General features: G+C 44.8%; 1 protein-coding gene across 1 annotated transcript; it reads right to left on the reverse strand.

Moving 5' to 3' along the window:
- Window positions 1–55,603: 55,603 nt before the first annotated feature.
- On the reverse strand, window positions 55,604–105,160 carry LOC137519364 (UPF0711 protein C18orf21 homolog). The gene is made up of 3 exons (XM_068238317.1): window positions 104,978–105,160; window positions 64,428–64,633; window positions 55,604–55,914 (listed from the first exon to the last, which is right to left on the reverse strand). The coding sequence occupies exons 1-3, from the start codon at window positions 105,158–105,160 to the stop codon at window positions 55,758–55,760; spliced, it is 546 nt and encodes a 181-aa protein (XP_068094418.1). The 3' UTR covers window positions 55,604–55,757.
- Between the last annotated feature and the right edge of the window lie 39,019 nt (window positions 105,161–144,179).

The following is a 144,179-nucleotide window of genomic DNA, read 5'->3' on the forward strand; positions in this document are numbered from 1 at the left end:
ACCATCAGTTGGTTGATCATATGATCTTATATATAAACCTGGCCAGGGAGTAAAGTATTGCCCGCATATTGGGCCTGCCTGATGCACTATGCAGCCGTAAAGCTATAGTTAGACTGCAGTGTGAGGGCACAGAATGTGTCATTCAGAGCCCTGGATTATCAACCCTCCCAGTGATGAAAAAAACACAGCCTAGTTCTAAATCAGAATGGGACTTTACATGCATGTTTATCTCATCACGCTACATGTCACTTTAGGTACCCTTTAACCACCCTGGCATTCTATTAAGATCACCAGGGCGGCTGCGGGAGGGTTTTTTTTAAATAAAAAAAAAAACTATTTCATGCAGCCAACTGAAAGTTGGCTGCATGAAAGCCCACTAGAGGGCGCTCCGGAGGCGTTCTTCTGATTGCCTCCGGCGGCCAAAAGTAACACGGAAGGCCGCAATGAGCGGCCTTCCGTGTTTTGCTTACTTCGTCGCCATGGCGACGAGCGGAGTGACGTCATGGACGTCAGCCGACGTCCTGACGTCAGCCGCCTCCGATCCAGCCCTTAGCGCTGGCCGGAACTATTTGTTCCGGCTGCGCAGGGCTCAGGCGGCTGGGGGGACCCTCTTTCGCCGCTGCTCGCGGCGGATCGCCGCGGAGCGGCGGCGATCAGGCAGCACACGCGGCTGGCAAAGTGCCGGCTGCGTGTGCTGCACTTTATTTCATCAAAATCGGCCCAGCAGGGCCTGAGCGGCACCCTCTGGCGGTAATGGACGAGCTGAGCTCGTCCATACCGCTAAGGTGGTTAAAGAGTAACTGTCGGGCATAAAATCAAAAATCGATTCTTTATTTTTATTTGGTAAATAAGTAATAAGGATGCTAATCAGGCAATCTAAAAGTTAAAATCACTATTACTTTTCTTGTTGATAAATGATCATTCCCCAGTTTACATGACTCTTATTTGGTACACAGAAAATTTGGTACACAAAAGAGAAGTTGCAGGGCATGCTGGGTTGTCCTTTGTTGCTTCTCTACTTCCCCTCGGACTTAACTAATGCAGCCTGATTGGCTGAAACCTCTTTCCCTCCTGTTTTCCCCTCCCACACCTCTGTTCCTCTCTGATTGGCCAACATTTCTCTGGCTGAAACAATGCACTTTCTATAGTGAAGGGCTGGCAAATCAGGCAGAGGAGACTAAGGGCGGATATTACATCACGACTGGCTTCAAAATAGCCACAGTAAATATGGAAACTGTCTAGAATAGGATTCTCTACTTTTCCTTTATAAAATTTACATGAATCATAACGTGGACAGTTAATACATATGTTATGTAAGTAGAGCAAGTATTTATCTACTTATATATATATATTTTTTTTTTCCTGAGATAGTATGGCTGACAGCTCCTCTTTAATAGTTCCTGTGTCACATGACATGACTGTAATAGGTGCATGATATCGGACAGTCGTGTAGTAATGGCATAGTTTCCTATGATTATTATTATTGATTTATAAAGCGCCCACATATTCCATGCCTATACCTATTTCAGATTTACTACCAGATGGACTAAGGCTTTTATTCTATGATAAAAGGGGGCAAACGTTAAAATATTTATTTATTTGTTTGCTATGATGACATCTCATGCAAATCAATCTTTTTGTTTATGAAAAGTTGAAATGCCAGTTTGTTTATTGGAGTCGGCTCAGCACTAATTGGCATATTTTGCAAATAAATTGTCCCTTTCTTATGATTCTGACCATTCATAAATGTAAATATAGCCATATAGGACATATCATCATCATCTGAAAGGCTAAACTGTCTGTTTTCCCTTTTCCAATTTTCTGTTCCATCCCAGCAATATCTCCACTTCCACCACTGTCAGCTTAGAACAAACTGTGACATGTAAAACGTAAAATGAACTTTGTTTGCCCTGTAGGATCTCCAGTTTAAAGTTACAGTGTACAGGTGTCTAACAATTGACTAGTTTCTGAAAGACAGGCATGCAAGAGAGTTCATTGTATAGTTGCATCTAACACAAAGATCTCTTTTGTTTTACATCGGGTTCTTATCCTGGGGAGACAGCTTCTTCTACAGAACATATGCTTCTGTAATAAATATCAAACCTTATCAGCCCTTGCTTGTTTTGAAACGTGCTGCCTGTTTGTAATGACAGCAAAGTATGAAAGCAGGTCCAGCTAAAGCAGCTCAAGTTCAAAGCTTTGAAAATGAAACAGAGCAGATTGTAGCTCTGGCAGAGTACCACCTGCTAGTACACTAGAGCCGCATACTGGATCATACATCACACGATTGTGCTGCTACACAAAAGAAAACCTTGTTACTTCCAATGACTATCAACTTCCCTTTCATTACTATATTGCCTTTCTGTGTTCATAGAATACTGTCCATACTAACTCAGCCTCAGCCTGTACTCATTTTTAAACTTTCTAGGTTCTAAGTACTGGAATAAATATCCTACCTAATAAAACCTAAGTGTCGCTGCGTCCAGCGGTTTGCAGCGTCCCTGTGTCCCTGGTAATTTGTTACTGCGCATGTGCGCAGTAACGTACAGCTGGAGGGACCAGGGAGGGAGGTTGGTGGGTGGGCAGTTGCGTGCGAGCGGCGGGTGTGCGCCTGGTGCGCGCGGTGGGTGCGTGAGCGGCGGGTGCGCGCCGGGGGCACGCACATGCGCAGTGACTGGCGGCGGCTGCGTTAAAAAAAGACCTAGAGCTAGTGTTGGGCGAACATCTAGATGTTCGGGTTCGGGCCGAACAGGCCGAACATGGCCGCGATGTTCGGGTGTTCAAGTCGAACTCCGAACATAATGGAAGTCAATAGTGACCCGAACTTTCGTGCTTTGTAAAGCCTCCTTACATGCTACATACCCCAAATTTACAGGGTATGTGCACATTGGGAGTGGGTACAAGAGGAAAAAAAATTAGCAAAAAGAGCTTATAGTTTTTGAGAAAATCGATTTTAAAGTTTCAAAGGGAAAACTGTCTTTTAAATGCGGGAAATGTCTGTTTTCTTTGCACAGGTAACATGCTTTTTGTCGGCATGCAGTCATAAATGTAATACATATAAGAGGTTCCAGGAAAAGGGACCGGTAACGCTAACCCAGCAGCAGCACACGTGATGGAACAGGAGGAGGGTGGCGCAGGAGGAGAAGGCCACGCTTTGAGACACAACAACCCAGGCCTTGCATGAGGACAAGAAGCGTGCGGATAGCAATTTGCATTTTGTCGCCATGAAGTCATAAATGTAATACAGATGAGAGGTTCAATAAACAGGGACCGGAAACGTTAACCCATCACAGATGTTCATTGTTCATGTTACTTGGTTGGGGTCCGGGAGTGTTGCGTAGTCGTTTCCAATCCAGGATTGATTCATTTTAATTTGAGTCAGACGGTCTGCATTTTCTGTGGAGAGGCGGATACGCCGATCTGTGACGATGCCTCCGGCAGCACTGAAACAGCGTTCCGACATAACGCTGGCTGCCGGGCAAGCCAGCACCTCTATTGCGTACATTGCCAGTTTGTGCCAGGTGTCTAGCTTCGATACCCAATAGTTGAAGGGTGCAGATGGATTGTTCAACACAGCTATGCCATCTGACATGTAGTCCTTGACCATCTTCTCCAGGCGATCGGTGTTGGAGGTGGATCTGCACGCTTGCTGTTCTGTGTGCTGCTGCATGGGTGTCAGAAAATTTTCCCACTCCAAGGACACTGCCGATACCATTCCCTTTTGGGCACTAGCTGCGGCTTGTGTTGTTTGCTGCCCTCCTGGTCGTCCTGGGTTTGCGGAAGTCAGTCTGTCGGCGTACAACTGGCTAGAGGAGGGGGAGGATGTCAATCTCCTCTCTAAAGTCTCCACAAGGGCCTGCTGGTATTCTTCCATTTTGACCTGTCTGACTCTTTCTTCAAGCAGTTTTGGAATATTGTGTTTGTACCGTGGATCCAGAAGGGTATAAACCCAGTAATTGGTGTTGTCCAGAATGCGCACAATGCGTGGGTCGCGTTCAATGCAGTCCTAGGCCGAAGAGGTCATAGCCTAGGGTCACAAAAACCTGTTTATTTGGGCTATTTCAATGGTAGTGATGCTGACGTACATAAATCTCAGCCATGGCCGTTAGCAACGTCTGAATTTCACGAAATGTCTCATGCAGGTAGAAGACATATTGTTAGACTTGGATTCCAAAGATGGGGTCCCTACATCTCTGCAAACCAGAGTTACAGGGGTGCAAAATTGGTAAAATCCCCCATAGGCTTTCATTGCCTCCCTATTTCACTTTCCAAAATCTCACATCTTTTCAAAGGGCAATTGCTCAGCAGTGGCAAATTTTCTAGCATTGTAGGGACCCTTAGGGGGAACATGACTGGTGAGTTTCGGGCCCCTAGGCCGAAGAGGTCATAGCCTAGGGTCACAAAAACCTGTTTATTTGGGCAATTTCAATTGTAGTGATGCTGACGTACATAAATCTCAGCCATGGCCGTTAGCAACGTCTGAATTTCACGAAATGTCTCATGCAGGTAGAAGACATATTGTTAGACTTGGATTACAAAGATGGGGTCCCTACATCTCTGCAAACCAGAGTTACAGGGGTCCAAAATTGGTAAAATCCCCCATAGGCTTTCATTGCCTCCCTATTTCACTTTCCAAAATCTCACATCTTTTCAAAGGGCAATTGCTCAGCAGTGGCAAATTTTCTAGCATTGTAGGGACCCTTAGGGGGAACATGACTGGTGAGTTTCGGGCCCCTAGGCCAAAGAGGTCATAGCCTAGGGTCACAAAAACCTGTTTATTTGGGCAATTTCAATGGTAGTGATGCTGACGTACATAAATCTCAGCCATGGCCGTTAGCAACGTCTGAATTTCACGAAATGTCTCATGCAGGTAGAAGACATATTGTTCAACTTGGATTCCAAAGATGGGGTCCCTACATCTCTGCAAACCAGAGTTACAGGGGTGCAAAATTGGTAAAATCCCCTATAGGCTTTCATTGCCTCCCTATTTCACTTTCCAAAATCTCACATCTTTTCAAAGGGCAATTGCTCAGCAGTACCACATTTTCTAGCATTGTAGGGACTCTTAGGGGGATCATGACTGGTGAGTTTTGCCACTGCTGAGCCATTGCCCTTTGAAATGGTGTGAGATTTTGGAACGGTAAATAGTAGGCCCAATGAAAGCCTATGGGGGATTTTACCAATTTTGGAGCCCTGTAACTCTGGTTTGCAGAGATGTAGAGACCCCATCTTTGGAATCCAAGTCTAACAATATGTCTTCTACCTGCATGAGACATTTCGTGAGATTCAGACGTTGCTAACGGCCATTGCTGCGATTTATGTACGTCAGACTCGCCACCATTGAAATTGCCCAAATAAACAGGTTTTTGTGACCCTAGGCTATGACCTCTTCGGCCTAGGGGCCCGAAACTCACCAGTCATGTTCCCCCTAAGGGTCCCTACAATGCTAGAAAATTTGCCACTGCTGAGCAATTGCCCTTTGGAAAGATGTGAGATTTTGGAAAGTGAAATAGGGAGGCAATGAAAGCCTATGGGGGATTTTACCAATTTTGGACCCCTGTAACTCTGGTTTGCAGAGATGTAGGGACCCCATCTTTGGAATCCAAGTCTAACAATATGTCTTCTACCTGCATGAGACATTTCGTGAAATTCAGACGTTGCTAACGGCCATGGCTGAGATTTATGTACGTCAGCATCACTACCATTGAAATAGCCCAAATAAACAGGTTTTTGTGACCCTAGGCTATGACCTCTTCGGCCTAGGACTGCATTGAACGCGACCCACGCATTGTGCGCATTCTGGACAACACCAATTACTGGGTTTATACCCTTCTGGATCCACGGTACAAACACAATGTTCCAAAACTGCTTGAAGAAAGAGTCAGACAGGTCAAAATGGAAGAATACCAGCAGGCCCTTGTGGAGACTTTAGAGAGGAGATTGACATCCTCCCCCTCCTCTAGCCAGTTGTACGCCGACAGACTGACTTCCGCAAACCCAGGACGACCAGGAGGGCAGCAAACAACACAAGCCGCAGCTAGTGCCCAAAAGGGAATGGTATCGGCAGTGTCCTTGGAGTGGGAAAATTTTCTGACACCCATGCAGCAGCACACAGAACAGCAAGCGTGCAGATCCACCTCCAACACCGATCGCCTGGAGAAGATGGTCAAGGACTACATGTCAGATGGCGTAGCTGTGTTGAACAATCCATCTGCACCCTTCAACTATTGGGTATCGAAGCTAGACACCTGGCACAAACTGGCAATGTACGCAATAGAGGTGCTGGCTTGCCCGGCAGCCAGCGTTATGTCGGAACGCTGTTTCAGTGCTGCCGGAGGCATCGTCACAGATCGGCGTATCCGCCTCTCCACAGAAAATGCAGACCGTCTGACTCAAATTAAAATGAATCAATCCTGGATTGGAAACGACTACGCAACACTCCCGGACCCCAACCAAGTAACATGAACAATGAACATCTGTGATGGGTTAGCGTTTCCGGTCCCTGTTTATTGAACCTCTCATCTGTATTACATTTATGACTGCATGGCGACAAAATGCAAATTGCTATCCGCACGCTTCTTGTCCTCATGCAAGGCCTGGGTTGTTGTGTCTCAAAGCGTGGCCTTCTCCTCCTGCGCCGCCCTCCTCCTGTTCCATCACGTGTGCTGCTGCTGGGTTAGCGTTACCGGTCCCTTTTCCTGGAACCTCTCATTTGTATTACATTTATGACTGCATGCCGACAAAATGCAAATTGCTATCCGCACGCTTCTTGTCCTCATGCAAGGCCTGGGTTGTTGTGTCTCAAAGCGTGGCCTTCTCCTCCTGCGCCGCCCTCCTCCTGTTCCATCACGTGTGCTGCTGCTGGGTTAGCGTTACCGGTCCCTTTTCCTAGAACCTCTTATCTGTATTACATTTATGACTGCATGCCGACAAAAAGCATGTTACCTGTGCAAAGAAAACAGACATTTCCCGCATTTAAAAGACAGTTTTCCCTTTGAAATTTTAAAATCGATTCTCTCAAAAACTATAAGCTCTTTTTGCTAAATTTTTTCCCCTCTTGTACCCACTCCCAAGGTGTACATACCCTGTAAATTTGGGGTATGTAGCATGTAAGGAGGCTTTACAAAGCATGAAAGTTCGGGTCCCCATTGACTTCCATTATGTTCGGAGTTCGGCTCGAACACCCGAACATCGCGGCCATGTTCGGCCCGAACCCGAACATCTAGATGTTCGCCCAACACTACACGTGACCCGTTCGGCCAATCACAGCGCTAGCCGAACGTTCGGGTAACGTTCGGCCATGCGCTCTTAGTTCGGCCATATGGCCGAACAGTTTGGCCGAACACCATCAGGTGTTCGGCCGAACTCGAACATCACCCGAACAGGGTGATGTTCTGCAGAACCCGAACAATGGCGAACACTGTTCGCCCAACACTATCTAGAGCCCGTTTTTAAACGGGCTTGGGTCTACTAGTTAGAAATAATATTAGAGTATGTATTTGCAATGTTAACGTAGAACCTATAGCCTGCTTATGCCCAGAAACAACCATGCTGTATAGTTACTATAAACTGCAGCCTTTTTTCATATTTAAGGATCAGTGCCACCTGTGTAATAATAGCAGGAGGGGTGTTGGGGGCTAGTAGAGTCCGCTCCTCCCTCCCACCATGCTGAGTGAACACAGGGAGGCAGTGTTATATTTACCTGCCCCAGTTATGCGACCGGTCTCCTCTTCTTCCCAACAGCCGCTCGTACTATGCTGTCATCTTTTGGCTCCTGATATATGTCACGTGGTTGGGAGCTGGGTGTACCACGTAAAACGAGTGGCTTCCAGGAGGAAGAGGAGATCTGATGCAGCGGGACCAAGTAAATATTGCTCCCTACACTCTTACTCGGCCGACAGGGGTATAAGTGGAAGGATGCATGGGACTAACTAGGCCTGGGATTGGGGGGGGGGGGGGGGAGGCAGATGGGATAGGGTGCAGGGGCGTAGCAATAGGGGGTGCAGCGGTAGCAACCGCATCGGGGCCCTTGGGCCAGAGGGGCCCCGAAGGGCCCTCCCTCAACTACAGTATTTGCACTCTATTTGTCCTGTGCTCATAATAATCACTTTTATAGGTGCTATGGATAGCAGTAATCATTAACAAGCTGTTCCCCATCCCCTTCTTTCACCTCTGACACTGTAGTAGCCATTGGCAAGTTTTGGTGTGCCGTATCAGTTGTTATGTATAGAGTGCTAGGGGGGCCCCATTGTAAAACTTGCATCGGGGCCCACAGCTCCTTAGCTACGCCACTGATAGGGTGTGTGTATGGTCACATGGAGGGAGGATTAGATAAGGGGACCCACGGACATTTTGCTTAAGGGGCCTGAAAGGTGGTTTCTCGTTATGACCAGTGCTTAGCAATATGTACAGTATGTGAGTAATCTGTTCAGCGTGTCATGTCTGAAAGTGACTAAGCAGTCATCTTCTGCTCTCTAAGGTAACGGACCTGCTCTTTCTCCACTCAATGTTTCTGCTGGCTACTCATGTGATCACATGACTCTTCTCAGGCCTATGACAGTTCACATTGTGCTGGCCAGTTTGTTTCAATACTGTAGCAAATGTATTGGTGGCAGATTACTTCCCTCTGTAAAATTTGAACAGCAGAATGCAGAACTCTCCTGGGTTAAAGCTGTGCGCACACCAAAACTGCAAACATTTTGACAAAATTGCGTTTTCACTTGCGCTTTTCTGCTTGAAGTTATCAATTTTGGATTGCATTTGCATGGGTTTTTTAAATTGTTTTTGAAACTCTCGCCGCACTTGGAAAAAAGAGTGCAAGTGATTTTTTTACACAATTCAAATATGGATCCTAAAAAAAAAAACTGAAACGCAAGCGGCATACGACTCTAAACTACAAAGCACCTGCAATTTGCCCTGGTGTGTGCCCAGTCTATGTCTCCAGCTATACCCAGATTCTAAGCAACCCTTGACAGCTGATAATACACATTGTATTTATTTTATACTAGTAGACCTAAACCCGTTAAAAAACATGCTCTAGGTCTGTGTTTCTCGGTGCGTGCACACACCACCTGCCACGTGCGTGCCCGCCACCTGCCGCGGCGCGCACACCCCATGCACAACCGGCCGCCCGCTGACCCGCCGCACACCCGGCCGCCCACTCTTCCACCGCACACCCAGCCGCCCGCTCACCCGCCGCCGTGCACGATCTTAATTGTGTGCCACTGGGGTAGGGGGCATCATAACTTACCTACAGAGTACTGCTCCTCTGGTCACAGGCTGTATGGGATGTGCTATCTTCTCTACCCAACTGGGTGCAGCAACCACAGTTTGTAACTTCCAGGCAGTGTTATGCGTGCGCCACCGCAATGCATGCCAGGAGATGTATTCCATGAATGTCCATAGGGTTTTGCATAATCTCTGCTATAATTTACTAAGACTCCAATTTAATACACACTCTATGATCAAGCAGCAAAAATATTGAGTTTAGATGAGCACAGGGATTTTGCTACTTACTCGGTGTCTAAGATAAATAGGGGATTTTGAAAGAACTATTATGCACTGTTTGGAACTGCTCTAATATGTAAGTTTTTTTTTTTATTATTAATTTTGATCAAGCATATAAAACAGTATTTGTTAAATCTGGATGAAATGACTTAAGAAAAGTAAACAGACCTGTCTAATGCAGTATATCAGGTACGGTCTCTGGGAAAAAAGGAAAAACTGGAACAGTTCCTGAACAGGGAGCCTAGATGGCACATCTCCTGTATATCTATCTGTGCCCTTTCACCAAACATGCCAAGTAGTCAGAACCTGTTCCAATAAATGGAACAGGGTTCTTCTGCGTAGAGCCACACCTGTTCTGATATCTGGAACAGGTGCCCCAGGACACTTCTTGATTTGGCAGCAAGAACATGAACACAGTTTATATACTCATTAAACCTTCAGCTCCTCACGTTACCTATAACTGACAGATGCATTGTAGGCCTCTCAGCAGAAGAGGGAGATGAGGTATGAACTGTTCTGGAGCTGTTTAGGTTTTGTGACTTTCCTTAGTTTTACCCTGTGCCTGCGTCAATTGTGTCTGGGTTGTGTGATGCTTTTTAGTGTAAAGTTGCCTAGCTGAGCAAGAGATTGGGTGCAGAGAGTATCACCACTGTAGCCACACATTAACCGCACGTAACATTTTGAGACATACAAGTCAGGACAAAGTAAACCTCTGGCTTCCATTGATAGAGGGGGGGGGGGGGGGTTACACACCTCTAGCTCCCTAGTACTTGGGGGTCTGTCACTAGAATGTACTGATCACTACCTGTCTGTCACTAGAATTGACTGATTACTGCATGGGGCAGCACGGTGGCGTAGTGGTTAGTGCTCTCTCCCTGGTTCAAATCCCAGCCAGGTCAATATCTGCAGGGAGTTTGTATGTTCTCCCCGTGTCTGCGTGGCTTTCCTCCGGGCAGATAAGTGAATTGGCTGCCCCCTAAATTGGACATAGACTATGATACGTGCACTACACTATACATACATAGACATATGACTATGGTAGGGACTAGATTGTGAGCCCCTCTGAGGGACAAGACAATATACTCTGTACAGCGCTGCATAATGTGTCGGCGCTATATAAATACTTAAATAAACAAATAAATGTCTGTCACTAGAAATGTCTGTCACTAGAATCAACTGATCAGAGCCTTCCACTAGAGTTGACCACTCACTGCCTATCTGCCGCTAGATTTGACTGATCACTACCAGCTGCCAATGGAATAGCTGCTTAATCAAGGTAATCAAGTCAGGTAAGTAGTTATAAGCTGTCTGAATCGGATTTGCCCATGCCAAGTAGTGGTATAGCCTCCGCTAAAGCTATTTGATTTAGATTTTTTTTTCAGCTGAAACAATCAATGATTGATTTTGTTTGGTAAAAAACTACTGTGCACAGGTGTACCCCAATATCATTGACCTCTCCTTCAACAGCAGATTGAAATTGGACCAATCAAATGCCATTGTAGCTGATTTTAATTGATCCACTGTCAATCTGCAAACTTGTTGATCGTCTGTATTATCTACTACCACCTTCCTATCACTAAAATCTACTTATTACTACCTGCCAGTGGTTAGACTCTATTTATCACAATTTGTATTCATCTAATTTCCTTGTGATTTGTATTTACTGCTTGTTGTTGGTAATATCAGCCTATATTTCATAAATTCTACATGTCGTTGGTAATATTTGCACATGTTGGCATTCTCTGCTTGTCTTTGGTAATATCTGCATTACCTTGTGTGGTTTTAGCTAATGAGAAAAAAGGGGCGTGATGTGAGTGTGGGATGTGGCCTGTGTTAAGGGGCGGAGTTTAGAGCAACAGAGGTTATGTAACTATAGGCTCCTGAGCTGTAAATCCGGCCCTGAATGGCTGGGTGTGTTGAGTTATTTTGATAGTACAGCATATTACACTGTTATACAAGCTATACACTGACTACTTTACTTTGTAGTGTCATATCTCCAGTGTTGTTGTCCCTTGAAAAGATATGGTAAAGTGTTTACAGAAATGTGAGAGATGTACTTACTTTTGTAGGATACTGTTATGCACAGTATGTGTATATTTGCATTTTCATATTTAAAATTTTCACCATAGTGCCCCTTTAAGTGGATGTTAGTTCATTTATAGTTACTTAGTATAGAAAAAAATTATTGAGTATTTTACTCTCCCTCTCTCATATCTATCTATCTATATATATATATATATATATATATATATATATATATATATCATTTTTTTCTCTTTTACCACCAAAAAGGAACTGTAAATTATTCTTCAATCCTATTTTGAAAGGTTATAAATGCCTGGCAAGTCACTGTTCTTGGCTGGTAAAACATTTTTGTGGACAAACATTACACAGGTCAGCTTGTCACGCATCTAGACCTTAGCCCCAGGGGTTTGTTTCAGGTGGATGGATATACTCTGATAGCTTTTTCTCTAAGTTACTTGATTCTTTTGTCACCAAAGCCTGGAGGACCTGTAGAAAATCATGGTTCCTTATAGCAAATTCTGTGAATGGCAGCGCTATGTTATCAAAATGTCTCACCTAGCAATGTCTTCCCATTGTGAGAGGCAAAAAACTTTATTAGAAAACACACATAAATATAACTCATAAAAAGTGACATTGTCCAGATCCTATTTTAGATTTCATTAAACCTTTCACCGGCAGCTTTTATCCTTAGGCTTCAAAGTGACCTTAAATACAATTCCAGTTAAGGAGAATCGTTTTAGATTATTTCAGCCATAAAATGTTTCATATAAATATCTTACTACAAGTAACCCGCAGAAACATGTGTAGCTCTGTACTAGTCTGGCACTTTAAAAAGAGCTATGGCTAAATATTATTCAACCTTCCTGAAAAAAATATTATAAAACCTTCCTGAAAAAAAACCCCACTATAATGTAAAGCTGTAAAATTTTAAATACGCGTGCACAGATATACAAGATGAACATTGTTCCCAGACTAAAATTGACTGTAAATGACTTTTATCCCGTATAGCTTACAGTCGGTATATTTTAATCTGATAGACTTATCTTCTTCTAAATGACAGGTTTTCCATCTGCTTATGGCTTCCTTTATTCTTTTCAAAGTGGTGGCACAGTCCAACTGCCAGAGTTACGTGTGTGCAAGTAGGCAAGTCAATCACCATTCTTGTATATGGTAGGTCTTTACCAAGGAGTGCTATAAAAAATAGATCATTATGGAAACCTTGAGAACCCTCCTTTAGGAGATGGACTAGTCTATACCCCTAATGCTGGGAATACACGGTTCATTTTTTAGGTGATTAGATGGTTCGATAGATAATTTCTGACATGTCCGATCTCCCATTCGATCCTGCGCCGCTCGATTTCTGATAGAAGTGAATGGAAAAAGGTAAGAAAAACAAGCGGAAGATAAGAGAATCGACTGTAGAATCGAGCGGCAAAAAGGATCGAGAGGAGAATCGAGAGCCAGAAAGGAACCGTGTATTACCAGCATTAGAAAGAGGTTCAAAGTTATCAGATTAAAATACTTACTGTGTGATGGCTAAATAGGAAAAAGTTATATACAGTTCATTCTATTCTGAGACAGATGTTCATCTTATATCGACATTTTTAGAAGTTTTCATTATAGTGATCCTTCAGGCATTTATTTTTCTCCTCTGTTGTATTTTTACTTCTAAGGGCTCATTATACCTTTATAGCCCCTTCCCAGAATAAATTAATTGGACAGTAAGGTTACATCTGCATAGCCCTGCCCCAGCTGGTGCCACCACTCATGCGTACCTTTGGCCCTCCATGAGCCATTCCATTTTTGGTGTGTCCATTTTTGCTACTACTTGCAAAAAAGCTTCAAAAACAAAAGGAAAACTCTGAGACACTCACAACAGGTTTGTGAAACGATCTGTGCCTAATTTTCATAAAAAGCATAGTCCTTAACTGCAGAAACCTGCAGATGTGCAAAAACCATGAGATTCCCTTGTGGTTACAGTGCATGCTTATGGTGCATACACTGCGCTTATCAGTAGAAGAGATGAACTTTTCATTTAACATTTCATCTACAGATAACAGAGTAAAGGCCCATATACCCGCTGGATTGATGTCGCCCAACAGAGATCGGGAGCCAATGCCTCAGGTGACATTGCTCGGCCAAAGCCATATACGGTAGCTGCATAGCCTGCAGGCTGATGAAGTGTGATCTGTCGGACTATGGGGGGGGGGGGGAAGAGAGCAGCGCAGATCATCACACGCTGGCAGGGCGAGATAATTCCCAATCAATTTCAGCCTGAAATCGATCCAAAATCGCCCCTGTGCGCTGCCTTGCCAATGTGCCCCCTAATATAATGTCCCCCCAGTGCCAAAGTGTATACATTACCTCTACGTGGCCTCCTCTTGTCCCCTGCAGGCTTCCGGGATTCCTCTTCTCCGTACACTCGCGCCCCAGGTGGTTTCCTAGTAAGGGCGCGCATCTGTGACGTCGTGTGATGGCGTGCGTGTATGGAGAAGAGGAATCCCGGAAGTCTGTGGGGAACAAGCGGAGGCCGCGAAGAAGTAATGTATACTTTGTACAGGGGACATTGCATTACACAGCGGCAAGGTGGCGGATGGTTTCGTTGATCGTGGGGTAATTGCACACCATTCCCGCAGTGCACCCGAAAAACCAACTTCGGCTCAACATCTTGCATTATGCGCGATCGACAATGCGAGCAATTTCTGTCCCGAAATTGGTCGCTTTGTCGGTTGGTCATGCACCTGGCGGCACCGATTTTCATCCAATTCGATTATAATAATCAAATTGGATGGTCGATCGGCCACCAAGTCGTCTGATGTATGGCAACCTTAAGACCATTGGTCTTAAGACTAGGAATGGCCCAGCCTTGGAGAACTCATGGAGAAGCACACGATCAGTTTGATCAGCTGATAGATTTGTAAGGTTCTGATTTACTGGTCATGATCAAGTGTTAAACCAGGAAGTCATCACAGCAAATCAGAGGCTTACAAATCTATCAGCTGATCAAACTGATCATGTGCTTCTCCATGAGTTCTCCAAGGCTGGGCCATCTCTACTTAAGACCAGTGCTGCCATTATGCCTCCTGATAACAAGTGCTGCCATTTTACCTCCCGATAACAAGTGCTACCTTTATGCCCCCAATACCAAGTGCTGCCAATATGCCTCCTGATAACAAGTGCTGCCGTTATGCCTCCCCATAACAAGTACTTTTATTATGCCTCCTGATAACAAGTGCTGTCATTATGCCCCCAATACCACAATACCAAGTGTTGCCATTATGCCTCCTGATAACAAGTGCTGCCATTATGCCCACAATACCAAGTGCTGCCATTATGCCTCCTGATAACAAGTGCTGCCATTATGCCTTTGATAATGAGTGCTGCCATTATGCCCCCAATACCAAGTGCTGCCATAATGCCTCCTGATAACAAGTGCTGCTATTATGCCTCCTGATAACTAGTGCTGCTATTATGCCTCCTGATAATGAGTACGGCCATAATGCCTCCTGACAATAAGTGCCCAATAACAAGTATGATTCACCATGATAAGGTATGACCACAGACAAGCATGTGAGTAAACTGGCAGGTCAAATGGCCATGCCATAGGGACAGAGGTAGGCCCCATGGGACTGGTAGGCCCAAGTTTGTGTCCCTTTTGTCTCTGGGGTTAGTTTTGACCCCAGTGTAAATGATGAAGCTGACACACAAATGCTTATACGAGATACATTTAAAATACATTTCATAATTCTTTATTGGATTAAACCTAGATGGATTAAATTGTGATTTGTATATTTGGATCAAGTTGAAAGGTCTAATTTTTATAAGGTTTTACTAGCTGTGGCATTGCATAAAATGCCCATAGCCCTGACACATTTTCCTCCACTCCAAATGATAATATAAGCTGCCCAAAGATCCTTTGATAAACTAAAGGTAGCCATACATGTAGTGATGATTGGCAGATTTAACCAAGAGACAAATGTCTCTCTAATCCAATCTGATATACACCACATGCCAATTCTCAATTAATTACATGCTGAAATCGATCCGGAATCGGCCTTGTGATATCGCATCCACCGCCTTGCCAGCCCAACGCTGTCACCCCAATGTGCAATGTACCCCCCAGGGCACTATACATTACCTGTCCGTGTCTGCCGCTTGTACACCGCCTCCTTCGTCCATACATGCGCTCCACGTGGCTGCTGGCGTACATGTGGGCACGTGTATGGTGCACTAGGGGGCACATCAGGGGGGCAACATCTGGGGTTTTTTCACGTTCGTCATGACATTGCTCACATTTACTGCCGCGCACCTGATCAAGCAAGTCGTCCCTACATTTTGCAGCGTGTCTGACAGATTCATCCGACCAATTTAAATCCGAAATTGTTAGCATAGTCGATCGGGCATGCACTTGGTGGTACCAATTTTCATCTGATTCGATTATACTACTAGGTCTGTTTCTTTTGTTCCCCATTGAAGTCAAATTTTGGTGAGCTACAGAGACATTTTCATGTTTGGGAAAGTTTTATATGTTCGGCTAGCTTTCCCCAAAAAATATTTTACACTGAGTGCTCCAAATTTCTGTTTTCAGTGAGCAGCTTGCTATTAACCACTTGAGGGCTGCAGGGCTAAACCCCCCTAGTGACCAGGCCATTTTTAGCAAAATTGGCCACTGCAGCTTTAAGGCCAAGCTGCAGGGCCGCACAACTCAGCACACAGGTGATTCCCCCCCCCCTTTTCTCTCCACCAACAGAGCTCTCTGTTGGTGGGGTCTAATCGCTCCCCCTATGTTTATTTTTTTTTAAATTAATATTATTGTTTGTCGTTTTTGTTTAAAAACCCCTGTTTCTTTAAGACCCTTCCCTCCCTCCCTCCCTCCCCACAGCCAGCCAATTACGGCGATCGGCTGTCATAGGCTTCTGCCTATGAGAGCCGATCGCTCTCTTGTCCCCAGTGCAGCGCTGCTGCTCATCGCAGCGCTGCACCTAGTAAATAGACGGTGTGATCGCCGTCTAACAGTCTCCCGAGCGGCAATAGCCACTCGGAGACTGAAGGCGGGGCGGAGCTCCGCCCTCCAAGCATGAGATGCGCGCGCACCATGCGCGCAATCTCATGCAAAACAGAGCCCCAGGACTTTACGCCAATTGGCGTTAGGTGGTCCTGGGGCTGCCGCCGCGGCCACGCCTGCTGGCGTGACGTGGGCGGCAGAAGGTTAAATATGCAATTGCATCATAGCAACATGGGGAAGTCTTAATTCATTTTCCACCAATAATAATTTTACACTAACTTCATCAGCATAATGCCACTACTTTGGCAACCTGTATGCAAAATGCTATTGTATCAGTGGTAATTATCCCCACATCTGACAGCATTAGTAAGTAAAAATATTCAATAACACCTTACTCTGCAGTTTTTAAATTATATATCAATGCTAGTTGAGTGAACATCATTGACTGAACACACATAGCTCTCCAAACAAAGTTGTTATATTCACCCTTCTCAGCACAACCAGCCCCTCATCACCAGAATCTCTGTATTTCAGCTGGCAGAAGGAAAGGTATGAGGGGACTGGGTGCTGTGAACATTAACTGTAAGTATTCTCAGACTGAGAAAAAGGTTTAATAAGTGTGCTGTGTTGCTTAAAAAAATATTGTTTCTGTCCTGCCAACAAGCATATACTTCTCTAAAGTTAGCAGAGCTCTGCCACACTATATAATTAAAGATGTGTCTCTTCACCGAGACTCTAACTCTAAGGCCTCAATTCACGGAGCATTATCAAACGTTTATCAAACACTTTATCAAACGTTTGATAATTTACCTCATGGGTAAAAGCTCACTAAGGTGTTATATATTTGTTGAACGTTTTATCGGTAAAACATTCGATAGATATATAACACCTTAGTGAATTTAAAATGAGATTTTACCCATGAGGTAAATTATCAAACGTTTGACAAAGTGTTTGATAAACGTTTGATAATGCTCCGTGAATTGAGGCCTAAGGCTTCAATTCATAAAGCATTACCACATACGGTAATGCAGAAAACATCTGATTTTACCGAGCATTTAGTAAAATGTCAATTCATAAAGGCTGTTAGCGCATGGCAAGCTGAAATTACCGAGCAGTGAGGTAAATTACCGACTTGTGAGGTAAATACCTCAATATATGCCAGTAAATGTCAATTGATAAAGATTAAAACATTTGCTAAAACCTAGTGACATGTTCGATACTAGCTACTTCCAGCTCTGATGTGTTGGAAACCAGCTTTATCATGCGATAATACATGACTGACTGCAGCAGAGAGCCAATAGGAAGAGCCTCCCCCTCCTGCTTACTCTGTCTATTAGCTCTGACATGTTCACGGTGTTCTATCATGTGACATGTTCATGTTCTTCCATTCTCTTTCCCCTGCAGCCCTTCAGACGTTAACCCTTTAGGTTCCTGTTTGAAGATGCCGAGGAGCAAGTGCTGAAATCATCCAAGAAAGATGTCTTATGTTTTTTTTGGAAGTTGATATAAACTCTGGCCATTAAATATGTTTTAAGGAAGACTAATAGACAGATTTAGAGGCTTTAGAAGGAAACATGTACATCTAAAGGGATGCCGAGGATGCCTTTCACTATTGTAATGCCGTCACTGTACAGAAGTGGGAGAACATCATGTAACAAAACACAGACCTACTCCAGCTGTTCTACTGTTAGTGAACATCTTTGTGAACTGAAGCCATGTATTTTGGTAAATTAACAAACTTCCACAGCACCTGTGAAAATCTTAATGAATTAGCAAAAAAAGACTAAAATAACGAATGCGGTATTTTATCGGCCTGATTTTTTTATCGAACAGCCCTTTATGAATTTAACCCTAAAGGCCCTTACTTGTTTGTACATCAGCACTTTAAAGGCAGTATGTATTGAGAGGGATATGGATGCTGACATATTTATTTAATTTTAAACAATACCAGTTGCCTGGCTGTACTGCTGCTTCTCTGCCTGTAATACTTTTAGCCATAGACCCAGGAAAGGCATGCAGATCAGATGTTTCTGAAAATTTTTTGAAAAGATTAGCTACATGCTTGTTTTTGGTGTATGAATTAGACACTACTACAGCCAAAGAAATCAGCATGACTGCCAGGCAACTGGTATTGTTTAAAAGGAAATAAATATGGCAGCCTCCATAAGCCTCTCACTCGTACCCTTTAAAGGAGAACTGTAGTGAGAGGGATATGGAGGCTGCCATATTTATTTCCTTTTAAGAAATACCAGTTGCCTGGCAGCCCTGATGGTCTATTTGCCTAAAGAAGTGTCTGAATCACACCAGAAACAAGCATGCAGCTAATCTTGTCATATCTGTCTAAATTTGTCAGAAACACCTGATCTGCTGCATGCTTGTTCAGGGCCTATGGCTGAAAGTATTAGAGGCAGAGGTTTAGCTGAATAGCCAGGCAACTGGTATTGCTTAAAAGGAAATAAATATGGCAGCCTCCATATACCTCTCACTACAGTTCTCCTTTAAAAGATACCCAAAGTGACATTTGACATGATGAGATAGACATGTGTAGGTACAGTGCCTAGCACACAAATAACTAGGCTGTGTTCCTTTTTTTCTTTCTCTGTCTGAAAGAGTTAAATATCAGGTATGTAAGTGGCTGACTCAGTCCTGACTCAGACAGGAAGTGACTACAGTGTGACCCCCCCGTGACCCCCCCCCCCACTGATAAGAAATTCCAACTATAAAACACTTTCCTAGCAGAAAACGGCTTCTGAGAGCAAGAAAGAGATAAAAGGAGGAATTTCTTATCAGTGAGGGTCACACTGTAGTCACTTCCTGTCAGGACTGTGTCAGCCTCTTACATACCTGATATTTAACTCTTTCAGGCAGAGAAAGAAAAAAAAGGAACACAGCCTAGTTATTTGTGTGTTAGGCACTGTACATACACATGTCTATCTCATGATGTCACATGTCACTTCAGGTATCCTTTAACACAGCTTTTCAGTGCATTTATTTTGTGTCCATTGCACTGAAATTCACCTGTAAATTCTAGGGCGCATCAACACTTATAATGTAATATAATATACTTACGGATATTTTTTTAAGATAAATATTTTTTTCCTAGCGGAAAACTAATTTATTTTCTTTAAGTTGCCACAAACATAAGTTTTTAGCACATGGCGTTACAGCAGTAATCAAGCAGTAGCAGAAGTTAAAATGCATTGCCCTAAAGGAATAAACACTTTAAATGACGTACAAGGTAGTGACATAGGAAATGTGTACAGCGCTTTGTGTTTGTACAGAAAATTGCATTTTTTGACTTCAGTGGTTGTGATTTGGGCATTATTACATTTCCAGGACTATTAAACTAAAAGCCTTCAGGGCTTCCTCAAGTCATACCCTTCATGCCACATACAACAGTTCTAAGATACAATACACCTAAACAAAAGCAGAATACAATTATAGCATCTCTGCTTCAATTAAAATTAGAATTAGTTTGTGTGCCATTTACAAAATTTCTAGCTTTGACACATACAATTATGCTATGAAAACGGAGGGGAACGTGATTGCTAAGCACTGGCAGGAACAGAGTTTAATCAGAAAACACACAGTTGCTCGAACAGATTTCTAATTTCATCACTTACTATGCCTTTATGTTCTTTCATGTTCAATTAATTGGATACACTAGTTTTCTCTTCCCATGAGATCAGGTAAAGCAGGAGAACTGTTTGTGTTACATTAAAGAAATGACATTATAAAGTGGTTGATCTACAGCTTCTGTTTTAAATGACAAAGTCATACAACATTAGTTTTTGTGCTTACAAAATGTTAAAAATATTTTTTCCTGTAGTGTATATGTTGCCAGTGAAATAAGACAAGTGTGAATTAATGATTTTACTAGATGTAATGTTATTACTACATGGCCTTTTGTAAGCAGATTTAATATATTGTACACCTTTCAGTTTAAAAAAAGCAAAGAATGAAAAGGTTAGATTTTTTCCATGTATTTTTTTTAATAAACAATGACTGCTATTATGATGGATATACTCAGAACTGGCTTATTCCAATGTATTGGGTTATTTCAACACGCACACACGCACACACGCACACACACACGCACGCATGCACACACACACGCACCCACCCACACACACACACGCACACATGCACACACACACACACACACACACACACACACACACACACACACACACACACACACACACACACACACACACACACACACACACTCTAAATTATGCATTAATCTGCTTTTATGGCATGCAACTGATTCATTGTCCTGGCTCTATGCTTAATTTCTAAATTCTGCATCAATCTGCTTAATTATAAGTGTTAATAACGGGGGCTACTTCCTGTGCTACCATTTGCTTATTTCATTAGTCACAATTTGCATATCTTTAGACTGGCCCTGCCTCTGTGTGACTAGAGTCTAGTGTCTAGTACAGTGGATCTCAAAAGTATTAGAGGCAGATCTCCCCCCAGCTAGTGATGTTTATTAGGCAGCATTCCCACTCCAAGTAGTCAACGACTAACCACCTCCTGGCAGCACCCCCCTGCGAATACTGACCCCTACTTTAGGCAGCATTGCCCCCTCCAAATAGTTAGTAACCTCCCAATTATGCTGACCCCCCCCCCCCCCCTGAATGAACATAACAAGGATAAAGAATAAATCTTGTACATAGACATTTCCCCATATGGGTTCTGAAGTTATTAACACCTCCTTTAACTGTGCAGCATCACCTCATCACCCATTCCAGATTGTAAGTGACCCCCATTAGCTGGACAAACATCTCCTTACCTATTCAGACCAAGGTGCACTGATCAGTCGATCCACCACGATTCCTTTGATGTCCAACCCCAACCACAGCTGCTAGGACTAAAGATTAACTGGTGGGTAATGCAACCGCATTGTATATCAATGTGCGGTGGATTACCTGATGGCAATGCACAAAGGGTGGGGATGCATGTGGAGGCACCTCTGGGAGTTGCTCAAGGCGCACCAGGGTGCCACGGCACCCACTTTGAGAACCCCTGGTCTAGTATATTCACAGCTGTAATCAGTCTGCTTGTTAGCATCAATCTAGTCAGGGATACATTAGCAGATTATATGGTCAGCCAACAGCCAGTTAAATTTAAGCACTGCACACTTGTTTACCAAACTACTGATGCTTTCACCGTGCCTCACCAACCACACTACTGCTGATCTTCGCTGGCTGCTCCACTGCTGAACTCCCCACCAGCTGATCCATCGTCGACCCCCCAGACCAGCTACGTCATTACCAACCAGACACCCCATCTACCAATTACACACAGCTGGATTTTTTGCCATCATTGATGTTCTGCCAACTTCACTGCTGATCTCCTGTGGACTGCTTTTTCCCAGATTGATTTTTGATGCAACTTTGCTGAACCCCTTCAGCCACATCATTGGTGACAATTATCTCATCTTGGTCTAACTGCTGTCCCCCTGTCTATGCTTCCACCCTCCACACCCCATCCTACCTTATCCATTCAGTACAAAATGTACCCCTTCCCTCCTATTCACTCCCTGACCCCTCCACCATTTCCCAGCCATCTCCCTCCCCATCTCGCTCTCCCCCATCACCACCACCACATGCTCTACATGCACCTCCTTCTACACCTTGTCCTCTTCTGTTCCCCCGCACCCTCTCCCCTTCTGATTCCCATTCGGCCCTCAACCCCCATGCACCTCCCTTCTTTCCCCCACACACTCTACCTGCACACCCCCTCGGCATAACCTTATTCCAATCCATCCTACCCCTAGGCATTTGCTCCCTATTTCCTGTGGCCTCTGGAATGCCAGGTCCACCCACAATAAGCTCACAGCCATTCACGAGCTGTTCATATCCAAATCCCTTACCTTCCTAGCCCTCACAGAAACATGGCTCACCCCTTCTGACTGTACTGCTGCTGCAGCCCTCTCCTATGGAGGCCTACACCTCAGTTACACCCCCAGACCTGACAACAGGACTGGAGGAGGGGTGGGCTTGCTCCTCTCCCCATCATGCACCTTCCGGGTCCTTTCACCTCCCCCCTCTCTGCACTTCTCATCCTTTGAGGCCCATGCAATCCGCCTCTACCATCCCTTTCCAGCCATCATTGCAGTCCTATGCCGCCCCCATCTAGCTCCACATCTCTTTTCCTTGACAACCTAGCCTCCTGGCTACCCCACATTCTGTCATCGTACCTCCCTACAATCATCCTCGGGGACTTCAATATTCCTATTGATGCGCCCAACACACCTGCCACCACTCAGCTACTTTCCATCGACAACTCCCTTGGCCTCTCCCAGCACGTAAACTCCCCCACCCACTCAGCTGGTCATATCCTCGACCTCATCTTCTCCAAAATCAGCCTCCCTCACCAACCTGGACATTGCACCATTCCCTCTCTCTGACCATCACCTCCTCACCTTCACCATCTCCCAATCCTCCTCCTCTGCCCCCCCCCCTCCCACCCAGCCTGGTCGATGGCAAAGGGATCAGCGCAATCTGAACCCAACCATCCTAGCTGACCCCCTACTCTTCCTCTCCTCCACCCTCCCCACCCTGTCATGCCCGAATCAAGCAGCAGCACAATATAACAAGGCCCTCTCATCAGCCTTAGATGAAGCTGTCCCCCTAACCTTCCACCCCAACTACCCCCCCAATCCCCAACCCTGGCACACCACCCACACACGCAACCTCAAGAAAGGGACAGAAGCAGCTGAGTGGAAATGGAGGAAATCACGTCTCAATCCCGATTTCCTGGATTATAAAGCTAAGCTGCTATTTTTCCACATCAGAAGCTAAACAAAAGTATTTTGCTGCCCTGATTGGAACTCAAGCCTCCAACCCACGACGTCTCTTTGCCACCTTTAACTCCCTACTTAACTCCACTCCCCCCCCCCCCTTGCGCCACCATCTCAGGCTCAGCCAATGATTTTGCCACTCACTTCACCAGTAAAATCTCAGCCATGCCTCACCTTCCAGGCCTCTCCCATGCCCCACACCCCCTCACCTCCTCCATCCAGACTGTTCCAATGCACCCACCCTCCCTAACCTCCTTCACTCCTGCCACCAATGAAGAGGTGAATCTGTTGCTTGCCACTTCCCCTGCCATCTCCTCCCCCCTCGACCCTGTCCCCTCTGACACCCTCCACCCTCACTTCCCTGACCTAGCCTGTGTCCTCACCTCCTTGTTCAACCTTTCCCTCTCCACCAGCACCTTCCCCTCAGCTTTTAAAGAGGCCACTGTACTCCCCTGCTGAAAAAACCCTCACTCGACCCCTCCCTACCCTTCAACTACCGCCTAATCTCTCTCCTACCTTTTACCTCAAAGCTCCTCGAACGCCTGGTCCACAGATGCATCATGCACTACCTCAGCACCAACTTCCTACTTGACCCCCTACCATCTGGTTTCCGTCCTGCCCACTCAACAGAAACCGCTTTCGTCAAGGTAGTAAATGACCTTACCCTTGCTAAAGCTGAAGGAAACTACTCCATCCTGCTACTGCTTGACCTTTCCTTTGCATTTGATACAGTTGACCATCCCCTCCTCCTTCAATCCCTACAGTCCGTAGGGATTTGTGACAACACCCTTGCCTGGATCTCCTCATACCTCTCTAATCGCCACTTCACCACCTCTTTTAGTGGTTCCTCCTCAACTCCCACACCCCTTCTTTGTTGCAGTCTCCCAGGGCTCTGTTCTGGGCCCCCTACTGTTCTCAATTTACATCTCCTCTATTGGAAAAGTAATCTCCTCCCTGGGCTTCAAATACGACCTATATGCCGATGATATCCAAATCTATCTCCACCCCCCCCCCCCCCGATCTCTCCCCCTCCACTATGGACAAGTTCTCCTCCTGTCTATCAACCATCTCCTCCTGGATGTCAGCTAGGTTCCTGAAGATTAACCTGGATAAAACTGAACTCATAATTTTCCCGCCCCGCTCTGCACCACCCCTCCCAGATATTCACATCACTATCAACAGCACTACCATCCGCCCTACCTCCCGGGCCCGCTGCCTGGGTGTCACCCTAGACTCTGCCCTCTCCTTCAGCCCACACCAGTGGCGTACCTAGGGTATTTGGCACCCGGTGCTGGTTATCCACAGTCACCCCCCCCCCCCCCCCCTGGGCTGTGGAGTCGGTACAAAAATCTTCAGACTCCTCAGTCTATGAAACCACGACTCCAACTCCGACTCCGGGTACCCAAAATAGCTTCAACTCCGACTCCTTAGTCTAATACTTAAAAGGGCTGTGGATTTTGTACCAAAATCGCCCGACTCCTCAGTTTATGAAATCAACGACTCCGACTCCAACTCCAGGTGCCCAAAATTGCCCAGACTCCGACTCTTCGACTCCGACTCCACAGCCCTGCCCTTCCCCCCCGTAATTGGGGCTACGTTGCGCAAAAAATGTGTGTGGTCATATACCAAAATGTGGGTGTGGTCACGGGTGGAGACAAGTCTACATGAACTTAGCAATGGTGGGACATTAGATTAGGACAGTGGTGGCGAAAAGTCACTTATCTATCGCAAAGTGCCAACAGCAATTTAAACTAAATACAAACATTCAACTCATACATGAACATTATGGAAAATCCAAGTTGAAAATAAACTGTGAAGATAAACAATTTCATCCATCCTACTCCTGAAAAATGTATTTTTTTTTTTTAGAACCCCCCCAAGTTTTATTTTCTGTTTTAAAAAGCTAAAAAAAAAAAAAAAGTAGGTTTAAAGGAGTTATCCGGGCAGTTTTAATAAAATGAACGCCCCAAGCTCCCAGGACCTCCCTCGCCGCATCTCTGCTCTCAGCCGTTCGCCGGAGCTCCGACCCGGTCCCCGGCGATGACGTCAGAGCGACCTGGAGGTCGCTTTGTACTGCGCCTGCGCGATCGGCGCTGTCAATCACCACCACGTGGGCCGGAGCGAGTGTGCAGGCTCAGAACTACTACCACCTGCGCAATCCGCTCCGGCCCACGTGGCGGTGATTGACAGCGCCGATCGCGCAGGCGCAGTACAGAGCGACCTCCAGGTCGCTCTGACGTCATCGCCGGGGACCGGGTCGGAGCTCCGGCGAACGGCTGAGAGCAGAGATGCGGCGAGGGAGGTCCTGGGAGCTTGGGGCTGGAGGAAGCCCCCGGTTAATTTTATTAAAACTGCCCGGATAACTCCTTTAATGCTATTGTCTCATATGAGGTTGATTCCGCTTTTCCCATAGTCTCGCAGTTAGCAATCATGAGGCCCCCAACAAGACAAATTCAGCAATCTTGAGGCCCCCAACAAATCATGAGGCCCCCAACAAGACAAATTCAGCAATCTTGAGGCCCCCAACAAGTCAAATTCAGCAATCATGAGGCCCCCAATAAATTATGAGTCCCCCAACAAGACAAATTCAGCAATCATGAGGCCCCCAGCAAGACAAATTCAGCAATCTTGAGGCCCCCAACAAGACAAATTCAGCAATCATGAGGCCACCAACAAGACAAATCCAGTAACCATGAGTCCCCCCCAACAAGACAAATTCAGCAGTCATGAGGCACATAAATAGACAGCATTTCAAATAAATAGGCAGAATGCCCCATTAATATGGTAGACACCTCTCACCTGGCTTCTGAATTCTCCTCTACTGGCTGCTGTGCCTGGCTGGCATTACTGTTTTTGTCTGGATTGGCGATGATGTGTGAGCTGAAAGGCCTGGCAGTGATGCTGTGGCCTGACTGGCGGTGATGCTGTGGCTGGGCTGGCTGGTGGTGATGCTGTGGCTGGACTGGCTGGTTGAAGTAAATGCTGGCCTGACTGGTGGTGATGCTGTGGCCTTTTTGCCAGTGATTCTGGGCTGGTTGGCTGGTGGTTATGTTGGGCTGGCTGGCCTAGATAGTTTAGGTAGTGAGAGGTGCCCCACAGTTTAGGTAGTGCCAGGAGCCCCCCAGTTTAGGTAGTTACAGGAGCCCCCCAGCTCAATTAGTGACTGGAGCCCCCCAGTTCAGTTAGTGACAGGTACCCCCCAGTTTAGGTAGTGACAGGTGCCCCCCAGTTCAGCTAGTGACAGGTGCCCCCCAGTTTAGCTAGTGACTGGTGCCCCCCAGTTCAGCTAGTGACTGGTGCCCTCCAGTTTGTGTAGTGACATGAACCCCCAGTTTAGATAGTGACAGGGACCCCCAGTTTAGATAGTGACAGGTACCCCCAGTTTAGATAGCGACAGCGACCCCCCAGGTTAGACAGCGACCCCCCAGGTTAGACAGCGACCCCCCCAGGTTAGACAGCGACCCCCCCAGGTTAGACAGCGACAGCGAACCCCGGTTAGATAGTGACAGGGACCCCCCAGTGTAGATAGTGACAGGGACCCCCCAGGTTAGATAGTGACAGTGACCCCCAGGTTAGATAGTGACAGTGACCCCCAGGTTAGATAGTGACAGCGACCCCCAGGTTAGATAGTGACAGCGACCCCCAGGTTAGATAGTGACAGGAAACCCCAGGTTAGGTAGTGACAGCGACCCCCCAGGTTAGATAGTGACAGCGACCCCCAGGTTAGATAGTGACAGGGACCCCCCAGGTTAGATAGTGACAGCGACCCCGGTTAGATAGTGACAGGGATCCCCTAGGTTAGATAGTGACAGCGACCCCCGGTTAGATAGTGACAGGGATCCCCCAGGTTAGATAGTGACAGCGACCCCTAGGTTAGTGACAGCGACCCCCCAGGTTAGATAGTGACAGTGACCCCCAGGTTAGATAGTGACAGCGACCCCCAGGTTAGATAGTGACAGCGACCCCCCCAGGTTAGATAGTGACAGGGACCCCCCCAGGTTAGATAGTGACAGGGACCCCCCAGGTTAGATAGTGACAGGGACCCCCCAGGTTAGATAGTGACAGCGACCCCCGGTTAGATAGTGACAGGGACCCCCCATGTTAGATAGTGACAACGACCCCCAGGTTAGTTAGTGACAGCGACCCCCGGTTAGATAGTGACAGGTACCCCCCAGGTTAGATAGTAACAGCGACCCCCAGGTTAGTTAGTGACAGCGACCCCCGGTTAGATAGTGACAGGGACCCCCCAGGTTAGATAGTGACAGCGACCCCCCAGGTTAGATAGTGACAGGGACCCCCAAGGTTAGATAGTGACAGGGACCCCCCAGGTTAGATAGTGACAGGGACCCCCCAGGTTAGTGACAGCGACCCCCAGGTTAGTGACAGCGACCCCCGGTTAGATAGTGACAGGGACCCCCCAGGTTAGATAGTGACAGGGACCCCCCAGGTTAGATAGTGACAGGGACCCCCCCAGGTTAGATAGTGACAGGGACCCCCCAGGTTAGATAGTGACAGGGACCCCCAGTTAGTGACAGGGACCCCCTAGGTTAGATAGTAATAGGGATCCCCCCCAGGTTAGATAGTGACAGGTGCCCTTCCCACGTTGTGCAAATTTGGGATTTTACACCCCCCGTGGCCGTCCCCGCTGACAACCTACCCCCCCCCCCCCTCACCTCACAGGCCTTCCCCGGTGACAGGCAGGAGCAGCCCAGCTTCAGACCTCAGTATCAGCCGGCGACCAGTATGCAGGCGCACCGAACTCAGTGAACACCACGCCGTATATGCGGAAGTGATGTCACTTCCGCATATCAGTGCGGTGTCCGCTGGGTCCTAGCGCACACATACTGGTCGCCGGCTGGTCGGAGGTCTGAAGCTGGGCTGCTCCTGAGTCCTGCCTGTCACCGGGGAAGGCCCCGGGGGGGGACATAGGTTGTCAGCGGGGACGGCCACGGGGGGTGTAAAATCCCAAATTTGCACAACATGTGCACTGACTGCAGCGGCAGGGGCGGCAACACAGGACTCCGGGTGTCACCCCCTAAGCATCAAGACACCCGGTGCGGGCCGCCCCTGCCGCTTGACGGTAGGTACGCCACTGGCCCACACATCCAAAATGTTACCAGAACCTACAACTTCCACCTCCGAAACATCTCCAAAATCTGCCCCTTTCTGACCCAGGACACTACCACGCTTCTCATCCATGCCCTCATCATCTCCCGCCTTGACTACTGCAATGCCGTACTATCTGGCCTCCCCGTAAAATGCATTGAACCCCTTCAACCAGTCATGAATGCAGCAGCTAGACTCATCCATCTTTCCCACCGCTCTGCTTCCACTTCTCCACTCTGCAAAGCTCTACACTGGCTCCCTGTCAGCTTCAGGATCAGTTTTAAGGTTTTGTGCCTAACCTACAAATCTGTGCAGAAGACCTGCCCAACCTACATTTCTGAGCTTGTCAACAGATATATACCTGCCCGTCCCCTCCGGTCCTCCAATGATCTCCGCCTGACCTCCCCACACATTTCTCATTCCAATGCACGCTTACAAGACTTCTCAAGAACTGCCCCCAACCTATGGAACTCCCTTCCAATCCCCCTCAGACTCGCTCCTTCCTTCAACACCTTCAAACAAGCCCTTAAAACACATTTCTTTAAAATGGCCTACCCCACATCTACCTCACTCTCTCAGTCAATCACCTTTTCCACAGTCCTACCTTATGTGTCCCCCCACCCTTTAGATTGTAAGCCTTGACAGGGCCTCCCCCCTCCCTTAGTGTGCCCCTCTTAATTTTACTACCCCAGCAATGACACCCTTTTAATGGACTAACTCGTACTTGTTTTGCCGGGTCTCTGTAAAACGCATTTTATACACTGATTGTATGTATAACCTTGTGCTATGTTGTATAACCGTTTGCTACCTCTCTGTCTGTCACCCCTTGTTGCAATGTATGTATCCCTATTTATTGTCCAGCGCTGCGTAATATGTTGGCGCTTTATAAATACAATAATAATAAAATTATATATACTGTATATATATATAAACTATACATTTGAAATAGCTTTTTAACTTGTGCATATCCTGAGAATCTTGGTATTTGTAAAGTTAAACAATATTTTATGTTAAAATAGAAACGTTGTCTTGGTGATTGTAACCCTCCAGTCAGGGGTCTAGTCCTGGAAAAAAAGGTGAGTGGACTCACCCTAAAAAGCCCTGCGCCGCGCATAGCGCGGCGTGCCAAAACAATGGGCGTAGTCAAACATAATGTGGGCGTGGTCATGGGTGGGGCCAAATATACATGACCTTAGCAGTGATTTAAAAGGTCTGCCAGGGAAGTTTGAGCTCTGCCATAGTGTATCCCCCAAAAATAGATGTAATCTGACAGCATTTCACCAAAAAAACACATAATCTGGTAGAAGTTCCTCCAAAATACAGATAATATGGCAGTGGTTCCTCCAAAATAGACAATGTCGCAGCAGCAGTTCCCCCAACATACACATAATTTGGAAGCAGTTCCCCAAAATACGCAAAACCTGGCAGTGAGTCACCCAAAATACACCTAACACCCAAAATACATGTAATCTGGCTGCAGTGGTCCCCCAAACATACACAAACTGGCAGCAGTTCCCCAAAATACACGTAATCTGGCAGCAGCCATTCCCCTAACATACACATAATCTGGCAGCTGTTCCCCAAAATACATAACAGCGGTTCCACAAAAATGCAGATAATCTGACAGCAGTTCCCCCAAAATAGGTACCCCCAGCATAGGTAGCCAGGTCTATAAGTGTCCCCAGTATAAGTAGCCATGAGTATAGTAGTCCCCAGTATATGTAGCCAGAGGTATAGTTGCCTAGTATATGTAGCCAGGGGTATATGTGCCCAGTATATGTAGTCAGGGGTATAAGTGCCAGTATATGTAGCTAGAGGTATATTTCCCCAGTATATGTGCCCAGGAGTATATGTCCCCAGTATATGTGTCCAGGAGTATATGTCCCCAGTATATGTAGCCAGGAGTATATGTCCCCAGTATATGTAGCCAGGAGTATATGTCCCCAGTATATGTAGACAGGTGTATATATCCCCAGTATATGTAGCCAGGAGTATATGTCCCCAGTATATGTAGCCAGGAGTATATGTCCCCAGTATATGTAGCCAGGAGTATATGTCCCCAGTATATGTAGCCAGGAGTATATGTCCTCAGTATATGTAGCCAGGAGTATATGTCCCCAGTATATGTAGACAGGTGTATATATCCCCAGTATATGTAGCCAGGAGTATATGTCCCCATTATATGTAGCCAGGAGTATATGTCCCCAGTATATGTAGCCAGGAGTATATGTCCCCAGTATATGTAACCAGGAGTATATGTCCCCAGTATATGTAGCCAGGAGTATATGTCCCCAGTATATGTAGACAGGTGTATATATCCCCAGTATATGTAGCCAGGAGTATATGTCCCCAGTATATGTAGCCAGGAGTATATGTCCCCAGTATATGTAGCCAGGAGTATATGTCCTCAGTATATGTAGCCAGGAGTATATGTCCCCAGTATATGTAGCCAGGAGTATATGTCCCCAGTATATGTGTAGACAGGGTATATATCCCCAGTATATGTAGCCAGGAGTATATGTCCCCAGTATATGTAGACAGGTGTATATATCCCCAGTATATGTAGCCAGGAGTATATGTCCCCAGTATATGTAGACAGGTGTATATATCCCCAGTATATGTAGTCAGGCAGCACAGAGAGGAGGGTTTGGTGGGCACTGCGGGGAATGTCTCCTCCCCCCTCAGGGCTCCCCCTTCCTCCCTCTACCCCTCCAGAACTAAAATTTGTGGGAGCCTGACAGCAGCGTGACTTACCTCTTCCTTCCGGGTAAGCCGGGTAAGTAGTGATGTCCGGTTCATTTGAGCCGGTTCTTTCCTGTGAGTTCAGTGATCCGGCTCATCATACTGAATCGAATCAGTTCAGTGGAGGAGACAGGAACTGCAGCTGCAGTATTCAGCTGCAGTTCCTGTCTCATCCACTGAACTGATTCAGTTCAGTGTGATGAGCCGGATCACACAACTCACAGGAAAGAACCGGCTCAAATGAACCGGACATCACTACTTACTCAGCTTTTCGGACGAGAGTGAGGTAAGTTTCGACTCCCGCCTGCTGCCAGCTGCTCATTTGTTACTTTTGGAGGGGAGAGCGGGGGATGGAGAGCCCCAAGGTGAGGGAAGGAGGGGGGAAATGGCCCCCCTTCCACACCGCTGCGCACAGCTCTCCTTCCACTGCGCTCTCTCCCTCCACAGATGCCAGGGTGGACGGAGTCCACTTTCTGAAAAAATCAAGTGGACGTTGTCCACCTGCGTCCACGCCCCCACTCGACCCCTGCCTCCAGTATAGTAAACCAAAATGTATCTACAGACGTTAGATGGTTGTTTGATCTGATTACCTTTGCACTTTCCAAATAATGATAACCTTAAAGGACAGTGTGAAAGATATGCAGGCTGCCATATTTATTTCTTTTTAAACAATGCTGATTGCCTGGCTGTCCTATTGATCCTCCACCTTTAATACTTTTAGTCATAGAACCTGAACAAACATGCAGATCAGATGCTTGACTTAACGTACCCGAAGCTCAGGTACAAAATAAGATACTCACCTAAACAGAGGGAAGCCTCAGGATCCTATTGAGGCTTCTCTCGGTGGTCTGCTGCCCCCGTCGCTGAACCCTCCGAAGATTACCAACAATTCATTGTCGCTACTTCTTTTAGGGCCATGCTGCTCCTCTTCCGGATTCATGCGTACGTAGTAGATGCTCGAGCCCTCCCGCACATGCATAGTAGCACAGAGCTGCGGGCCCGTGCTACTGTACATGAGCAGGTGGGCTTGATCCTCTACAGCGTGGCCTTGAATCCGGAAGAGGAGCTGTGCAGTCCCGATGTAGAGGGGGGCCGCGCACCACTGACGGAAGCCTCAATAGGATTCTGAGGTTTCCCTCTCTGCAGGATAATGTCTAATTTTGAACATAAGCTTTGGCTCGGGGTAACTTTCAGTTTGACTGCATTTGCTGCATGCTTAGTTCAAGTGTGTAATTCAGACACTACTGCAGCCAAACAAACCAGCTGGACTGCCAGGCAACTGGTATTGTTTAAAAGCAAATAAATACAGCAGCCTCCATGTTCCTCTCAGTTCAGTTGTCCTTTAAAGACATGTTCAGTTTACTTGCAAAATGTGCAATAATAAGGAAAGGCTGGAAAAAAGGCATTAGACTAGTGATGAGCGAATATGGCCATTTTTGTCTTGCCATAATTTCTGTGAAACTGTCACATTTTGCACAGCAGAGAATATAAGTGAAAATAGATGAGCAACTCCTTTTTTGACAGATGCGTTAAAGTTTTGGCCTCCAGAGCTTTCTGAGAGCTTTTTAAAAAAATCTCCCACTTTCATTAAAATCACGGTAAAATAGAGCGATTTTACCACGATTTTAATGAAAGTCAATGGGAGCTTTTTTACAAGCTCTCAGAAAGCTCTGGAGGCCAAAAAGTTTATAAGCAGTCTCACCAGATTGGGGACACTTTGGCGCAGTTGGTGAGCTTACGCTTAAAGAGAGTCTGAAGTGAGAATAAATCTCGCTTCAGCTCTTATATATAGCAGGGGCATGTGTGCCCCTGCTAAAACGCCGTTATCCCGCGGCTAAACGGGGGTCCTTTACCTCCCAAATCCCCTCGAGAAGTCCCGGGGATCACTTCCTGATAGAGGCAGGGCTAACCGCCGCAGCCCTGCCTCACGCGCGTCTGTCAGCGCATATCTCAGCCTCTTCCCCACCCTACTCAGTCTTCCTTCGCTGAGAGGGGCGGGGGAGAGGCCGCGATGCGCCGCTGATAGACGCGCTGTGAGGCAGGGCTGCAACCGTTAGCCCTGCCTCCAGCAGCAGCAAAATCTACGACCAAGTTGGTCGTAGATTTTACAGGGGTGGGTTTGGGGGTGAAGGGACCCCCGTTTAGCTGTGGGATAGCGGCGGTTTAGCAGGGGCACACATGCCCCTGCTATATATAAGCTCTGAAGCGAGATTTATTCTCGCTTCAGAGTCTCTTTAAGCTGTTTTCCTGTTGTGTGCTGCAGCCCCTCTGTATTTATATATTTCTTATGGAGTCTGGGGACCTCCAGTGCTGCGTGCATTCTTTGCATAGAATTGCATAAAATTTGGTTTGTGCTGCTCATCCTTTGGTATTTATTTATAATTTTCCCCTGTGAGCCTGCATAGCCACGCCCACCTCTAGCACAGTTAAGCATATAAATGAGTGGATTGCACATGTTCAGAGACTTCATTTGGTAGCTAGTAAAAGGTGAGATGTTTTTAATTTCCTTTTCTCCCATTTAGTTGACTCTGGGGTTTTTGGATTAGTTCCCACTAGACTGCTTATAAAATCTGGCATTTTGTTGCATGGTAGAGTAGGACTCACCAGATTGGGAACACTTTGGCGCAGTTGGTGAGCTTAAGCGCGTTAAAGCGTAACCAAGAGCCCCTGTCACTGTTTTCCTGTTGTGTGCTGCAGCCCCTCTGTATTTATATACTTCTTATGGAGTCTGGGGACCTGCAGTGCTGCGTGCATGCTTTGCATAGAATTGTATAAAATTTGGTTTGTGCTGCTCATCCTTTGGTATATATATATATATATATATATATATATATATATACATATATATATATATATATGTAACGTTTGCGGAATGGTTTTCGCGGTCAGCGCACAAGATGCGCACTGACACAGCGAAAACCCTCCACAAGCGTATAATTGGGAGAACCCAGGCTACCAGCAGAGGGCAATTCCCACCGGCAGATGGCGCTGTGGAGTGCAGACGAGCACAGCCTCCGCACAGCCACAAATGCCAGATGAGAATTGTACAGATCAAGACAATGCGGGGCTGAACAGCCCTTAAAGAGAAAGAGCACAGGTACAGGATGAATGTGTGTTCACCAATCTAGTCGCGACCCTGCGACAGTGAACACACATCAGCAGAAACAAAAGCAAGAACGAGATCGCGAGAAAGGCGATTGCCAGAAGTGACACAAGACTGATCAGAACAGAACTCAAGAGTAGCAAAGGCACAGCAAACGACAATGAGAAAATAACGAAAATAACAAACGCCAACTAAACGCGAACACCGCACTCATTCGCAACAGTGAACGTGTTTACAGCGCGATCTCCGCACGTTAAGCGCAACAGAGACAAGCACGCCTAACTAACCACCGACAGACAAACACGAAACAGAGAACGTGAGCGCTTGCTTAACGGTTACCTCAATGAGCCTAAAGCAAGCGTTCGTATCAGACAAGACAGACAAACGGGAAACAGGAATAAGAGAGGAAAGATCCACTGCTCTTTCCATCAGAGCGAGTGCGATCCGAGTTCAGGAACAGGCTAGGGAAGATCCACTGCTCTTTCCGTCAGAGCAAGTGCGATCCGGGTACAAGAACAGGAACACAGATCAGAAGGATCCACAGCCGCTACCGCCAGGGGCTAGTGCGATCCAAGCAAGACAGACAGATGAGATAGCAGGTAGCAACCGCTGCTCCAGCTATACTCCAAGAAAGCAGATCAGAAGGATCCACAGCCGCTACCGCTAGGGGCTAGTGCGATCCAAGCAAGACAGACAGATGATATAGCAGGTAGCAACCGCTGCTCCAGCTATACTCCAAGAAAGCAGATCAGAAGGATCCACAGCCACTACCGCCAGAGCCTAGTGCGATCCAAGCAAGACAGATGAACAGAAGGGGCTACCAGTAGCAACCGCTGCTCTGGTTAGCACCCCCAGACAGACAGAACGATTTCCTGATGACCACCGTTGGCGACAGGACAATCGCAACAGAGAGGCAATACAGACAAACAGATAGCAACCTAACTGCACTAGGAAAGCTGCCTAGTGCAGTCCCAAGAATTACTCTAAGATAACTTTGACAAGAAATAGCATGGCTGACACTCTAGGAGTGTTTCAACAAACCCTGAAGGGATAACCAGAAAAGGACTCTGGGAAAACATAGCTTCTTATACCGCCAGCCTACAAAGGAGGCAGCTAGGTGATTTGCATAACCAATGTATGCAAATCCCTCAGCAGCAGAACAGGTCTGGAACTTGCAAAGAAAAGACAGAGACCTGCAGCCAGCTGAGCAGATCATTACAATATATATATATATATATATATATATATATATATATATATATATATATATATATATATATATATATATATATTTCATTTCATAAGTAGGAATAAAGTTACTGCAGATTAAATAGGGACATAGCTAAAATGTAAAACCTGCTCTGGTCCATAGGGGGAAAACAAGGTCTGGAATTCAGGGGCGTAACAATAGACCCTGCAAGGGGTGCCTCCGCAGGGGGCCCAGAAGCCACAGGGGGCCCCGTGGGGGAAAAAGTTTGAGAGACTGACAACCAAGGGCATGGAGAGAAAATGTGTTCTACTCTCGTACCATTGTTATGTTGACTGCATGTATCCACCACACAGATAAGGAAGCATGCACACTTTGGAATTTGTACACTGTCCCTGCTCCCTAGGGTTCGTAAAAAACATCTGTCTCACACTGCATGATTCTCTGATGACTTCATGTACAACTTTACAAACAAAGCAGTCACAGTTGAATAAAAGTTGTAGACCTTCCCTCAGAAGAGATTCCTAGATACTTATCACACACAGGCTAGCGACCTTATGGTGTCTAATTAATGGACAAAGTGGAATGGGTAAGATTGATGTCTGACTGTCCCTGCTTCATTAAGAGCTTGTGTCTCATACTGAGTCTAAGGGTGCATACACACATCAGACCATAGTCTTTGGAAAATGAACCAATTTTACCCCCTTCCGTGTAGTATGAGAGCCATACCGACACACTCTATTCTATTGAGCTGAACTCCCCATCCGATAGATATCTTTGCAAGATGCTGCACACTAAAGGCTCGTACACACGCTTGATTTCTTAGAACGACGGGTCCGTCAGACCCTCCCGCTGGGCTGGTGTTCCAGCGACAGTACAGCGTATGTACAGTCTGTCAGGCAGCGGATTGTTCAGTCTGCAGACAGACTGTACACACGCTGTACTGTCGCTGGAACGCCCGCCCAGCGGGAGGGTCTGACGGACCCGTCGTTCCAGGAAATCAAGCGTGTGTACGAGCCTTAAGATGCTGTACACATTCAAAAGATCAGTATCTGCAAAAGATCTGTTCCTGCAAAAGATCCATTCCTGCAAAATGCATTCATAGTCTATGATATCTGCAGATCCTCATACACACCTTGTTTAACAGACATTCATCTTCAGATCATCTGAAAATCAGATCCACCAGGATGGATCTTCAGATCTACAGATGATTGTCAGATATGCAAATGAATGTCTGCTAAACAAGGTGTGTATGAGGATCTGCAGATATCATAGACTATGAATGCATTTCGCAGGAATGGATCTTTTGCAGGAACAGATCTTTTGCAGATACTGATCTTTTGAATGTGTACAGCATCTTTGTGTGCAGCATCTTGCAAAGATTTCTATCTGATGCGGAGTTCAGCTTAATAGAATATACTGTGTAGGTATGGCTCTCATACTACATGGAAGGGGGTAAAATTGGTCTGTGATCTTTCATTTTCCAAAGACTATGGCCTGATGTGTGTATGTACCTTAAGATCCTGTAATAACAGTATCAATCAGTGACATTCTGAATGTTTTGCCAAAGTTACAGTGAATACTATATCTTATGTTCAGCACAGTGGCGTAGCTAGGGTGTTTGGCACCCGGTGCGGATAATTTACCGACAAAAAAAAAGCGAAGCGCGCAGCGGCAAAAAAATGGGTGTGGACACGACATCACATGGGTGGGGGTAACTGTAATGTAACTGTAACAGTAGGCAGTGGGCTAATATAGGTAGCCAGAATAGTTGCCCCCAGCATAGGTTAGATAGGTAGGTGCCCCCAGTATAGGTTAGTTGGGTAGGTGCCTCAAATGTAAGAAGCCAGTATAGTTGCCACCAGTATCGGCTAGCTAGGTAGGTATGTAGGTGCCCCCAATACAGGTTAGATAGGATAGATAGGTAGGTGCCCCAGTATAGATTACATAGGTAGCTGCCCCCCCAGTATAGGTTAGATAGGTAGGTGCCCCCCAGTATAGGTTAGATTAGGTAGGTGCCCCCCAGCAAAGGTTAGATAGGTAGCTGCCCCCCAGTATAGATTAGATTAGGTAGGTGTCCCCAGTATAGGTTAGATAGGTAGCTGCCCCCCAGTATAGGTTAGATAGGTAGCTGCTGCCCAGTATAGGTTAGATTAGGTAGGTGCCCCCCAGTATAGGTTAGATTAGGTAGGTGCCCCCCAGTATAGGTTAGATAGGTAGCTGCTGCCCAGTATAGGTTAGATTAGGTAGGTGCCCCCCATTATAGGTTAGATAGGTAGCTGCCCCCAGTATAGGTTAGATAGGTAGCTGACCTCCAGTATAGGTTAGATAGGTAGCTGCCCCCCAGTATAGGTTAGATTAGGTAGCTGCTGCCCAGTATAGGTTAGATTAGGTAGGTGCCCCCCATTATAGGTTAGATTAGGTAGGTTTCCCCAGTATAGGTTAGATAGGTAGCTGCCACCGAGAATAGGTTAGATAGGTAACTGCCCCCCAGTATAGGTTAGATTAAGTAGGTGCCCCCCAGTATAGGTTAGATAGGTAGCTGCCCCCAAGTATTAGGTAGGTGCCCCCCCCCTAATGGAGGGGAGAGCCGCAGCCGCAGGGAGGGCAGCCTGACCTCTCCCAGGGCTCCTCTCCGGGATCCCCCCTCCCGACTGCAGAGAGCAATGCGCAGGGAAGCCTGTACTAAACTACTCACCTACCTGGTTCTAATCGCCGCTCACTAGCCGCCAGTCTATGCAGAGAGGAGACTGGCGGCTAGTGAGCGGCGATTGGAACCAGGTAGGTGAGTAGTTTAGTACAGGCTTCCCTGCACATTGCTCTCTGCAGTCGGGAGGGGGGAGCACGGTGAGCAGCCCTGGGAGAGGTCGGGCTGCCCTCCCTGCAGCTGCGGCTCTCCCCTCCATTACAGCGCACCCCATCTAAAGCGGCTGGGGTCACCCCACCTGGTGTGGGTCACACCCCCCGCGCCCCCGTCACGACGCTAGTGGTTCAGCATGTCATTATTGTTCCTCCATACAGCACGTGCACTCATGTAGTAAAATAATACGGCTGTGTGTGTATGTATGTACTGGGAGCAGAGCTGCAACGAGGGACTTGTTGGCTGCAGGAGGCTGGAGGAAGCCCCGGTTAAGTAGATCTGGGGGTAGCATAGATTGCCTGACATTTCCTTTAAGTCTAAGTGTTTTTATCTGCATGGGGAAAACACATTGGTCCTTTCCTTTGCAGAAAGCGAGGGGGGTGGGGGGGCCCCTTCCAAAGTTTCGCAGGGGGGCGCAGTGATGTCTAGTTACGCCCTTGGTCTGGATGCAAACTGGTTAAACTTAAACATTTCAATTAAGTCCATAGTTGAAAATGCTTTTAAAAATAAACATGATCACAAACTTTGAAATGTATTCTAATCAGGAAATTCCTAGTAGAGATCGGGTGCTGGTGGTGGACCTGGGGAAAGAAAGATTGTATCCTCAGAAATTGTTCTACTATTACGATATGTATTACTGCCTTTATAGGGAATAGTTGCTTTAAGACTACAGAGGAAGATGGGAGAGGCTGAAGCAGACTGTGAGCATGCCATGAAGACTTATGGTGCCCATTAACGGTACAATTTTTTGTTTATGATTAGATCATTTTGTTTGATTATTCCATTAGATTGAATATAAAGATTTTTCCAACATGTCCGATCTAATTTTTTTTTTGTTGAAAAAAGTTGGATAATTATTAGTTTTTCTTGATTGAAAAAATGTTTTTTCAACTTTCATTAGATTTGTTTTGGTCGATTAAATGGGAAAAGCGAACATTTTTACTGTACCGTGTATGGGCACCATTAGCCTCATGGTGAGAGCCTGCAAAGTGCTAAAAAAAACTGGTAGCAGGCATCATTCTCCAAGCTAGTGTGGTGATGAACAACCATCTCTTGGACTGAGGAGTGACCCTGGAATACAGTAGTATCATCCTGGTGGAGGAATGCAGCTCCTGGAGAAGGGTTGTGCCCATATGGGAAACTGGTGGACAGCAGTATCTGGATTGTGTAAGCTGCTCAGACTTTTCAAGGACTACTGATTGCTGGTGAATTATAATGGTTGTAAATGTCCTCCTCCCTTTCATCAGAACCATTAGCCCATGGTTTCTACCGCCACTGTGTGACCATATACAGTGGACTGGTCTCTGGCCCTCATGGTAGGCAATGATCTTACTGATAGAGGGGAATTAACCTAGCAGACATATTTGTGAATTATACCATGCCCCTTGCTATGAACTCTGGGTTGTGTATGCCAGGACTACATAGTTACATAGTTATTTGGGTTCAAAAAAGACATACGTCCATCAAGTTCAACCAGAAAACAAGTACAACACCAGCCTGCTCCCCCACATATCCCTGTTGATCCAGAGCAAGGCGAAAAAATGTTACAAGGCATGGTCCAATTAGCCCCAAAGGGGGAAAAAATTCCTTCCCGACTCCAGATGGCAATCAGATAAAATCCCTGGATCAACATCATTAGGCATTACCTAGTAATTGTAGCCATGGATGTCTTTCAACACAAGGAAAGCATCTAAGCCCCCTTTAAATGCAGGTATAGAGTTTGCCATAACTACTTCCTGTGGCAATGCATTCCACATCTTAATCACTTTTACTCTAAAGAACTACAACTTGCCATTCCAGATTGTTACCTCATTAACCTATTCACACTCATCTCACTGGTATTTGCGTTGTTGCTAAGAATAAAGTGTCCAACTTATTGCTGCAAACTTCTATAAAAGGTGCCCAACTGTGCACATAACGTTCTTTAAAGGGGTACTCTGGGTGGGCAATTTTAATGATAATAATTGGAGAAGTGTGCAGTGTTTAAGTAGTGCAACCCGCAGTGCATGGGTTCTACACGTTTCATTGATAGCTTTACATGTGTTACCACTGCAATGTGACCGTTACCTTTGTAAAGCGGGTAGCGCTGATTGCACAATGCACGCTACTCTCTAATGGCATAAGTGCATAACATAAAATCTTGCATATGTAAATCACCCAAAAATTATAGTTTACATTCTCATTTTGAATTTAATTACTGTAATTAGAAACTAGAAGTTTTTGAACTTCAATAAATATAGCAAATATATTCTACCTTACTTACAAGTCTAAAAGATAAAGCCGAATGAAATGGATTACATCATTCTTTTAAGGAAAAATCTAGTTTACTGTATCCCAGCAGTTTTATCTTGTACAGCAAATGTACATACCTTGAAAATACAGTGGAATTGGAGATTGTATATTTGGTGTAGTTTACAAACTGTCCACTAGAGTGCAGCAGTGTTCTGAACTAAAACAGTAGTATTCTGCACTGCAGTTCAGTGTGTTAAAGTCTTTGAGTTGAGAGCAAAAATCCTGTTTTGTTGATGGCAATTGTTGAGCGGTGTTGCTGGGTTTAGTTGTTCATATTAGGACAGAAGAGAATTGCTGGTTCTGTCTGTATGGCCATAGCATAAATTGAAGCAATAGGAAGAAACAGAATAAATATCTGAAAAATCAAGATAATCTGCTCTGCAGTAACGACAAATTCTGAAATCGCCCACAGTGCAGAGAAACGTATGCATGCCAGTAACCTTTTTTTTCACTGTTATTTATGTGTTATGTACATTTGCTGGCACATATGAATTCTGTGTGAGTTAGCTTTACCATACAAAAGATTAAGCTTTAGGAAATCGTATTACATGTATACCAAAACGAACTATCGAGAGCAGAGGACAAGAGCGCCTCTGGCAGTCTTGACAAATTATTTTCAATTTATCAATTTTCAGCAAAACAGTTTTGTTACGTGCACTGAAGTCAATGGTGCTAAATTTTGTGGTGACACTAGTGTTGGGCGAACAGTGTTCGCCACTGTTCGGGTTCTGCAGAACATCACCCTGTTCAGGTGATGTTCGGGTTCGGCCGAACACCTGATGGTGTTCGGCCAAACTGTTCGGCCATATGGCCGAACTAAGAGCGCATGGCCGAACGTTACCCGAACGTTCGGCTAGCGCTGTGATTGGCCGAACGGGTCACGTGTAGTGTTGGGCGAACATCTAGATGTTCGGGTTCGGGCCGAACATGGCCGAACTCCGAACATAATGGAAGTCAATGGGGACCCGAACTTTCGTGCTTTGTAAAGCCTCCATATATGCTACATACCCCAAATTTACAGGGTATGTGCACCTTGGGAGTGGGTACAAGAGGAAAAAAAATTTAGCAAAAAGAGCTTATAGTTTTTGAGAAAATCGATTTTAAAGTTTCAAAGGGAAAACTGTCTTTTAAATGCGGGAAATGTCTGTTTTCTTTGCACAGGTAACATGCTTTTTGTCGGCATGCAGTCATAAATGTAATACATATAAGAGGTTCCAGGAAAAGGGACCGGTAACGCTAACCCAGCAGCAGCACACGTGATGGAACAGGAGGAGGGTGGCGCAGGAGGAGAAGGCCACGCTTTGAGACACAACAACCCAGGCCTTGCATGAGGACAAGAAGCGTGCGGATAGCAATTTGCATTTTGTCGCCATGCAGTCATAAATGTAATACAGATGAGAGGTTCAATAAACAGGGACCGGAAACGCTAACCCATCACAGATGTTCATTGTTCATGTTACTTGGTTGGGGTCCGGCAGTGTTGCGTAGTCGTTTCCAATCCAGGATTGATTCATTTTAATTTGAGTCAGACGGTCTACATTTTCTGTGGAGAGGCAGATACGCCGCCGATCTGTGACGATGCCTCCGGCAGCACTGAAACAGCGTTCCGACATAACGCTGGCTGCCGGGCAAGCCAGCACCTCTATTGCGTACATTGCCAGTTTGTGCCAGGTGTCTAGCTTCGATACCCAATAGTTGAAGGGTGCAGATGGATTGTTCAACACAGCTACGCCATCTGACATGTAGTCCTTGACCATCTTCTCCAGGCGATCGGTGTTGGAGGTGGATCTGCACGCTTGCTGTTCTGTGTGCTGCTGCATGGGTGTCAGAAAATTTTCCCACTCCAAGGACACTGCCGATACCATTCCCTTTTGGGCACTAGCTGCGGCTTGTGTTGTTTGCTGCCCTCCTGGTCGTCCTGGGTTTGCGGAAGTCAGTCTGTCGGCGTACAACTGGCTAGAGGAGGGGTAGGATGTCAATCTCCTCTCTAAAGTCTCCACAAGGGCCTGCTGGTATTCTTCCAATTTGACCTGTCTGGCTCTTTCTTCAAGCAGTTTTGGAACATTGTGTTTGTACCGTGGATCCAGAAGGGTATAAACCCAGTAATTGGTGTTGTCCAGAATGCGCACAATGCGTGGGTCGCGTTCAATGCAGTCCTAGGCCGAAGAGGTCATAGCCTAGGGTCACAAAACCTGTTTATTTGGGCAATTTCAATGGTGGCGAGTCTGACGTACATAAATCGCAGCAATGGCCGTTAGCAACGTCTGAATCTCACGAAATGTCTCATGCAGGTAGAAGACATATTGTTAGACTTGGGCTCCAAAGATGGGTTCCCTACATCTCTGCAAACCAGAGTTACAGGGCTCCAAATTTGGTAAAATCACCCATACGCTTTCATTGGGCCTCCTATTTACAGTTCCAAAATCTCACATCTTTTCAAAGGGCAATTACTCAGCAGTGGCAAATTTTCTAGCATTGTAGGGACCCTTAGGGGGAACATGACTGGTGAGTTTCGGGCCCCTAGGCCAAAGAGGTCATAGCCTAGGGTCACAAAAACCTGTTTATTTGGGCTATTTCAATGGTAGTGATGGTGACGTACATAAATCGCAGCAATGCAAATTGCTATCCGCACGCTTCTTGTCCTCATGCAAGGCCTGGGTTGTTGTGTCTCAAAGCGTGGCCTTCTCCTCCTGCGCCACCCTCCTCCTGTTCCATCACGTGTGCTGCTGCTGGGTTAGCGTTACCGGTCCCTTTTCCTGGAACCTCTTATATGTATTACATTTATGACTGCATGCCGACAAAAAGCATGTTACCTGTGCAAAGAAAACAGACATTTCCCGCATTTAAAAGACAGTTTTCCCTTTGAAACTTTAAAATCGATTTTCTCAAAAACTATAAGCTCTTTTTGCTAAATTTTTTTTCCTCTTGTACCCACTCCCAAGGTGCACATACCCTGTAAATTTGGGGTATGTAGCATGTAAGGAGGCTTTACAAAGCACAAAAGTTCGGGTCCCCATTGACTTCCATTATGTTCGGAGTTCGGGTCGAAAACCCGAACATCGCGGCCATGTTCGGCCTGTTCGGCCCGAACCCGAACATCTAGATGTTCGCCCAACACTAGGTGACACTAAGTTCACAGTGGCTTTGTAACATGGCTTGCTGCACTGCACATATTCACAATTTGGCGGGTGCATTGCGGTAGAACGGCGTGCAGTATTGCAAAACAGGCACATAAACAGTGACAGCATACAGTTCATTGCCTGTATGCTTCACTGTATGCGAGGCAACGTACGGATAGCATGCGGTGCTGCTTCCCCCCTTTCCGTTGTGTTACATTCCTGCTGTTACAGGGAACGCTACACAACCTCATACATGCTAGAATCACAAAATTTGCAAGGTATGTTAGGGAGACTACTGGGAGCAAAAGGGGAGAAAAAATTAAAGACCTTGTAGTTTTCTAGAAAATAAGTTATGAAAGGAAAAATGTTTTTAAATGATATTTTTAATGATAGATGATGATTAACCACTTCACCACTGAGGGGTTTTACCCCCTGAGCACCAGAGCAATTTTCACCTTTCAGCGCTCCTTCCATTCATTCGTCTATAACTTTATCATTACTTATCACAATGAAATGAACTATATCTTGTTTTTTCCGCCACCAATTAGGCTTTCTTTAGGTGGGACATTATGCCAAGAATTATTTTATTCTAAATGTGTTTTAATGGGAAAATAGGAAAAATGTGGGAAAAAATTAATTATTTTTCAGTTTTCGGCCACTATAGTTTTTAAATAATGCATGCTACTGTAATTAAAACCCATGAAATGTATTTGCCCTTTTGTCCCGGTTATAAAACCGCTTAAATTATGTCCCTATCACAATGTTTGCCGCCAATATTTTATTTGGAAATAAATGTGCATTTTTTTCAGTTTTGCGTCCATCCCTAATTACAAGCCCATAGTAGATGAAGCCGGCACCATCCAAATGAAGTATTATGCTCTTTTATTTCAAATTCTTCATAACAGTCAGTCACACAGATATGCGACGTTTCGGGGGGATCCCCCTTTCTCAAGCAAGTGACAGAATGAGTGTTGTCAAACATAGTACACAATTTATACATGGCCACGGCGTGACTCGGCTTACTGAGGTGCTGACACGTGGGTGAGTCTATCTATGCCTCCATTGGTTCCCTTCCTATCCTCTAGTCTCCCATCAGGTCCGCACAGCCTTTCTGACTGTGTGATAGGTCCAAAAACTTGGACCAATGATTGGTTGATTATATGGTGGCCATGTATAAATTGTGTACTATGTTTGACAACACTCATTCTGTCACTTGCTTGAGAAGGGGGGATCCCCCCGAAACATCGCATATCTGTGTGACTGACTGTTATGAAGAATTTGAAATAAAAGAGCATAATACTTCATTTGGATGGTGCCGGCTTCATCTACTTTTCGCTTACTATCCGTTTGGTACACGGACAGCCAAGGCACATCACATTTATTCTCTGGAAGGAGTGCCTCCTCTTTACGCTTCTACTAATTACAAGCCCATAGTTTATAAAGTAACAGTGTTGTACCCTCCTGACATAAATATTTAAAAAATTCAGTCCCTAAGGTAACTATTTATGTATTTTTTTTAATTGTAAATTTTTTAATTTTTTTTTTAATTACAAAAAAAAAAAAAAAAATGGGGAGTGTGGGAGGTAATGAGTTATTTTTTTGTGTATAAGTAATTCATTTGTATGTGAAAAATGTTTAGGGTGTAGTTTTACTATTTGGCCACAAGATGGCAACAGTAACTTTTTGTTTAATGCGACCTCCAAGCGTCCTTCCGGAGGCTTGGAGGAAGTACAAGGAGGCTGGTTATGTGTTTTTTTTTTCACAATGATCACGCTGCTCATCGGAGAGCAGCGGATCATTGCGGGGCTTAGATCAACGAACGGGAATGGATTTTCCCGTTCATTGATCTCCGGGCGAGCGGGCGGCGGCGTGTTTCCGAGCGGCCGGCGGCGTGTTTACGAGCGGGAGCGCGGGCAGCGGCGGGAGCGCGAAAAAGTATGGATTTCTCCGTCCCTGGGGGTTAAAGGATGGAAAAAGGGACGGAGAAATTCATACGGGCGGGGGTAAAGTGGTTAGTTGCCAACTTGTTACGTTTTCTTTGCAGAGGTGTTGTGTAATTACAGGAATGTGAATTACCCTAGCAAATTTTTCCATTACTTAGGCAACTGCAAGTTGCGCTTATTATGCTACGCAGCGCGGTTTTTAACCAAAGGCATTCCAGGAAACTGTTTGGAGTGCCACAATTCTGGGGGGCGCCATGCCCCTTAATTAAGCCCTGCCGCAGATGAAGCCCTGCCCTGAACAAAGCCCCATCCCTGGGGGTGTTTGGTCACCTGCTTCTGCTACGTGTGTAGAGCAGCTGGAAGATCAGTATCCTAAAGAGCAGCAGCACAACCAGTCCCGGGAGACATCACAATGTCTGGATAGTGTAAGTAACAGACAGCCTCCACTGTCCCACCTCTTCCCCCTTGTGCATCCTTGTGTTCACCTTTGTGCCTCCTTCTGTGTTCTTGTACCTCCTTCAGTCCCCGTGCCACCTCTGCTTCCTTCTGTCATGTCACTAACCTCCTCGCCTAAGTCCAGTGCTGTACCTGTGCAACCATCCTGTCTCCTGCTTCCTTTAGTACTGACACCTCATTCTCCCCATGCGGTAGGATGTGCTGGGCTCTAGTCCATGTGGTGAGTGGACAGGTGGAAGGGCTGCACTGGACTCTGGCAGAGGTGTAAGCACAGCCTCTGCTGCACTGCACTGCACTCTGCATTTTACACACTGGGTTGGGACATCATTGATTATTTGTATCTTAGAGACTTCCTGTATTATGCATACATCTTATATGGCACATGGTTTATATTCTCGTTTGTGTGTATTCGCTATAGTGGAAAGTATTGCTTAAAGAGAAACTCCAACCAAGAATTGAACTTTATCCCAGTCAGTAGCTGATACCCCCTTTTACATGAGAAATATATTGTTTTTCACAAACAGACCATCACGGGGCGCTGTATGACTGATTTTGTGCTGAAACCCCTCCCACAAGAAGCTCTGGGACCGCGGTACTTTTGGCAGTTTGTTACAATGTAACAAGGTTCACAGACAGGAATTAGCTGTTTACAGCTGTCTCCAACAGCCAAAACAGCTAGCAGCAGCTACATAAACTGCCCACAGTAAAAATGTCACCATGTAATAAATGTCAGAATGTAAATCGGGGAGAGGAAAGATTTTACAATGAGCAAACACTGACTAAATCATTTATACATAATTATTGTAAAAATGAAGCACTTTTTTTATTACATTATTTTCACTGGAGTTCCTCTTTAATGCAACATTCAGAACCATGAGCTGTCACCAGTGGGCGAGCTAGTAGCCACTTGTATCCTGCTTGCTGTCTGCACACTACTCTGGGCCCACGTGGGTTACCCTAAAAGCAGCAACCGATGCATGGGCTAGACGGCAAGCTGCATCAGCTGGTGAAACCTATGCTCTCTGTGTAAGCTGCTGCCTGATTACTGTGGGAATTACCTATCATCTGTTACTTGCTTTTGCATGTATGTACAGCACTTGCTAGTGCTTGGCTTCAATACTATAGTATCATCCAGCTACTCTTACCAGCATTAAGGCTGGTTTCACAGTGAGACGTTAAAGTCCCACGTTACAGCAGCCAGTAACGCAGCCTAACTCACAGCACTGTAAAATCAATGTGCTGTTCACAGTCCCCCCGTTGCATTACACAGTAACGCAGCACGTTTAAACAAAGTGCTGCATGCTGTAAGTTATACTCGGCTAAGCGACGTTAGACTGTTCGCACATGCTCAGTAATGTTGGAGGAGGAGGTCTCCCCTCCTCCTCAGCGGCCAGCCACATGGCTAATTAATATTCACTGCATTGTGGTGACTCATGGTGGGATTCATAGTGTTGTCTGGATCATCAACGAATCGTTCATTTGATCCGGATCTTTTTTGTAAGTCGAATCATCCGGATCATCACAATGAAAGATTCGGTTCACAGTGGATGTCTGTCTGGAAGAAACAGGAACATACAGAATGTACAGTGCAGGGAAAGTCCTGTCCTGCTAGTCATTTCACCCAGTCTGCTTCCCCAGTAAAATGATTCAAATGATTCGGTTCAAAGATCCAGATCTTTTCAATGATCCAATTCAAATGATCCGAATCCTTAAAAAGATCCAGACTTCCTATCACTAACCTGGAGCGGCTGCTTTGAGAGCTGCATAACGCAGCTCAATCTGACGTTCAACTTCAACACCACCATGCGTTGCGTTAGGGGCACGTTATGCGACCATAACGTCCCCATAAACGTCTTGGTGGGAAACTAGCCTAACTGATGAGATCTATGTTTCCTGTGCAAGCGGTTGGGTAACTATTGCATGCAAAGCCCTTTATATTGAACACTGTTTATTGTGATCTAGATTAGACAATGTTTGTGCTGAAGCATGGTAAAGAAAAAATGACTCTTAATTACTTACTGAATTAAGATACAATACTACAGTATACTATGTGCTTGAGTATGACAATTTCTGATATAGTACACTACTTGGCCCAGTCCTGTAATGTATAGCGGAGATGCCGCCGCGCGGTCTAGCGGCAGGACGGCTATCTCCGCGTTCAGACCGGCGGTTTCCGCGCAGCAACATGTGTCTAGTTTGCCTGGGCCTTCTAGTGCACACAGATGGAGAGCTACGCACGCGCGCACCAGAAGACAGGACCTTTATGCCAGCAGGCGGGGTATCAGCTGATGAGGCAGATCAGCTGATCCCGGCTGGACTTCTGATTGGCTGAGGCGGCGCTGCGAAGCGCTGTGAGTATATATAGTACTTGGTTGGCAGTTGCCGGTTGTCTGACGTTGCGAATACTTACGTGTGAGCACTCAGACCTCAGTCAGATCCTACAGTGTGTTAGAAACAGTTGGAACTGGGAATTCACACTTAGCCAGATTCCGCTCTTGAAGTTTACTGTGTTATACTTTAGACCAGTTCCGAGGTGTTGAGACCAAGGACCTCACACCCAAGTATAGGATTACTGTGTCATTACTGTATTATACTTTAGATCAGTTCCGGGGTGTTGAGACCAAGGACCTCACACCCAAGTATAGGATTACTGTGTCATTACTGTGTTATACCTTAGACCAGTTCCGGGGTGTTGAGACCAAGGACCTCACACCCTAGCATAGGATACTGTGTTATACTTCAGACTAGTTCCCGGGTGTCGAGACCAAGGACCTCACACCTCAGACTAGGATTGTGCTTATTGATATTTGTTATGACCTCTGGCTCTTTTGACCTCTCTCTTGCTTTCTGATTCAGTACCTCCGCCCATCTGTCTACCAGTTGCCAACCTTGCCTGTACCCGGTTACCGAATCAGCCTTCTGTCTCTGTACCTTATCTGCTCGTGTGTTGCTGACCTGGCCTGTCTGACCCTTCTGGCTGTCACTCATCCCTCGAGTGATCAGTCTTACTGTACTACTAGTGACACTAACCCTCCAGGTGTCAATTAGCTGCAAGGGCTACCTGCTCCTCAGGTAGTCCTTCTTGCAGTTCAGTCAGGGGGCTCTACCCCATAGGAGTCCATTGGCTGCAGTACAGTCTGATTCCCAATCCATCAGGGAATCCTTGGCTGCAGTAGTGTCTGTATCTCCCGCTCCTCGGGAGATAACCTTTCTTACTGTTGCACCAAACACTTTACCTCATTAGGTGTCCTGTGTGAGCTATACTGGTATTATTGGTGATTCTGCAGATCACACATATTCGGGTATAGCATCTGTATTATTGGTGATATTGCAGATCACCAATAATCAGAGATCCTCTGTGTGCTGACACCAATCGTTACAAGTCCCTTGAATTTCGCTATAAAGAATTCTACTATATAGATACCCTTGTGACATAATTCTTTATAACATGAGAAACCAGAAAGTCAAGATGTTTTGGATATTGAAATACCTCTTTATACAATTACATATTTAAGAATGATCTCCAAGTATGGAAAGCATAGTAGTTTTTGGTTGTCAATATTAGAATAACTGATTTGAATGCAATATTTCCATCATTGTGACATGGCAATTGAGAATGTGCATACAGATTTCCTAGGATTCCAAATTTCAACTTTTACATCAGTATTTCACTATTTCGAGTTAAATGTTAAAATTCTGAAAACACAGGATTTCATCATCTAATTCTGTTACACATAATTATTTTTGTGTAAGGCACAAATGTTTTTTTTCACACAAATAGTAAAAGGATAACTGAGCATGCTCAAACCAACCAAATGAGAAAATTCTGTATGTAAAAATACAAAAAATCAAAGTGAAATTATAACCTATTGTGATCATTTATTTTTTTTTGCAAATTCACACTAAAAAGTTTTGCTACAAGTTCTACTACAAAATGTCGTTTTCTTAAAGGACAACTGTAATGAGAGGGATATGGAGGCTGCCATATTTTTTTCCCCTTTTAAACAATACCAGTTGCCTGGCAGGCCTGATGGTCTATGTAGCTGCAGCAGTGTCTGAAACACACCAGAAACAAGCATGCAGCTAATCTTGTCAGATTTGACAATAATGTCAGAAATAACGGATATGCTGCATTATTTCTTATTCAGGGTCTACAGCTAAAAGTATTAGAGGCAGAGAATCGGTAGAGCTGCCAGGCAACTGGTATTGTTTAAAATGAAATAAATATAGCAGCTTCCATATACCTCTCATTACAGTTGTCTTTTAAGATTTTATTTCTACAGATTTACTTTTGCCATTTGGTTACTGATGGGTTTAAAATAAAATTATGCACGCTGTCAGTGTCTGAAAGCATTATGACTGAGAGCACAGACATTTATTTAGGTCACATTCACAGCACAGCTTTGGCAACTGCAGGGCTAATTGACCTGTACTTTTGTCAGTACATGATTAGGAGTAGAGATGTCCCGAACTGTTCGGCCGCGAACGGTTCCAGGCGAACTTTAGGTGGTTTGTGTTCGCCGGCGAAGGCAAACTTTTGCGGTAGTTCGATTCACCCCATAATGCTCCATTGAGCAGACCTATGACCCTCTACATCACAGTCAGCAGGCACATTGTCACCAATCAGACTACACTCACTCTTGGAGCCCCCCCCCCCCTTATAAAAGGCAAGGTTCACCTGTCGTTTTACTCACTCGTCTGCCTACAGTAATTAGTTAAGGGACAGCTGCTGACAGACTCTGCTAGGGAGAGTTTAGTTAGGCTCTTGTAGGCTTGTTCCTAGCTGATTGTTATTCCTTATATTACCCTTCTCTCTCCCTCCTCCCTAACTCCCTCCTCCCGGAGGGAGGAGGGCCTCATTTTCCAGGGAATTGTAGTATTTCAAAAGCCAGCTTACATACCGTGGCTGGGAATTGAACCCAGGTTGCAGTGTGTGGTAGGTAACTCACTTAACCACTATACCACCAACAACACTACATGCTGAAGCCAACCTAGCATGTACCATTATGATCAATCCAAGAGAAAAATTAGCTTGCTTAACGATTTGTAGCATGTCAAAAGCCAACTCACAATGGCTGGGAATTGAACCCTCAGTCTCAGTGTGTGGTAGGTAACTGACTTAACCACTATACCACCAACACTACATGCTGAAGCCAGTCTAGCATGTACCATTATGATCAATCCAAGAGAAAAATTAGCTTGCTTAACGATTTGTAGCATGTCAAAAGCCAACTCACATTGGCTGGGAATTGAACCCAGGCCTACCGCTCTGTAGGCTGCTATCCTAACCATTATACCACCAACACTACATGCTGAAACTTCTTGGAGCAGACTTGCTTCATCCCTCCACACATACATCCCCATAAAATCATTCAACAGCAACTGCATGCACAGTCTTTGTGGTACACAGTCTGTGTGGCACAATTGGTTAGTGCGTTTGGCTGTTAACTGCAAGGTTGGTGGTTCAAGCCCACCCAGGCATGGCCTGGTCTGGCCTTTTGTGTTCAATAGTTGTCTGAATAAAACCCCAGATAGCCAGGTAGATTCATCTCTCTCTCTCTCTAGTAGGGATGGTCACCGCTTTCCGCGGAATTGTATTTTCCGCAATTTTAGGCAGAAATTGGTCATTCTGTTCCGTTTGGTCGGAATGGAATTGCTTTTTCAATCTGGCGGAATTCTGAAAATGCCTGTGAAATTCTGCCGGTATCTGGTGATGGTTTTAAGCTGAAAATTCACTTCAATGGCATCAAGCCCTAGAGAGAGAGAGCTCATTTTTCTCTTGGGTATATCACAATGGTACATGCTAGGCTGGCTTCAGCATGTAGTGTTGCTGGTAAACAGAGGAACACCAAGAGCCCCAATAGTGTAGTATGTATTGACAAAGGGGATAATGACAAAGAGTAATAGTTGTTATACTCACAAGCATGGGTCACCAATAGGCAACCACTGTAAAGGCAGGTGGGGAGATTAGATTATCCTGACCCCACTCAGGAATAAGAAGTCGCTCTCTGTAGATAGTAGAAAAGGGTCACAACCCTCCACCCAGGGTGGATACAATATTATATAGGAGAGAACAGAGGCGCCAAAAGGATAAAAGGGGTTTTAAAGGAGCTTAAAAGCCAAACATTTTTGGTAATTAGAGGAGGCAGTGGTGGACTTACCTCCTCCAAGCAGACACAACACGACTGTACATTCAGTCTATTTATTAACGAACTCCAGATAAAACAAAGCAACGCGTTTCACGGGTCAGTGCCCGCTTCCTCAGCCACTAGAAAAAGGAGTTACAGCATCTAGCAAAACAAACAACACTCGGCACCTCTGTCTATAGTTTATAGTGTTGCTGGTGGTATAGTGGTTAAGTGAGTTACCTACCACACTCTGAGACCTGGGTTCAATTCCCAGCCACGGTATATAAGCTGGCTTTTGAAATAGTACAATTGCGTGGATTACGCAAGCTAATTTTTCTCTTTGATATATCATAATGGTACATGCTAGACTGGCTTCAGCATGTAGTGTTGTTGGTGGTATAGTGGTTAAGTGAATTACCTACCACACACTGAGACCTGGGTTCAATTCCCAGCCCAGCCTGAGTTCAATTCCCAGCCAATGTGAGTTGGCTTTTCATGCTACAAATCCTTAAGCAAGCTAATTTTTCTCTTGGATTGATCATAATGGTACATGCTAGGCTGGCTTCAGCATGTAGTGTTGGTGGTATAGTGGTTAAGTCAGTTATCTACCACACACTGAGTCCTGGGTTCAATTCCCAGCCCAGCCTGGGTTCAATTCCCAGCCCAGCCTGGGTTCAATTCCCAGCCAATGTGAGTTGGCTTTTGACATGCTACAAATCGTTAAGCAAGCTAATTTTTCTTTTGGATTGATCATAATGGTACATGCTAGGCTGGCTTCAGCATGTAGTGTTGTTGGTGGTATAGTGGTTAAGTGAGTTGCCTACCACACACTGCGACCTGGGTTCAATTCCCCGCCCAGCCTGGGTTCAATTCCCAGCCATGGTATGTAAGCAGGCTTTTGAAATACTACAATTTCCTGGAAGATGAGATCCTCCTCCCTTCAGAAGGAGGGAGAGGTGAGGAGAGGGACGGAGAGGTGAGGGATTCCTGATGTCATAAAGCAGTGTAGGCCTGCAATTGAACATTCAATGAGATTTCTGACCTTAAAACACTGCTTTGTAGTAAATACAGATTTTTTTTCTGGGAATTTTGATGTGTATTTTACTCAACCATGTCTTCCTCCAGGTATTAGACCCCTTGAAACATCTTTTCTATCATTTTTCCAGTCAGCAGAAATTTTTCTAAATTTTTAAGTTCGCCTCCCCATTGAAGTCTATTGCGGTTTGCGAAAGTTTGCGCGAACCGCACCTTCCGCGGAAGTTCGCGAACCGAATATCGGAGGTTCGCGACATCTCTAATTAGGAGTAATGAAAGGCAGCTCTTCGGGCATCCTCCTGATAATGCCTGTCATTGCTTTAGGTAGTAAAAAAGTAAATGCAAATGGTTACATTTTTACAGTCCAGCAAAGTATAATGGGTGCAGAAATGGATCAACCACACATTCTAAATTCCTAAATCCATCAGAAAGACAACAATATTAACAGGCTTTTAACCTCATAGGACTCTTTATGAAACTGCTGTGTGTACAGTTCCTCTTCTTGAATAACCATCATCACGCTCACATGGAGTAAGTGGGTGGGAGGAGGCAACCCAAAATGTAAACGTTATAGTAACATATAATGAATAAGAAAGAGTCTTACCTCAGTTTGGAGGTTTAGAAAGTCACAAATGTTGAATCCTGCGGAGGTATGACCGTACTGACTGCACATTATGTAGATGGGTGACAGCAGAAGAGAAGAGTCAGCAGAGCTGCTTACCCATAGGAAGGGAGTGACACCATACTGGTTAAGACAGCAGCTTTTGTAAAGAAATTCTGCCTCAAATTTCTGCTTACATCACTGAGATACATATTTATTAGAACGTCTCATGCAATACTTATAGGGGATTCTCAGCAAGGCTTTTATGCTTTATAAAGATATTCCCTATAAAGCATTTAAACAATGATGCTGGCCAACTTCCCTGCTCGCTACACAGTTTTTTTTTGGCAGTTGGACAGCCATTCACTAAGTGCTTTTCAAAATAAATAAATCCCTGAGAATCTCCCTCATGAAGAGATGGACTAGTCCAAAACCTTCTGTCAGATTTCTACTACCTACTATAAGTGACAGCAACATAAGAGAAAATTAATTTATGGCTCATTTTACTCTGGGAAAAATGCACTTCTTATTGGTTTGCACATATTTTAAAGGGAAGGTCCACGCAAAATAAAAAAAAAATGAGTTTCACTTACCTGGGGCTTCTACCAGCCCCATGCAGCCATCCTGTGCCCTCTTAGTCACTAACTGCTGCTCCGGTCCCCCGCTGGCAGCTTGCCGACCTCGGAGGTCGGCGGGCCGCATTGCATACATTTTTACACATTCCCGTTAGTGCAGGAACATTAACACATACATTTTTACGAGTTAGTGGTGCCATGCGTAAATTTTTATGCATGGTACCACTAACGCGTAAAAATGTATGTGTTAATGTTCCTGCACTAACGGGAATGCGTAAAAATGTACGCAATGCGTCCCGCCGACCTCCGAGGTCAGCAAGCTGCCAGCGGGGGACTGGAGCAGCAGTGAGTGACTACGAGGGCACAGGATGGCTGCATGGGGCTGGTAGAAGCCCCAGGTAAGTGAAACTCATTTTTTTTTATTTTGCGTGGACCTTCCCTTTAAAATTTTTCATCATAGTGCCCCTTTAAATCTGGTTGGGCAATAATGTCTGATCACCCTTTTCTGTACCTGCAAGTGCTGCGTTTCCCCTCTCCCACAACTGTGATTTCTGCTTTCACTCATCAGGATTGCCAAAACAGAAGGAGATGAGTGAGCATGAGTCCCCCTGCTTGCTCATTTCTATGATCTACAGCTGTAAAAACCTGGCAGTGATCTGTTGAGCAATTTATGCGTTTTAAGTTTGTCCCCCAGAGGCTGCTGCAGCATGAAGTGAACAGAGATATATGCAGGCATCTTAAAATCTATAGTACTCTTTCCACCCTGATTAAATGTGCTTATTATAACCTGTATATACTTGTGCACATATATTGTTAAGCTACACCAAGGTGATTTTGAGATATTCACAGGTAGGTCCATTAAAAGTTTATACTGCAAACTTGGGACTTTGTGCATGAAGGTGGAAAAATAAATTGTTTCACACAGCAACTACAGCTCAAATTATTAAGAGGTTGCTATAAGTAAAATATATGTATACTCTAAGAGCATTTGTTTTCATATTCATTGTTAAATATTTCATTTTAATCATGTAGCACAACTTGATCCACTTCAGATAAAAAAATTTTTTTTTTCAGATTTAAAGACTGAATATTACATCCTACATTCATTTATTAATCCATCCACAAGATTGCATTTGATTCGTTTTTTCACAAAACAGCAGTTATCCCTCATGGTCCACTAGAAAATGGTTTAAAATTTCCACTGAAGCAAAAGAAATCAAAAACAAGTGTATGTTTATCAAGTCACGCAAGAGATGTGAGGAAATTCTGCAAATCCCCCTTTTTATTTGGTTCCTTCTCATCTTGGCTAAGGAGCATCTTCAATCTGGAGAAATGAAATTTGCTCTTCTTGGAGGATTTTGCCATTGTGGCTGGTGAAGACTGGGCAGAAACACAGGACCTACCAAAAAAAATAAAATAAAAGCATTCAGCAAAAAAATTATATACTCTTTTTCTGCTAATTAAAAAGACACACGAAACCCGTTATTTCTTTTGGGTTCTTTGGTTCAAAAGACACGGTTTGACATATTAATCGCATGTTGAAGACAATATAAAAATACACAGAATACAAAAACTCTGAGCTAGCTGCCCCAGAGCCGGCCTTTGGGGGTGGCAAGTGGGGCAATCGCCCCAGGCCCCACACTCTCTGCAGCGGTGGGGAGAGCGGGCAAAATAGTTAAATACTCACGTTTCTTCCTCCGATGCTCACAGCTTCATTCTCTTTCCTGTCCCGGCATCTGTGTATTGGTAACAGCGCCCCCTGTGGTGACATGCGGTCATCCCAGGGGGCGCTGTTACCAATACACAGATGCCAGAACAGGAAAGAGATAGAAGCTGTCAGCATCGGAGGAAGACACGTGAGTTTTTAACAACTATGCCCGCTCTCCCCACCGCTGCAGCCACCTTCCCATCTAACATGTACTGCAGGCTGGCAGCTATCTAATCTATACTGCAGGCACCTATCTAATCTATACTGTGGGGCAACTATCTAATCTATACTGTGGGGCAACTATCTAATCTATACTGCAGGGCACCTACCTATCTAATCTATACTGCAGGTACCCATCTAATCTATACTGCAGGCACTTTTCTAACCTATACTGTGGGGCACCTACCTCTCTAACCTATACTTGGGGCACCTACCTATCTAACCTATACTTGGGGCACCTACCTATCTAACCTAAACTGCAGGCACCTAACTATCCAAACTATACAGAGTGTGTGATTCCACAGTGTGTGCGTGTGTGTGTGTGCATGTGCGTGTGCGTATCCGCAGCATATGTCTCTAGGCCCCGCATATGACACTCGCCCCAGGCCCCGGGTACTCTAAGGCCACCTCTGAGCTGCCCACAACACTAATGAAACAATAGAGAGGCTGGGGGAATAAAAATGAGACAAGATTGACTATTACAAATAAGTGAACTAAAAAAAAGAAAAGCTAGAAATAAATAAATACCGTATATACTCGGATATAAGTCAACTTCATGTATAAGTCGACTCCAATATTTGACCCTCTTAAGCTGGATTTTTTTAATTACTAAAATATAAGTCTATCCAGCAAAGTTAATGATTGCACTTGAGGACCAGGAGAAGCAGTGCAACCAAAATGGCTGCATTTCAATAATTATAGCATCTATTAACCCCTCCTATTTCCCAAGTGCAGCCAATAACTCCTCCAGGGCTCCACATGCAGCCAATAACCCTTCCTGCTTTGACCTCCCCCTCCCACCCACCTAAAGGAGTGCTGCCTCTCAATGCCCCATCCACCCACAGCGCCTAAACTGTCAGCTTCTCTGACCCCTCCCATCTTGTAGCCTCACCCAGAGGGCAGCAGCAGCAGAAGTGCGGGACGGGAGCTCTGCATTGGCCGCAGTCTGGACAAGCTTGAGCCTGCAGTGCAGTGCAGCCCACGCCCGCTGACACTTGTTCATCAGCAGAACTGTGCGCAGATCTCCAGAATCCCCTCTGCAGTCTGGATCCAGCCAGGCATAAAGCTGTGCCCACAGTACATTTGCAGAGATGCTTGAAATCTTCCTCCCATGCATGCATGACATGTGGAGTATATGTGTGACAGGGAAAGGGTGCTTCCAAACTGCAGGCTGGGATAGCCAGTTTGCTTTTTCTTCCTGATCCCCTAATATCCATTGCTGGACACTGCAAGAAATCTCTCTCTTGCAGTTGGGGGGAGATAAGCTAATGCTAAATAAGTTGTTTAGGAAGCGGTTAGCTTCTCTAATCACCCCCTCCCACCCACCACAACCTAGACTGGGTGCCTCTCACTGTCCATTCCCTCTCGTCCATGATGTAGTACAATGTGTCCAGCAGAAGTCATATTCCTCATCAATCTAGCGCCGGGTTCTGCACACTCTCCCGTAATTCACTCACGCTGGTCTGCATTAGTGTACCTCCCAACACCACATGTAATCAGAAACGAAAGTACGCTATGCAGACCAGCGTGAGAAGTACGAGAGAGGATGCAGAGCCTTGCACTAGATTGATGAGGGACGTGACTTCCGCTGGACACACTGCACTATATCATGTAGGAGGGGGGAACGGACAGTGTGAGGCAGCGACTCTAGGGTATGGTGGGTGGGAGGGGGTGATCAGAGAAACTAACAGCTCCTGCCCTGGAAGGAGAGAAAGGGAAGGCAGCATCCCACATCCAGGCTGTAAGTGGAGAACTGTCTCGAGTATAAGGCGACCCCCCCCCCCCCCCACACACACACACTTTTATACTGTGAGTCAGTCCTAAATTTCTCGACTTATAGCCGAGTATATACGGTAAATATGGGCCCCAGTAGATAGAACATGTTGCATGTCCATCTAAGAAGCCTATGTATGGTCTTCAGCACGTGTATGCCAGAAAAACAATCTACACTGCAACAAATATTTGTTCTGTTTAGTTTAATTTATCCATTTGCACTACAAAGTAAAAAGTAATTTAACCATTACAGGACCGCTCCACGCCAATTGGCGTGGACGCAGCGGCAGCCCCAGGACTGCCTAATTCCGATTGGCGTGCAGTCCTTGGGGCGTGTTTTGCAGGAGATCGCGTGCATCTCCGCTTGGAGTCTCCCAGCAGTGATCGCCGCCAGGAGACTATTAGACGGGCGAATTAGCTGTCTATTTATTCCGTACATCGCTGCGATCTAAGGCAGCGCTGTACTGGGGACAGCCGTGTGACATGGCTGTCCCCCTGGCAGGCTCAGGGGTGATCCGCTGTCATAAGCTGAAGCCTATGACAGCCGATCACAGTGATTTGCTGGCGTTGGGAAGGGAAGAAGGGAAGTATACAAAAAATAAAAAAAAAATTTATTTAGAAAATAAATAAAATTATTAAAAAAATAAAAACAAACATTGGGGGAGCTATCATTACCCACCAACAGAAAGCTGTGTTGGTGGACAGAAAAGGGGGCGGGGAATCACTTGTGTTCGGCCCTGCAGCGAGGACTTAAAGCTGCAGTGGCCTATTTTGTAAAAAATGTCCTGGTCTTTAGGGAAGTTTAAGCCCGTGGTCCTTAAGTGGTTAAAAAAAAAAGTGAAGAATATATTAGATGCCCAGATTGTGCAAAATATTTTTGATATAAGACGTGTTGTACTAAAATCTCCTTATCACTTTTATTTTGGAGGGTTCTGAAAAAGGACAGAACAAAGGTATATCCTACTGGAGTCTTCTCACCTCCTCCCTGGATATGTTAAATTCTGGTCAGTTGAAAGATGTGAAGTTAACTTAAAGTGAACCTCCGGACTAAAAATCTACTCAGCAGAACTAAAAAGGCTTGGTGTTTAACAGTTTCACAGCATCAGAACTTTGTTTTTCTTACCAAAGCATCATTTTTAGCTAAGCTCCACCCATCAAAGTAAACTGCCCGGGCTTTTTTCCCTGATGCTGTGCAAAGCATGATGAGATTTCCTATTTTGTTATTCACGTTGCCTAGCAGCTGGGAGGGGTGATCAGCACACAGGACAGTTGGAACTGTGTCTCATGCTCCCTGTCACCTCCTTTCAACCAAAAAGACGGCTGCCCTCATGAAATCAAACATTTGTCTGTTCTTTTAAAACAAGGTGGGTAAGAGATTATATTACCTATCCATTTTGATTAACATACCTAATGTAACTTAATGACAGTATGTTTGTTTAGGCTGAAGTTCCTCTTTAATAATTAAAAGTTGTGTAAAATGACTTCTTAATTTAGATGTAAGGAAATCTGACAAGTGATGCATGTCCTTTCTATACACTTAGAAACCTATATTACACATTCTTTCAATACAATGCCAACCGCATCTGATGTCTATCAATGTCATTCCGCACAACCATTTAAGTTCAAGCAATCTACCATGCAACTGTTAGAAGCAGAAGGTCAGAAAATTAAATAATACCCCCCCCCCCCCCCAAAAAAAAAGGAAAAAAAAGAACAAAACAGAGGAGGAGAGGGTACATAACACGATACCTACTAAATGGATTATCATGATCTAGCGATGGCACCTTTTCAGTTTAGACACTGGAAATGGGCCGCTGCATCCCTGTAGCCCCTCTTCCCACACATACACATGTACTAACCCATTATTTGCACTGACACTTTCTGTAGGGATGATCAATAAGATGCAAATAATTGACTTTATGCAAATATTTGTCAATGTTATGCAAATCTATGCAGGTCAAAAATTGACCAATCAAACCCAGGTCTGTTTAAGAAAAAAGCAAACTCATCACCTTATATTTGCATATAATTGATTGACCATCCGTAACAATCAGCATGCAAAGACATACATACATTTTAAAGTGGATCCAAGCTGCAAACTGACTATCTTGTATCCGCAGCATTATGAACACAAAGTACAACAGCACTGCACAGCTAAACCTAACCCACTGCTTAACATTTCTGATAAGTGGGTTTCTATATCAAATTCAGCCTACCAACATCTTAAAAAAGCAAACCCAACCTCAAAAAACTACAAACAAAATCCACACAAATACAGCCTGAAAAAAACCCAAAAACAAACAAAAACAAAAAAAACAAAGCAATTCTGGGACAGGTGCTCCCAGGAGCACTTGCAATCTCGGAACCAGGAGAGCTGCATCAGAAGATAGATGAAGGGAAGCGGCTAACTACATTAGAAGGTAATAAACATTTTGTGGGAAAATTTGACTGTTTAATATATGTGAAGAGGCCATTAGTAATGACCCCACATTTGATTTCAGATTCACTTTTAGGACCATACTTTTATGTTAAATGACAGCGTTGTTAAAGGGGCACTATTGTGTAAAAATGTATTAGTAAGTAGAGTAAATAACATGACCAAGAAGCGGTACAACTGTAAAAGACTGCTTTTGTCGGCCTCCACCTGTGACTGCAGATTCGGCGCTAGAAACACAAGCAATGGAATGCCTGGAGAGTGTGTGATTAGTGCGAGTCCACTTTTTCATCCTCATTTTTCTTTCGCTTTTCTACCACTTTCATGTCATTTTACTTTACCTATTAAGCGATTATTTTACAATAGTGCCCCTTTAATGCCTAGGCTGGATTCATGCTATGTCGCAATCACAACATGGCATTTACAGCGGATTTGATGTATGAGCTGCTGTGTCTGTCCATACAATGGTGGTGTTCATTGTACAGCGTTCCTGCATACTATTCAATCATTAGCCCTCGTTCTACACTGAGGTAGCAAAATTGGTCAATCATTGGCCAATCTAAAATGTGATTTATGTACCCTTACGGTGCACACTAATGATACAATCTGCATTATGTAATATGAGGGACTACCTAAAGTATCCAATTCAAAGTATATTCACACAGTCCACCCTTCTACTACATAAGGCCCGTACACACACTAGACCAGTGATGGCGAACCTTTTAGAGGCCGAGTGCCCAAACAGAGACCCAAAGTTCACGAACTTATCACAGAGTGCCAGTACGCCAATTTATACAAAATACTCCACTTTTAGTTACGAAAAAAACAATTCCTATGGGTTGTTTCTGCATTTCATTTTTAGACCTTTAACGCATGAGTTGTTTTGTATTTTGTATAAATTGGCGTATTGGAACTCTGATATGTTTGTGAATCACAGGGACAGACAGACAGGGGGAAAGACAGCAGAGACAGCCACACAGGGGGACAGACACAGGGGCGTAGCAATAGGGGGTGCAGAGGTAGCGACCGCATCGGGGCCCTTGGGCTAGAGGGGCCCAGAGGGGCCCTCCCTCAGTTGCAGTTTTAGCTTTCTATTGGTCCTGTGCTCATAATAATCACTTTTATAGATACTTTGAATAGTGGTAATCACTAACAAACTGTTCCCCATTCCCTTCTTGCACCTCTGACACTGTGGTTGCCATTGGCAGGTTTTGTCCCGCCGTATCAATTGTTACGTATAGAGTGCTTGGGGGGCCCCATTGTAAAACTTGCATCGGGGCCCGTAGCTCCTTAGCTACGCCACTGGACAGACAGCCACAGAGGGGACAGGCACAGCCACAGAGGACAAAGTCACACACGGGGCAGAGACAGGCATACAGGGGAAAAAACAGGCTCATAGGACAGGTACAGCCACACAGGGAACTGGCACATAGCGGCAAGACAGGCACACAGCCAACAGACAGAGACAGCCACACACAGGGGCAGAAGCAGCCACAGCCACACGCAGGGGCAGAGACAGCCACGCAGGGGACAGGCACATAGGGGCAGAGACAGCCACGCAGGAGACAGGCACATAGGGGCAGAGACAGCCACGCAGGAGACAGGCACATAGGGGCAGAGACAGCCACGCAGGAGACAGGCACATAGGGGCAGAGAGAGGCACACAGGGACAGAGACAGTGGCATGGGGGCACACAGGAGACAGGCACACAGAGGGAGAGACATGCTTACAGGGGAAGGGGCAGCGACAGGCACACAGGGGAAGAGACAGTCACACAGGGGAAGAGACAGGCACACAAGGAGAAGAGACAGCTACATGGCATGGGGGCACACACAGGAGACAGGCACACAGAGGGAGAGACAGCCACACAGGGGCAGGAACAGCCACATGGGAGACAGCCACACGGGGAAGAGGCAGCCACATGGGAGACAGCTACACATGGGTAGAGACATGCACACTGGGTAGGGACAGGCACATAGGGGCAAAGACAGCCACACAGCCGACAGACATACAGGGGCAGAGACAGCCACATGGGAGACAGGCACTGACAGAGAGACAGGCTTACAGGGGAAGACACAGGCACATGGCATAGGGGCAGAGACAGGCACACAGAGGGAGAGAGAGCCTCACAGAGGTTAGGGATACAGGGAGACAATGGGAGGTATACGGCCTGAACTTACAAAGCATTAGGCACCGCAGAAATAGCAGCCCATCCATTGCACTGCATCTCAGTGATAGTCTGCAGTATCCCAGGGAGGCTCATTAGAGTTACACACACAGAACTCTGAAGGACCCCGCTCTCTTCAGGCTGACTCATAAGTGCCTGTTTCCCAGTGTATAAGAAAAATCTGTTTATTTCACTCAGTCAGCCTGAAGAGGTAGTGGGGTCCTTCAGAGTTCTGTGTTTGGTCAGGCAGCTTCTCGCTCTGTCTCCAAGCGCGTACTGTGAGGGACGGAAATGTAACTATTCGTGCATACAGCGGTGGTGATGGGGAAGCACATGGCCCTCAGAAACGGCCCTGTGTACCACAGGTTCGCCACCGCTGCACTAGACGGATTGGGGGGGGGGGTCAAGGGCCAGCACAGCCAATTTCAATCTAGAATGTTTTGATTCAGTATTTACCTATCGATTTCCTGGACAACATGTATTGACCTCTTTAAGGTCCCTGTTAACCCATAAGAAAACATTAGCTTCTAAAGAGGGACAAAAAGAGGATACCTCACAATGGTCAATATTTTGGGTCTTTTGTTTCAATTTAATCTGGAATGTGTAAGGGCCTATAGATTTGATAGAAGTGGACAAGATTGAATCATCAGTGGGCACGTTTAGCCATAGAACCTGAACAAGCATGCAGTTTAGGTGCTCTGACTGAAGTGTGACTAGATTAGCCACATACAGTACTTGTTTCAGGTGTGTGATGCCAGAAAAATCTGTAGGACTGCAAGGTAATTGGTATAATTTAAATGGAAATACACAGTATGCTATTGCTGCCGTGTGAGGTCGTTTGGTTAGAGGTGACCGTCTTCCACCATACTGTAAAAATCAAATCTTTTTATTGTAGATCTCGTGTGTATGTGTGAGACCATCTTACTGGCCATAGCCTCTGTGTCATACACTTGATCTGGCAATCAATAGCCACCTCTACACCTCATTTAGCCCCCCTGATTTCATAAGATATCAGCAAAAATCTGGTTGAAACTTTGTCTAGCTTGTTTTGTACTAATCGGTGGAATACAAAACTATATGGCCATTAGTTGCATGTAGCTATTGGCTGTGATCCCACCCATACCTAACTGGCAAATAAAATATAAACACAAACCTCCAGCATGTGTGATGCTATCACTTCTGATGCCAAAATCTATCAAACATTTCTATCACGCATCTTCCTATAGTTTTAATAGTAAGATGGTAGCTGCTATGCAGGGGTAAAAGCAGAGCATAAATCTTCTATGCATAGAATAGAAGAGTAGAAACATACAATAATAGTTAGCATGCCTGTTATGTCAAGGTGGACAGAATTTCACAATAATCGCAAGTATTAGGCAACTAGAGTTGTTTTTTGTTTTTTAAGAAGATTTTTATGGTTATTTTGCTGCTGAATTATGTATGGGTAGCTAGCTTGTCATTTACTATTCGTTTTACATACAATTCAGGTTACATCGTTATAAAGTCAACCCTGACTGCATCACTTTTTCTATGCTGATTTCCATATTTAGTGGTAAAATTCTCATATACAAAACTACTTTGACAAATTATCAAGTCAAAAGAAGAATGTACCTTGGTGTTATTACTGGGCTTTTGGTTTTTGAGCTTAGCTTCTCTTCACTATATGACAGGTTCACTTTCCTGCTTGATCCAGGTGTTCTTAGATCAGGTGACCCCAAATTCCTCCTAGTCTGTGGTGTACCCGGAGCATTGACAAGAATAGTTCTGGTTTCGCCAGGATATTTGGAAACCATTTTACACGTATTACATGTAACCACCTAAACCAAAAGATAATGTAACAATTCATTAGACACCCCATAAACGACCATTAACGAAAACAATACAGAATGTAAAAAAAAAAAAAAAAATTGCGGTCATACAGACTTTCAATAGAAAATATACACATCTTCATATTGATCATAGCAGTTGAGTCAGTAAGCTTAGTGCCGTATTATATTAACTATTCACAATTTGAACTAGTTGTTATAAAAGATGGGAAAACTGTCTAACTAGCCATACATGAAAAGATTATGCATTTTTGCTGGCTTTGTCAAATTGCCATCTATCATCTAAAAACAGTTTAAGATAAATCCTATGAAAAATAACCAAAATCTACAAACCGTTCAATTTCAACACAAGAAAGAATTAAAAAACAAAAAGTAGAGAAATAAGCCGATACCGAAGTAAAAGTTGCCATTCTACAAAGGAGACCAGGGAAAACAGCCCAGCTGGTAAATCTGAATGGAGCTTAGACAAGGCAATCAACTCATTTATATAACAGTATTGATGCAAACCCAGCAACGTCAATAACAAGTGAAGTATAAGCTAATGAGGGGAACAAAATACTAACAACCATTAATGCTACCATTTCTAGCTGTAAATATATATATATATATATATATATATATATATATACATACATACATATACACATATACACAGCTGCCCATAATTACTCACACCCCTGGGAAATTTTGACTTGATGATACTTTTATTCAACCAGCAACTAATTTGTTGATGGGAAATTACATAGGTGTCTCCCAAAAGATATTAGATGTAGTATTAGATCATGGGTGTCAAACTTAAATACAAAGTGGGACGAAATTGAACACTGGGACCTAGTTGTGGGCCAACCTCAATGTCTACTGGCCACCTCGCTCCCTTATAAAGTTCCCTGGTGTCTAATGGCTCCCCTTTAACCCTTATACAGTACTTCGTCGTCTAGTGGTCCTCCCTCCCCTATACAGTTCTCTGGTGTTTTGTCTCTCCCTAGCCCCGCCTCCCTGCATGCTGAGAGCAGCTTGCTCTCCTTCCAGCGTCATGACCCCAGAGGTCATGAAACTGAACACAGGAGCAGCAGGAAGTGGCGTGGATAGCGGCTACCTGATCTGCCCAGCCCCCCGGATCAGGTAGCATAGTTTTTTTTAATTTTATGTCCTCTTTAACCACTTCAGGACCATAGGCTTACACCCCCCTAGTGACCAGGCAATTTTTTACAATACAGGCCACTGCAGCTTTAAGGGCTTGCTGCAGGGCCGTACAACTCAGCACACAAGTGATCCCCCCCATTTCTGCCCACCAACAGATCTTTCTGTTGGTGGGCTCTGATTGCCCCTGCTATGTTTGATATTTTATTTGCTTATTTTTTTTTTATAAAATGTGTCTGGTATATATATTTGTCTGATATCTATCTATCAGCCCCGCCCTCCCATCCGCCTATGAGAGCCGATCGCTTGAGCCTCTCTAGGGAACAGCCGAGTGACATGGCTGTCCCTAGTACAGTGCTGCCATAGATCAAAGCACTGTACAATATAAATAGACGGTAATCGTCGCTGGGAGACGGAGTGGAGATGCGCGTGCATCAGCGTGCGCGATCTCTTGCAAAACCCCACCCCAGGACTTGACGCCGTTAGGCGGTCCTGGGGCTGCCACCCTCCTGACACCGATCAGCGTTAGTGTTAGGCGGTTGGGAGGGCATTAACCCTGTATGGATTGGTGTACAGTAGACAAAATAATGCACAATGTGTTTTTCAATTTAAAAAAAGGCAACATTTACAATCTACACTAGTCAATGTGGTTGCTTTGGTAATTAGCCTTGTTCAATTTTGAGTCTGGAGCACCTGCTGAGACCAAGCATTCTAGCTGGTAGCTCCAAGTAACTGCTCCACTTGTATCAACTTACTCAAGTTCTGCAGCAATAATTCTACTTGCACTGCGTTTCTCAAATCTGTCAAGTTTCCAGTAACTAAAAATGGTTCAGCATTACAGATGAAACATGAAAAATGTGAATATCATGCAAAAATTCGATTTATTTCAGTAATTCAACTTAAAAAGTTGAACTTTTAAGTTAGTTTTTGAAATAATTGGAATTTTGCACAATATTTAAAAAAAAATTGAGTTTCACCTGTACACCAGCAGCATGGCGGATGGCAATAGTTTCAGTCTAATAATTAACAATTCTAAACAAATACCTGATGTGGCTGTTCAAGTCTCATAATAAACATCTCCCCAGTTAGGAATTTATATTCTCAAACCATCTTAGTTTTATATAATGAGGGCTTACTCTATCAGTACCCAATGGCAAACATGTGACCCAGCCAAAACCCAGGAAGTTCAGGATAAATCCAGAAGCTGAACTATACCCCTTCCACTCAAGACCCAGTCAGTGACATGGCTTACCAGACACCTGCCTCTTCTCTTGGGGAAGGCAAGAGGGGAGCCATCATAGTGGCTGGGCATGGATGGAAGGGAAATTGTTCAGATTCAAGGTTAAAGCTAAACCTCCTGCTGCATGATCACCATTTATTTGCCTGTACAGTGTCACTAGCAGTGTGGATAGTGGAAATATGACCAACCTCCAGCTGCTAGTAAAAGAGCAATGCTTCACATTTCATTTGAAGCTCAATGCTGTACATTTTGGTTAACATTACGGCTAAATTCAAACCTAAAAGGGGAACAGTTCCAGTCCAGTCAATTTTCATCATTTTTAACTGTACACAATGATTCTCTGGACATGCCTTATCATCCATACTGAGGGTGACTCCCAGATAAGCAATTAAGAAAAAGCCAGAAAGCATAAGGATATAATTCTAGGTTCTCCCAGCAAGTCCGGCAACTATCTGGGAGCCGCCCTCACAATTTTGATAAGGTACGGACAGAGAATTACAACAGTTGTGTTTTGTTCGGCTGCAGGCTAATATGCAGTACTGGTTTCCATGCTCCAATGTGAACTTGTATGGCAGCCTCATACATTGCAATGCATGTCCTACATTTAGTACACTAGAGCAGGGACCATGGTTGAACCAGGAGGCACCATCAAGCCACCATGACTTAAAGCGGAACTGAATATTAAAAACAATGTTTTTCACTTATGTGGGGATTATGCCAGCCCCTTGCAGCCTTCCTGTCCCGCGCCGGTCCTCCACGATCCTCCGTTCTCCCGCCGCCAGCTAGTTTCGTTACCGTCAACTTGTAAGTTAATGGCAACTGCACCTACACGCCCTATGTATCTTTCTTCACGCTCCAGCCCGCAATAGCGACCGCTAATAGTGCAGGACGCTACTGCATGCGGGGATGCAAAGAAAGATACCCGTGGCCCAGGGCAAGCAGGCCCAGTTTCTGCTTCGACCGAACCGAAACTAGCTGGCGGCGTGAGAATGGAGGATCGTGGAGGACCGGCGTGGGATAGGAAGGCTTCAAGGGGCTGGCAGAAGCCCCAGGTAAGAAACTTTTTTTTTTAATATTCAGTTCCGCTTTAAAGCGGAATATAACCCTGCATTTCAACTTTGCTCTAAAACATTATTTACAGCATATTATATGCAACCAGCATTTTTTTTTACTAGACCAGCATTGGAAGGGTTACACACAGAGCTTTAAAGTTCCTGGAGAGAACTGCTCCCTGCAGCCGAAGTTTTGATAGATACATTTAAGTAAACAAAATGTATCTAAGTGTGGAATGTGACTCACTCTCTCTGACTGTGCAGGAGCTGGAGGACAGCCAAAGAGTGTGTAACATTCCTCACTTGTTACATTCTGTTTAGTTAAATGTATCCATCTAAACTTCGGATGCATTTCTATCCAAGGAACTTTAAGACTACTTACACACCAAGACGTTGCGTTTTAGGGGACGTTATGGTCGCATAACGTGCCCCTAACGCAACGCATGGTGGTGTTGAAGTTGGACGTCAGATTGAGCTGCGTTATGCAGCTCTCAAAGCAGCCGCTCCAGGTTAGTGATAGGAAGTCCGGATCTTTTTAAGGATATGGATCATTTGAATCGGATCTTGGATCTTTGAACCGCATCATTTGAATCATTTTACTAGGGAAGCAGACTGGCGGTGAAATGACTAGCAGGACAGGACTTTCCCTGCACTGTACATGCTGTATGTTCCTGTTTCTTCCAGACAGACATCCTGTGAACCGAATCTTTCATTGTGATGATCCGGATGATTCGACTCACAAAAAAGATCCGGATCAAATGAACGATTCATTCATGATCCGGACAACACTACAGTCCCACCACGAGTCTCTGCAGTGCAGTGAATATTAATTAGCCATGTGGCTGGCCGCAGAGGAGGAGGGGAGACCTCCTCCTCCAACATTACTGAGCATGTGCAAACAGTCTAATGTGGCTTAGCCCAGTATATCGTACAGCATGCAGCACTTTGTTTTTAACGTGCTGCGTTACAATGTAACGCAACGTGTTACTGTGAACAGCAACATTGATTTTACAGTGCTGTGAGTTAGGCTGTGTTACTGGCTGCTTTAACGTGGGACTTTAACGTCCCACTGTAAAACCAGCCTAAAGCTCTGCGTGTAACCCTTCCAATGCTGGTCTACTAAAAAAAAATGCTGGTTGCATATAATATGCTGTAAATAATGTTTTAGAGCAAAGTTGAAATGCAGGGTTATATTCCGCTTTAATGTGTATTTGCAAATGTGCAGAACTAATCCGGTTTAATAATTACAATTAGAGACCATGATTTCTTTTAGCAGGCCTGCAACCCAGAATGTTATCCTAATCAGTTGGTAAGCAAACACTGCCCATTTGTCACTGGCCTTAAAGAGCAGCCATAGTTCTATGCGTCTAGTTAGACGAATAATTGCACCGTTGTCGGCGGCGGGGAACGGAGCATCAGAGGAGGATGGCGAGAGACATTCCAGCTGCGGGGGCCAATAGAAGCCTCAGGTAAGTGGCAGTTTTTGTTTTTTAAAAGGTGCAAGAGAACCCCTTTATAAAACTCCAATTATGTATGCAAAAAAGGCATTGAGCTCCACTACGTTCAAAGTCCCAGAGAGCTCTGTCTTCTGAAGCTTGTTATCTCAACTGTCAGTCATTGTATCTTCTTTTTCTCTGCAGAGAAGGGTTAAAAAGATCACTGGCCTGCTCTGTAAAATCATTTAGAATGCTGAGTAGTGTGTAAACTGCAAATATTAGAGAATGATGGTGTTATAAAAAATAAAAAAAACTATAACTGAAAATAAAAATATGAGAATATTTTCTTTGCTACTAATGTTCTAGTAATTATCCATACTACACTACAAATTCATTATCTTACTTTTTTTTTTGTTTCAGTGTCTCTTTAAAGAGAACCCGAGGTGGGATTTAATTATGCTAGTGGGGCACAGAGGCTGGTTGTGCACACTAACACCAGCCTCTGTTGCCCCATGGTGTGCCTCCAGGACCCCCCTGCGCGCCGCTATACCCCCCGCAGTGCTGGCGACGCACAGCGTGTCGCCAGCTCAATGTTTACCTATGCGCTGTCTGTCAGCGCCGCTCCCCCGCCTCCTCCGTATCGGCGCTACCCGCCCGCGTCACTTCCCTCCAATCAGCGGGAGGGAAGGGACACAGGCGGGTAGAGCCAATATGGAGGAGGCGAGGGAGCGGCACTGACAGCACATAGGTAAACATTGAGCTGGCGACACGCTGTGTGTCGCCAGCACTGCGGGGGGTATAGCGGCGCGCAGGGGGGTCCTGGAGGCACACCATGGGGCAACAGAGGCTGGTGTTAGTGTGCACAACCAGCCTCTGTGCCCCACTAGCATAATAAAATCCCACCTCGGGTTCTCTTTAACCACTTGAGGACCCACCCTTTACCCCCCTTAAGGACCAGCGCTGGTTTGATTGATCTGTGCTGGGTGGGCTCTGCAGCCCCCAGCACAGATCAGGGTGCAGGCAGGGAGATCAGATTGCCCCCCTTTTTTCCCCCCTATGGGGATGATGTGCTGGGGGGGTCTGATCTCTCCTGCCTGCTGTGGGTGGCGGGGGGGGCACCTCAAAGCCCCCCTCCGTGGCGAAATTCCCCCCTCCCTCTCCTACCTGCTGCCTTGCCTGGAAATCCGGGCTGCACAGGACGCTATCCGTCCTGTGCAGCCAGTGACAGGACGTCCCCTGTCACATGGCGGCGATCCCCGGCCGCTGATTGGCCGGGGATCGCCGATCTGCCTTACGGCGCTGCTGCGCAGCAGCGCCGTACAAATGTAAACAAAGCGAATTATTTCCGCTTGTGTTTACATCTAGCCTGCGAGCCGCCATCGGCGGGCCGCAGGCTATTCACGGAGCCCCCCGCCGTGAATTGATAGGAAGCAGCCGCTCGTACGAGCGGCTGCTTCCTGATTAATTAGGCTGCAGCTGGCGACGCAGTACTGCGTCGCTGGTCCTGCAGCTGCCACTTTGCCGACGCACGTTATGAGTGTGCGGTCGGCAAGTGGTTAAGGACCGTATTCTCATAGACACTTCCCCCACTAGCACTGGATTACTAAGTAATGCAAAAAACCTCTACACAGATTTTAATTGGATCCCTACAACATTTATTGGCTCAGGGATCTACTGAAAAGAGAGCATAGGGGTGTCAGTAAAGTAAGGCTGCAACCCCATAAGAAGGATAAAAATATAAGGGGGGGGGGGGGGTTGAATGGTGAAGGAAAAAAACTCAATAGTGTATATCTGACATTTGGCACACAATGTATCCTGGGACCACAAACATGTAACTCTCCCCATCCAATCATACACAATCAGAATATCAATCTCTAAATACATACCATCCCGATAGAGTAGAACAGCAGTGAAGTTACATAATTATTTAGGTAGTGGTCACTTGAGTTGCGTACATATTACAGCATTGGGTACATCTAGCAAACCTAATGCATCAGAATTTTCACAATCACACAACATGCACACCATCTAGCATATAAATAAAAGCAGCAAAAACTACCCCCACTAGAAATGTATCACCCACCCTAACCGAAGAGCTTTTACCCCTCAATTGGGGCTTCATCAAGGGTACAGGAGCAGTGGTCCCATTACTGTGAGGTGCCAGAATTATTACACATACAGGAAAGTGCATGGGTACAGTGAAGCCAGAAGCTGTACCCCATGTGCAGTACACACACTGTGCTGTGCAGTGAATGTCTGCCAAAGGAGAAGCAATCTACCTACTTTTAGATTGCACAGCTTACCAGCCGGTATCTTGGAGTCTATCTACTGGGATCTGTAAGAATCAATTTCACTGGCATGTGTTGACTGCATTATTGATGTAGAATTTACTCTCATGACAATAGCTGGATTAGGAGCCTTTCATATCTGTGCCTTATGAAAGTTTTGTTGTGCCAACTATAGCCCAGGATCTTGCTGGCACTCCAGATATATCACTTCTCTGTAATGCTGAGTTTTTAGGAGAGAGGTGATTACAGTGGCATAACATCTATTATCCCATGAAGTATCTCAGTTCTTGTATGCCTTGTCAGAGCTGCCTCCAGGTTGAAAACTGCACCCAAATGAAATTTAAGGTGATTGGGATATTATGAATGATGTTTCAGCTTCTTTTTTGTTTAGTTCACAAACACACACAAAGCAGAAAATAGACCAACAAGCTAGAAAATAATAAAACAAGCCAGCCTAGTTAACTAGATCTACCCATTTAATCAATTTTCATTACAGTTTTAACAACTTTCAGTCATTGGTACTCAGACATTATTCATTGATCTGCCCATATGTGACTGCATAGGGCTTCCACACACCACAATGTGATGTAAATGAACCTAATGCCCTTCTCCAGTACAGTAGAGTGTGAAAGCATAAAGAGGTCAACTAAGTGATCAGAGATATTGACTTTACTATACATATAAACACTGTATTAACACATTTACGTGTTAGCCACACCATGTGTGCAAAAAATGAACCTTACCTCCAGGCATAAATGCCCTTCATGTCTGTAGACCCCCACTTAGAGATGGACAGAAAGCTCCAATTGTCTGGCTGTCCATTTAATGAAAATTGATCTGGTAAGAAGCTTCCACTGTGATGATGCCTCACATCGCAAGTTACATAACAAAACAAAAAAACACAGCAAAATGGAATGCCACAAACAAACAAATTTACTGCGTAAAGCCAAGTGATAAAGGGGTTCTGTGGCCCTTTTTCAAAATGCAATTTAAATGAAGAGATATGTTCCTTTCATTAGTACAAATCTTTTCCCCCTTGTCTTGTTTAAAAACAGCTGTGCTGTCTCTCTCCTGCTCCTTTCTAATTATTCATCTAGTTAGACGAATATTGTGCTGCAGGAAGAGGCAGAAAATACAGCAGCTGTTCCTCCCTGCTATCTGCCTCTCTCTCCCCCTGCTGCACGTCATCCTATGAGTCATCGCTGACCTATCTGTGTGCGCCAGCTAGCAAGGGGAAGGTGCCTCCTGTGACTTCAGCTCAGCACAGCTCATCCCTCCCTGTAAAAGAGCTTTCCTCTCATCCAGTCATCTGCTATATAAGCACTCTCAGAGTTAATTTGCATTGCTGCCATCTTGGTCAAATGATTCAAAGTTATATTTTATTAATTAAGCTATTTATTGGCAGCAGGGAGTGGCTAAAATAAGTAAAATGAAGAGGGGAATGAAACGGTAATATGTTTATTTTACTTTGGTGTAAAAATGCATCACAGATCTTCAAGCAAACAAAAAGGATTACTTCTATAAGAAGGTAATGCTAGAAATAACCTGAATGTTCTGTTAAATTAAAGCCATTAAAGGGAACCTTAACTAAGAGGGATACAGATGTTTCCATTTAACCACTTGAGGACCGCGGGCTTTACCCCCCTTAAGGACCAGGCACTTTTTTTCCATTCAGACCACTGCAGCTTTCACGGTTTATTGCTCGCTCATACAACCTACCACCTAAATGAATTTTATGAAGAAGAGAAGAACCGAGAGCCCGATATGGTGTAGTATGTCAGGTTAATTGGGTAATTAGAAAGAGTATGAATTGTATACTCACAAACCAGGGTTACCTCCAGGTAACCACTGTATAGGCAGGTGAGGAGATTAGCCTGTCCCCACTCAGGATTAAGAAGTCGCTCTCTGTAGGCTTGAAAAAACAAGAAGGGGTATCCCCCTCCACCAAAGGTGGATACAATCAGTATTGTGATAGAGAACAGAGGCGCCAAAAGAATAAAAACAATATTTAAAAATTTAAAACTATTGCTTAGGAGGCAGTGGTGGACTCACCTCCCACAAGCAGACACAACAACTGTGTATTCACAAAAGGAACATTTATTGGTATACTCCAAAAAAGATCGCAACGCGTTTCGCAGGTCAAACCCGCTTCATCAGGCAATTACAGGACGGAGCACACAACTGGGGGTAGGAGGCAACACATTTGTACAATTACTGAACATACTGCATATAACTAAACATAATATTTGTGTGAGAGAGTTCACTGGTGTAATTTAAGTACACGGGATAAGGTGGCTAGTTATTCTATTTAGGGGGTAGATGGAAAAAACAGGGGGGGGGGGGAAGGAAAGGGTTTGGTATGCGGGGGGCCCGGGGGGAGGGGGGGGACACAGGGGAGTGATAATAAAGTTTGGAGATTAGGGGAACCAAAAAAGGGGGGGGGCGGGGGGGGGGGGGAGAGGGAGGGGGGGATAAAGAAAAAAGGGAGGGAGGGGGAGAATTTGTTTTAGGGGGAAGAAAAATAATGGTGTCGTAATTTTTAGCATTAAATATAGATAAAAATCGTAACATCAACATTCATAAATGACAAAAAACGTTGATCTCAAGCATGTGGCGAGAAACTATCCTAACATACAGTAAACAGTATCTTAATTCATATATATACACACATACATATGTGCATTAGGAGCGGTTAACCTATATGAAATTATGCAAAGAGGTTCAGGGATAAAATTAGTGCATTGCGTGTTTAAGGAGGACATGCAGAGTAAACTATAGAAAAACATAATTGAACAAGCATCAAAAAGGATTCACTTACCAGCAGTATGTCCAGATAGCACCTGGCGCCTCAGTGGCCAAGTGGTACTGAACTGCTGTTTATATAGCGGTGAGCAACTCCCCCTTGCTAATTGGAATGTGGGGCGGGCGCTTATTTTCCCGCCTTGCGTGATTGCGTCATTGCGCATGCGTACATGCGTATCTTGACGCGTAATGGCGACTAAGGATTACGTGCCGTCTATGTGCGATGTGCGCATGCGTACATTTTGACTCAAAAACGCCTGTAGTAGGCCAGTGCGCATGCGTACTAACATGACGCCATGCGTACGATGGATTGGGTTATTGCGTGTATATGGCCCGGGCGCATGCGTACTAACATGACGCCATGCGTACGATGGGATGGGGTATTGCGTGTGTATGGACGCGTTGGGATGCGGAGCCAGTAATCATATTAAAAGAGAAAGATTATCAAAACGAACCGAGGAACCACTAGTTAGCATTAATACATTTCGGGTTACTTCATCTGACTATATACATCATTGTAGCTGTACGATTATATGCAATTAATGTCATACGATTTGAATATGCATTGCGACAGTATCATCTATCAATGTAAACGCATGTATATGTAAAATTGAATACGATTGATAAACAATAAAAATAATGAAATGTAAAGGTTCCGACTGGCAGATTGAGACATAAAATATAGATGTATGTATGATCACGCTAGACTCGTTGATACTAAGCGTAACATTCATAACATAAAAACACTAAAACCAATTATAAGGATTGAACTAAAACAAAGAAAAAATTGTAGTAGTAAATAAATAAAAGATCAGATATAAAAGATATTAAAAATAATAAAAACTCGAACGTATGACACAGACCGATAAAAGAGGCGACTAGGTTAAAATAATATTGCTATGTATGATCAATGTATTTTTTCCAGTTGTTCGTTGAGTCCCTCTGGAATGAGAGTCCTCAGTATTTGTATCCAGAACATTTCCCTCGCTTTCAGTATTTCAAAAGCATTGTGCTGTTGCGGGTTAATGGATTCTATAAGTGTTATACGGAATAAAGTGGGGTCGTTGTGATGGTGAGTGCCAAAGTGTCTCGAGACGCTGTGGAGGGGGAAGTTTTTCAGTATATTTCTTTTGTGTTGTCCAATCCGGCTGCGTGCCGGTTGTGTCGTACGGCCCACGTACTGGAGGTGGCAAGGGCATGAGATCACATATATGATATATCTTGAAGTACAGGTAACCGGGTGTTTAATTGGATAATTTGCTTTGGTGGTATTAGAGACGAATGAGGTGGTGACATTGATGAATGGGCAAGCTTTGCATCTAGTATTATTGCATGGGAAACAACCCAGGGAGTGTGCAATATTTGGAATTGAGTTGGATATATGCGTGCAAAATTTGCTGGGTGCTAGCAGATTGCGCAAGTTAGGGGCTCTTCTGAAGGTGATTTGAGGTTTTTGTGGAATAGATTGTCGCAGATAGGGATCTTGTAGTAGGATGTCCCATCTATTCGTTAGAATTGAACGGATTTGTGGGTGCTGGGCATTGTATCGTGTGATAAATCGGGGGCAATCTACACTGGGTGGCTTGGTGTGGAGCTGAGATGGGTTATGTGATGGAGTTATTTTGGCTTTAAATTTAGCATCCTTGATAAGTTTTTTAGGGTATTTGCGTGCCAGAAATTTGTTAGTGAGTAAATCTGATTGTGTGTTGTAGTCTGAGACGTCTGTACAATTTCTATGTATCCTTCTGAATTGGCTATATGGTGTATTGATGGTCCAGGGGCGATAATGAAAACTTTCAAAATGTATATAATTGTTAGCATCTACCGGTTTGAAGTATGTTTTGGTTTTTATAACGTTAGATTCTATGAACAGTGTGAGATCAAGATATTCAATATTCATGGGGTCATGTTGTGAAGTGAATTGTAGTCCAGCAGCATTGGAATTGAGGTAATTGATGAAGAGGGGGATCAGGTCTATGTTGCCTTGCCATATCAGAATGAGGTCGTCTATGTACCGTTTATAAAAAACTATATTGTCAGTGAAGGGGTTGTTTGCTTGTAATTTTTGTAGTTCCAGGAGCCCCATGGATAGATTTGCATATGATGGGGCGAACGACGAACCCATAGCTGTTCCATTGGTTTGATGGTAGATTTTATCAGTAAATGAAAAAATGTTGTTCTGTAGGATAAATTCTGTACATTGCACTAAGAAAGATTGTTGATCATGGGGCATTGTGGGATTAGTAGACAAAAAATATTTGATAGCTGAAATACCATAAGTATGCGGTATGTTAGTGTACAAGGAAGTTACATCGCAGGTGAGCCATACAAAATTATCTTGCCAGATTATGCCTTTAAGGAGTTCTATGAGGTGTGCGGAGTCTCTAAGGTAGGAGTCCAGTGATCGTACATGAGGTTGTAGGTGTTGGTCTACAAAGCGTGAGAGGTTGCTGGTCATGGAGTTTATACCGGATATGATAGGGCGTCCTGGCGGTTTAGTTAAGGATTTGTGTATCTTAGGGAGATAGTAGAAAAATGGTGTTTTGGGATGAGGGTTGATGATATAGTTTCTTTCATTTTTGGAGATAATATTGTTGGATAGGTCATTATTGATGAAGGTTTTCAATATTTTGTTAAGCTCCGTTGTGGGATCAACATCAAGGGTAATATAATATTTGGTGTCACCCAAAAGGCGTTCTGCCTCTTCCAGATAGTCCTTTGTGTTAAGAATGACAATCCCTCCCCCTTTGTCCGCTGGTTTAATGGTAAGGTCATGATTGTTCTGTAATGTTTTGATGGCAATACTTTGTTGGCGGGTCAGGTTGGATGACGGATTGGGGTTGTTATTGTGTATGTTCTGTAGGTCGTTAAGTACCAGTGAATAAAACGTGTCGATATAGTTCCCTTTAGAGGCTACGGGGTAAAATCTCGATCTACCTTTAAGTTTTGTGGTGATGTATTGTTCTGTATGGATTTCGGAGGGGAAAAGTGTGCAGATAGGTGTGGTGTCGTCGTTGGTGATAATAAGGGCTGTCGGGTCATTGGGGGGGGGGGCGGGTTTAGTTTTTTTATTGCAAAATGTCGTTTGAGTGTTAGTTTTCTTATGTAGGCATTCAGATCGGAAAAAATCTCAAACATATTTGACTGGTTGGTTGGACAAAAGGATAATCCCTTTTCCAGCAGTGTGGTTTCACAGCGGGATAATAAATGGTCAGATAGGTTAAATATACATTTGGTTTGTTTTAAAGGGGGGGCGAAATCGGTCGTGGTTAGTGTTTTCCTCGTTTTTCTTTTACCGCGTTTACCCCTTTTTCGGAGTCGGGTAAGGGTCTTTTTTTCTTTGGTTGGAATATGGTCCGAGATGCTATCGGGCTGGGGAGTTGGGTAGCTAACATGTTCTGAGATAGTGTGGTAGGTAGGTCTAAAAAAGAGGATGTTAGAGTTGTCTCAGCATTGGTGTTGGTGGTGTGTGGGGTGGTGGGGCCATTCATGTTGGGTTGAAAATAGGTTTCAATGGAAGTTTGAGTGAATGTAGTTGGTTGTTCTGAACTGTTGTCGTTTTCAATGTGAGGGGTTATAGGAGCTTGATTGGTCATTGGGATTAGTCGGGGACTGTCGCTTATGGAGGGGATGGGAGTGGTAGGTTCGGAGTCGTATATACTTAACTGTGAAGGTCGGATAGGTGAATTATGCTCTGTTTCTAGTATGGTAGGGGAGGGATTGTCATTCACCATGGGTTCAACTATTTTGGATAAGTTTGTGGGTAATAAGGACAATGGAGCATTTTTTCCGGAGATGTTGAAGTTTGGATTCATTAGAGGTATCCGAGTGACTGGTTTGTCACCTCCAGTACGGGGAGTCGAAGTAATTGACTTGTTTTGTTTGGGGTGTGCGTTTGCAGTGATAGTTTTTTCATTTTGGCGTGGTGGTTTCGATAATGTTGTTGGTCCTGTGTTATAATTGAAACTGTTCGGAGGGGGTGTAGAAGCCGTGAATTTATTGGCTGTGATAATTGCTGTTGTATTAGTGATAATTGGAGTGGGGGTGATATTAGGTGTGTTGGTTGGTAGTGGGACCGGTGGTGGTGGAAAAAATGGCGGGGGTGGATATGGTGGATATCTAGTGGGGGGTGGAGGTATGGTGAGGCTCATTAGTGGTACTGGGCGGGATTGTGGATGTGCAGGTGGTCTCCCTGGCAAAGGAGCAGTTGGGGGGTGCAATTTCCGCTCCCTCTCCCTATGCTCTGCGTAAGCCAGGCGGTCCCTATTGAGTTTTTTGAGTTTGATGTCAATGGTTTCTGTTTCAAATTTTTTAAGGCGTGAAGTGAGGTTTGATAGGAGTGGGCCATATTGGGGGCTTTTGGAATGGAGAGCGAGGAAGTTTCGGCAATCAGAAATTACTGGCTGCAAGGCCTGAATGATTGATTTTCTTTTAGTTATGAGCCTCTTCATCATGCCCTGTGTACAAACTTCGAGGTAAGCATACCAATCGGTTGTAAACACAGTGTCCGTGGGGAAGGCAGTAAGAGTTTTTATACGTATGCCATCAGGCGAGATTTTTTCCTCTATATAGGTCTCTTGCATGGCTATATCCGCTATGTTAAAAAATTCATCTCTTAGTGCCGTTTCCAATTTTTGAAAAGTAGGCTTGAGATCGGTGTTGTCGACAGGAGGTGTATCCTCTGTAGGAATGGACATACATATATCCAGGCACATCGCCTCTAGTTAGGACATTAAATAAATTATTAGGGAAAGGGAGGTGCTGAAGGGGGTGTGGCTAGAAAACAGCAAAAATCGATTAACCCTTCGCACACTCACATGCAAATGTTCAAACAATTGCATTCACAGATTCACTCATCCAGGCACAACTGTTATCCCTACAGCTAAATTAAAAGCCAGGGTTTTAGTTCACAGAAGAATGCATTCTTATGCTTAATCACCTATACTGCGCAGAAGTACCCAGGTAAACATAGGTGTCCTAACTCTGGCCCTGTAACATGCATAGTGCAGACATGCAAACACATTCATTGCATCAAACCTATCAATGGATTAGGAGCACACATCCTAACTTCCTCTCCTGGGAAAGACAGTGCATCTTACCAATCGCACACGGGAGCTAATGTTATGTGTCCATGTGCACAATGCGCATACACCAGCATAAGCTGTCTGCATGCTGACAAACATACAGGGGAAGGGGGAGTGCACCGAATTGGACCCTAGCCACAGGGGTCAATGATAAGAATAAACATACATATATCCAGGCACATCGCCTCTAGTTAGGACATTAAATAAATTATTAGGGAAAGGGAGGTGCTGAAGGGGGTGTGGCTAGAAAACAGCAAAAATCGATTAACCCTTCGCACACTCACATGCAAATGTTCAAACAATTGCATTCACAGATTCACTCATCCAGGCACAACTGTTATCCCTACAGCTAAATTAAAAGCCAGGGTTTTAGTTCACAGAAGAATGCATTCTTATGCTTAATCACCTATACTGCGCAGAAGTACCCAGGTAAACATAGGTGTCCTAACTCTGGCCCTGTAACATGCATAGTGCAGACATGCAAACACATTCATTGCATCAAACCTATCAATGGATTAGGAGCACACATCCTAACTTCCTCTCCTGGGAAAGACAGTGCATCTTACCAATCGCACACGGGAGCTAATGTTATGTGTCCATGTGCACAATGCGCATACACCAGCATAAGCTGTCTGCATGCTGACAAACATACAGGGGAAGGGGGAGTGCACCGAATTGGACCCTAGCCACAGGGGTCAATGATAAGAATAAACATACATATATCCAGGCACATCGCCTCTAGTTAGGACATTAAATAAATTATTAGGGAAAGGGAGGTGCTGAAGGGGGTGTGGCTAGAAAACAGCAAAAATCGATTAACCCTTCGCACACTCACATGCAAATGTTCAAACAATTGCATTCACAGATTCACTCATCCAGGCACAACTGTTATCCCTACAGCTAAATTAAAAGCCAGGGTTTTAGTTCACAGAAGAATGCATTCTTATGCTTAATCACCTATACTGCGCAGAAGTACCCAGGTAAACATAGGTGTCCTAACTCTGGCCCTGTAACATGCATAGTGCAGACATGCAAACACATTCATTGCATCAAACCTATCAATGGATTAGGAGCACACATCCTAACTTCCTCTCCTGGGAAAGACAGTGCATCTTACCAATCGCACACGGGAGCTAATGTTATGTGTCCATGTGCACAATGCGCATACACCAGCATAAGCTGTCTGCATGCTGACAAACATACAGGGGAAGGGGGAGTGCACCGAATTGGACCCTAGCCACAGGGGTCAATGATAAGAATAAACATACATATATCCAGGCACATCGCCTCTAGTTAGGACATATGAATGTGTTTGCATGTCTGCACTATGCATGTTACAGGGCCAGAGTTAGGACACCTATGTTTACCTGGGTACTTCTGCGCAGTATAGGTGATTAAGCATAAGAATGCATTCTTCTGTGAACTAAAACCCTGGCTTTTAATTTAGCTGTAGGGATAACAGTTGTGCCTGGATGAGTGAATCTGTGAATGCAATTGTTTGAACATTTGCATGTGAGTGTGCGAAGGGTTAATCGATTTTTGCTGTTTTCTAGCCACACCCCCTTCAGCACCTCCCTTTCCCTAATAATTTATTTAATGTCCTAACTAGAGGCGATGTGCCTGGATATATGTATGTTTATTCTTATCATTGACCCCTGTGGCTAGGGTCCAATTCGGTGCACTCCCCCTTCCCCTGTATGTTTGTCAGCATGCAGACAGCTTATGCTGGTGTATGCGCATTGTGCACATGGACACATAACATTAGCTCCCGTGTGCGATTGGTAAGATGCACTGTCTTTCCCAGGAGAGGAAGTTAGGATGTGTGCTCCTAATCCATTGATAGGTTTGATGCAATGAATGTGTTTGCATGTCTGCACTATGCATGTTACAGGGCCAGAGTTAGGACACCTATGTTTACCTGGGTACTTCTGCGCAGTATAGGTGATTAAGCATAAGAATGCATTCTTCTGTGAACTAAAACCCTGGCTTTTAATTTAGCTGTAGGGATAACAGTTGTGCCTGGATGAGTGAATCTGTGAATGCAATTGTTTGAACATTTGCATGTGAGTGTGCGAAGGGTTAATCGATTTTTGCTGTTTTCTAGCCACACCCCCTTCAGCACCTCCCTTTCCCTAATAATTTATTTAATGTCCTAACTAGAGGCGATGTGCCTGGATATATGTATGTTTATTCTTATCATTGACCCCTGTGGCTAGGGTCCAATTCGGTGCACTCCCCCTTCCCCTGTATGTTTGTCAGCATGCAGACAGCTTATGCTGGTGTATGCGCATTGTGCACATGGACACATAACATTAGCTCCCGTGTGCGATTGGTAAGATGCACTGTCTTTCCCAGGAGAGGAAGTTAGGATGTGTGCTCCTAATCCATTGATAGGTTTGATGCAATGAATGTGTTTGCATGTCTGCACTATGCATGTTACAGGGCCAGAGTTAGGACACCTATGTTTACCTGGGTACTTCTGCGCAGTATAGGTGATTAAGCATAAGAATGCATTCTTCTGTGAACTAAAACCCTGGCTTTTAATTTAGCTGTAGGGATAACAGTTGTGCCTGGATGAGTGAATCTGTGAATGCAATTGTTTGAACATTTGCATGTGAGTGTGCGAAGGGTTAATCGATTTTGCTGTTTTCTAGCCACACCCCCTTCAGCACCTCCCTTTCCCTAATAATTTATTTAATGTCCTAACTAGAGGCGATGTGCCTGGATATATGTATGTTTATTCTTATCATTGACCCCTGTGGCTAGGGTCCAATTCGGTGCACTCCCCCTTCCCCTGTATGTTTGTCAGCATGCAGACAGCTTATGCTGGTGTATGCGCATTGTGCACATGGACACATAACATTAGCTCCCGTGTGCGATTGGTAAGATGCACTGTCTTTCCCAGGAGAGGAAGTTAGGATGTGTGCTCCTAATCCATTGATAGGTTTGATGCAATGAATGTGTTTGCATGTCTGCACTATGCATGTTACAGGGCCAGAGTTAGGACACCTATGTTTACCTGGGTACTTCTGCGCAGTATAGGTGATCAAGCATAAGAATGCATTCTTCTGTGAACTAAAACCCTGGCTTTTAATTTAGCTGTAGGGATAACAGTTGTGCCTGGATGAGTGAATCTGTGAATGCAATTGTTTGAACATTTGCATGTGAGTGTGCGAAGGGTTAATCGATTTTTGCTGTTTTCTAGCCACACCCCCTTCAGCACCTCCCTTTCCCTAATAATTTATTTAATGTCCTAACTAGAGGCGATGTGCCTGGATATATGTATGTTTATTCTTATCATTGACCCCTGTGGCTAGGGTCCAATTCGGTGCACTCCCCCTTCCCCTGTATGTTTGTCAGCATGCAGACAGCTTATGCTGGTGTATGCGCATTGTGCACATGGACACATAACATTAGCTCCCGTGTGCGATTGGTAAGATGCACTGTCTTTCCCAGGAGAGGAAGTTAGGATGTGTGCTCCTAATCCATTGATAGGTTTGATGCAATGAATGTGTTTGCATGTCTGCACTATGCATGTTACAGGGCCAGAGTTAGGACACCTATGTTTACCTGGGTACTTCTGCGCAGTATAGGTGATTAAGCATAAGAATGCATTCTTCTGTGAACTAAAACCCTGGCTTTTAATTTAGCTGTAGGGATAACAGTTGTGCCTGGATGAGTGAATCTGTGAATGCAATTGTTTGAACATTTGCATGTGAGTGTGCGAAGGGTTAATCGATTTTTGCTGTTTTCTAGCCACACCCCCTTCAGCACCTCCCTTTCCCTAATAATTTATTTAATGTCCTAACTAGAGGCGATGTGCCTGGATATATGTATGTTTATTCTTATCATTGACCCCTGTGGCTAGGGTCCAATTCGGTGCACTCCCCCTTCCCCTGTATGTTTGTCAGCATGCAGACAGCTTATGCTGGTGTATGCGCATTGTGCACATGGACACATAACATTAGCTCCCGTGTGCGATTGGTAAGATGCACTGTCTTTCCCAGGAGAGGAAGTTAGGATGTGTGCTCCTAATCCATTGATAGGTTTGATGCAATGAATGTGTTTGCATGTCTGCACTATGCATGTTACAGGGCCAGAGTTAGGACACCTATGTTTACCTGGGTACTTCTGCGCAGTATAGGTGATTAAGCATAAGAATGCATTCTTCTGTGAACTAAAACCCTGGCTTTTAATTTAGCTGTAGGGATAACAGTTGTGCCTGGATGAGTGAATCTGTGAATGCAATTGTTTGAACATTTGCATGTGAGTGTGCGAAGGGTTAATCGATTTTGCTGTTTCTAGCCACACCCCCTTCAGCACCTCCCTTTCCCTAATAATTTATTTAATGTCCTAACTAGAGGCGATGTGCCTGGATATATGTATGTTTATTCTTATCATTGACCCCTGTGGCTAGGGTCCAATTCGGTGCACTCCCCCTTCCCCTGTATGTTTGTCAGCATGCAGACAGCTTATGCTGGTGTATGCGCATTGTGCACATGGACACATAACATTAGCTCCCGTGTGCGATTGGTAAGATGCACTGTCTTTCCCAGGAGAGGAAGTTAGGATGTGTGCTCCTAATCCATTGATAGGTTTGATGCAATGAATGTGTTTGCATGTCTGCACTATGCATGTTACAGGGCCAGAGTTAGGACACCTATGTTTACCTGGGTACTTCTGCGCAGTATAGGTGATTAAGCATAAGAATGCATTCTTCTGTGAACTAAAACCCTGGCTTTTAATTTAGCTGTAGGGATAACAGTTGTGCCTGGATGAGTGAATCTGTGAATGCAATTGTTTGAACATTTGCATGTGAGTGTGCGAAGGGTTAATCGATTTTTGCTGTTTTCTAGCCACACCCCTTCAGCACCTCCCTTTCCCTAATAATTTAATTAATGTCCTAACTAGAGGCGATGTGCCTGGATATATGTATGTTTATTCTTATCATTGACCCCTGTGGCTAGGGTCCAATTCGGTGCACTCCCCCTTCCCCTGTATGTTTGTCAGCATGCAGACAGCTTATGCTGGTGTATGCGCATTGTGCACATGGACACATAACATTAGCTCCCGTGTGCGATTGGTAAGATGCACTGTCTTTCCCAGGAGAGGAAGTTAGGATGTGTGCTCCTAATCCATTGATAGGTTTGATGCAATGAATGTGTTTGCATGTCTGCACTATGCATGTTACAGGGCCAGAGTTAGGACACCTATGTTTACCTGGGTACTTCTGCGCAGTATAGGTGATTAAGCATAAGAATGCATTCTTCTGTGAACTAAAACCCTGGCTTTTAATTTAGCTGTAGGGATAACAGTTGTGCCTGGATGAGTGAATCTGTGAATGCAATTGTTTGAACATTTGCATGTGAGTGTGCGAAGGGTTAATCGATTTTTGCTGTTTTCTAGCCACACCCCCTTCAGCACCTCCCTTTCCCTAATAATTTATTTAATGTCCTAACTAGAGGCGATGTGCCTGGATATATGTATGTTTATTCTTATCATTGACCCCTGTGGCTAGGGTCCAATTCGGTGCACTCCCCCTTCCCCTGTATGTTTGTCAGCATGCAGACAGCTTATGCTGGTGTATGCGCATTGTGCACATGGACACATAACATTAGCTCCCGTGTGCGATTGGTAAGATGCACTGTCTTTCCCAGGAGAGGAAGTTAGGATGTGTGCTCCTAATCCATTGATAGGTTTGATGCAATGAATGTGTTTGCATGTCTGCACTATGCATGTTACAGGGCCAGAGTTAGGACACCTATGTTTACCTGGGTACTTCTGCGCAGTATAGGTGATTAAGCATAAGAATGCATTCTTCTGTGAACTAAAACCCTGGCTTTTAATTTAGCTGTAGGGATAACAGTTGTGCCTGGATGAGTGAATCTGTGAATGCAATTGTTTGAACATTTGCATGTGAGTGTGCGAAGGGTTAATCGATTTTCTCTGTAGGAATGGGGTTTGGGTCCTGAATGTTGTTGGATTTGAGTTTGAACTGGGCCAACAGGCTGTCTCTATGTGAAGACCGATCTAGGAGGGGATCCATCGCAGGGTAGGGCTTCTATCAGTTCGTGTTGCCGGTTCGACGATACGAAAGGCCTAGACGAGCTAGTGCAAATATGAAGAAGAGAAGAACCGAGAGCCCGATATGGTGTAGTATGTCAAGTTAATTGGGTAATTAGAAAGAGTATGAATTGTATACTCACAAACCAGGGTTACCTCCAGGTAACCACTGTATAGGCAGGTGAGGAGATTAGCCTGTCCCCACTCAGGATTAAGAAGTCGCTCTCTGTAGGCTTGAAAAAACAAGAAGGGGTATCCCCCTCCACCAAAGGTGGATACAATCAGTATTGTGATAGAGAACAGAGGCGCCAAAAGAATAAAAACAATATTTAAAAATTTAAAACTATTGCTTAGGAGGCAGTGGTGGACTCACCTCCCACAAGCAGACACAACAACTGTGTATTCACAAAAGGAACATTTATTGGTATACTCCAAAAAAGATCGCAACGCGTTTCGCAGGTCAAACCCGCTTCATCAGGCAATTACAGGACGGAGCACACAACTGGGGGTAGGAGGCAACACATTTGTACAATTACTGAACATACTGCATATAACTAAACATAATATTTGTGTGAGAGAGTTCACTGGTGTAATTTAAGTACACGGGAGAAGGTGGCTAGTTATTCTATTTAGGGGGTAGATGGAAAAAACAGGAGGGGGGGGGGGAAGGAAAGGGTTTGGTATGCGGGGGGCCCGGGGGGATGGGGGGGAAACGGGGGAGTGATAATAAAGTTTGGAGATTAGAGGAACCAAAAAAAGGGGGGGCGGGGGGGGGGGGGGTGATAAAGAAAAAAGGGAGGGAGGGGGAGAATTTGTTTTAGGGGGAAGAAAAATAATGGTGTCGTAATTTTTAGCATTAAATATAGATAAAAATCGTAACATCAACATTCATAAATGACAAAAAACGTTGATCTCAAGCATGTGGCGAGAAACTATCCTAACATACAGTAAACAGTATCTTAATTCATATATATACACACATACATATGTGCATTAGGAGCGGTTAACCTATATGAAATTATGCAAAGAGGTTCAGGGATAAAATTAGTGCATTGCGTGTTTAAGGAGGACATGCAGAGTAAACTATAGAAAAACATAATTGAACAAGCATCAAAAAGGATTCACTTACCAGCAGTATGTCCAGATAGCACCTGGCGCCTCAGTGGCCAAGTGGTACTGAACTGCTGTTTATATAGCGGTGAGCAACTCCCCCTTGCTAATTTGAATGTGGGGCGGGCGCTTATTTTCCCGCCTTGCGTGATTGCATCATTGCGCATGCGTACATGCGTATCTTGACGCGTAATGGCGACTAAGGATTACGTGCCGTCTATGTGCGATGTGCGCATGCGTACATTTTGACGCAAAAACGCCTGTAGTAGGCCAGTGCGCATGCGTACTAACATGACGCCATGCGTACGATGGATTGGGTTATTGCGTGTATATGGCCCGGGCGCATGTGTACTAACATGACGCCATGCGTACGATGGGATGGGGTATTGCGTGTGTATGGATGCGTTGGGATGAGGAGCCAGTAATCATATTAAAAGAGAAAGATTATCAAAACGAACCGAGGAACCACTAGTTAGCATTAATACATTTCGGGTTACTTCATCTGACTATATACATCATTGTAGCTGTACGATTATATGCAATTAATGTCATACGATTTGAATATGCATTGCGACAGTATCATCTATCAATGTAAACGCATGTATATGTAAAATTGAATACGATTGATAAACAATAAAAATAATGAAATGTAAAGGTTCCGACTGGCAGATTGAGACATAAAATATAGATGTATGTATGATCACGCTAGACTCGTTGATACTAAGCGTAACATTCATAACATAAAAACACTAAAACCAATTATAAGGATTGAACTAAAACAAAGAAAAAATTGTAGTAGTAAATAAATAAAAGATCAGATATAAAAGATATTAAAAATAATAAAAACTCGAACGTATGACACAGACCGATAAAAGAGGCGACTAGGTTAAAATAATATTGCTATGTATGATCAATGTATTTTTTCCAGTTGTTCGTTGAGTCCCTCTGGAATGAGAGTCCTCAGTATTTGTATCCAGAACATTTCCCTCGCTTTCAGTATTTCAAAAGCATTGTGCTGTTGCGGGTTAATGGATTCTATAAGTGTTATATGGAATAAAGTGGGGTCGTTGTGATGGTGAGTGCCAAAGTGTCTCGAGACGCTGTGGAGGGGGAAGTTTTTCAGTATATTTCTTTTGTGTTGTCCAATCCGGCTGCGTGCCGGTTGTGTCGTACGGCCCACGTACTGGAGGTGGCAAGGGCATGAGATCACATATATGATATATCTTGAAGTACAGGTAACCGGGTGTTTAATTGGATAATTTGCTTTGGTGGTATTAGAGACGAATGAGGTGGTGACATTGATGAATGGGCAAGCTTTGCATCTAGTATTATTGCATGGGAAACAACCCGGGGAGTGTGCAATATTTGGAATTGAGTTGGATATATGCGTGCGAAATTTGCTGGGTGCTAGCAGATTGCGCAAGTTAGGGGCTCTTCTGAAGGTGATTTGAGGTTTTTGTGGAATAGATTGTCGCAGATAGGGATCTTGTAGTAGGATGTCCCATCTATTCGTTACAATTGAACGGATTTGTGGGTGCTGGGCATTGTATCGTGTGATAAATCGGGGGCAATCTACACTGGGTGGCTTGGTGTGGAGCTGAGATGGGTTATGTGATGGAGTTATTTTGGCTTTAAATTTAGCATCCTTGATAAGTTTTTTAGGGTATTTGCGTGCCAGAAATTTGTTAGTGAGTAAATCTGATTGTGTGTTGTAGTCTGAGACGTCTGTACAATTTCTATGTATCCTTCTGAATTGGCTATATGGTGTATTGATGGTCCAGGGGCGATAATGAAAACTTTCAAAATGTATATAATTGTTAGCATCTACCGGTTTGAAGTATGTTTTGGTTTTTATAACGTTAGATTCTATGAACAGTGTGAGATCAAGATATTCAATATTCATGGGGTCATGTTGTAAAGTAAATTGTAGTCCAGCAGCATTGGAATTGAGGTAATTGATGAAGAGGGGGATCAGGTCTATGTTGCCTTGCCATATCAGAATGAGGTCGTCTATGTACCGTTTATAAAAAACTATATTGTCAGTGAAGGGGTTGTTTGCTTGTAATTTTTGTAGTTCCAGGAGCCCCATGGATAGATTTGCATATGATGGGGCGAACGACGAACCCATAGCTGTTCCATTGGTTTGATGGTAGATTTTATCAGTAAATGAAAAAATGTTGTTCTGTAGGATAAATTCTGTACATTGCACTAAGAAAGATTGTTGATCATGGGGCATTGTGGGATTAGTAGACAAAAAATATTTGATAGCTGAAATACCATAAGTATGCGGTATGTTAGTGTACAAGGAAGTTACATCGCAGGTGAGCCATACAAAATTATCTTGCCAGATTATGCCTTTAAGGAGTTCTATGAGGTGTGCGGAGTCTCTAAGGTAGGAGTCCAGTGATCGTACATGAGGTTGTAGGTGTTGGTCTACAAAGCGTGAGAGGTTGCTGGTCATGGAGTTTATACCGGATATGATAGGGCGTCCTGGCGGTTTAGTTAAGGATTTGTGTATCTTAGGGAGATAGTAGAAAAATGCTGTTTTGGGATGAGGGTTGATGATATAGTTTCTTTCATTTTTGGAGATAATATTGTTGGATAGGGCATTATTGATGAAGGTTTTCAATATTTTGTTAAGCTCCGTTGTGGGATCAACATCAAGGGTAATATAATATTTGGTGTCACCCAAAAGGCGTTCTGCCTCTTCCAGATAGTCCTTTGTGTTAAGAATGACAATCCCTCCCCCTTTGTCCGCTGGTTTAATGGTAAGGTCATGATTGTTCTGTAATGTTTTGATGGCAATACTTTGTTGGCGGGTCAGGTTGGATGACGGATTGGGGTTGTTATTGTGTATGTTCTGTAGGTCGTTAAGTACCAGTGAATAAAACATGTCGATATAGTTCCCTTTAGAGGCTACGGGGTAAAATCTCGATCTACCTTTAAGTTTTGTGGTGATGTATTGTTCTGTATGGATTTCGGAGGGGGAAAGTGTGCAGATAGGTGTGGTGTCGTCGTTGGTGATAATAAGGGCTGTCGGGTCATTGGGGGGGGGGGGGGGGGGCGGGTTTAGTTTTTTTATTGCAAAATGTCGTTTGAGTGTTAGTTTTCTTATGTAGGCATTCAGATCGGAAAAAATCTCAAACATATTTGACTGGTTGGTTGGACAAAAGGATAATCCCTTTTCCAGCAGTGTGGTTTCACAGCGGGATAATGAATGGTCAGATAGGTTAAATATACATTTGGTTTGTTTTAAAGGGGGGGCGGAATCGGTCGTGGTTAGTGTTTTCCTCGTTTTTCTTTTACCGCGTTTACCCCTTTTTCGGAGTCGGGTAAGGGTCTTTTTTTCTTTGGTTGGAATATGGTCCGAGATGCTATCGGGCTGGGGAGTTGGGTAGCTAACATGTTCTGAGATAGTGTGGTAGGTAGGTCTAAAAAAGAGGATGTTAGAGTAGTCTCAGCATTGGTGTTGGTGGTGTGTGGGGTGGTGGGGCCATTCATGTTGGGTTGAAAATAGGTTTCAATGGAAATTTGAGTGAATGTAGTTGGTTGTTCTGAACTGTTGTCTTTTTCAATGTGAGGGGTTATAGGAGCTTGATTGGTCATTGGGATTAGTCGGGGACTGTCGCTTATGGAGGGGATGGGAGTGGTAGGTTCAGAGTCGTATATACTTAACTGTGAAGGTCGGATAGGTGAATTATGCTCTGTTTCTAGTATGGTAGGGGAGGGATTGTCATTCACCATGGGTTCAACTATTTTGGATGAGTTTGTGGGTAATAAGGACAATGGAGCATTTTTTCCAGAGAAGTTGAAGTTTGGATTCATTAGAGGTATCCGAGTGACTGGTTTGTCACCTCCAGTACGGGGAGTCGAAGTAATTGACTTGTTTTGTTTGGGGTGTGCGTTTGCAGTGATAGTTTTTTTATTTTGGCGCGTATTCAATTTTACATATACATGCGTTTACATTGATAGATGATACTGTCGCAATGCATATTCAAATCGTATGACATTAATTGCATATAATCGTACAGCTACAATGATGTATATAGTCAGATGAAGTAACCCGAAATGTATTAATGCTAACTAGTGGTTCCTCGGTTCGTTTTGATAATCTTTCTCTTTTAATATGATTACTGGCTCCGCATCCCAACGCGTCCATACACACGCAATACCCCATCCCATCGTACGCATGGCGTCATGTTAGTACGCATGCGCCCGGGCCATATACACGCAATAACCCAATCCATCGTACGCATGGCGTCATGTTAGTACGCATGCGCACTGGCCTACTACAGGCATTTTTGAGTCAAAATGTACGCATGCGCACATCGCACATAGACGGCACGTAATCCTTAGTCGCCATTACGCGTCAAGATACGCATGTACGCATGCGCAATGACGCAATCACGCAAGGCGGGAAAATAAGCGCCCGCCCCACATTCCAATTAGCAAGGGGGAGTTGCTCACCGCTATATAAACAGCAGTTCAGTACCACTTGGCCACTGAGGCGCCAGGTGCTATCTGGACATACTGCTGGTAAGTGAATCCTTTTTGATGCTTGTTCAATTATGTTTTTCTATAGTTTACTCTGCATGTCCTCCTTAAACACGCAATGCACTAATTTTATCCCTGAACCTCTTTGCATAATTTTATATAGGTTAACCCGCTCCTAATGCACATAATGTATGTGTGTATATATATGAATTAAGAAACTGTTTACTGTATGTTAGGATAGTTTCTCGCCACATGCTTGAGATCAACATTTTTTGTCATTTATGAATGTTGATGTTACGATTTTTATCTATATTTAATGCTAAAAATTACGACACTATTATTTTTCTTCCCCCTAAAACAAATTCTCCCCCTCCCTCCCTTTTTTCTTTATCCCCCCTCCCTCTCCCCCCCCCCCACCCCCCCCCTTTTTTTGGTTCCCCTAATCTCCAAACTTTATTATCACTCCCCTGTGTCCCCCCCTCCCCCCGGGCCCCCCGCATACCAAACCCTTTCCTTCCCCCCCCCCCTCCTGTTTTTTCCATCTACCCCCTAAATAGAATAACTAGCCACCTTCTCCCGTGTACTTAAATTACACCAGTGAACTCTCTCACACAAATATTATGTTTAGTTATATGCAGTATGTTCAGTAATTGTACAAATGTGTTGCCTCCTACCCCCAGTTGTGTGCTCCGTCCTGTAATTGCCTGATGAAGCGGGTTTGACCTGCGAAACGCGTTGCGATCTTTTTTGGAGTATACCAATAAATGTTCCTTTTGTGAATACACAGTTGTTGTGTCTGCTTGTGGGAGGTGAGTCCACCACTGCCTCCTAAGCAATAGTTTTAAATTTTTAAATATTGTTTTTATTCTTTTGGCGGCTCTGTTCTCTATCACAATACTGATTGTATCCACCTTTGGTGGAGGGGGATACCCCTTCTTGTTTTTTCAAGCCTACAGAGAGCGACTTCTTAATCCTGAGTGGGGACAGGCTAATCTCCTCACCTGCCTATACAGTGGTTACCTGGAGGTAACCCTGGTTTGTGAGTATACAATTCATACTCTTTCTAATTACCCAATTAACTTGACATACTACACCATATCGGGCTCTCGGTTCTTCTCTTCTTCATATTTGCACTAGCTCGTCTAGGCCTTTCGTATCGTCGAACCGGCAACACGAACTGATAGAAGCCCTACCCTGCGATGGATGCCCTCCTAGATCGGTCTTCACATAGAGACAGCCTGTTGGCCCAGTTCAAACTCAAATCCAACAACATTCAGGACCCAAACCCCATTCCTACAGAGGATACACCTCCTGTCGACAACACCGATCTCAAGCCTACTTTTCAAAAATTGGAAACGGCACTAAGAGATGAATTTTTTAACATAGCGGATATAGCCATGCAAGAGACCTATATAGAGGAAAAAATCTCGCCTGATGGCATACGTATAAAAACTCTTACTGCCTTCCCCACGGACACTGTGTTTACAACCGATTGGTATGCTTACCTCGAAGTTTGTACACAGGGCATGATGAAGAGGCTCATAACTAAAAGAAAATCAATCATTCAGGCCTTGCAGCCAGTAATTTCTGATTGCCGAAACTTCCTCGCTCTCCATTCCAAAAGCCCCCAATATGGCCCACTCCTATCAAACCTCACTTTACGCCTTAAAAAATTTGAAACAGAAACCATTGACATCAAACTCAAAAAACTCAATAGGGACCGCCTGGCTTACGCAGAGCATAGAGAGAGGGAGCGGAAATTGCACCCCCCAACTGCTCCTTTGCCAGGGAGACCACCTGCACATCCACAATCCCGCCCAGTACCACTAATGAGCCTCACCATACCTCCACCCCCCACTAGATATCCACCATATCCACCCCCGCCATTTTTTCCACCACCACCGATCCCACTACCAACCAACACACCTAATATCACCCCCACTCCAATTATCACTAATACAACAGCAATTATCACAGCCAATAAATTCACGGCTTCTACACCCCCTCCGAACAGTTTCAATTATAACACAGGACCAACAACATTATCGAAACCACCACGCCAAAATAAAAAAACTATCACTGCAAACGCACACCCCAAACAAAACAAGTCAATTACTTCGACTCCCCGTACTGGAGGTGACAAACCAGTCACTCGGATACCTCTAATGAATCCAAACTTCAACTTCTCCGGAAAAAATGCTCCATTGTCCTTATTACCCACAAACTCATCCAAAATAGTTGAACCCATGGTGAATGACAATCCCTCCCCTACCATACTAGAAACAGAGCATAATTCACCTATCCGACCTTCACAGTTAAGTATATACGACTCCGAACCTACCACTCCCATCCCCTCCATAAGCGACAGTCCCCGACTAATCCCAATGACCAATCAAGCTCCTATAACCTCTCACATTGAAAACGACAACAGTTCAGAACAACCAACTACATTCACTCAAACTTCCATTGAAACCTATTTTCAACCCAACATGAATGGCCCCACCACCCCACACACCCCCAACACCAATGCTGAGACTACTCTAACATCCTCTTTTTTTAGACCTACCTACTACACTATCTCAGAACATGTTAGCTACCCAACTCCCCAGCCCGATAGCATCTCGGACCATATTCCAACCAAAGAAAAAAAGACCCTTACCCGACTCCGAAAAAGGGGTAAACGCGGTAAAAGAAGAACGAGGAAAACACTAACCACGACCGATTCCGCCCCCCCTTTAAAACAAACCAAATGTATATTTAACCTATCTGACCATTCATTATCCCGCTGTGAAACCACACTGCTGGAAAAGGGATTATCCTTTTGTCCAACCAACCAGTCAAATATGTTTGAGATTTTTTCCGATCTGAATGCCTACATAAGAAAACTAACACTCAAACGACATTTTGCAATAAAAAAACTAAACCCGCCCCCCCCCCCCCCCCAATGACCCGACAGCCCTTATTATCACCAACGACGACACCACACCTATCTGCACACTTTCCCCCTCCGAAATCCATACAGAACAATACATCACCACAAAACTTAAAGGTAGATCGAGATTTTACCCCGTAGCCTCTAAAGGGAACTATATCGACACGTTTTATTCACTGGTACTTAACGACCTACAGAACATACACAATAACAACCCCAATCCGTCATCCAACCTGACCCGCCAACAAAGTATTGCCATCAAAACATTACAGAACAATCATGACCTTACCATTAAACCAGCGGACAAAGGGGGAGGGATTGTCATTCTTAACACAAAGGACTATCTGGAAGAGGCAGAACGCCTTTTGGGTGACACCAAATATTATATTACCCTTGATGTTGATCCCACAACGGAGCTTAACAAAATATTGAAAACCTTCATCAATAATGACCTATCCAACAATATTATCTCCAAAAATGAAAGAAACTATATCATCAACCCTCATCCCAAAACACCATTTTTCTACTATCTCCCTAAGATACACAAATCCTTAACTAAACCGCCAGGACGCCCTATCATATCCGGTATAAACTCCATGACCAGCAACCTCTCACGCTTTGTAGACCAACACCTACAACCTCATGTACGATCACTGGACTCCTACCTTAGAGACTCCGCACACCTCATAGAACTCCTTAAAGGCATAATCTGGCAAGATAATTTTGTATGGCTCACCTGCGATGTAACTTCCTTGTACACTAACATACCGCATACTTATGGTATTTCAGCTATCAAATATTTTTTGTCTACTAATCCCACAATGCCCCATGATCAACAATCTTTCTTAGTGCAATGTACAGAATTTATCCTACAGAACAACATTTTTTCATTTACTGATAAAATCTACCATCAAACCAATGGAACAGCTATGGGTTCGTCGTTCGCCCCATCATATGCAAATCTATCCATGGGGCTCCTGGAACTACAAAAATTACAAGCAAACAACCCCTTCACTGACAATATAGTTTTTTATAAACGGTACATAGACGACCTCATTCTGATATGGCAAGGCAACATAGACCTGATCCCCCTCTTCATCAATTACCTCAATTCCAATGCTGCTGGACTACAATTCACTTCACAACATGACCCCATGAATATTGAATATCTTGATCTCACACTGTTCATAGAATCTAACGTTATAAAAACCAAAACATACTTCAAACCGGTAGATGCTAACAATTATATACATTTTGAAAGTTTTCATTATCGCCCCTGGACCATCAATACACCATATAGCCAATTCAGAAGGATACATAGAAATTGTACAGACGTCTCAGACTACAACACACAATCAGATTTACTCACTAACAAATTTCTGGCACGCAAATACCCTAAAAAACTTATCAAGGATGCTAAATTTAAAGCCAAAATAACTCCATCACATAACCCATCTCAGCTCCACACCAAGCCACCCAGTGTAGATTGCCCCCGATTTATCACACGATACAATGCCCAGCACCCACAAATCCGTTCAATTGTAACGAATAGATGGGACATCCTACTACAAGATCCCTATCTGCGACAATCTATTCCACAAAAACCTCAAATCACCTTCAGAAGAGCCCCTAACTTGCGCAATCTGCTAGCACCCAGCAAATTTCGCACGCATATATCCAACTCAATTCCAAATATTGCACACTCCCCGGGTTGTTTCCCATGCAATAATACTAGATGCAAAGCTTGCCCATTCATCAATGTCACCACCTCATTCGTCTCTAATACCACCAAAGCAAATTATCCAATTAAACACCCGGTTACCTGTACTTCAAGATATATCATATATGTGATCTCATGCCCTTGCCACCTCCAGTACGTGGGCCGTACGACACAACCGGCACGCAGCCGGATTGGACAACACAAAAGAAATATACTGAAAAACTTCCCCCTCCACAGCGTCTCGAGACACTTTGGCACTCACCATCACAACGACCCCACTTTATTCCGTATAACACTTATAGAATCCATTAACCCGCAACAGCACAATGCTTTTGAAATACTGAAAGCGAGGGAAATGTTCTGGATACAAATACTGAGGACTCTCATTCCAGAGGGACTCAACGAACAACTGGAAAAAATACATTGATCATACATAGCAATATTATTTTAACCTAGTCGCCTCTTTTATCGGTCTGTGTCATACGTTCGAGTTTTTATTATTTTTAATATCTTTTATATCTGATCTTTTATTTATTTACTACTACAATTTTTTCTTTGTTTTAGTTCAATCCTTATAATTGGTTTTAGTGTTTTTATGTTATGAATGTTACGCTTAGTATCAACGAGTCTAGCGTGATCATACATACATCTATATTTTATGTCTCAATCTGCCAGTCGGAACCTTTACATTTCATTATTTTTATTGTTTATCAATCGTATTCAATTTTACATATACATGCGTTTACATTGATAGATGATACTGTCGCAATGCATATTCAAATCGTATGACATTAATTGCATATAATCGTACAGCTACAATGATGTATATAGTCAGATGAAGTAACCCGAAATGTATTAATGCTAACTAGTGGTTCCTCGGTTCGTTTTGATAATCTTTCTCTTTTAATATGATTACTGGCTCCTCATCCCAACGCATCCATACACACGCAATACCCCATCCCATCGTACGCATGGCGTCATGTTAGTACACATGCGCCCGGGCCATATACACGCAATAACCCAATCCATCGTACGCATGGCGTCATGTTAGTACGCATGCGCACTGGCCTACTACAGGCGTTTTTGCGTCAAAATGTACGCATGCGCACATCGCACATAGACGGCACGTAATCCTTAGTCGCCATTACGCGTCAAGATACGCATGTACGCATGCGCAATGATGCAATCACGCAAGGCGGGAAAATAAGCGCCCGCCCCACATTCCAATTAGCAAGGGGGAGTTGCTCACCGCTATATAAACAGCAGTTCAGTACCACTTGGCCACTGAGGCGCCAGGTGCTATCTGGACATACTGCTGGTAAGTGAATCCTTTTTGATGCTTGTTCAATTATGTTTTTCTATAGTTTACTCTGCATGTCCTCCTTAAACACGCAATGCACTAATTTTATCCCTGAACCTCTTTGCATAATTTCATATAGGTTAACCGCTCCTAATGCACATATGTATGTGTGTATATATATGAATTAAGATACTGTTTACTGTATGTTAGGATAGTTTCTCGCCACATGCTTGAGATCAACGTTTTTTGTCATTTATGAATGTTGATGTTACGATTTTTATCTATATTTAATGCTAAAAATTACGACACCATTATTTTTCTTCCCCCTAAAACAAATTCTCCCCCTCCCTCCCTTTTTTCTTTATCCCCCGTCCCTCTTTCCCCCCCCCGCCCCCCCCCTTTTTTTGGTTCCCCTAATCTCCAAACTTTATTATCACTCCCCTGTGTCCCCCCCCTCCCCCCGGGCCCCCCGCATACCAAACCCTTTCCTTCCCCCCCCCCCTCCTGTTTTTTCCATCTACCCCCTAAATAGAATAACTAGCCACCTTCTCCCGTGTACTTAAATTACACCAGTGAACTCTCTCACTCAAATATTATGTTTAGTTATATGCAGTATGTTCAGTAATTGTACAAATGTGTTGCCTCCTACCCCCAGTTGTGTGCTCCGTCCTGTAATTGCCTGATGAAGCGGGTTTGACCTGCGAAACGCGTTGGGATCTTTTTTGGAGTATACCAATAAATGTTCCTTTTGTGAATACACAGTTGTTGTGTCTGCTTGTGGGAGGTGAGTCCACCACTGCCTCCTAAGCAATAGTTTTAAATTTTTAAATATTGTTTTTATTCTTTTGGCGCCTCTGTTCTCTATCACAATACTAAATGAATTTTAGCTTCTTTTCTTGTCACTAATAAAGCTTTTTTTTGGTGCTATTTGATTGCTGCTGCGATTTTTACTTTTTATTATATTCATCAAAAAAGACATGAATTTTGGCAAAAAAAATTTTTTTTTAACTTTCTGTGCTGACATTTTTCAAATAAAGTAAAATTTCTGTATACACGCAGCACGAAAAATGTGGACAAACATGTTTTTGATAAAAAAAAAACCATTCAGCCTATATTTATTGGTTTGGGTAAAAGTTATAGCGTTTACAAACTATGGTGCAAAAAGTGAATTTTCCCATTTTGTAGCATCTATGACTTTTCTGACCACCTGTCATGTTTCATGAGGGGCTAGAATTCCAGGATAGTATAAATACCCCCCAAATGACCCCATTTTGGAAAGAAGACATCCTAAAGTATTCACTGAGAGGCATAGTGAGTTCATAGAAGATATTATTTTTTGTCACAAGTTAGCGGAAAATGACAGTTTGTGAAAAGAAAAAAAAAAAAGTTTCCATTTCTGCTAACTTGTGACAAAAAAAAAATGAAATCTGCCACGGACTCACCATGCCCCTCTCTGAATACCTTGAAGTGTCTACTTTCCAAAATGTGGTCATTTGTGGGGTTTGTTTACTGTCCTGGCATTTTGGGGGGGTGCTAATTTGTAAGCACCCCTGTAAAGCCTAAAGGTGCTCATTGGACTTTGGGCCCCTTAGCGCAGTTAGGGTGCAAAAAAGTGCCACACATGTAGTATCGCCGTACTCAGGAGAAATAGTATAATGTGTTTTGGGGTGTATTTTTACACATACCCATGCTGAGTGGGAGAAATATCTTTGTAAATTGACAATTGTGTGTAAAAAAAATCAAACAATTGTCATTTACAGAGATATTTCTCCCACCCAGCATCGGTATGTGTAAAAATACACCCCAAAACACATTATACTACTTCTACTGAGTACGGCGATACCACATGTGACACTTTTTTGCAGCCTAGGTGCGCTAAGGGTCCCAACGTCCTATTCACAGGTCATTTTGAGGCATTTGTTTTCTAGACTACTCCTCACGGTTTAGGGCCCCTAAAATGCCAGGGCAGTATAGGAACCCCACAAGTGACCCCATTTTAGAAAGAAGACACCCCAAGGTATTCCGTTAGGTGTATGGCGAGTTCATAGAAGATTTTATTTTTTTGTCACAAGTTAGTGAAAAATGACACTTTGTGAAAAAAAAAACAATAAAAATCAATTTCCGCTAACTTTTGACAAAAAATAAAATCTATGAACTCGTCATACACCTAACAGAATACCTTGGGGTGTATTTTTTCTAAAATGGGGTCACTTGTGGGGTTCCTATACCGCCCTGGCATTTTACGGGCCCAAAACCGTGAGTAGTCTGGAAACCAAATGTCTCAAAATGACTGTTCAGGGGTATAAGCATCTGCAAATTTTGATGACAGGTGGTCTATGAGGGGGTGAATTTTGTGGAACCGGTCATAAGCAGGGTGGCCTTTTAGATGACAGGTTGTATTGGGCCTGATCTGATGGATAGGAGTGCTAGGGGGGTGAGAGGAGGTGATTGATGGGTGTCTCAGGGGGTGGTTAGAGGAGAAAATAGATGCAATTAATGCACTGGGGAGGTGATCGGAAGGGGGTCTGAGGGGGATCTGAGGGTTTGGCTGAGTGATCAGGAGCCCACACGGATCAAATTAGGGCCTGATCTGATGTGTAGGTGTGCTAGGGGGTGACAGGAGGTGATTGATGGGTGTCTCAAGGTGTGATTAGAGGGGGGAATAGATGCAAGCAATGCAATGGCAAGGTGATCAGGGCTGGGGTCTGAGGGCGTTCTGAGAGTGTGGGCGGGTGATTGAGTGCCCTAGGGGCAGATAGGGGTCTAATCTGATAGGTAGCAGTGACAGGGGGTGATTGATGGGTAATTAGTGGGTGTTTAGGGTAGAGAACAGATGTAAACAATGCATTTGGGAGGTGATCTGACGTCGGATCTGCGGGCGATCTATTGGTGTGGGTGGGTGATCAGATTGCCCGCAAGGGGCAGGTTAGGGGCTGATTGATGGGTGGCAGTGACAGGGGGTGATTGATAGGTGGAAGTGACAGGGGGTGATTGATGGGTGATTGACAGGTGATTGACAGGTGATCAGTGGGTTATTACAGGGAAGAACAGATGTAAATATTGCACTGGCGAATTGATAAGAGGTAGTCTGAGGGCAATCTGAGCGTGTAGGCGGGTGATTGGGTGCCGGCAAGGGGCAGATTAGGGTCTGATCTGATGGGTAACAGTGACAGGTGGTGATAGGGGGTGATTGATGGGTGATTGATGGGTAATTAGTGGGTGTTTAGGGTAGAGAACAGATGTAAACACTGCACTTGGGAGGTGATCTGACGTCGGATCTGCAGGTGATCTATTGGTGTGGGTGGGTGATCAGATTGCCCGCAAGGGGCAGGTTAGGGGCTGATTGATGGGTGGCAGTGACAGGGGGTGATTGATGGGTGGCAGTGACAGGGAGTGATTGATGGGTGATTGACAGGTGATTGACAGGTGATCAGTGGGTTATTACAGGGAAGAACAGATGTAAATATTGCACTGGCGAATTGATAAGGGGGGGCTGAGGGCAATCTGAGCGTGTAGGCGGGTGATTGGGTGCCCGCAAGGGGCAGATTAGGGTCTGATCTGATGGGTAACAGTGACAGGTGGTGATAGGGGGTGATTGATGGGTGATTGATGGGTAATTAGTGGGTGTTTAGGGTAGAGAACAGATGTAAACACTGCACTTGGGAGGTGATCTGACGTCGGATCTGCGGGTGATCTATTGGTGTGGGTGGGTGATCAGATTGCCCGCAAGGGGCAGGTTAGGGGCTGATTGATGGGTGGCAGTGACAGGGGGTGATTGATGGGTGATTGACAGGTGATTGACAGGTGATCAGGGGGATAGATGCATACAGTACAAAGGGGGGGGGGGGGGGGTCTGGGGGGAATCTGAGAGGTGGGGGGTGATCAGGAGGGAGCAGGGGCAGTTTAGGGCATAAAAAAAATAGCGTTGACAGATAGTGACAGGGAGTGATTGATGGGTGATAAGGGGGTAATTGGGTGCAACAGTGGTCTGGGGGGTGGGCAGGGGGGGGGTCTGAGGGGTGCTGTGGGCGATCAGGGGGCAGGGGGGGGAAATCAGTGTGCTTGGATGCAGACTAGGGTGGCTGCAGCCTGCCCTGGTGGTCCCTCGGACACTGGGACCACCAGGGCAGGAGGCAGCCTGTATAATACACGTTGTATACATTACAAAGTGTATTATACCCTTTGTATGCGGCGATCCGGGTGCTAGTAACCCGCCGGCGCTTCCGAACGGCCTGCGGGTTACAGCGCGAGAGGAGCGGAGCCAGTCCCCGGCGGAGGATCGCGTCACGAATGACGCGATGGCTCCGCCCATGCCCGTACAAGGACCGCCGCCATTTGTACATGCGGCTGTCCTTGCGGGGTCCAATTCCCGGCCGCCATTTGTACATGCGGCGGTCGGGAAGTGCTTAAACAATACCAGTTGTTTGGCAGTCCTGCTGACCTCTTTGGCTGCAATAGGGGCGGAATCACAAACCTGCAACAAGCATGCAGCTAATCCAGTCTGACTTCAAGTGAACTTCCGGACTAAAAATGGGCTCAGCAGCACTGAAAAGGCTTAGTGTTTCTTTAACAGTTTCACAGCATGAGAACTTTGTTTCTCTTTTACAAGCCTCATTTTTAGCTGCACAGAAGAAAACTGCCCAGGCTTTTTTCCCCTGATGCTGTGCAAAGCATGATGGGATTTCTGATGTTGTTGATCTCTTTCTGCTGTTTTGGTGCAATTTTTTTTTCTTCTTACATTGAATTTGACATTTGAAGCCTAGCGTTTGCAGCTGGGAGAGGTAATCAGGACACAGGACAGTTGGAACTGTGTCTCCTGCTCCTTGTCACCTCCTTTCAACCAAAAAGATGGCTGCCCCCATGACAAAGATGGCAGCCCCCATGAATCACAAACATTTGCTTGTTCTTTTAAAACATGGTGGGCAAGAGATAATATTACCTATCTATTCTAATTAACATAACTAATGTAACTTGATGTCAGTATGTTTGTTTAGGCTGAAGTTCCCCTTCCAGTGCATGCTTGTTGAGGGGTTTGGCCAAAAGTATGAGAGACACAGGATCAGCAGGAGAGTCAGGCAACTGGTATTATTTTAAAAGGAAAAATCCATATCCTTCTCAGTTTAGGTTCCCTTTAAACATTCAGTTATGTAAACAAAGAAAACCTCTATTACAATTAACTATATTGCATATTTTCCCACTACAGGTAATCCTGACTTACTAATGCACGAACCACCTGCCAATTCCATTACAATTACATCATCCTGCCACGCGCAGAGTACTGGTTGGAAGCTGTGCTTTACTCACCTCCCTGCTGGAGTCTAAAGCTGCCTGTGCTCATCTCTCCCCCAAGTGCTGGCAACTCCTCAAAGTCGGCCGATTACACACGTCATACGGAAGTGCCGACACCATGGGGAGAGGTGAGCACTGCAGAGGATGGGAAGCATTGGACTCCAGCCGAGAGGTGAGTAAAGCACAGCTTCCAGCTGCACCGGTACTGTACATTATAATTAGAGCTTCGGGGAGCGTAGGAGGGGGTCAGTAAAGTGAATAAAGGTGGCACAGGGAACGGAATAGTGGGACAGGGGGATTTCATGGTGGCACAGAGGGGTCAGAAAGGGGAACAGAAGTGGAACAGTGTTCTGACTTACAAACTGATTCAGGTAAAGAACGATCCTACAGTCCCTATGCTGTTTAATAACCCGGGACTGCCTGTAAATGGTTTTTAAACTAAAGCAAACCGTAATAATAGAGAAAGTAAACTGTGTAATGACCAACAGTTCCTACATTTATAATTTATTTAGGTAGGGAACAAAATTACCTTTCCTAAAAAGTAGAAAATAAAGTGTTTTTTTTTCTTATGGGTGCCCATTTCCTTTAGCAGAAATAACTGGAAACACATCTTGTAACTTTATATCAGTCTTTCACATTGCTGTTAAAGAACTATAATAACTTTTATTCATTCACAAATATTGGAAAGTTTTCTTGCATGAACACTTTGATTATTTTACAATATATTGTGTTCAAGTCAAAGAGTCTGCCATTCCAAAAGTTCAGCTGTGTTTCGCTGCGTAAAGCATACAGTAGCAGGATACATTGGAGATAGATTTCTTACCAGGATTATTTATTTATTTATGTGTTTTCTAAATGACATGCTTCTGCTGTTTAATTAAATATTCCCCAGAGAGCTTGTTAAAAAGCTTTTCTAAACTGCCTTAGTCCTATTCTAATTTCTCTATCAATGGACTACCAGGAGGGAAGTTTGACTTTAACCTGGAAGCTGAACACCAATTCTTCCTTTCCATTGATGACACTCCTGACCAACCTCAAAAGAGAAGGCAGATGGAAGAAGGTGGGGAGCCACAGGACTCGGGAGGGCATGGATAGGTATGTAAGGGTTTGGTTTCTGAAATAAAAGTCCAGAACGAGGATGCGCACAGCCAGGGCCACGCAGGCGCAGTGGTGGCCATCAACTTGCAAGTCAGCCAATAATGAAACTTACCCGGGGGTGGGGGGGGGAAGTATCGTTGAGGATCAGCGCAGGTACAGGGCGGTTGCAGGGTGCTGGCAGAAACCCCAGGTAAGTGAAACTTTTTTTAAACATACTTCAGGTTTCATTTAAATCTACAGGAACATGTATTTTACCGTCTTTACTACGAAACCAAAATATTGCCAACCTTTGGGTTTTCATTAGCTGAAATCTGTGTTTCAATGCGTTTTTGGAGATATCAGTTTCAAATTCAACCAACACTAGTGGTACACCTATAGATTTCTGGACCTGAATTCTATGTACATCTGAAATCAATGAGCAGATAAATTTAATCTGCAGGGTAAAAAAGCAGAATGTTCCTCTATTACATATTCTTCATGCACTACCTGAGCCAGATTTGCAGGCAACAACACCTCTGTCTACAACAGATCTGTAGAGGATGTATATGCAAAGTACAGAATAACTGTTAAATCATTAGGAAATTATACAAACTATGCAATTATCTATGATATTCTCCACATGTTTGAGGGCATAGCAGGAGACTCAGCGGTATAACGAACCAATAGAAATTGGGCACCATACTAGAGGAGCAAATAATGGTGACCCTAAATGGTGCACTATTAAAAAAAGAATGGATCATAAAAAGCATAGCATTATAAATGTGCTACTTACAATGGATATACAATAATGGAGGAACAATAAAAGAAAGCAATAAACTGGGAAATCCTATTACCTTCCATTCATTTACTTTTGAGTCAAACAGATTTCTTAGGTAAAAGGTTGATTATATTCAAGTATATAAGTCCTGGTAGCGATTTCCTGACTCGTGCCACATACCATTACCCAGCAAAGAAGCTCACCTATTCACCAAGTCATTGCCCAAGAGTGAGCTGCTATATTTGTAAATCTAATCTCACAGCGATATGAAGCGGTGTCTAAGTTTACTTACCATATTTACATGTGTGAGGGAAAAGTTATTGTTTTGCAATAGAAGGTACAATTATCAAAACATAACAAACAGCATCACTAGTTTCTAGCTAGATGCTAACAGTTAAGACACATTACCACTAACTAACTAAACAAATACATTTAAAAAGCACTGACATCTGTAATATGTGGCCTATATTATAATACTAATGATTATCATACTTTAGATCAGCTGCAACATGCATGAACAATTTGCCTACCAGTACACTCTTTGAAAGCTTGTATTTCCTAAGGAGTTTTGTTTGCTTGAGATTAAGTCTATGGCTTTTTGCTTCTTTCTTTAGCAAACTTTCAATGCGTGGTGTTATTTTCATTTTTGGTCTTAGGCGTGCTTTGTAGTTATAAAGCACACAAAAAGAGCGCTGTGCACCTTCCTCTTGCATGTTTTTATTCCATTTTTCAGCCAACAGCCAGCATTAATGACATTGATAAAAAGAACTGTAAAACCTGGATCGATGGGGGTGCCGAGGTGAGCGGGGAAGAGGTGACCAGGGGATATGTGGACGGCACTACAGCCGTTTCATGCCAGCTGGCGCTTGTTCACGTGCGTGTGTCCAAAAACGGGGCAGCGCTGTGCGGCTTCCTACATACAGTCCTCAAGCCGCGCCCCCAGCGCTGTCCCATTGGTGTGTGTAACGTGGGAGTGTGGGTCAGGGGTGAGGGGGCAGAGACTCTCCGCTCTACGGAGAGAGTTAAGCATTCAGCTTACGTCATCGTGCTGGGCTGCGCTATGCAGCCAATGTGAAAGTGACAATTGCATACATAAACAAATACAAATACGCATGGTACACATAATCCATTGGTGAACATAATTGCATAACGAACATCACTCATATCCGTGCATAGCATAAATAGAATAAAGTGTGTAAAGTTAAAGGTGCAAAAGTGCATTATTAGAGGCGTACATATGGGGTCCACGGGTGCTTTCCACCTTCCAGGTCCCTTTCCTCCCTTTCCTTTTCTTAAGGTCTAACCAGATGCCCGTCAATAACAGGAACCTGAATGTGAATATGCCCCACTAGGTCCCTTTGTACGCAATTTTACCCCCCGATCTTTTTTAGTGGGACCCCCTTTGGGGTGGGTCAGATGGGGTGTTCTCCACCCCTTTTTAAGTAATCAATAATAAAGGGCGAGTTTTAAACATGTAAGGTTTTAAGATTCCGGATAGTTAAGCCACCATGCTGGCGCCCATGTACGCCTCTAATAATGCACTTTTGCACCTTTAACTTTACACACTTTATTCTATTTATGCTATGCACGGATATGAGTGATGTTCGTTATGCAATTATGTTCACCAATGGATTATGTGTACCACGCGTATTTGTATTTGTTTATGTATGCAATTGTCACTTTCACATTGGCTGCATAGCGCAGCCCAGCACGATGACGTAAGCTGAATGCTTAACTCTCTCCGTAGAGCGGAGAGTCTCTGCCCCCTCACCCCTGACCCACACTCCCACGTTACACACACCAATGGGACAGCGCTGGGGGCGCGGCTTGAGGACTGTATGTAGGAAGCCGCACAGCGCTGCCCCGTTTTTGGACACACACACGTGAACAAGCGCCAGCTGGCGTGAAACGGCTGTAGTGCCGTCCACATATCCCCTGGTCACCTCTTCCCCGCTCACCTCGGCACCCCCATCGATCCAGGTTTGACAGTTCTTTTTATCAATGTCATTAATGCTGGCTGTTGGCTGAAAAATGGAATAAAAACATGCAAGAGGAAGGTGCACAGCGCTCTTTTTGTGTGCTTTATAATTAAGTTTGTGCTCTGCACTGTTTAAAAGTTTGCTGCACTTCTGTATGCTTGGACTGTGAGCTGACTATTGGGTGCTGCTGCACGGGTGAAGCTCATTGCAGATTCATTGGAGCTAGCTTTACCCCCCGCTTAACCAGCTGTGTGCCAAGTGTTTTTCTCTACTGAAGTGTACTTTGTAGTTATCAGGTGTAAGTATTTGAAAACAGAATGGACACACGCTTTCCTTTTTTGTACTAGCTGCTGAAAGAGTGTAGCAATAAACAGTTAAACAAATATGTTAACACTTAATCGTACTAAGACGTAACAAAAAAGCATAAATATACAGAAGGCATGAATTTAAATGAGATAATGAATTGTTTGATACTTGATAATAGTTTAGTAAAGAGCCAGGATGCAGTATTTCTGCAAATAAAATGTATAAAAAAAAAAAAAAACTTTCACTGAAAGTTTGTATACATGTACATATTTGTAAAGATGGCCACTAACGGACCAATTTCTAGCGAAAAATAGTTTGAGCGATCAGAAATTCTGATCGGAAGTGAAATAGTTCACTACATCATCAACAAACCAATCTTCGCTATCTATCGATCACGATCGTCTTGAAAATTCAAAATTTCGTTCAACGAAAATTCAGTCGGACAACTTTTTTTCAATTGTTTATAATCGATCATAACCATTAATGGAGATTATTTACTGGCAATTCGATCACTGCCGACCTAGAATTTCGGATCAATCGAAAGATTTTTCGCTAGAAATTGGTCCGTTAGTGGCCAGCTTTAAGCACTTTCTCTGATAACTACTAGTGTTGGGCGAACACCTAGATGTTCGGGTTCGCGAACGTTCGCTGAACATCGCCGCGATGTTCGGGTGTTCGCGCCGAACTCCGAACATAATGGAAGTCAATGGGGACCCGAACTTTCGTGCTTTGTAAAGCTTCCTTACATGCTACATACCCCAAATTTGCAGGGTATGTGCACCTTGGGAGTGGGTACAAGAGGAAAAAAAATATTTGAAAAAGAGCTTATAGTTTTTGAGAAAATTGATTGTAAAGTTTCAAAGGAAAAACTGTCTTTTAAATGTGGAAAATGTCATGTTTCTTTGCACAGGTAACATGTTTTTTGTCGCCATGCAGTCATAAATGTAATACAGAGAAGAGGTTCCAGGAAAAGGGACCGGTAACGCTAACCCAGCACAAGCAGCAGAACACGTGATGGAACAGGAGGAGGCGCAGGAGGAGAAGGCCACGCTTTTTGAGACACAACATCCCAGGCCTTGCATGAGGACAAATAGCGTGCGGATATAGCAATGCTTTTTGCCGCCATGCAGTCATAAATGTAATAAAGATGAGAGGTTCAATAAACAGGGACCGGAAACGCTAACCCAGGCCAGCAGCAGCACACGTGATGGAAGAGGAGGAGGCGCAGGAGGAGAAGGCCACGCTTTTTGAGACACAACATCCCAGGCCTTGCATGAGGACAAATAGCGTGCGGATATAGCAATGCTTTTTGCCGCCATGCAGTCATAAATGTAATAAAGATGAGAGGTTCAAAAAACAGGGACTGGAAACGCTAACCCAGCAGCAGCACACGTGATGGAACAGGAGGAGGCGCAGGAGGAGAAGGCCGCGCTTTTTGAGACACAACATCCCAGGCCTTGCATGAGGACAAAAAGCGTGCGGATATAGCAATGCTTTTTGCCGCCATGCAGTCATAAATATAATAAAGATGAGAGGTTCAATAAACAGGGACTGGAAACGCTAGCCCAGCAGCAGCACACGTGATGGAACAGGAGGAGGCACAGGAGGAGAAGGCCACGCTTTTTGAGACACAACATCCCAGGCCTTGCATGAGGACAAAAAGCGTGCGGATATAGCAATGCTTTTTGCCGCCATGCAGTCATAAATGTAATAAAGATGAGAGGTTCAATAAACAGGGACTGGAAACGCTAACCCAGCAGCAGCACACGTGATGGAAGAGGAGGAGGCGCAGGAGGAGAAGGCCACGCTTTTTGAGACACAACATCCCAGGCCTTGCATGAGGACAAAAAGCGTGCGGATATAGCAATGCTTTTTGCCGCCATGCAGTCATAAATGTAATAAAGATGAGAGGTTCAATAAACAGGGACCGGAAACGCTAACCCAGGCCAGCAGCAGCACACGTGATGGAACAGGAGGAGGCGCAGGAGGAGAAGGCCACGCTTTTTGAGACACAACATCCCAGGCCTTGCATGAGGACAAATAGCGTGCGGATATAGCAATGCTTTTTGCCGCCATGCAGTCATAAATATAATAAAGATGAGAGGTTCAATAAACAGGGACTGGAAACGCTAGCCCAGCAGCAGCACACGTGATGGAACAGGAGGTGGCGCAGGAGGAGAAGGCCACGCTTTTTGAGACACAACATCCCAGGCCTTGCATGAGGACAAAAAGCGTGCGGATATAGCAATGCTTTTTGCCACCATGCAGTCATAAATGTAATAAAGATGAGAGGTTCAATAAACAGGGACTGGAAACGCTAACCCAGCAGCAGCACACGTGATGGAAGAGGAGGAGGCGCAGGAGGAGAAGGCCACGCTTTTTGAGACACAACATCCCAGGCCTTGCATGAGGACAAAAAGCGTGCGGATATAGCAATGCTTTTTGCCGCCATGCAGTCATAAATGTAATAAAGATGAGAGGTTCAATAAACAGGGACCGGCAACGCTAACCCAGCAGCAGCAGCAGCAGCACACGTGATGGAACAGGAGGAGGCGCAGGAGGAGAAGGCCACACTTTTTGAGACACAACCCAGGCCTTGCATGAGGACAAAAAGCGTGCGGATATAGTAAACAGAATGCTATATAGTGTGGCTGAGCGAGCGGTGTACTACTATTCCCAGCGGACACAGAGTGGCAGTAAACAGAATGCTATATAGTGTGGCTGAGCGAGGTACACAGAGTGGCAGTAAACAGAATGCTATATAGTGTGGCTGAGCGAGCGGTGTACTACTATTCCCAGCAGACACAGAGTGGCAGTAAACACAATGCTATATAGTGTGGCTGAGCGAGGTACACAGAGTGGCAGTAAACACAATGCTATATAGTGTGGCTGAGCGAGCGGTGTACTACTATTCCCAGCAGACACAGAGTGGCAGTAAACAGAATGCTATATAGTGTGGCTGAGCGAGGTACACAGAGTGGCAGTAAACAGAATGCTATATAGTGTGGCTGAGCGAGCGGTGTACTACTATTCCCAGCAGACACAGAGTGGCAGTAAACAGAATGCTATATAGTGTGGCTGAGCGAGGTACACAGAGTGGCAGTAAACAGAATGCTATATAGTGTGGCTGAGCGAGCGGTGTACTACTATTCCCAGCAGACACAGAGTGGCAGTAAACAGAATGCTATATAGTGTGGCTGAGCGAGGTACACAGAGTGGCAGTAAACACAATGCTATATAGTGTGGCTGAGCAAGGTACACAGAGTGGCAGTAAACACAATGCTATATAGTGTGGCTGAGCGAGCGGTGTACTACTATTCCCAGCAGACACAGAGTGGCAGTAAACAGAATGCTATATAGTGTGGCTGAGCGAGGTACACAGAGTGGCAGTAAACACAATGCTATATAGTGTGGCTGAGCGAGCGGTGTACTACTATTCCCAGCAGCGACACAATGACTGGGGGGACCCTGGCTAGCGTGGCTGGAGCGCGAACTACCCTGCCTGCCTACCCAAAGCTAAACCCACAGACAAATGGCGGAGATATGACGTGGTTCGGGTATTTATTTACCCGAACCACGTGACAGTTCGGCCAATCAGAGCGCGTTCGGGTCCGAAGCAACGTGACCCGTTCGGCCAATCACAGCGCTAGCCATGTGGCCGAACGGTTTGGCCGAACACCATCAGGTGTTCGGCCGAACTCGAACATCACCCGAACAGGGTGATGTTCTGCAGAACCCGAACAGTGGCGAACACTGTTCGCCCAACACTAATAACTACTACTGGGAATCTTCCAGGACAAATGCCAAGACAGAATGATACTTCCCCACACAAACCTGAGTTGGGTTGATCGAACTAACCAAAATCTTGTACACATGTGCAATAAATGTTACTCTAAAGGAAACATGAAGTGAGAGGGATATGAAGGCTGCCATATTTATTTCATTTCCTTTTAACCACTTTGCATCCAGACCTCGTTTCCTCCTTATGACACCTAAATGAAATATATACTGTATCTTTTTTTTCCAAGACAAACTAGGCTTTCATTGTGTGGCATTTTTTTTCTCTCAATTTTGCCTTCTATGCATTTTAATGGAACAAGGGGGAAAAAATAGCACACATTATTTCTCAGTTTTACCAATTCCAGTTTAAAAATAAAAAGCGCTACCGTAGATAAAAAAAAAGTTTGGCTATTTCAACTTACCTTTTATCGCTATACTTATGTTTCTGTCGCAATTTATGGTGAGGATATTTGATTCTGAAATAATGGTACAGTGTATTTTTTTTTACCATGAACTAAGAAAATAAACGTATTGTTAATGGTATAAATCAATCTTCTTGGCTCAGGGAACATAAATTCCAATTCATCAACTAGTGCTGCAGCAGATAGTGCCAGAAGTTTTGTACAGGAGCAAGCCCAATCGTGCACAGCTGTGCTTCAGCTACAAAACGTATATAAACCTCCTCATGGCTTAGATGAAGTTACAGAGAACGTAGATATACTGTAGTGGTGGATAAAGTGGTTGAGCAAGTCAATTTGCCCGGGTAGCCTGCTGATCCTCTGTCTCAAATATTTTTAGCCATAGATCCTGAACAAACAAATATCAGATGTTTCTGACAAAAAACAAAACAAAAACAAAAAACCAAGAATAGCTGTATGCTTGTTTCAAGTATGTGATTCAGACACCACAACACCACAGCAGCCACACCAATACCAGGCAACTGGTATGGTTTTAAACGAAATAAATATAACAGCCTCCATATACCTCTCACTTCAGGTTTCCATTTTTAACAATGGTTGGAATTTCACAGCATGATGCAGTATATATGTGCTGTTTGGCCAAAGCAATTTTCTATAACTATAAAAGGTATATCTTAACCACTTTCATATCAGTTTCTGGCCTCTTAAAGGGAAGGTTCAGGGACTGTTGAAAAAAAATAAAAATCCGCATCCACTTACCTGGGGCTTCCTCCATTCCGTTGCAGGCAGGAGGTGCCCTCGGCGCCGCTCCGCAGGCTCCCGGTGGTCTCCGGTGGCCGACCCGACCTGGCCAGGCCGGCGACCAGGTCGGGCTTCTTCTGCGTTCCAAAATGCGCCTCACGGCGGCGCGCTGACGTCATCGGACGTCCTCCGGGCTTTACTGCGCAGGCTCAGAACTACTCAGCCTGCGCAGTACAGCCCGGAGGACGTCCGATGACGTCAGCGCACCGCCATGAGGCGCATTTTGGAACGCAGAAGAAGCACGACCTAGCCGCCGGCCTGGCCAGGTCGGGTCGGCCACCGGGAGCCTGCGGAGCGGCGCCAAGGGCACCTCCTGCCTGCCACGGACTGGAGGAAGCCCCAGGTAAGTGGATGCGGATTTATATTTTTTTTCAACAGTCCCTGAACCTTCCCTTTAACCATTTCAGCTGCCCAGACGTGAAGCTCACGTCCAGGCGGCTGCTCTGCTGTGCACCCGCGCTTCAGCGCACTCCTGCGCGCGATCGCGGGCGTGTCCCCGCTGTGTCCCCCGGTAGCCCTGGGATAAGTGAAAGGGAACATGGTTCCCGATCACCGATCCCTGTCCCCCGCAGAAAAACCGAAGCTCTCACCCGTGAGGCTTCAGCTCTTCTACCCGGAAAAATCTCAGCATCGCCCTTGTACTTCCGCTTAGCGTGAAGTACAAGGACGGAAAATAAAAATGAAGGTGGCCATCTTGTGGCCAAATAGTAAAACTACATCTACACATTTTTTACATTACACTTTACACATAAACAACATTAAAAACTAACTGTTTATGTCTCAAACTAAAATATTCCCTAAATAAAATTTTTAATGAAAAAAAAAATTACAATTAAAAAAAAAAAAAACATAAATAGTTACCTAAGGGTCTGAACTTTTTAAATATGCATTTGAAGGGGGAATACTACGAACATTTTTTAAATTATAAGCTTGTAAATAGTAATGGGCGCAAAACTGAAAAAATGCACCTTTATTTCCAAATAAAATATTGGCGCCATACATTGTGATAGGGACAAAATTTAAATGGTATAATAACCGAGACATACGGGCAAATAAAATACATAGGTTTTAATTATGGTAGCGTGGATTATTTTAAAGCTATAATGGCCGAAAACTGAGAAATAATGACTTTTTTCCATTTTTTTCTTATTAATCCTGTTAAAACACATTTACAGTAAAGTGGCTCTTAGCAAAATGTATCACCCACAGAAAGCTCAATTAGTGGCGGAAAAAATAAGGTATAGATCAATAAATTGTGATAAGTAGTGATAAAGTTATTAGCAAATTAATGGGAGGTGAAAATTGCTCTGATGCATAAGGGGAAAAATCCCTGCGGGCTGAAATGGTTAAGGATCATTCTTTTTTTTTTTTTCAGTAAAACAAGCTAATATCATATAAGCCTATATAACAACAGTGTTCTCCCCAGAAATTTTTCCAGCCGGTTGGCATGATAAAGTAGCCGGGTGGGGGCGAGATAATATACCGTAATGCAAGGCCGGTGCGTCTGTGAGCAAATCTGCTTACAACATAGAAGGAGGTGAGCCGATGACAGCCGGGTGCTAACCAAAGCTAGCCGGGTGGAGCACACAGCTAAAGGAGCCTGGGGAGAACAATGAACAAGATTATTTTTTCTAACTTTCTAATGTTTGATTATTGATGATTTGAAACCACTTTGTTAATCCTTTGTATTGATGCAAGCTAATTCTTCAAAAGTATGCTATGGATATCGATGTTATGCTGTATCAGATTTAAAAAGATACTTACTTTTTGGAATAGAACAAATAGACCTGAAAAAAAAGTAAACAAAAAATGTATATAAAAACAAACAAAAAAAGACAAAAACAACATTCTACAAATACTGACTCTTACCTAAGGGATCATTCACACTATGTGCCCTGCTGTTGATGATGACACACCCCACATGGGGCTTGATTCACAAAGCTGTGGAAAGTGCTTAGTTCGAAATTTAGTGTGAAAACGTTTATCGTGCACAAAAATTCACGTTCGTGCGATAACGCTAATGTTTTGCATGTTAACGCTCTGCGTTCATGCGATAAATTCACATTATCGCACAAACGCGAAGGTTAACGCGCAAAAATTCACATTATCGTGCAAAATTTTGGGCTCTTTAACCGTTTTTCGTGTGCTGCAAAGTATTTTTTCACAGCCGTGATAATAGTTATCACGGCTTTGCGAATCAAACCCATTGTGTGCGATATGCATGGTAAAATGAAAGTTGTTGACTTTCATGTAGCCATTCACACTACATCTGCGCATTCCGGTGCAATGAGTTAGGCTCTCATCCCCCAGCACGGCAGCACCCACCGCACAGCTTCACCAGCAAACCGGTATGTTAGTTCTCAATATGCATGAAATTTGAATCCACGATGTTACACCATGTGTTATGAATAAACAAAGCAGTTTACAGCAGTGCCGGCATTTCTCATCTTTTCCTCCACCTGCATATGATGTCTATCTGAGCCTGAGCACGCTGGTCTATCTGCCTCGCACCAGATACCTGGTCTGCTCCCCTGGAACCCTCCCTGCACCTTTAGCTGCAGTGCCAGCACCTTTCTATCCTACCTTCCTTTGACACTTCTAGTTGTATAACCTAAAAACTTCTAGTCAGTTCACCTGATCTAGTTACTCACCCAGGGTCTGTGGCTCACAAAGTAAAGGGAACCTAAACTGAGAGGGATATAGGCGTTTACTTTTAAACAATACCAGTTGCTTGGCAGTCCTGCTGAACTCTTTGGCTGCAGTAGTGGCTGAATCACACACCTGAAACAAGCATGCAGCTAATCCAGTCTGACTTCAGTCAGAGCACCTGATCTGCATGCTTGTTGAGGGGCTGTGGCTAAAAGTATTAGAGACACAGAATAAGCAGGAGAGTCAAGCAACTGGTATTATTTTAAAAGGAAAAATCCATATTCTTCTCAGTTTACGCTCCCTTTAAAGAGAACCTAAGATCAAGCAAACATAAAAATTCATATTTACCAGGGGCTTCTTCCACCCCACTAAAGTCCGTAGGCTTCCTCACCATACTCCCGTGCCACTCTGTTATCCCGCAGTCAGTCCCGTAGTCGGGGACTACTGCACATGCACAGCCAATTACAGTTTGCCTGTGCTTACTTCCTTTTTTCATAGCAAAGGATAGTATGCCAGTGCTTTTATCTATGTAAATGAGTCAGTCAGACAGCAGTCTAAAGGGGCCTATACACTTACCGATTTTCCCGCCGATACACAGCCTATTCGATCACTGTGATCGAATCGGCTGTGAAATCGTTGCGCAAACGCTGACCGAACGATCGATTTCTGTCCGAAATCGATCGTTCCCGTCGATTCCCGTCGTTCCTGTCCATGCGGAAGATTTCGCTTGATCACCGGCAGGTCGGAAGTGCGTCGATAGCGGCGTTCGAATGCCCGACGACCAACGCTAGCGGCAATACATTACCTGATCCGGCCGGCGCGAGTCCCCGCTGTCACCACTACTTCTTCTCCGCGCTGGGCTCCAAGTCCGGCAGGCTTCACTACTTCCTGTCCCGGCAGGAAGTTTAAACAGTAGAGCGCCCTTTACTGTTTAAACTTCCCCAAACAGGAAGTTCAATGTAGCTGGAGCCGAGCGCGGAGAAGAAGACAGCGGAGACCGGGGGACTCGCGTCGGCCGGATCAGGTAATGTATGCGGGGGCCCGGGGGGTAGCGGCAACAGCGTCACAGATGGTGAATCGATTTCATGCTGAAATCGATTCACAATCTGTGTGCAGTAAAGGCAGCCATACGATCCCTCTCTGATCAGATTCGATCAGAGAGGGACCTATCTGTTGGTCGATCTGATGGCAAATCGACCAGTGTATGGCCACCTTAATGCAGCCTTACTTTCCTTGAGACTCAGTTCACACTATGACTCGGGGCAGTTGGCCCATGCCGCCAAGTGATGCAATTTCATCAGGTGGCATAGGCCCTGAAGTGGCATTTTCGCCCTTCCCCCCCCCCCCCCCCGCAGCCACCGCTCGCCCCCCTCCCACCACCTTATGAGCCGGCTGGCCGTGGTGGAGGGGAGGCCAGGTCAGCAGAAGGTGGTAGCAGCGCAGGAAGGAGGAGGGGGCACACAGCGGTAGGGAGGGGGTCTAGTCCCCCCCTCACCTGGGGCACCCCCTTCCACGCTCCTCCTCCAGAACAGCGTGAGCATGGCAATCAGTGGCAGCGGGCGGGGAATGAATTACTCACCTCCGCTTAAAATTTGTCATTGATCTTTCATTTTCCAAAGACTTATCTCAGGTGTGTACTTCGTTTTAAGAGTACCTGAGGCAGACTGAGTTTAGATTATCAGACGCATATTCTCTGCCCAATGATATGCCTCTGTGTCCTTCTGGTGCCGCTGTCAGTCGCCCCAACCCCCCCCCCCCCCCCCTTCCCCGGGCTCTGCTATCCCTCCTCAGCTAGTGACAGGCTAGTGACAATTTGATTGTCGCTAGCCTCCTTTTGCCCTGCCAGCCGTCAATCACCCGCTCCCCCGCCTCCGTCACCTCACTCCCCTGCCTTCTCCACTCATTAGCTAAGCCATGACCCAGGAAGTACTTCCAGGTCGTGGCCATCTTGGATTCTACTGCTGGTGATCGGAGGATGAATGGGCTGCAGAGGATGAATGGCGTCACAGAGAGTGGCGCTGATTTATCAGAGAGGTGGCGTGGAGCAGGTAGTACGAGATCATAATGCATCCACAAACAAATGAAAACAATTCCTTACGTATTCAGATTTGCAAGTAATCATTATTAGATAGTACTAATAGGAGCAAGTGGCAGTGGATTTGTTTCCTCTCTTTGTGGGGTCCTTTGGTGCCACCTACGCATTTCCACACTCCTGTTGACCCGCTGGGTTCTGTGGAAAGCTAGACTGCACTGGCATCTGCGTTTCTGCCTGGCACCAAGCCCAGCACATGGCCCCGACCCTGCCGACTTGCAAATATGGGTGTGTTATGGAGCATGATCTGTGTGGCGTCCGAGAGGCGCTACTTAAGCTGGGATGGGATGGAAGTTGGTGGCACATGTTTATACAATATTTGCACACAAGTCTGCAGGATGATCATATGGCACAATTTCCTTTATACTCGATGTTGCAATAGAAGTGCATATTATCATTCCATCTCTAGCTGGAGATTTGCATTTTCCTTATAAAGCCTGGATGACTGTAGATTCACCGTTGCTATTGGAAAGCTGCATAAAGGGATTCCCTTTTGAGGTAATTTAACCTTATGGTAATTAAGCTTTGTGCTTTCAACTACATGGAATTTTCAACACGTGCTCCTATTACCATCTAATGATTGCATGCAAATCGGAATACATAAGGAATTGCTTTCATTTGTTTGTGGATGCATTATATTCTCCCTACTGATCACATGGATTTTTTTGTGCCATGTTCTTACTGCTTAAAATGCAAGATATATTAGCTCATTCTAGCACTCCAGTGACCTTGTGCCGCCATTGCCTAGAAATAAAGTGAACAGTTGCTGACATCCAGTGCAAGCCCCCCCCCCCCCGCCCCGCCCCTTTGAAAGCTTCCTACAGCCTTGAGTACTGAGTCAAGGTCCGGCAACATCATGAAATATTGGGGTCAGGATTTCGAAAACACCCCTGGAAGAAGGGCTTCTACTCCTTTATAGACCCCATGGGATAATGAACACAAGAATGTGTTAGTGCTTGCCCTGTGCTCGCGAGCAGCTACAAATCTGTTTTTTCCACATTGTGCTGTAATTAACTGCCAATGACCTGAACATCCTGAATTTCTGCTGTCACCGCTTTTGAAGTCAATGTAACTTTCACCCTTGCACTGAAAGTAGGATGGGACTAATTAAAGCTTTTGCTGTGACACATCACTCAGGTAATCAGCGATCATTTGGGTTTTAGGAGTTCTAACAATCTAATCCTCTCACTTTTCTTCACAGCCACAGATACATAGCTTTGTACTCACATGAGATGCCGGGACAGACCGGGGCTGGCTACTTTCCGGAGAAATATCTCAGTCATGGTTCTTGCACAGAGGTGTGCAGCAGCTGCAGAAGCAAAGGACCTTCTGTAACTTCAGAACATGGAACTTCTTTCAGCTTACCACAGCTCTTTTATCAGTGCAATTCTCTTCCAGTGTCACAATATTCTGTATCTGCAACTAGCGTGCACAAACCTAAGGACATATTGGGAGAAAATGTGATAAAATATTCTATTTCTTTATCATAACTTCTGTATACAGTACCAGTAACAGCAGTGCCTGGTCCACATTGCTGCAGCTATAAAGCAGACGCCGTATTTTTTAAGTTAGATATACATACCAGATTGTGACTGTATATCTGATGTGTACATAGGAATCTTTTATATACAATAAACAACATCTCTGCTGTACAAATAAAGACTGATGTGTAGTTGTGTCACTAGTAGGGACGGTTAACATTTCAATAATTCTGCATTGATGCAGATTCATGCACATTTTGAATGCAAATCTATAGACTCCCTTTGGTCATGAAATCAATTAATTTGATATGCTGTTAAATTAAGCATTGGTAACTACAAATGAAGTTACACAGTACAGTAGTACTATGCTCCAGCATATGCACTCCCAGCAGAGCAGTTGTGAATCCACTGAGAAGGTTGTGCGGGTTGGAACACAGATGTTCTGTCCATCACCCATAAACCTGGTTGAGATCGCGCATAAAGAATGTGTAATAGAGTAAGAATCGCCTCATTCTGCAGAGTATCTGCACATTACTCTTGGACTTACCCACAGTTAGATTGTCTAGAGCAAATCAATGTTCTTTGTTCCTGTCTATTGAAATATGATAACAGAGGCGCCAAGTAGAATAAAATTAGTTAAAATTGTTAAAAAGGGGGAAGTGGGTGGACTCCCCTCCTTTCTGAAAAAAAGGCCGGATAATGGACAGGTTACTTACAGTCTAAACATGTATTAGTAACTCCAAAAGTGCAACGCGTTTCACGGGTAACAGTGCCACTTCTTCAGGCAAATGATTTTTGGAGGGTGCAAAATCAGGTTATGAACCAGGTAGAGCGCCTCTGTGTAATAGAGTAAAAATCGCCTCATTCTGCAGAGTATCTGCACATTACTCTTGGACTTACCCACAGTTAGATTGTCTAGAGCAAATCGATGTTCTTTGTTCCTGTCTACACCTTCTACAAGTACTCTTACCAAGGACTAGTTTCTATTTCTTTTTAACCCTACAGATACATCATAAGTTTAATTAAAATGCATCTCTAGTGCACATAAAAAAACAGGAGGTACACTATTGCTTAGAATGTCCCAACACACTGTCTGCTTAATAAGATTCACTGAAACCCGTATCAGCTGGGTGAAGGTGGATAGATCTGCCCCCTTGTAGAAAATGGACCTGACCTTTTCCATATCAGATATAGAAAGGGCAGAGGCATTTTTCTGCAAGGTGTCAGGGCTACATGCTGGAACCCAGCTGACATGGGGCTAGTCAGAGCATTCACGTTTGCAATGACAGGCCAGGATGGCCAAGAGGATAGAGTGTCAGCTTCCTGGCCAGGAGTTTTTGTTCCCAAAAGCAGATACCATCTTAACCACTTGCCGACCGCATGCTTATACCGTGCGTCGGCAAAGTGGCAGCTGCAGGACCAGCGACGCAGTACTGCGTCGCCAGCTGCAGGCTGATTAATCAGGAAGCAGCCGCTCGCGCGAGCGGCTGCTTCCTGTCAAATCACGGCGGGGGGCTCCGTGAATAGCCTGCGGACCGCCGATGGCGGCTCGCAGGCTAAATGTAAACACAAGCGGAAATAATCCGCTTTGTTTACATTGTACGGCGCTGCTGCGCAGCAGCGCCGTAAGGCAGATCGGCGATCCCCGGCCAATCAGCGGCCGGGGATCGCCGCCATGTGACAGGGGACGTCCTGTCACAGGCTGCACAGGACGGATAGCGTCCTGTGCAGCCCCGATCACCAGGGGGCCAGGTAGGAGAGGGGGGAAGCGGAAATTCGCCGCGGAGGGGGGCTTTGAGGTGCCCCCCCCCCCGCCAGCCACACGCAGGCAGGAGAGATCGGACCCCCCCAGCACATCATCCCCCTAGTGGGGAAAAAAGGGGGGTGATCTGATCTCTCTGCCTGGTGTTTGATCTGTGCTGGGGGCTGTAGAGCCCACCCAGCACAGATCACATAATTCAATGCTGGTCCTTAAGGGGGGGTAAAGGGTGGGTCCTCAAGTGTTAATATAGCTTTAAAATTCCTAAGCTTTGACAGCTTTTGAAATGCCTTTTATGTTACGTACTTTCAATCAACAAGATTTTTATATGCAAATTAGAGGAGACTGAGTATTGTAGTACAGCCCTGCCTACGGGTGCCTGATATTAGCACATTTTTGTTCGCTTAATGCAATATGGTGGTCATGGTACTAAGAGATTAATATAATTGATGGATAGTGTAGGCAAATTAAGTAGAAGCACATGTGTAGAGGTAAAATGAGAAAATGTGCATGTATATGGTGTCTAGCTGGCAATTAGGGTAATGTTTAGGAGGGCTCCTCTACTGATATGGTTTAAATGTAACGATAGGTTAGTGCAGGGGTCCCCAGACTTTTTTCGGGCAAGGGCCAGGTCAACATATTTCAGACTGCTGGGGGGCCGGAGTATACATAATAGCCCCAGGCTATAAGGACATTGCTGTACGAAACAGGTTAGGTTAGCCTTTTTAATTTGTTGTCTTGTTCAAAAAAAACATTTGGATGTCACCCGTTGGAGTGTGCGGATACTACATCCAAACCAATTGGACAGCAGTGTATCCTGATGCGGAATTGGAAGCCAGCGAATGACTGCTCGCTGGCTTCCCTATGGATTGGTGGTGCCAGCACTGCTATTCTATATGCGAGCCACCAATATTTAAAGATCCAGTGGACCACATCAATAAGTAATACATTTTGTGAGCCTTAGTTTGAAGACCAATGGGTTAGTGTATAACTTATGTTAGCGTATAATTTATGTTCAACCCAGGTTCTACTAATTGTATTTGTGCCATGATTTTTTTCAGTTTGGATACGTAGACACGATGCAACTTCAGATTTTTTTTTCGAATTTGAATGACATTGAATTATTTTCATATATTCACTTAGAGTTTGTATTTGGACTTGTGGCGCTTGCCTGTTGCTCCCCGCTGTCGGATCGGGCTGCTCTGCGCATTGGTAGGCCTCTCCCACCCCCTCCCTCGGGCCAGCGTGCATGGGGGGCAGGGCTTGGCGGACAGGCACACTATTGGCTGGTGCGCCAGTCGTGTCTGCCTGCCTCTTCGCTTGCTTGGCCTGTCAGAGTTCGGAGGGCACGCCTCCTGAAGCAGAGCAGTTGTGAATCCACTGAGAAGGTTGTGCGGGTTGGAACACAGATGTTCTGTCCATCACCCATAAACCTGGTTGAGATCGCGCATAAAGAATGTGTAATAGAGTAAGAATCGCCTCATTCTGCAGAGTATCTGCACATTACTCTTGGACTTACCCACAGTTAGATTGTCTAGAGCAAATCAATGTTCTTTGTTCCTGTCTATTGAAATATGATAACAGAGGCGCCAAGTAGAATAAAATTAGTTAAAATTGTTAAAAAGGGGGAAGTGGGTGGACTCCCCTCCTTTCTGAAAAAAAGGCCGGATAATGGACAGGTTACTTACAGTCTAAACATGTATTAGTAACTCCAAAAGTGCAACGCGTTTCACGGGTAACAGTGCCACTTCTTCAGGCAAATGATTTTTGGAGGGTGCAAAATCAGGTTATGAACCAGGTAGAGCGCCTCTGTGTAATAGAGTAAAAATCGCCTCATTCTGCAGAGTATCTGCACATTACTCTTGGACTTACCCACAGTTAGATTGTCTAGAGCAAATCGATGTTCTTTGTTCCTGTCTACACCTTCTACAAGTACTCTTACCAAGGACTAGTTTCTATTTCTTTTTAACCCTACAGATACATCATAAGTTTAATTAAAATGCATCTCTAGTGTACATAAAAAAACAGGAGGTACACTATTGCTTAGAATGTCCCAACACACTGTCTGCTTAATAAGATTCACTGAAACCCGTATCAGCTGGGTGAAGGTGGATAGATCTGCCCCCTTGTAGAAAATGGACCTGACCTTTTCCATATCAGATATAGAAAGGGCAGAGGCATTTTTCTGCAAGGTGTCAGGGCTACATGCTGGAACCCAGCTGACATGGGGCTAGTCAGAGCATTCACGTTTGCAATGACAGGCCGGGATGGCCAAGAGGATAGAGTGTCAGCTTCCTGGCCAGGAGTTTTTGTTCCCAAAAGCAGATACCATCTTAACCACTTGCCGACCGCATGCTTATACCGTGCGTCGGCAAAGTGGCAGCTGCAGGACCAGCGACGCAGTACTGCGTCGCCAGCTGCAGGCTGATTAATCAGGAAGCAGCCGCTCGCGCGAGCGGCTGCTTCCTGTCAAATCACGGCGGGGGGCTCCGTGAATAGCCTGCGGACCGCCGATGGCGGCTCGCAGGCTAAATGTAAACACAAGCGGAAATAATCCGCTTTGTTTACATTGTACGGCGCTGCTGCGCAGCAGCGCCGTAAGGCAGATCGGCGATCCCCGGCCAATCAGCGGCCGGGGATCGCCGCCATGTGACAGGGGACGTCCTGTCACAGGCTGCACAGGACGGATAGCGTCCTGTGCAGCCCCGATCACCAGGGGGCCAGGTAGGAGAGGGGGGAAGCGGAAATTCGCCGCGGAGGGGGGCTTTGAGGTGCCCCCCCCCCCCGCCAGCCACACGCAGGCAGGAGAGATCGGACCCCCCCAGCACATCATCCCCCTAGTGGGGAAAAAAGGGGGGTGATCTGATCTCTCTGCCTGGTGTTTGATCTGTGCTGGGGGCTGTAGAGCCCACCCAGCACAGATCACATAATTCAATGCTGGTCCTTAAGGGGGGGTAAAGGGTGGGTCCTCAAGTGTTAATATAGCTTTAAAATTCCTAAGCTTTGACAGCTTTTGAAATGCCTTTTATGTTACGTACTTTCAATCAACAAGATTTTTATATGCAAATTAGAGGAGACTGAGTATTGTAGTACAGCCCTGCCTACGGGTGCCTGATATTAGCACATTTTTGTTCGCTTAATGCAATATGGTGGTCATGGTACTAAGAGATGAATATAATTGATGGATAGTGTAGGCAAATTAAGTAGAAGCACATGTGTAGAGGTAAAATGAGAAAATGTGCATGTATATGGTGTCTAGCTGGCAATTAGGGTAATGTTTAGGAGGGCTCCTCTACTGATATGGTTTAAATGTAACGATAGGTTAGTGCAGGGGTCCCCAGACTTTTTTCGGGCAAGGGCCAGGTCAACATATTTCAGACTGCTGGGGGGCCGGAGTATACATAATAGCCCCAGGCTATAAGGACATTGCTGTACGAAACAGGTTAGGTTAGCCTTTTTAATTTGTTGTCTTGTTCAAAAAAAACATTTGGATGTCACCCGTTGGAGTGTGCGGATACTACATCCAAACCAATTGGACAGCAGTGTATCCTGATGCGGAATTGGAAGCCAGCGAATGACTGCTCGCTGGCTTCCCTATGGATTGGTGGTGCCAGCACTGCTATTCTATATGCGAGCCACCAATATTTAAAGATCCAGTGGACCACATCAATAAGTAATACATTTTGTGAGCCTTAGTTTGAAGACCAATGGGTTAGTGTATAACTTATGTTAGCGTATAATTTATGTTCAACCCAGGTTCTACTAATTGTATTTGTGCCATGATTTTTTTCAGTTTGGATACGTAGACACGATGCAACTTCAGATTTTTTTTTCGAATTTGAATGACATTGAATTATTTTCATATATTCACTTAGAGTTTGTATTTGGACTTGTGGCGCTTGCCTGTTGCTCCCCGCTGTCGGATCGGGCTGCTCTGCGCATTGGTAGGCCTCTCCCACCCCCTCCCTCGGGCCAGCGTGCATGGGGGGCAGGGCTTGGCGGACAGGCACACTATTGGCTGGTGCGCCAGTCGTGTCTGCCTGCCTCTTCGCTTGCTTGGCCCGTGGGTGGGGGCGTGTTTGGCCGCGTGGCGCGGTCCAATTGGGCGGCAGCGGGCAAATAGGCGGCGTGTCAGAGTTCGGAGGGCACGCCTCCTGAAGAAGCCGGCAGAGCCGGTGCTCCAACAATCTAATCTACACCGTTGAACTAACCTACATCTCATAGACTTTACTATCCTCTCCCCTAACCCTTAACCCTCCTGCTATATGTTTGATAGTAAATGTAGGCTTATTCAACGGGTAGGTTATTTAATCGGTACACCGGCGAAATCAATCCCTCATGGCGGCATCCACCCGCCCGCTCAGCCTCTTCTAAACCTGGGGACACCCTCACCTCATTACCTCCTTCCAGCCACTCAAGGACCCAAAGCTCACCGTCTGGAGACAGTAAGAGCCCAAGAGGGCAACAATATCAGCAAACCTGGCTGCCGGCCTGATGCACTGTGACGGCACACTCTATTTCCATGCTTGAACTGCCTGCAAGTCAGGGGTCGAGTGGGGCGTGGACGCAGGTGGACAACGTCCACTTGCTTTTTTCAGAAAGTGGACTCCGTCCACCCTAGCATCTGTGGAGGGAGAGAGCGCAGTGGAAGGAGAGCTGTGCGCAGCGGTGTGGAAGGGGGGCCATTTCCCCCCTCCTTCCCTCACCTTGGGGCTCTCCATCCCCCGCTCTCCCCTCCAAAAGTAACAAATGAGCAGCTGGCAGCAGGCGGGAGTCGAAACTTACCTCACTCTCGTCCGAAAAGCTGAGTAAGTAGTGATGTCCGGTTCATTTGAGCCGGTTCTTTCCTGTGAGTTGTGTGATCCGGCTCATCACACTGAACTGAATCAGTTCAGTGGATGAGACAGGAACTGCAGCTGAATACTGCAGCTGCAGTTCCTGTCTCCTCCACTGAACTGATTCGATTCAGTATGATGAGCCGGATCACTGAACTCACAGGAAAGAACCGGCTCAAATGAACCGGACATCACTACTTACCCGGCTTACCCGGAAGGAAGAGGTAAGTCACGCTGCTGTCAGGCTCCCACAAATTTTAGTTCTGGAGGGGTAGAGGGAGGAAGGGGGAGCCCTGAGGGGGGAGGAGACATTCCCCGCAGTGCCCACCAAACCCTCCTCTCTGTGCTGCCTGACTACATATACTGGGGATATATACACCTGTCTACATATACTGGGGACATATACTCCTGGCTACATATACTGGGGATATATACACCTGTCTACATATACTGGGGACATATACTCCTGGCTACATATACTGGGGATATATACACCTGTCTACACATATACTGGGGACATATACTCCTGGCTACATATACTGGGGACATATACTCCTGGCTACATATACTGAGGACATATACTCCTGGCTACATATACTGGGGACATATACTCCTGGCTACATATACTGGGGACATATACTCCTGGCTACATATACTGGGGATATATACACCTGTCTACATATACTGGGGACATATACTCCTGGCTACATATACTGGGGACATATACTCCTGGTTACATATACTGGGGACATATACTCCTGGCTACATATACTGGGGACATATACTCCTGGCTACATATAATGGGGACATATACTCCTGGCTACATATACTGGGGATATATACACCTGTCTACATATACTGGGGACATATACTCCTGGCTACATATACTGAGGACATATACTCCTGGCTACATATACTGGGGACATATACTCCTGGCTACATATACTGGGGACATATACTCCTGGCTACATATACTGGGGACATATACTCCTGGCTACATATACTGGGGATATATACACCTGTCTACATATACTGGGGACATATACTCCTGGCTACATATACTGGGGACATATACTCCTGGCTACATATACTGGGGACATATACTCCTGGACACATATACTGGGGACATATACTCCTGGGCACATATACTGGGGACATATACCTCTAGCTACATATACTGGCACTTATACCCCTGACTACATATACTGGGCACATATACCCCTGGCTACATATACTAGGCAACTATACCTCTGGCTACATATACTGGGGACTACTATACTCATGGCTACTTATACTGGGGACACTTATAGACCTGGCTACCTATGCTGGGGGTACCTATTTTGGGGGAACTGCTGTCAGATTATCTGCATTTTTGTGGAACCGCTGTTATGTATTTTGGGGAACAGCTGCCAGATTATGTGTATGTTAGGGGAATGGCTGCTGCCAGATTACGTGTATTTTGGGGAACTGCTGCCAGTTTGTGTATGTTTGGGGGACCACTGCAGCCAGATTACATGTATTTTGGGTGTTAGGTGTATTTTGGGTGACTCACTGCCAGGTTTTGCGTATTTTGGGGAACTGCTTCCAAATTATGTGTATGTTGGGGGAACTGCTGCTGCGACATTGTCTATTTTGGAGGAACCACTGCCATATTATCTGTATTTTGGAGGAACTTCTACCAGATTATGTGTTTTTTTGGTGAAATGCTGTCAGATTACATCTATTTTTGGGGGATACACTATGGCAGAGCTCAAACTTCCCTGGCAGACCTTTTAAATCACTGCTAAGGTCATGTATATTTGGCCCCACCCATGACCACGCCCACATTATGTTTGACTACGCCCATTGTTTTGGAACGCCGCGCTATGCGCGGCGCAGGGCTTTTTAGGGTGAGTCCACTCACCTTTTTTTCCAGGACTAGACCCCTGCTGCAAGTGTTTCTTGAGCTGAAGCCCACTGTGCAGCTTATATTGGACTTGCTTATGCAACTGCTCCTTGTATCTTGACTGTTTGGCTGACATAGTGGGGACACTGATGCAACTCAACCTCATTTATTGGTTACTGGAACCTGGCTGTGATTGCCCGGTTTGAATATATTGAGGAGCTTATCTGATTTTTTTACATGTCAAGTTTGCATCTGGTCTAAAATCCGGGACTAAAGTTTTAACTGTGGTTTAAAAGCATGATAATATATCTGATACCAGACGCAATGAGTATATCAATAACAAAGGTATGGCTGCAAAGCGATCGAACACAAAAATATATAAAGGATTTTTTACATTCTATGTAATGACATCTCTGCTTTCCTATAATGATTGGTATATTTAAATGTGTAGTACGATTCTTATTTGTTTATTGTAGATTGATGTAAGTGGATCTAGTGGGTAGATCTTTATCGGAATTTGGAGTATTATCTTAAAAAAGTTGGCTCTGTATTATATGTGATTATGGGGTATTGGCTTTCCACTGTACAAGTGGTTTTGAGGAAAATCTGTAATGAAAAAACTCCCCTGGGGGGTACTCACCTCAGTTGGGGGAAGCCTCCGGATCCTATTGAAGCTTCCCCCGTCCTCCTCGGTCCCACGGTGGCGGAGAAAATCCTCCCGGAGCGGCGGCGATGTAAATATTTATATAATTGCAAATATATTGGCGTCAAGGAACAATGGAACTGATGCTGAGAAGAACAATGTCCAAAAGTTCAGAAGTCAGGCATACATCAAAGGTCAGAGCAGGTTTAGAAGGTCATTGTATGTAGGGAATGATAAATTCTTCACCACAATATATCAAATGCTCAGGTAGGTATCCGCCAAACATCAAAACAAGAAAAGGCTTACCAGCCACAACACAACAACCCACATTATAAGGTTGTAAAATGGCTCAGGTCACAGATAACATCCAGGGAACATCAGACGTCGTGAAGATCCAGTGGACATCCGTATGGAGGTAAAGTTTCAGGAATTTATATAGGGGAAAAAAAACGGCAATATCTAAGCGTAACCCATTTATTTAGATAACATTTCTTTAAAAGGCAGTAGATATAAAGACAATAACTCACATACGGGGCCCATAAACTGGGAACCCCGGAAGATTAGCGCGCATGTAATGGTCAATCGTAGATCAATAGACAATGGTGCCACCTGTTACCTTCCCGACCGGTTTCGCAGTCTTGCGCCATCAGGGGAACTTTTGGCTCCAGCGCAGGCACAGTATGCGCTCTTCCCACGGAGATAGGCGAAAATAGCCGATCTCCATCGGGCCGCTCTACTGCGCAGGCGCAAGTCTCCTGCGCCTGCACAGTAGAGCGGACCCGACGGAGATCGGCTATTTTCACCTATCTCCATCAGAAGAGCCGCAACAGCGCCCCCGCTGGAGCCCGAAAAGGTAAATATTGCACAGGCTGTCGGATTTGTCGCCTGTGTGTTCCGGGGGCTGCAGCGAGACCACCGTGGGACACAGGAGGACGGGGGAAGCCTCGATAGGGTCCAGAGGCTTCCCCCTAATGAGGTGAGTACCCCCCAGGGGAACTTTTTTTCAGTACAGTTTTTCTTTAATGTATTGGCTATGGGGGATGTATGTTGCTGCCAATCTAAAGTAGGTTTTGATTCCTGGCTGGAATACATGGGGTTTTAATGTGTTGGCTGTAAGTTTGTGCGGCTGTAAAAGCAGGGGTTTTAATGTATTGGCTGTAGTTTTCTGTGTGGTAGCTTCTAAGGTATACCCTTCCTTTATGTGTGGATGGTCAGGGATTTGGTGTGAACCCCCCCCCCCCCCCCCCTCCCCGTGTGCTTACTGTACTTTGGTGCTGGAGGTGAGTGGGAGGAAGAAATAGGCTTACCTTTTCGATAGCAGTGGTCTGCGTGGGCGCCTGTAGCAGCGGCATCTGCCTGTACTGATCTATTAAAATTTTGTCTTTTTCCCTCTCTTCAGGGGGGCGGGACGATTATATCACGTATGATGTCTGTGCAGCTGAGTGGCTGCATAGGTTGGTGTAGGAGCTATTGCTGTATAATGATAACTTTAAGGCACTGTTCTCCTGTCTGTGTTTCATGGAAGCGGCCATTTTAGGTGGGATCTTTTGAAATACGGATCCTAGAGAACTTGCTTGCTATAATAACAAGCAAGGCTTATGTCTGCTTTTTGTGGGGGCAGCCATTTTGGGAGTGATTAGATCTTATTAGTGCTGCTCCTTTTGTTTCTAATTGTGCATGAAAGCACATTATTGTTATTGGGATGATTTGCATATTGTATTTTAGTTCTTTAGTTCCATTTTGTGTGTATTTTCTGTATTACTTATATTTGGGGGAAAAAATAAGAAATACATAAAGTTTTTATGCTGATTCTCTATAGCTCCCAACTGTCCCTCTTTGTCCCTCTTTCAGGACTTTGTCCCTCTTTCTATGTAAATATATATATTTCTCTACTAAAAATGTGTTTGGTTGACTCTAAACTTTATTCCCATCATTTCAATTGATATATTACTAATTTTAAAATATTAATATGAAGGAAAATGAACCAGGATAGAAAGGACCAGTGTGGTTTGAATTATAAAACAACATGTTTTTCTTATGAAATCTTTATGGTATGCGTGACTAGGGGGTGTGTCAGGGCATGATTAGGGGTGTGGCAGGGGCATGGCTTAAGTGTCCCTCTTTCTCATCTCAAAAAGTTGGGAGGTATGGATTCTCTTAAATTATATTCTTCTTTTAGTGTTTAAGCCGTTTATAGTGTGGTGTATTTAATACTGGTGTGGTGTAATTTTAACTTTTGCTGTTTGTTGCTCTTCATCTTTCTATTTTAAATATTAGTTGGTACTTTTATGGATTCCTAGTATTTGTGTCATTTTACTTTACCGATTTTTTTTACATTGATGATTGACTCCATCTGCAGGTTGTTTTTATTTTTTGCCAAATTTTTTGTAAGTTTGCTGTAATGGCTAGTGTGTATAATGATTTTTAAGGGGGGGGGGGGGGGCGGGGGGCTTGGCTTGCACCTTGTACATTATGTTCTTGTACATTATGTTCTATTGCTTCATTGAGGCCTTCCGGGTGCAAGGTTCTCCTCCTGAATATCCAAAACATTTCGCTGGATTGTAACCTCTCCCATCTGTTCGTCTTCAATTCTTCTTGAATATGTTAGATTCCTGTGACACTCGTGTAACTTGGGTTTTTGGCATGGTAATCTCTGAAGTGTTGACACACTGTGTAAGTTGTAACCTTTTTCTATATTGCGCCTGTGTTGTTCTATTCTTGCTCTAAGGGCCCGTTTCCACTTGTGCGGTGCGAATCACCGCGGTAAAAATTTGCATGCGGATGCGAACTTCGCATGCGGATCTACGCGAATTTTCATGCGAATTTGCATGGATGACAATGTATGCGAATTTAACCATGGCAGTGCTGGTGTGGTTTTCCATTGTTTCTATGCGAATTCGCATGAAAATTTGCATGAAAATTCGCATACCCAAACCGCATGCGAATTTCCTATTGAATACATTGTATGCGATTCGCGTATTCTGATGGCTCTGCCGTGCAAATTTTTTCTGCACAGAAAAACACAAAGGAACCCTGACAAGTGGAAACAGTCCCCCTCACTTGTATTGCTATGCGAATTTGCATGCGAAAACCGCATGCGAATTCGCGATAGTGGAAATGGGCCCTTACTTGTTGCGTGGTTCTTCCGATGTATTTCAGGCCGCACGGGCCTCTCAGTAGATATATGACATAACTTGTGTCACATTGGATTCGATTTCTCAGTTTAAATTGTTCATTCATCATGAAGGAATTGAAGGTTATCTTTCCTTCCTCCATGGAGGCACAGCATAAGCATCTTTTGTGTCTGCATTGGTAGTTTCCTATTGGGTCAGTCTGTGTCTTTTTTATGTTGTTTCTCATCGCTCTGTGTTTACTCGGTGCAATTTTGACTGTTCTAGCTCTCCGGAAGGTGCACTTACGTTTGACCCCTATATTTGTCAAAAGGTAGGGATCTGCTTTCAGGAGATGCCAATGTTTCTCTAATATCCCTCTGATGATCTTGTGATCTGTTGAGAACCTTGTAATGAACCGTACTCGATCTTCTATGGGGTCTTCCCCTACTTCTGTTTTTTTTATTATTTTTTGGTGATAGTAATTCTTTTTGTATATAATTTCTCACCTTTCTCCTTGCGCTTTTTATCAGTTTTTCAGGGAATTTCCTTTCTTTGAATTTTGAATGTAGGATTTTTGCCTGTGTATCATATTTTTCCACATCTGTACAATTTTGTCGGATTGGTCTGTGGTGGGAACTTTTAAAATGAATATATGAGTTTGCGTGGACTTGTTTGAAAAAAAATCCTGCCTTAATTTTGTTTTGTTCTTGATACAACCATAGGTCCAGGTAGTCGATTTCTTGTTGATTTTGTTTGAATGTAAAACTCAGACCAAATCCATTGTTGTTTAAAAATTCGTTAAAATCTATAACTGTTTGATCGTTTCCTTCCCAGATAAAAATCAAATCATCTATAAATCTTCTATAAAACTTCATATTCATATTAAAAGGTGTGTTGCCTGTTATCAATTCTTCTTCAAAGTAGCCCATAGCTAGATTCGCGTAACTTGGCGTGAAGTCACAACCCATCGCGGTTCCTCTTGTTTGTTTAAAGATGGTGTCATTAAAAGTAAACATATTATGCTTTAGATTAACTTAATTGCTTCCAAAAGGAATTCCTTTGTTTTTCTGGTACAATTGTGTATAAGGTTAGATAGAGGGCTACTGATTCTAGACCAAACTCATGGTTGATGTTTGAATATAGGGCATTCACGTCCATGGTGACCCATCTGTATGTTGGTTCTCATTTTATTTCTTGTAGTAGGGTCATTAGGTAAGCCGAGTCTTGAGATATTCTAGTAATTTGTAAACATATTTTTTGAGGTGATCATCGATCCATTCCGAGAGGTATGACGTCATCGAGTTGATTCCCCAGATGATGAGCCATCCTGGTGGTCTTTCTAGTGCCTTGTGTATCTTTGGTAAGAAGTAAAAAAATTGAATTTTTGGGTTCTTTATCCAAATGTATTCCTTCTCGTCTTTACAGATAATCCCTTCTTCAAAGGCTTGATCTATCAAGTCTTTTAGTTCATTCTTGTATTGCTCAGAGGGGTCTGCGGGTAGCTTCTCATAATAATTTGTATTGTGTAGAATATTAGTTGCTTCTTCTAGGTAGTATTCTTTATCCATTAGTACTATTCCTCCTCCCTTGTCTGCGGGTCGAATGATTATGTCTTTGTTCTTTTTGAGTTTTTCCATTGCTTTTTTTTCTTTTTTCATTAGATTATCCTTATTTGTGGGTTGTTGTTGTTGTTGTTGCTGTTTTTCTTTTTAGATTCTTCTGAAGTCCTCCATTACTAATGTATAGAACGATTCGAGTTGTGGTCCTCTGTGTGTGACTGGATAGAAATTTGACCTGTTTTTTAATTTTGTATGAATATATTTTTCTAGTTGTATTTCTCCTTGGTCTATTGTGATAGTTGGCTGTTCTTCATTATCTGTAATTATCATCTGTATGTTTTTCTTATTTTTGGTGTGTTTCATTTTGAAGTATCGTGTCAAGGTCATTTTCCTAATGTAGCTATTTAGATTGACAAAAAGTTCAAAGAGATCTGCCTTTTTGATCGGACAAAAGGAAAGTCCTGTTTCCAGGACCGTTTTTTCTTCTTGTGTAAGTTGTGTAAGGATCCCTCCTGTAGTGTATTCTGTCCGTTGCAGTGGAGCTGCAAATGGACAGTTCTGGCTTACCTGCTTTCATTCGGTTGTGCATTTGCAATGGGTCTCATTGTCATTTGCAATCGCTCTGCAGTTCTGGGCAGCTCAGGATGCTGTCATCATGCCACCAATTGCTTGTTGCAGCTGAGCTGCGGCCATATAGCCCTGGATTTCCTGCATGCATGTTGTTACATAATTCTGCATGTATTTCTTATGGGGGTCCTTTGCATTCACAGCCAGCTAGCAAATGGTAATCAAGCCAGCTCTGGATTGAGTGATTACCATTCAGCTGTGTGGAGATTTACATACCTGCGTCCATTGGCTGATGCCAGGATAAAAGTCTACCTCCCATTTTATACCCCGCCCGTCATAGTGGTCAGTACGCTGATCTACTGGGCACCTTATTATTCTGTATAGTTCTGTTATTGTAGTTCTCTGCGACCTTATTACTTATGCTTTAGCTAGCTCTTGATAAATATATATGCAGACTTGCTAATATATATTTATCCGTTAGTTGAGCTGTTTGTTTTTTTTCTTATTATTGTGTAATGCCTAGTTCCATGCTTGATGGACGTTCACTGCATCCGTGGTGGATCAGTGAAGTCCATTATCCAGATAGCTTGGATTCTGCCATCACCACATTGGTGACTGTAGTATTCCTGCTACTCTAGTTTCTGGGAACGTAACTATAGGCTGCAGTTGCTATTAGTTACGTTCTATCCTGTAGTCTTGCCTGGGTGGATGCTTGCTGGTGACTGTTGTTAGCCTGCTTGCTCTGCTTCTGTGGACGTGACTGAGAGCTGCAGTTGCTACTAGTTATGCTCCAATCTATAGTCCTGTCTTGTACCTGTCTGAAAGCTTGCTATCGCTAAGGCAGCACAGTGCGAACTAAGGCAGCGCAACATCGCACTGCACTGCCATGGCAATGAGTCAAAAAAAAAACATGCACAGGAAAGCTAAGTAATCACTGGGGGAGTGCATGAAACCAATACATTTATTGTAGATCCAACAAATAGAAGAAGAGGGCTTTGCACATCCCTTGATAAAACGTCACTTTTATTCCGATTATAACAAATTAAAAGGTATACTTTACATATTCCATGCAGCACAGAGAGAGAGAGAGAGGCCTTGTACCTCTCTCTCTGTGCTGCATGGAATATGTAAAGTATGCCTTTTAATTTGTTATAATCGGAATAAAAGTGACGTTTTATCAAGGGATGTGCAAAGCCCTCTTCTTCTATTTGTTGGCACTGCACTGCCATTGTGTTTTATTTGTAGCGATATCAGAAGCCCAGAGCTGCAGTTGCTCTGGGCAGCCTGTATAACCTCTTCCATTATCCAGCTCTTAGCCTTGTTGTGCTGGGTGGTCAGAAAGTATGACCCCCCCCCCCCCAGCATTACAAGTTGGTAATTTAATATGTTAAAAATGCATTTCGTCGTTTCTTTTTGCTTTTGTCCTTGTTTTTGTTCCTTTGTATTGGTACTATTTCTCACAAAATCTTCTTGATTTATCTTTTTGTGTTTCTTTTTGTTCCCACCTCTTTTGCCTCTTTTTCTGTTAGTTCTTTTCCATCTTCTTGGGTGAATCTGACTGGGGATGGTGGTGTGTCGTAGATGCTTAATTAAGATAGTGAGCATAGATTGTTGTCATTGAATACTGGGGTGGATGCTTCTTGTGGCGGATGGTTGTTGCCCGATTCTAGTAGCCTTATGTAACGAGCGGTGGGGAAGCGGCGATCACAGAAAGCAGTGTGACCGCCGCCGCCATCCCCGCCGCTCAGCTGGGTCGCACGCCACGCACAGGGCTCTCGTCAGCACACAGGCTCACAGCTATTTAACCTTTATGCTTCCCGGGACCTTTAAGGCGTGTCAGCTGACCTGCGGGTCGGCTGACGTCACAGGGAGTGCTCCTCGCCACTGATTGGTCTGGCTAGTTGGGCAGGGCTCGATGAGTCCCTGTCAGCATAAAAGCAGAGAGCTGCCAGTTGCTCTTTGTCTGCTGTTGCAAATACTTTGTGTTAGCGCTCAGACCTTAGATAGATCCGGTGTGCTTTGATCCGGGAGGAAACCGGGGATTTCACAAAGTGATAGGATTGTTTGATAGCAATAATTATAATTGAATATTGTATTATCTGTGTATGACTATCGCTCGTTCTGACTATTCTTACTCCCAGTGATTCTGTACTTCTGTCCATCTGATCTTGTTGCCGACTCAGCCTGTTATAACCTTCTTGCCTTTGCCTTCTGACTTTGCACCGTATCTGCCAGCCTGTTGCCAACTCTGTTAGTCTGACCTCTCTACTCTCGCCAGAGGGCCCTAGTCTCTGGTGAGGGGTCTGGTACTGTTAGTGCCCACCAGCTCCTCTGGTGTGGCATAGCTAAACCTACCAGTACTACTGTTGCACCAAGCACTATACTTTACCTATCACTCATTGCTATTGGTAGTCACATCAGCTCTTATATACCAGTATTATAGGTGATTCTGCAGATCACCATATAATCAGGTATATATCTGAATTATAGGTGATACTGCAGATCACCTAATAATCAGAATACTGTTACTTGCTGACACCAATCGTTACAGAACAGCAGACCAAAATGTCTATGGACGCACTGTGCAGCCAAGTTGGGGCCTTGACCACAGCGGTGAACAATTTAACCGTGTTGGTCAATACCCAACAAACGCAGATCACCCAGCTGTCTGGAGTTGTGCAAGCTCTCCAGCCAGTAACCGCACCAGTGATGTCCCCTCCTGTTGTTGATTTAAGAATGCCTCTCCCTGAAAAGTTTTCAGGGCACAAATCTGACTTTCAGAATTTCAGAAATCGTTGCCTCTCTTACTTTGAGATGAGACCTATTTCATCAGGAACAGAAAGTCAGAGGGTGACCCTTATTAAAACCTTATTATCATGGGATTCACGGACATGGGCGTACAGTCTTCCCAGTGGTCATGAGGCACTATCTTCAGTCTAGGAATTTTTTAAGACTATGGCTATAAAATACGATGATCCCGATATCTCAGTCACTGCTGAAAGGAAGCTAAAGTCTCTCAGATAGGGACATAATACGGTGGAAACTTATGCCGCAGAATTTAAAAGGTGGGCTGTGTCGGCTAGATGGGGACAGTTCACTTTATTAGATTGTTTTTTAACGGGACTGTCTGACCTGGTCTCTGATGTGAAGTTAGCTCATCCTGAGCCTAAAACTGTCGATGAAGCGATTGCATTGGCGGTAAAGATTGATCGCCACATTCGTTATCAGAGGCAGACTCATGGGAGATACCCTGTGAGATCTGTTCCTAAAGTCTTTCCATCACTTTCTCCTCCTCCGGATGAACCGATGCAAATCGGACATTCTAAATTGTCAGAGGTAGAGAAAAACCGCAGACGGTCAGAGAGACTCTGTTTAAACTGTGCAGAAAAGGGTCATGTAGTACAGAACTGTCCTAAAAAGTGGGGAAACGCTGACGCCTAGGTGTAGTTAGAGGTACTACCCTAGGTGAGCCAGCATTACCTATAACAGATAATCGCTTGCTCCTCCCCTGTTCTATCACCTGGGAAGGTCAACTTCGGTCCACTCAGGCATTCGTGGACTCAGGCTCTGCAGCCAATTTCATAGACTATGACTTTGTTAAGAAATTAGGGATTCCCCTAATCCCATTAGACAGACAGATCTTGGTGACAGCTGTGGATGATTCTCCCTTGCAGTGCAAACAGCCTCTTTCTCAGACCCCTGTACTGCTGTGCCATATAGGGGTATCACATAAAGAAAAATTACAGTTTTTGGTGCTTCAAATGGCAACCTCCACTGTGATCCTTGGGATGCCGTGGTTGCAAAAGCATTCTCCTCAGATTGACTGGAGTTCCGGTCAGTTGTTAAGCTGGTCCTCCTTTTGCCATCATCATTGCATGGAGAAAGTTGCTGTTTGCGCCACCAAGGTTCAGGTGGAGGGGGTGCCTAAGCAGTATGCAGAGTTTTCGGATGTGTTCTGTCCCAAGTCTGCAGACAAACTTCCCCCACACCGAAGTTTTGACTGTCCTATTGAGCTACGGTCAGGTTGTATGCCCCCTAGGGGTCACTTGTATAACCTTTCTGGTCCTGAAATACTTGCTATGCAGGATTATATTAAGGAAAACCTGGCCAAAGGGTTTATCCGTCCTTCTAGGTCTCCGGCCGGAGCAGGTTTCTTTTTTGTTCAGAAAAAAGATGGTGGCCTTCGGCCATGTATTGATTATCGGGGATTGAACAAGATTACCGTAAAGAATCGTTACCCACTCCCTCTGATTGATGATTTGTTCTCCCAGGTGACTAATGCTAGTATCTTCTCTAAACTCGATTTGAGAGGGGCATACAACCTGGTACACATAAAGGAGGGTGACGAATGGAAGACGGCGTTTAACACGCCCGACGGGCACTACGAATACCTTGTCATGCCCTTCGGGTTGTGTAATGCTCCTGCTGTTTTCCAAGAGTTGATCAATGAGGAGAAGTCCTGGGGAAGTTCGTTTTAGTATATTTGGATGATATACTGATCTTCTCACCTAACCTGACCAAACATAGGGAACATGTAAAGTTTGTTTTGAAAAAACTTAGGCAGCATTCCCTGTATGCTAAGTTAGAAAAATGTCTTTTTGAGGTGTCTGAAGTTCCGTTTTTAGGGTATATCATTTCTACCTCTGGTCTTTCTATGGATCCAGGAAAAGTCTCTGCCATTCTGGAGTGGCCACAACCCGTGGGGTTGAAAGCACTCCAGAGATTCGTAGGCTTCGCTAACTACTATAGAAGATTTATTAAAGGATTCTCTTCTGTAGTAGCACCTCTCACCAAGCTCACCAAGAAAGGGGCGGATACTTACAACTGGTCAGCAGAAGCTCACTCCGATTTTTCATCATTAAAGCAGCTGTTTTGTTCCGTTCCTATGTTGCGGCATGTGGATATCACGCTTCCATTTATTGTGGAGGTGGATGCATCAGAGATTGGGGTCGGGGCTGTACTGTCACTACACTCTGGTTATCAAGGCAGGTTGCACCCCTGTGCATTTTTCTCACGTAAGTTCTCCCTCGCTGAGAGAAATTACGATATTGGAAACAGGGAGCTTCTGGCCATTAAACTTGCATTTGAGGAATGGCGCCATTGGCTCGAGGGGGCAGAACATACGATCACAGTCTATACAGACCATAAGAATTTGGAATACATAGAAGGGGCTAAGAGACTTAGTCCCCGACAGGCTTGCTGGTCTCTATTTTTCTCGAGGTTCAGGTTCGTGATTACCTATAAGCCAGGTAGTAAAAATGTTAAAGCAGATGCCCTGTCTAGATGTTTTGAGCCAGAGACAGTTCAGTCACCGACCCCTGAGAGCATTCTTCCAGAGAAGGTGGTCTTGGCGGCCACTGAGACTTGGGAAGATGTTCCCGAGGGGAAACCTAAGGGGGTTCTGTTTGTACCACTTCCCTTTCGCCTGCAGATCTTGCAGTTGTTTCATGCACATAAAAATGCAGGGCACCCTGGGGCTGCTCGAACACAGGATTTGCTTTCCAGATGTGTCTGGTGGCCATCTTTAGCTCTTGATTGTAAAGAGTTTGTGAAGGATTGTTCCACCTGTGCCAGGAACAAGCCGTCCCATCAGGGTCCTGTGGGCACTCTGCAATCATTGCCAGTGCCTAAGGAGCCATGGACCCATTTGTCCATGGACTTTGTGGGGGAACTCCCCAGGTCCGAGGGAAAGACGGTCATCTGGGTGGTAGTCGACAGGTTCAGCAAGATGGCTCATTTCATTCCTCTGGACAGATTCCCCTCTGCCCAAGAATTGGCGGATCTCTTCATTCAGCACATTTTCCAGTTGCATGGCATCCCGGAGAATGTGGTGTCAGATAGAGGAGTTCAGTTCGTGTCCAGATTCTGGAGAGCCTTTTGTCATCATCTGGGGATGGACCTGTCATTTTCTTCCGGCTACCACCCACAGACCAACGGGCAAACTGAAAGGGTTAACCAGTCCTTAGAGCAGTTTCTTAGATGCTATGTGACTGATGCGCAATTGGAATAGCCAAAATTCTTACCATTCGCAGAATTCGCGCATAACAACTTGAAAAGTGGTTCTTCTGGCTTTTCTCCCTTTCAAGTGGTAATGGGGAGATCTCCAAATTTTCCCCGTTGTCAGTGGTTTCTTCTCCTTTTCCTGCTCTAGAGGATTGGCAGGGAGCATTAAAGGAATACTTAAGTCAAAAAAAAAAAATGACATTTACTCACCTGGGGCATCCCTCAGCACCCCGAAGCTGGATGGTGCCCTCGCAGCCCCGCTCCGATCGTCCTGTCCCCGCCGGCGGCTACTTCCGGTTCGGCGACAGCCGCCGACAGGCTGGGAACGCGGCTGATTTTCCGCGTTCCCAGCCGCTGCTATCACTCTCTATGCTGCTATAGCGTATATATAGACGCTATAGCAGCATAGAAAGTGATAGCAGCGGCTGGGAACGCGGAAAATCAGCCGCGTTCCCAGCCTGTCGGCGGCTGTCGCCGAACCGGAAGTAGCCGCCGGCGGGGACAGGACGATCGGAGCGGGGCTGCGAGGGCACAATCCAGCTTCGGGGTGCTGAGGGATGCCCCAGGTGAGTAAATGTCATTTTTTTTTTTTGACTTAAGTATTCCTTTAAAGGAGATGTGGATTATGGTTAAAAGGAATTTGGAAAAGGCCTTTCAGACTCAGAAAAAGCAGGCAGATAAATAGCGGTCAGTGGAATGGGAATTCGTGCCAGGAGACAGGGTGTGGGTTTCAACCCGTCATCTGGCCCTGAAACAGCCTTCAGCAAAGCTGGGCCCCAGGTTTATAGACCCATACTCTGTTTCTAAAAAGATTAATAATGTCTCTTATGCTATTTCTCTGCCACCCAGTGTGAAAGGTGTAAAAGCATTCCATGTGTCTCTATTGAAGCCGGCTGTGCATGTGGATTCCTCTCCCCCCCCCCCCCCCCCCCGGTGATTGATGGGGAACCTGAGTATGAGATTGAACAGATTTTGGATTCTCGTCGAGTGCGTAACTTGATACAAGTACCTACCTTGTTCATTGGAAGGGGTATGGGCCTGAGGAGAGGTCTTGGGTGCCGAGTTGTTGCATGCATGCTGAGGAACTTAGGAAAAAGTTTCATGAATTACATCCTGAAAAGCCATGTAAAACGTGTCCGGAGTCCACGCCTCAAGGGGGGGTACTGTAACGAGCTGCGGGGAAGCGGCGATCACGGAAAGCAGTGTGACCGCCGCCGCCATCCCTGCCGCTCAGCTGGGTCGCACGCCACGCACGGGGCTCTTGTCAGCACACAGGCTCAGAGCTACGCGTGCGCGCGCCCAGCGGCGGGACCTTTACGCTTCCCGAAGGCGTGTCAGCTGACCTGCGTGTTGGCTGACGTCACAGGGAGCGCTCCTCGCCGCTGATTGGTCTGGCTAGTTGGGCAGGGCTCGGGAAGTCCCTGTCAGCATAAAAGCAGAGAGCTGTCAGTTGCTCTTTGTCTGCTGTTGCGAATACTTCGTGTTAGCGCTCAGACCTTAGATAGATCCGGTGTGCTTTGATCCGGTAGGAAACCGGCATGGGCGTCCGCAGAAAATTTTCCAGGGGGGGGGGGGGCAAAAAGTGGGGAGCAAAAAGCGGGGCGGCGCAAATCCGGGCTGGTGTTGTGTGGCGCGCGTAAAAATGGAGCTACGCCGAAAAATGGGTGTGGTCATGAACCAGAATGTGGGTGTGGTCGTGGGTGGAGACAAGTTTACATGAACTAAGCAATGGTGGGACATTAGATTAGGACAGTGGTGGCGAACCTTTTGGAGGTCGAGTGTCCAAACTGCAAAGTCACTTTACTATCACAAAGTGCCAACAGCAATTTAAACTAAATACAAACGTTTTAACTCATACATGAACATTATGGAAAATTAAGTTGAAAATAAACTGTGAAGATAAACAATTTCATCCATCGTACTCCTGAAAAAAATTATTCATTTTTTTAGAACCTCCCAGTTTCATTTTCTGTTTTAAAAAGCGGAAAAAGTAAGTTTAATGCTATTGTCTCATATGATGATGATTCAGCTTTTTCCATAGTCTCGCAGTTAGCAATCATGGGACCCCCAACAAGACAAATTCAGCAATCATGAGCCCCCCCCCCCCCCATCAAGACAAATTCAGCAATCATGAGGCCCCCAACATGACCAACTCAGCAATCATGAGGCCCCCAACAAGACAAATTCAGCAATCATGAGGCCCCCAACAAGACAAATTCAGCAATCTTGAGGCCCCCAACAAATCATGAGGCCCCCAACAAGACAAAGTCAGTAACCATGAGGCCCGCAACAAGACAAATTCAGCAGTCATGAGGCACATAAATAGACAGCTTTTCACATAAATAGGCAGAATGCCCCCTTAATATGTAGACACCTCTCATCTGGCAGCAGTTCCCCAAAATACACTCAATCTGACAGCAGTGGTTCCCCAAAAATAGGTAGCCCCAGGTCTATAGGTGTCCCCAGAATAGGTGGCCAGCGGTATAGATCTCCCCAGAACTGGTAGCCAGGGGTAGAGATGTCCCCAGAACAGGTAGCCAGGGGTATATGTGCCCAGTATATGTAGGCAGGGGTATATGTGCCCAGTATATGTAGGCAGGGGTATATGTGCCCAGTATATGTAGGCAGGGGTATATGTCCCCAGTATATGTAGGCAGGGGTATATGTCCCCAGTATATGTAGGCAGGGGTATATGTCCCCAGTATATGTAGGCAGGGGTATATGTCCCAGTATATGTAGGCAGGGGTATATGTCCCAGTATATGTAGGCTGGGGTATATGTCCCAGTATATGTAGCCAGGGGAATATGTCCCAGTATATGTAGCCAGGGGGATATGTCCCAGTATAAGTAGGCAGGGGGTATATGTCCCAGTATATGTAGGCAGGGGGTATATGTCCCAGTATATGTAGGCAGGGGGTATATGTCCCAGTATATGTAGCCAGGGGGATATGTCCCAGTATATGTAGGCAGGGGTATATGTCCCCAGAAAAAGTAGCCAGGGGTATATGTCCCAGTATATGTAGGCAGGGGTATATGTCCCAGTATATGTAGGCAGCGGTATATGTCCCAGTATATGTAGGCAGGGGTATATGTTCCAGTATATGTAGGCAGGGGTATATGTCCCAGTATATGTAGGCAGGGGTATATGTCCCAGTATATGTAGGCAGGGGTATATGTCCCAGTATATGTAGGCAGGGGTATATGTCCCAGTATATGTAGGCAGGGGTATATGTCCCAGTATATGTAGCCAGGGGGATATGTCCCAGTATATGTAGGCAGGGGGTATATGTCCCAGTATATGTAGGCAGGGGGTATATGTCCCAGTATATGTAGGCAGGGGTATATGTCCCAGTATATGTAGCCAGGGGTATATGTCCCAGTATATGTAGGCAGGGGTATATGTCCCAGTATATGTAGGCAGGTGTATAAGTCCCAGTATATGTAGGCAGGTGTATATGTCCCAGTATAAGTAGGCAGGGGTATATGTCCCAGTATATGTAGGCAGGTGTATATGTCCCAGTATATGTAGGCAGGGGTATATATCCCAGTATATGTAGCCAGGGGTATATGTCCCAGTATATGTAGGCAGGGGTATATGTCCCAGTATATGTAGGCAGGGGTATATGTCCCAGTATATGTATGCAGGTGTATATGTCCCAGTATATGTAGGCAGGGGTATATGTCCCAGTATATGTAGGCAGGTGTATATGTCCCAGTATATGTAGGCAGGTGTATATGTCCCAGTATATGTAGGCAGGGGTATATGTCCCAGTATATGTAGGCAGGGGTATATGTCCCAGTATATGTAGCCAGGGGGATATGTCCCCAGAAAAAGTGGCCATGTCTGCGTGCAGGAGGAGGGGAGCAGCGGAGAGAAGAGGGAGAGCTATGGGCACTCACCTTAGGGGGCTCTCCCTCCCTCTCTCGCTGTCCCCTCCGGAGTCCGGAATGAAGTGTGCAGCGGCTGGCAGCGGGCGGAACTTACCTCCTCTCGTCGCACGCGCCGGATGGATTAGCCGCTACTCTGGCCTGATCCAGACCAGAGTGCGGCACCAGAACTTCCGGCGCAGGAGCGAGAGGAGGTAAGTTCCGCCCGCTGTCAGCCGCTGCACAGTGCACACTTCATTCCGGAGGGGACAGCGAGGGAGAGAGAGCCCCCTAAGGTGAGGGAAGGGGGGGGAGACGTCCGCCCTTCCCCACTGTGCCCATAGCTCTCTCTCTTCTCTGCGCTGTTCCCTCCTGCTGGCTGCACGGGCACGCGGCCAGGGGGGGGGGGCAGCGGGCGGCCAGGCTCGGGCAGATGCCCGGTTTTGCCATATGTGCGGACGCCCATGGAAACCGGGGATTTCACACAGTGATAGGATTGTTTGATAGCAATAATTATAATTAAATATTGTATTATCTGTGTATGACTCTCGCTCGTTCTGACTATTCTTACTCTCAGTGATTCTGTACTTCTGTCCATCTGATCTTGTTGCCGACTTGCCTGTTATAACCTTCTTGCCTTTGCCTTCTGACTTTGTACCGTATCTGCCAGCCTGTTGCCAACTCTGTTAGTCTGACCTCTCTACTCTCACCAGAGGGCCCTAGTCTCTGGTGAGGGGTCTGGTACTGTTAGTGCCCACCAGCTCCTCTGGTGTGGCATAGCTAAACCTACCAGTACTACTGTTGCACCAAGCACTATACCTTACCTATCACTCATTGCTATTGGTAGTCACATCAGCTCTTATATACCAGTATTATAGGTGATTCTGCAGATCACCATATAATCAGGTATATATCTGCATTATAGGTGATACTGCAGATCACCTAATAATCAGAATTATGTTACTTGCTTACACCAATCGTTACACCTTATACTTGGTATTGTTCTTTTACCTTCTTCTTTCTTTTTTGTTCCCTCTTTTACTGTATTCTGATTTGGTTCTTTGTTTTCTGGTGTTCCTCCTTTTTTTGTATTTGTTTTTCATTTTTTTTTTCATATTTCTTGTTATCAATCATATTATTGATTGAACTATTATATGATTGTGGACGGGGTTTGGGTCCCAGTGTATAGGATGGTTTCTGCCATGGTTTATGATTTGGATTCTTGGGTGGATATTCTTTCGGTTTTCCCTCTTTTGGTCTGACTTGTGGTGTTTCAGAGTTGGAATATTTTTGTTCTTCCTGTGGTTTGGGGTATGTTTTTATTATCTCTTTCTGTATGATTTGCATATGCCAATCTATCTCTATTTATTTTATGAGTTTTATTTTCTACTATTTCACATTCAAACTTTCTTAGCCTTGTGTGTAAATTGTATGACAGAGAGTTGTATTCACTTGTAGTGACAAATGGTACTAGAAAAGTCCTCAGTAAGGACATTTTGGGTTCAAGTTCTTTTAATATCATAGTCCTCTTTCTTATAATTCTCTCCATTGTCTCTTTAGTTGTCTGTTCAAGGTATCCGTACCAGTCTTTCGTGAATTCTGGATCTTTGGGGAATGGAGATTCTGTTCTATCTCTAAGACCACTGGGGGAGATCCCTTCTTCTATATACAGTATATTCCCTGCATTTCTATGTCTGCCTGATTAAAGAATTTGGTTTTAAGTAAGCCCTCCAGTTCATAGAATGAAGGTTTAAGTCTGGGGTCTTGTCTTTTTCTTTAGGATTCTCATTTTTGTCATCTGTCTCAGGTTGTACCGTATTCTTAATTTTGGGAAAATAATTTTGATCGATGTGTGAATCTTTCATCGATTATCTCCATTTCTTAGGGTCTTTTGTTTCTTAGATCACCACCATCTCCAACCGATCTCCTCTCCTTGGATACTTCCGTGTATTTAGGTAGCGGGTTGGGTCAATCTGATAATCCCTCTTTGCGAT

This window comes from Hyperolius riggenbachi, chromosome 5 (assembly GCF_040937935.1).
Source record: "Hyperolius riggenbachi isolate aHypRig1 chromosome 5, aHypRig1.pri, whole genome shotgun sequence".
In the NCBI taxonomy this organism is placed as follows: Eukaryota; Metazoa; Chordata; class Amphibia; order Anura; family Hyperoliidae; genus Hyperolius; species Hyperolius riggenbachi.

What these genes read in the sequence shown, in the direction of transcription:
- LOC137519364 (XM_068238317.1), bottom strand. Translation starts at nt 105,160, where the DNA reads ATGCAAGAGGAAGGTGCACAGCGCTCTTTTTGTGTGCTTTATAACTAC. An exon ending in AGCTTTCAAAGAGTGTACTG is followed by an intron (nt 64,634 to 104,977) that starts GTAGGCAAATTG and finishes CTTTTGGTTTAG; the next exon opens with GTGGTTACATGTAATACGTG. An exon ending in AGCCCAGTAATAACACCAAG is followed by an intron (nt 55,915 to 64,427) that starts GTACATTCTTCT and finishes TTTTTTTGGTAG; the next exon opens with GTCCTGTGTTTCTGCCCAGT.